The sequence below is a fragment of the Phascolarctos cinereus genome, unplaced genomic scaffold (genome assembly GCF_003287225.1).
Source record: "Phascolarctos cinereus isolate Bilbo 61053 unplaced genomic scaffold, phaCin_HiC Scaffold_5;HRSCAF=322, whole genome shotgun sequence".
Taxonomy (NCBI): domain Eukaryota; kingdom Metazoa; phylum Chordata; class Mammalia; order Diprotodontia; family Phascolarctidae; genus Phascolarctos; species Phascolarctos cinereus.
This window is the reverse complement of record NW_027555958.1, coordinates 352,938,072-353,082,250: the sequence shown is the minus strand read 5'-3', so window position 1 is coordinate 353,082,250 and position 144,179 is coordinate 352,938,072. Positions and strand designations below refer to the sequence as shown.

Genomic DNA, 144,179 nt, shown 5'->3' with positions numbered 1-144,179 from the left:
ATCATGCATTAAACTAAAGGCAGGTAGGCGGTACAGTACATAGATCACTGGCCCTGAAATCAGGAAGACACGAGTCCAAATCTGGCCTCAGACACTTGCTGTGTGACCCTGGGCAAGTCACTTAATCCTGTATGCCTCAGGTCCCTCATCTGTAAAATAGGATAATATCACTCCTCTCAAATGAGATAATGTTTATAAAGTGCTTTGTGAACTTTTAAGAACTATTTTATAAATGCTAACTATTCTTATCATTATTGTTAAACTACCACCCCAGGGAAAAGATAGGGAAGCCTGTCAAAGATTCAATTCTGCCTGTATCCATCAGGGAGAAGGAAGCAGGAAGGATTGTGTACCAGCCAGCCAACTCCACTTCCACAATAAGACTCGTGGGTGTTACAGATACTATCTGAATTTAATGGAATATTATCGTGCTGTAAGAAATGATGAAAGGGACAGATCCAGAGAGCCCTGGGAGGCCATGTGTGAACTACTGATGAGTGAAATGAGCAGAACCAGGAGGACAATTTAGACAATGTCTACACCATTGTAAAGTTAAACAACAAGGAAAGACTTGAGGAGTATTATTAATGCAAATGACTAGTCATACCTCCAGAAGACTAATGATGATGAATGATGTTTCCCACCTATAGAGCTGATGGATTCGAAGTGCAGAAAGAGAGAAACATTTTCAGACATGGCCAATATTTGAATTTTTTTTTTGTTTGACTGTGCTGATTTTTTTTATAAGGTAGGGCTTTATTTTTTCCCATGGGGAGAGAGTTAAGGAGGCTTTGGGAAGTAGGGGAAGTGGCAATAGTGATAATAATAATTTTTAAAAGGAATAAAAGAAGAAAAACGTCAATGAATCATTTGAAAAATAAACAAAATGGAGCAAAAGGAAATTCAGAAGGGGATGCACCAATAGGGCAGTGTTAGAACTACTATGTTAAATTTGAATTATTAAAAAAAAAAGTTAAACATAGTAAAGATTCATGGTTTCTTATACAATCCTCTTTTTTATAATAATATTAATAGCATTTAATTGAATTAATAGTGCTTTAAGGTTTGCAAAGCACTTGACAAATATTTTCTCTCTTTTTTGGGGGGGGCGGCTAGGCAATGGGGTTAAGTGACTTGTCCAGGGTCACACAGCTAGTGAGTGTTTTGTGTCTGAGGCCGGATTTGAACTCAGGTTCTGAATCCAGGGCCGGTCTCTATCCACTGTGCCACTTAGCTGCCTCCTAAATATTTTCTCTTTTAATCCTCACAACAACCCTGTGAGTTAGGTACTGTTAACCCCATCTGTCAGGTGAGAAAAGTGAGGCAGATAAGGGTTAAATAAATTGCCCAGGATCTCAGAGCTAGCAAGTATCTGAGGCTGGATTTGAACTTAGGTCCAGTGCTTTGTCCACTAAGACACTCAAGCTGCCAGCATGGATTGGGAAGTATTCATGTTGATGTTTATCAAGTTCATAATAATAAAAAGGAATTTTTAAAGAGTATAGTGCAATGGGGTCACAGTCCAATAGAGAGGAGGCCACTAACCCATACATGAAGAGTCCCTGCAGGTCTCCTTTTGACTCAGAAAGCCACATATTAATTTTAATCTGTGTTCTATTGTATGTTTACTTATTTTGTTAAGCATTTCCCAATTATATTTAATCTGGTTCATCAAACTGTCCCATAGGCAGGGCACTTGACTCCTCTTGTACAGTATGGTTAGATTAGATGGTTTCTGGGTCCCTTCCATCAATAACATTTTTTTGTTGGTTTTTCAGTCATTTTTCAGTTGTGTCAGACTCTTCATGACCCCATTTGGGATTTTCTTGGCAGATACTGGAGTGGTTTGCTGTATCCTTTTCCAGCTCATTTTACAGATGAGGAAACTGAGGTAAATGGGTTAAATGGCTTACCCAGGGTCACATAGCTAGTAAGCATCTGAGGCCAGATTTGAACTCAGGAAGATGAGTCTTCCTGTGTCCTGGCCCACTGCTGTATCCACTGCACCACCTAGTTGTGCATACCCCACCACCAAAAAGGTAGTCTCAAAGAAACACAACTCTTTTCAGAGGAGAGTATTCTAATACCTATACTGGAAGGAGAGAAGGAGTGGAAAAGTAGAGAAGAAGCCAGGCAGGAGTGGAAAGGACATTCCCAGATCTGGAATCAGAAGACTTGGATTTGAATAGCATGATGTTGGGTAAGTGATTTCTCTGTGCTCGTGTCCTCAACCGTCAAGGGAAGGAATTGGACTGGATGACCTCTACCAACCCATCCACTTCAACATTCTGTGATTCTAAAGCCCACTGAGGTCTGCAAGATGCCTGAGAGTGAGTGCATAGGGATGTGGAAGCTAAGGGAGATAAGGGGGGTAGCTATCTAGTCAAGGTTGATGATGCAGAGTCAGGCGAGGATGTGGCACTACAGAAGCCCTCCAAAGGAGGGAAGGGGGACCACAGGGTCCAGGATTGAATTGGTCCAGGGGCATAATGATGAGACATCTGGATGTTGGGCCTTTGCTATTGGGGTGGCAAAATGAAGGTGGGGAGAAAAGCAGGGAGTCATAGGAGGACTTCTGCACCTTGAAGCAATTCTGGCAAAGAGAAATCTTGGGTCCAGTCTTCTCATTCCAGTCTGAAATGGAACCACAATTCGGCAAGGGCAGGGACCCTGTTTTACCAAGACTGTATTTTCCCCAGCCCAGTGCTCTGCATAGAGTGGTACAGTAATGAGTGTTGGTTGAATTGGGTATTGGATCAAGCATGGATCCAAAGTCTTCAGCCCTAGAATCTGCAACTTTTCCTTGACACATCATCAGCCTTGACTTTCCTTGAGGGCTGACATTCATCTATCTGGACAGTTTCCATTGACTGTCACCTGGCTAATTGGGCATTAATTACTCAGGCTTTTCCTCTCCCTGGCTGATGGCTGATGGCAGGGGAGTAGAGAAGGGAAATCACTTACTTCTCAGAGCAACCTCAAGGTGATGTTCAACATTGCGCCCATGGCCATAGCTATATCTGGCTGGGTGAGACCTTGGCCTAGATTTCAATAATGATGGTGATTAAATTACTGAGCAGTGGGAGTCAGACCAATGTGACCTTAAGATGATGGAATTGTGCAGGCTGGGGTTGAGCTAAACAGCTAGGAATTCACTTCTCCCACTTAGCCTACTTCTCTGTTGCTTGCCCGAGATGGACCAACTCTGTGCGTACGTGTGTGCGTGTGTGTGTGTGTATGTGCACGCACCACTGGGGCTTCCAGAACAAATCCCATCTGTACCAGTATCAGTCAGGAAGGACATCTTTTTTTTTTTTTTGGCTAGGCAATGGGGTTAAGTGACTTGCCCAGGGCCACACAGCTAGTAAGTGTTGTGTCTGAGGCCGGATTTGAACTCAGGTCCTCCTGAATCCAGGGCCGGTGCTCTATCCACTGCACCACCTAACTGCCCCTAGGAAGGTCATCTTAATAACATTCCTGTAAATCAGTCCACATACACATGAAGATCACATGTATCTACGCTGCTATATGCACACATACTGACTCCATTGTATAAGCACGCACACATTAATAGCTAGCTTTTATATATCACTTTAAGGTCTGCAAAGTGCTTTGCAAATATTATCTCATTTGTTCCTCCCAACAATGAGGAAGGTGATATTATTACCTCCTATTTATAGATGAGGAAACTAATGCAGATAGAAGTTAAGTGACTTGCTCACAATCACACAGCTAGTAAGTGTCTGCGGCTGGATTTGAACTCAGATCTTCCTTAACTCCAGGCCCACTGCTCTATTATACTGAGATACTTAACTGCCTATTTGCCATATGCCATATGCACCCATATCCAAGATGAGACCTACAACATTTAACCAGTGCAGTGTGCTACAGGAAAGTTGTTTGTAAAAATGAATTTTGGCTGAACAAATTGTTCAGAATAATTTCAGAAATGCACATATGAGGAAAATAATGGGTCTTAGGTAAAACATAGGTCTAGAAGGGGAAATAAGATAGATAAGTTATTATTTTTAGTTTGTTAAACTATATTTTAATTATAATATACCAAACATATTGTTATATTTTATTTCAAAGATTATTTTTCTTTATTCTAGGAAAATTACTTTTATAATATGAAATATTGTTTTTAAAGAAGCACTTTTTCTCATGTAAAAATTGATTTGTGTCCCAAATTCTTGGAAAAAGAAAGTATATGAAAATAAACCCAGTCATATTTTTTCCCTTTGACTTAATTTTATTATTTCGGGTATGTTTTCTAATATTTAATTAGTAGTAGCTCCTAACACTTTAGCTTTAGGGGAAGTTTTTCCAGGCTGGGTCTGATTCAGGCCAATCCCTAGGGAGCTTATGCTTAATATTAGAACAAAATGAGACACTTGTAGGCCATTCAGCAATTAACAAAAGGAGATATATTTAGTCAAAGCAGGAGAATTAAAGATACCTTGAGTGGATTTAGCTGATTGAAGCTCCCTTTTCTGAATTGCCCATTATCTTCCAACAGCCAAGAGTCAGAGAAGTATGGAAAGATCTATATGAACTGATGCAGAGTAAAATAAACAGAGTCAAGAAAACAATACACACAGTAACTACAACAATGAAAAATGGAAAAAAAAAACCCAACTACACACCAAAATCACAAGTTAATGTAACAAGATAATAAAGATCCAGCTGGACTCAAATGAAGAGATATGAGAGGACACCCCCAACCTACCCCTTCATTGGATGTGGAATATCCATAGGTGTTACACATCACACATATTTTTGGCCTTTTTCAACATATAGATCACTGGTACTGATTTTTTTTCCTCTCTAAAAAAATACTATTTGTTACATGGGTGGGAGTGGGGGTAAACCCTATCTCCTCAGGTACCTGTATAGTCCTTATGACTTACAGTATTTCTATTAAGTGAGTCATTGTGGTCATTGTGACCACTGGTCATTGTAAGTGGTCAGACAGTTGCTGAGGCTGTAATTTAAGTGGCAGAAGGAAAAGGAATCGTGTGAAGCATGGTGGCAAATGAAATAATGAAATAAAATATGAATATATATAATATGATAGAATATTTAAAATAGGAATGTGAATATGAAATATAGGAATATCTGTATGAATAGATATTAATATGAAAATAAAAAAATGAAATAAAATAAATCCTGAAATAATGGTCTTACACAGGTAGTCACCATGAACATGAGAACAGGACTCTTAATTGAAAGTTCCTCTAGAATTGTGTGTCATGACCTCATATGAGGTCACAAAAAGTTTGACAACAGTAAAATGTTTCTAAACATGCAGTGACCAAAAATTAATTAAAAATCAAACATGTTAATGAACCTGAGGTGTTCTGGAAGCACTTGCCCAGTCTCATCCAGCAACTTCATGGCAGCCTTGGTTCTGAACACACAGCATGCGTACTTTGCACCGTGCATGCCCTCAGGCCAGTCAATGCCAACAAAGTTTCCAAAAGGGTTGTGAGTGGAAAAGTTTGAGAAGTCCTGCCTGGAGTATAATCTCTGGTGTGGGACACAAATCAATTGGAAAAGATGAGGAGGTTTGTTTATTATCCCTAATAATAAGCAAAATGCAAATTAGAACAATTTTGAGGTTTTGCCTTTTACCTCTCAAAGTGGAAAAGATGATAAAAGACAAAAATAGTGTATGTTAGAGAGGATGTGAGAAAGCAGATGCCAGGCACCTAGGTAGCACAGTGGATAGAATGCCAGCTCTGGAGTCAGGAAGACCTGAGTTCAAATCCAGTCTCAGACACTTACTAGCTGCGTGACCCTGGGCCAGTCACTTAACCCTGTTTGCCTCAGTTTCCTCATTTGTAAAATGAACTGGAGAAAGAAATGGCAAACCATCCAGTATCTTTGCCAAGAAAAGCCCAAAAGGGGTCATGAGGAGTTGGACATAACTGAAAATGACTAAGCAACAAGAGAAAACAGATTCCCTCATACATTGCTGGTGGGGCTGGAAGACATTCTAGAATTATATGAGAAAAGTGACGAAACTGTTCATATCTTTTGACATAGGAATATTGGAATATATTTCCCCAGTTACTACATGAGCTCCTCAAAAGCAAGGATTGTTTCCACTTTTCTACTTACATCCCAGCTTTCAGCACATGGTTGGCACGTAGCGAACACTTAATAAATGCTTTTTCATTAATTTTCCTTCACTCTTTTCAGATGCAAAGGTCATTCACTCACCTTGGTGGAGTGAACAAGAGCAGTATAAGAACTGAGCAGCTCTCTGTGTTGTCAGTTATTACACCTTAAACACTGGTACTGTCTCTTCCTTGATTTTCCTCTTTCCTCCCAATATAGCTTTTGAAAAAAAGTCCCCTTTTGGTTGTCCTTGGTTCTCCTTGTCAGTCTCGCTCATTCTGAGCTTTAGCGCTCCAAAAACTCTTTTCCTAGGACCATGGCATGCATTTGTATTCATCCTCTGTTGCCTGTCCTTGCTTCTATCTTCTGTAAATATCTTTTTAGAATCTAGGATGGTTGGTGAGTGCCTGTTAATCCAACTACATTGCTCTCTTCAGCCAACTTTTATGTTTCTTCTTTAACGGAATTCGTTTGCTTTTTATCTTCAGAATTTGGTTCTTGGCTATTTCCCATCCTTTTCCAACTGACTTCCCTGTAGAATTTTAGTCTATTGGACGTTTCCTATCCTTCTGAATCCTTTGAAATCTCCCCAAATCCAAGGCAATGGCAGGCTATGCCACACTTTTCTTCTCTATCACAGAATCTAGAAGGAAAACAATTACTTGCCCTAAATGTTCCTGTAATCTCCACTCCAAAAAACCAATTTCTCCTTGTTAATGAAAATCAGATCCACAATAGAATTTCCCCTTGTTGGTTCTTCCATCTTCTGTAGAATGAAATTATCATTAAAGCATGAAGTTTTAGTTGCTCTGTTTTTGGCAGAGAGAGAGAGAGAGAGCAGGCTCCAGTAGAATCTGGGTAATTGAAGTCCCCTAATATTCACATCCATGCCTCTGTGCTAGGTTCATGACCTGTTTCCTGAACTCATCATCTAATTCCTCTTTCAGTCCATATGGATTGTAGTATACTCCATCGTGATGGTGACAAAATGACAAAAATCACTTCTGTTCCTCCCTCCATTTACATTTACCCAAATGCTCTCCATCTCATGTTGCCACACACTGGTTCCTGGGTTTCCTCACTTTAGTATGCCTTTTTAATATATAATGTTAAATTATATGTCAATTTACTTATCCTGTGTAATACAAGTTCCAAAGCCCATTGATATGGGACTCTCTTCTCATTGATGGAGATCAATGACTAGGGCCTTGGGGGAGGGGGTGGTTGTAGGGTAGGGGAGAGGCAAAGTTGACAAGAGCAGGAAAAAGGAGATTGGAGAGCTGCCATCTCTTCAGTCTCTTCACTCCCTTCAGTCTCTTCTGGCTTTTCAGGTGCTTTAGGTGCTTCTGGGTTCCAACTTCAAGAGAGAAGATGTGTGATGCCCACTCCACTTTAGTTGCTGAAGGAAGAATAAGACTCTGGGAAGAAGCCCACATGAGTGGAGCTAGCAGTCTCCTTCATGTCCTTCATGTCCCTAACCCCAGCTTGCTCCACTGGAGACTTCAGGGAACTTCCCCTTGGGTGAGATCTGGGACTCTGTCTTGGTTGAGCTGAGTTACCTTACTCCCAATGGCAGAGCTCCTTCACTCTATATTGTCTGGTAGATATTCTGCTATTTACTTTCTCTGATTTCTGTTTTGCTAATAACTTGGAAAAATGGGTTTCTTTTCTATTTGCAATGTGTGTTTATGGTGGAATTGGTATTTGGTGGGAAGAGAGTCAAGCCTTGGATATAAAGCTTGGGTCCTCCTGTCCCCATTAACGAACAACAATCAGAAGTTTAACCTGAACCTGAAAACTACATCCCCTAGACAAATAGTGTTTAAGATAGCAGAGAGGTATCCCAGTCCAGTACCCCCTCTCTCTGAGGAGAGCAGAGTAGCCAAGCTTCTGGTCCCAACCGCCTGCTTCTTCTCATGGAGAGAATTAACCTCTCCCTTGGAGAAAGGTGGAGGAAGGAGAGGGTAGAGATGTTTAGTCTGCCTCCCTTTGGGCCCCACAATAACATCCCCATGATATATGTCGGAGAATAGCCTCTCTACAAATGCTTCTTTGAATATGGCATGCCCATCCATAGTCTTAGTCATAGTTTTTATTCTACCAAGTCTCAGTGATACCTATGAACTAAAATTTGCCTCCTTGTCTTAGGGTCTCTAGCTCTCTTCCTGCCTAAACTTTGGGCATTTGTGTGTAGACATTGGAATCCTTGAAGGGTTGTACTACTGGCGTTTATAGTTAGTCTGTGAACTACTGGGTACCTCAACTGCTATTCTTCCTTCACTGGACATGCTCTCTATGGTAGTTAGCAAGGAAGGCATTTAAGTAGTTTTTCTCTCTGCCCCAACCTTTTTAGTTTAAAATTCCTTTCACTAGACTCACAAGTCTAATCATGCAAATGCAATTAGACCAGCTTAGACTTGCTCCATCCCTGGCCAGGGGCCTGTCATTCCTTTATTTTAAGCCACAGTTCAGCAGTTAAAATCCCATTTTCAAATGCTGTTTATCCAGCTGTTCCTAGCCTAAATCACTGAATTGGTGGTGCCTCAGTCAAACTGAGACCTAGTAAAGACCTTAGCTTAAAAAGGCCAAGCTCTCCCACTACATCCTGGGCCATCTCCAGTCATCCTGATCTATATCTCATCACTTGACCCAGACGGCTCTGGAGGAGAAAGTGAGGCTGGTGACTTTGCACAGCCCTGCCTCACTTAAATCCAATTCACTTGCATGTCATGGCATCACCTCCCTGATGTCAAGGTCCTCTTTGAGAATGAAGGACAAACAACAACAACAATAATCCAGCTGTTCATTTCCCAAGTCTGTTTTTCTCTTCTGCGTTCCTTGTCTCCAATATGTGGCAGTGAGGACAATACAGCTGTGTCCCAGGGTCTTCAGCTTTTTACCAAGTAACCAAGTACCAAGACTTCATCATCTTCGGAGCTTCTTTCTAGGTTCCTTCTAGTACTATCATTTGTATACATTCAAATAGAGATTTGTGCACACGTACAAGTCATTTGTTTTTGACAAACTTTGGAAGTTTCTCTCTTAAGTCTTGGATACTCACCTGGGGAAAAGGGAGACGGTGACATCACTATGTTATCACATTTACAAAGGGAGACGGTGACATCACTATGTTGTTATCACATTTACAAAGGGAGAAGGTGACATCACTATATTAACACATTTACAAAGGGAGACGGTGACATCACTACGTTATCACATTTACAAAGGGAGATGGTGACATCGCTATGTTGTTATCACATTTACAAAGGGAGACGGTGACATCACTATGTTATCACATTTACAAAGGGAGACGGTGACATCACTACGTTATCACATTTACAAAGGGAGATGGTGACATCGCTATGTTGTTATCACATTTACAAAGGGAGACGGTGACATCACTACGTTATCACATTTACAAAGGGAGATGGTGACATCGCTATGTTGTTATCACATTTACAAATAGCTGCCTTACTACCTCTCAGTAGGAAGTCACCAGCCACCATTACTCTTTCCTTCTTCCTCTGACCCTCACTGCATGGTCTCTCATCTGATAGCTCCCATGACGCCACTTTATCATTCACTGCAGGAAAAGCAGCTACTTCCTCCTCAGAGCACCCAGCTCCCCTCTTCTCTTCGGGAGGTACCTCAGATTTGATTTTAGCTCTGTGTGCGCAGTTGTCCTTTTCTTTCCCTTCTTCCTCTGTAAGGTATTCTTCCATAGAAAGATTCATAGAAATCAATGCACAGTGAAATTAAGGAGAGCCGAACAATATGAACAATGACTATAATGGAAATGGAAAGAAAACTCACAATAAAGCAAAGGACTAATGCAATGCATTATAATGAGCAAGCCTGGCCCCATGGAAGAAACATGAGAAAGAACCTCCCTCTTTTCCTTGCAGAGATGGGGAACTATGGGTGTGGAAAATCGCAGATAATGTCAACTGGTTCAATGTGTTGGTTAGTTTTGCTAACTTCTTTTTTTCCCCTTTCTTATAAAGAATGGTTCTCTGAGAGGGAAAGGGGAAGGAAATAATGGGAAATATAGGTGATATAATAACAAAAGATTTCAAAATTTGGGGGTGATATTGTGGACCTGGAGTCAGGAAGACCTGAGTTTAGATATGGCCTCAGATACTTATTAGCTGTGGGACCTGAGCAAATCATTTAACTTCTTCCTGCTTCAGTTTTTTCAATTGGAAAAAGAAGATAATAATAGGACCTACTTCCCAGGGCTGTCGAGGATAAAAAGAGGTAATATTTGTAAAATGCTTAGCAGGCTGCCTGGCATATAATGAACACTTAATAAATGATTGTTTCCTTCCGCCCTGCTTCCTAAAAAAGGAAAGAGAAAGAAGATTCAGAAGATGAGCAAGGAGCAGGAGCTTGACAGTGATCTTTGTCAGAGTGATCTCTATAGATAACGCAGAAAGAAGGCAGAAGCTCAGGATCTGGAGTCCAGGAGTGAGATAAATGTCAGGAAGCTCCCTGGGTCTCAGGAAACAGCCCTCTCTAGGAGCTCAGAGGTCAAAGGAAGGAAAGAAATGGAACAATCTCTGGGAACCAAGCTTTGCAGGGGAAGATGAGCAGGCCTAAGACATACGACTTGTAAAGAAAGATGGGGGTGGGATGCTGTGCTGTGGGGGAGGGGAAAGGACAGCCAGGAGGAGCATGGGGGCACTGGGCACACAACGTGGGGAAGAGTACAACGAAGGAAGGGGACTGAGGAATAATTCAATGGAATCATAGCTTGTTATATTGCTAGACATCAGAGGTCATTTAATTTACCCCTTCGTTTTTAATTTTTAATTGTTATTGGTACCTTTTATTTTTTTATGTCACCTACATCTCCCAGTGTATCCATCTTTACAAAGAAAGGAGAGGTGCATTCTCATGCCTTTTCTTTACAGCCAAACCCTGACATAATTTTGTAGCATTGTTTCATTTGTTTTGTTATTATTCTTTCCTTTGGGTGTAATATGGCACCTTTCGTTTTGTTATTGATCTCAGCGATAAAAGATCACTCAGTGTTACTGACCTCATTTGTCTAGCAGTGGGATCTCTGGGTGCTACTTTGGACATTTTAGTCACTTTCTTGGCATAATTCCAATTGCTTTCCAGAATGGTTGTACCAATTCACAGCTCCACCAACAATGCATTAGCCTGTCTGCCCTTACAATGCTGACTATCCTCATCTTTTGTCATTTTGCCAATTTGTTGGGTGCAAGGTGAGACCTGTGTTATTTTGGCTTGCATTTCTTTTACTATTGGTGCACCCATTTCCTTTTACAGATGAGGAAATAGAGAGGTCCAGTGATTTTTCCAAGGTCACCCAACTAGTTAATAGCACACAGACCTGGGACTATAACCCATGTCCTTTGCTCCCAGGTCAGTGTTCTTTCTAATGTACCACACTGCTTCTTAACCTTCAACAACTTCTTTCTGGGAATGAAAATGAGAGGAGGAAGCCAGTAAAAACAGCTACAGATAAGACCAAGAGAGGATAAAGAGGGGGCTAGTCACTTCACAAGGTGGGGAGATGCATGACAAATATACCCATCTTAAAAGACATCTAAGTGGTTCCATAGTGCATAGAGGGCTGAGCCTGAAGTGAGAAAGATTTGAGTTCAAATCTGGCCTCAGGCACCTACTAGCTGTGAGACCCTGGACAAGTCACTTAACCCTGTTTGCCTCAGTTTCCTCATATGTAAAATGAGCTGGAGAAGGAAATAGCAAACCACTCCAGTATCTTTGCAAAGAAAAAAATTCATGAAGAGTCACACACTAAACAACAAAAGTGGGGGTGAATCGTGAAGTGGATGATTTTTTTAAAAAAGTCATTATCAAAGAACCATTTGTCTATTACGTGATTTTTTTTAGTTGCAAATTCATCTTTCTAATGATGTTTTTCCTCATCCTGATATTAAAATAAATTTACATTCTGCATAGTAGTGTTAGGTTTCTGTATGGGAAGAGGTGGAAATTAGGAGAGGGGAGACAAAGGAGAGCAGGGTGATTGTGGGAAGCCAAGCCTAGAACTGAACATTCACAGATGGGTTATATAAATAAGTAAATTATAAATTGCTACAATGAATTTAAATTATTATAAGCTTCTAGAGAAAAGGCAGGGCACATAGGAGCAGCCTTATTAGGAAAGGCGTAGTTTAAAGGCCTAAAATCTGGGAATCCTTATCCTAGAGGAGTTTCTTAAATCTTTGACCAGAATTTTCTTGTCTTTCAAGGGGACCAGCAGTAACTATCTGTTGTTGTTATTGAGTTGTTTTCAGTCGTGTCCAACTCTCTGTGACCCCATTTGGGTTTTCTTGGCAAAGATACTGGAGTGGTTCGCCATTTCTTTCTCCAGCTCATTTTACAGATGAGGAAACTGAGGCAAACAGGGTTAAGTGACTTGCCCAAGGTCACACAGCTAGTAAAGTGTCTGAGGCCAGATTTGAACTTAGGAAGATGAGGCCCAGTACTCTGGCTGTACACTACCTAGCTGCTCTAATAGCTATCTACCTACCCCCCAAAAGACTGATTAAAGAAATAAATTTATAGCTTAGTAGAAAAAGCATTGAACCCCAAGTTAGGTTGCAGTCCTGGCTCTTCTACTCACTGATTATGCAATCCTAGACAAATCAATATACTTTTCTAAGCTTTAATCTTCTCACTGACAAAATAGTAATAATAATTCCTGCCCTGTTTTTGACAAGATAATGTATATGTAAGATGTGTGTGCACGCATGCAAGGTGTATGCCTACATGAGTTATCTAAATATGACTAAATATGAAGAATTGTCAATAGATATCTCTGAAATGTTGTCTATCCCTCTTCAAGAGAGACTAGAATTCCTGCCTTAAGTAGAGCAGGAGAAGGGACACAAGGCTGACCATTCTGTTCTCCCTTCTCTAAGAGGGGTACTAGATTAGCATTATATCTATCCATTGTGCCCTCCCCCCCTAAATAATGCTGGTCTTGGGGCATGATTTTTGGCTCAAAACAAAAAGCTGCTTTCCTGGCCACTTTTTTTTTTTTTGTGAGGCAATAACGGTTAGGTGACTTGCCCAGGGTCACACAGCTAGTAAGTTTCAAGTGTCAGAGGCTGGATTTGAACTCAGGTCCTCCTGACTCCAAGGCTGGAGCTCTATCTACTGCACCACCTAGCTGCCCCTTTCCTGGCTACTCTTAAGCAGTAAAGGTAGCATCCAAGCTTATGCCCATCAGCTTGTCCCCTTCCCACAAAATACTGGTTACACAAAAGACCATCACAAATACTGAGAGTAAACCCATTTAACCAATCAAAACAGGAAATAGTGGGGCAGCAAGGCGGCACAGTGGATAAAGCTTTGGCCTTGGAGTCAGGAGGACCTGAATTCAAATCCGGCCTCAGACACTTGACACTTAGTGGCTGTGTGACCCTGGGCAAGTCACTTAATCCTGATTGCATCACCAAAAAGCAAAAGCAAAAACAAACAAACAAACAAAAATCAGGAGATAGAATTTGGAAAAGTTAAGCAGATTGGGATATACCAGAAAATACAAAAGAGTGAATGAACTCTTTCTGATGGAAGGGAAATGAGATCTCAGCTCAAACCGAGATTGAGTCAGGGTTCTCTCTCACCAAAGGGGAAAATTCTCTCTTCAAGGTGTCTAGGGAAACAAGCTGGAAGCCAGGGACATACTGAGGAGCTAATTGGATTTCTTTACATGTCCGCCACTTCCAAAGTCTTTTTCTCTTTCCTCTTTGGAGTCAGTTCCAAAGTGGGAACTGTAGACTGACTAGAACCTTGTGTGTCTCAAAGAATGTGTCTTCTCCCAAGTAGCTCTGGCACCAACTTTGCCCCTCACGCAGAGATGCCAAGTCTTCTCAGTATTCTCTCTACCAGTCAGGAGTCATGCTACTCCACAAAAGCAACTGTAGCATGTAAAATGCCTTGGGCTTGACTGGAAACCCAAGTAACACATGCAATTTGAGGCAGCCATGTTGTAATGGCCAGTGAATTGACCTCTGTGTCAGGAACATGTGGGCTTAAGTCTTACCTCCAACACATACTAAATGACTCTAGGTAAGCCCTTAACTTCTCAGTGCCCCCCAGCATGGGAATGAGTGAACCATACTGACTCCATCTCGTGACTCAGTTCTGGATCCATCTCAGTTCCCTTTCTATTCGATTATGGGTCTAGTCTAATTTCTGTCTTGTGAGAAAACTTTATTGTATTGTTTGAACCTAGCCTTTCGTGGCTAGAAAGCTGAACCACTTCTACCTATTGCTTAGAAACCGAGTTAGATCTGGAGATTAATGTAAGGAATTTTCTCACAATCATACATCTCAAGCAACCCATATGTCTTATGTGAAAAGTGACCCTGTACTGGTCAATCAGTTGCTGTTTCCTTGTTCCTTTGATTGAATACAGACTTGGGAGGAATGAGACACCTTTTTTTTTTTTCTGATTTCAGGGATTGTACCTGTCCATTCTATCCCTCTCAACTCTGAAAGTCTTGAATTTTTTTTGTTACATTTTTAGTTCCAAGTTGTCTTCCTCCCTTCCTCCCAACCCCAAACTAGAGAAGGCTGACATCTGATAAAGATATACATGTGAAACTATACAATGCATACTTCCATACATCAGTTCTTTCTCTGGAGGTGAATAGCATTTTCCTTCATAAGTCCTTTGTAGTCGATTTGAATGTTCAAATTACTCAGAATAGCTTAGTTATTCATTAAGCTTAGTCATTACTCTCTGAACAATATTGCTGTTACTGTATACAATGTTCTCTTCATTCTGCTAATTTCAGTCTTCATTATTTTGTGCAAATCTTTACGTGTTTTTCTAAAATCATTGAGCTCATCATTTCTTACAGCACAGTAATATTTCCTCACAATCATATACCACAACTTATTTAGTCATTCCCCAACTGATAGGCATCCCCTCAATTTCCAGTTCTTTGCCACCACAAAGAGAGCTGCCATAAATATTTTAGAACATATAGGTTATTTTCCTTTTTCTCTAATCATCTTTGGAAATAGACCTGATAGTGGAATTGCTAGGTCAAAGGGTATAGGCAGTTTAATAACTCATTGGGCATAATTCCAAATTGTTCTCCATTATGGTTTCCTCTGATTAGAAATCAGATTACCTAATCCTGTATCCTAGTTTATATCCTGTTAATTGTCTTCTTTTAATGCATAAAACTCGGTTTCTCCCTGTATTCAGGGTCCAGTGCGAAGCTGACAAGGCCCAGTCCCGATTTGTTATACAATTGGCATTCATTGCTTGACAAATCCAACATGTTAGGAATCTCTATCCTTTGGTTCCCCATTTATTTCACATTTGACCCATCACACCAGACAACTCTCAAAGACTAAAAGTTATAGCAACACTGGTAAAGGACTTTCTTCGCCAGTTACCAAGGAAATCATGGGTCCTGAAAAAAAAAGTTTACAATATAGTTAAAACAACATTATTGCTATGACATTGTCTGCAGCTAGCTGGAGCAGTGGCTAGAGCATTGGGCCTGGGGTTAGGAAGACCTGAATTCAAATCCAGCAGCAAATACTTTTGAGCTGCCTGATCCTGGGCAAGTCACTTAACTTCTGTCTGCCTTACTTTCCATAGCTGTCAAATGAGCACCTACCTCCCAAAGTTATTGTGAGGATCAAATGGGACAATATTTGCAAAGAGCTTAGCACAGTGCCTGGCATGTAGCAGGTACTGTAGAAATGCTAGCTAGATGATAATGATGGTGATGATGATAATGACCTTGGGCAAGTCACTTCACCTTTCAGTGATCTAGGCGACTCTCTAAGATTCCAAGTTTTGGAGGAAGAGTGAATCTTCATTGATAGAAGAAGTTTTCTCATTTGGGAGTTCCCTATAATAGTGAAGAGACAGCTAGGTGGTTCAGCCGATAGTGAGTTAGGTCCGGAGTTGGGAAGACCTGAGTTCAAATCCGGCCTCAAACACTTACTAGCTGTATGACCCAGGGCAAGTCATTTAACCCTATTTGCCTTGATCCACTGCAGAAGGAAATGGCAAACCACTCCAGTATCTTTGTCAAGAAAACCCCAAATGGCATCAGAAAGGGTCAGACACAACTGGATGACCAAACAACAATAACTAAAATAACAGTGAAATCATAGGTCCAGTCCCATTTCTATCCTTCTTTGATTGAAAAATAAAGAAATAATGTAAGCTCCCAGAGAGCAGGAAAAATGCTCCACTTGCTTTTGGTAGCCAGCAATACAGCAGGTGTTTGATAACTGCTTCTTGATGATGAGAATGAGGAGGAGGAAGATCATGCTAAGGAGATGAGACATTGCATTTGCTTACCTCCCCTCCACATGGTGACTGAAGTCCTATCTATTTTGGACCTTGGCAAAGCCAGTAGAAAAACATCCAAAAGTCAAATATCCAAAATATCCAAAAAGTTGGTAAAATATGGTAGTAGAAGAGGAAATTTGGGGGCCACTGTTCAATGGGTCTGTTCTGCGCTGTCCTGAAGCTGTATATTAGTAAGATTGTATCAAGACTGCATTTCTTAGGCTTCTCCTAGAGAGAGGTCCCACTTAATTCACCCTTTCCCTCTCCACAGCCCTAGCCCCTCTTAAACCAGGACCATCTAGTCCAGGGGTGGGGAACCTGTAGCCTCAAGGCCACCCATGGTCCTCTAGGTCCTCAAGTGCAGCAGCCCTTTGACCTAATCCCAACTTCAATTGTCCTGTGAAGTTTAGATTCACTTGAGGACCTAGAGGGCCACATATGGCCTCGAGGCTGCAGGTTCCCCACCCCTGCTAGTCCCTCAGAAACCTCGGCCTATAATGAAATTCACTCTCTTCATGGCTGGCGTAAGATGCATAATTGTGATCTCTCCCGGGCTTCAGATCAAATTCCATCTGCAGACTTCTTCCATCAACATTCTCAGTGAAGTTCTAATTGGTCAATAATGCCTTCCTATCCCCTCCATGGCCCTCCCAATCTTAAGCAGCATTGCTAAGGCCCCCCTCAATGAGAAGGGGCCTTCCTTCACCTGGGGGCATCGATCATAATTAATGGCAAAGCAGTGGTTCATGGGGGGGAGTAGAAAAAAGCACTGGCCAGGGCAAAGGGCTTTAAAACAGACCCAGACTGTTCTATCGCTTGGTGGCCCTAAGAAACAGCTCTTGGCTTGTTCTATTCGAGTGAGGCTCTCCATTCCTTCAGCTGAACTAGGGAGGCCTGGCTTCATGAGCTAAGACTTCACGAGCTGAGGCACTGGGGCTGGGAGAATATTTCTGGGAGGGCAGAACATTTCCTGTCTCTGGCCACCCTGGAAGGACCAAACGGGTGGTGCCTGACTGGCCCTGGAGAGGTTCCTTGGTACCTGTCCTATTCGGAGGCCATATATACACATATACATGCAAGTACATGCAAATGCATACACATCCCTGCATGCATGCATGTACCAAACACACACGCACACTCTGAGGGGCAGAAAGAATCATTAATCCAGGCTGTCTTCCTGCCACTGACTCAGAAACCACTAGCCCTGAGGGTTGAAGATCCTCCCACTGAGTGTTTGCAGCTTCCTTGTGGTCCAGTCAGCTAATGGCTGGGGGTGGGGGTGTCGGAGATGAGAAAGGAGGGAGGGAGGGGGAGGCAGGGGGGTGGGGGCGGGGAGGCACTCCTTCAGTCAGAGCCTATAAAGTAGCTCCAGCCGGTCCCCATCTCCTCATCTTCATGACCTCATAGCTTAATTGCATTTATTTATTTATTTCTGGTCAGGGAGGTGGGGCCATCTCTTTTGGAGGCTAAAATCTTTCCAGGAAGTTTGTACCTATTAATATTTCAGTTCTTGGCAGCCGCCTTAAGTGCTGTGTGTGGGAAAGGGCCGGCTTAAGTAACTGCAGGAGAGAGAGAGGGAAAAGGGGGAGCAGGGCTCTGGCTAGTCTGGCTGTCCAGCCTGTGGGTAGCAGCCCCAGCAGCAAGCCATCCATGGCACTTGGGGCCAGGGAGCTGGAGAGCCTCAGACACACCAAGAGCAGAGGAAAGATGCCTCACTCCCTGGTGAAGGGCGGGTTTGGAGGGCTCAGAGGCCAGCCTTTACCTTTGGGAACTGAGTGGGAGATTCGGGGCCTAGAGATAGCTCAGGAGAGAGAATTGGTACTGTGGCCTTCTCTCCTTCTTTTTCCCCAGGCTCCCCTGCTCACTGGGGTTAGGAATGAGTGACCTCCAAGTTCAAACTCCCATGGGAGTAAGCCTCTCAGCTCTAGGCTTGAGAAGAGGCTGGGAGCCAGAAAGGGGGGGGAGGAGGGAAGGGAGAGGAAGACAGCCTTGGGAGTGTGAGCCTCTCTTTGCCACCAGATGTCAGCAATTAGCCTCGGGCTTGAGGGTTCTGAGCAGACTTAGGGATGAGGAGGAAGGAAAATGATGGGGTTGGGGTGGGGGAAGTCCAGTAGACAGCTGGTAAACAAGCCAAGAAGGCTTTTTGGGGTAGCTGCGTTCTGCTGAAAAGTGGGCTGGGAAGCCAGGACGGCTAGCCAGGTCCAACACAACTCAGCCTGACTCTGCTCAGCTCTCTGAGTCTCCTTGCTCCTGATGACACTTGGTTTGAGATGAAGAAGATCAGCAGCCCAACCTTATATACCTTTCTAGCTCTCCTGGTGCCTAGCACAGTGCCTTGCATTTAGGGCTTGATAAGTGCTTGTTATATGAATGAATAAATGAGTGATGAATTTTTTCAAGAGGTCTCAGAAAGTAGAGCCTGGGGTTTTACAGGTGAGGGACAAAAGTATAAATTAGACCTAGTTCTTGGCTCCAAGTTTATAGTCAGAAGGTAAAAGTTAAGAACCACCCTCTGACTTTCTTCCCACTTATCAGCCTTTCTTCACCCTCTACCAATCAGCCAGTGAATTCCTGAACCTGGCCTGAACATCCGCTCACGCTCACGTACTCAATCAGATCTTTCCCCTTCTAGTGTTTGAGTTCTAGGGTGAGGCTTCCAAGTACAAACGCCTTAAGCCTTCACAGCTGGTGCCTGAGGCAGCTGCCCCATCACCTAGCCTTGGTTACACCACCATTCAGGACACCATTGCTCTACACTGCCCAGGAGAGAGGAAGAGGGATGAGTTAAGCAGGCCAGAGCAGATTCCATGATGCCAGGACTCTTAGTAGAGTTTCCAGGGCAGCAGGCCAAGGCCACTCTCTCCACTGCTGGAAAGAAACAAGAAAACAAAAAACCCCACAATAAAACGTGTGGATTACAAAGATTACATTGGATCGTCCAAACCTGCCTGAAGTAGCTGCTCAGTGTTCTTTCCGTGACCGATGCAGCCTCAGCCCAGCTTTAGACTGCTGTGACCAATGAAACCTGTTTTCAACAGACTCTTTCATGACTCAACATACCCCCCACTCATGGGAGACCATCCTGCCAATTCCTGAAATTGCTTTTTCTTGTGTTGGTATTGAACATCTGGTTCAGATGAGATTCCTCATTCCAAGGCACACGGTGCTTGATGATACCTGGGCTGAGGGAGAGGGAGGGGTAGGGTTTACTCCTTTTTGTAACATAGCTATAAGCCTATGTTCTCATTCAAGAGACCCCATTGGAGGAATTCTATAATGCTTTCCTTGTATTGGAATACTGTTTTGCATGGGACTGGATAACTTTGAAATGCTTACATCCAGTTGAATCAAGACCAGAGCATAACCACCCTAGGGCAAACGGGGCTTTGCCACAAGACTCTGACATCTGGGAGAGGGGGAAGTTCAAACATCTACCCTTCCTTCCCTGTTATTCCCTATTGCCAAGTTAAGGCAGTGTGATACCTTACCACCAGAAGTACAATCATCTGCCAGGGATCCTCTGAGTGATGGCTGCTATCTTTCCTACAGGGCTGCCACATCTACCCTTCCACCAACAGCTCTCCAGTCCTATAGGTAGCTTTCAGCCAGCTTCGTTTACTGGCTACATTTCGTTCTCAAAGACCAAGCCTTAAACTCCATTCACCCTGGATCTATTGGATTGGACAACAACAGGTCCCTGCCCAAACACAACTTAATGGTTATTTTTTGGGCCCTCCTGGCTCAGAGTGAATGTAAATAGTAATTGTTTCTCTTTTGGCCAGCAACGCTGAGGGTCTTCCCCTCCCAGTTTGATTTTTTTTTTTATTAAAGGGGCCGTTCCTGGATTCACTTCTTAAAGAGGCCTATTCACTGAATGGGTGTTGCCTCACTTAAAGTGAGAACTTGAAAAGACCTTAGCTTTAAAGGGCCAAGGTCTCCCACTGCACCCAGTCATCTTGATAGACATCTGGCCACTGGACCCAGATGGCTCTGAAGGAGAAAGTGAGGCTGGTGACTTTGCACAGCCCGCCCTCACTCAAATCAAAGTCAGTTTCAAGTCGTGTCATCATGTCCCTGATGTCATGGTCCTCTTTGAGAACAAAGGACAAACCACAGCCTGTCTAGTCCTATGCCCCAATTCCATCCCAGCCTTCTCCACATAATTGTTAGTTAAGGCTGTAGTCAGTACTTCGACTTTTGAAAACTCATCTAATAGAAACTATATAAATACCTGCATGGTTAGCCACTCCTTAATCAATCAGTCAATCAATCAATAAAGTATCTATTAACCTCTACCTTGTGCCAGGCATAGGAATCCAAGGACAAAAAAAGAAATAGTCTCTCACCATAAGTTACTTATATTTTAACATATAAATATATACATATATACCCATATGTAGACATACTCATGTATTTGTGAATGAAATACAAAATATAAAAAATACATAAAAATAATATAACTGGCGGGGAGTCACTAGCAGCTGGGGGGCAGGGATTGGGAGAGACCTCCAATGGAAGGATACGCTTGAGCTAAGCTTTGAAGGAAATTAGAGCTTCTAAGGAGGCTGTGTATTGCAGGTATGGGGACAGCTCATGGAAAGGCATGACAGGAGTCTCTTCCCCTTGGACAGTGGGTCCCCAGCCGTGTCAAGGCCAGAGAAAAATCACTGACAGTGACAGACTCCAACCTGAGCTGTAACACAGCTAAGAGCTATGACATCCCCAAGAGCTATGACACTGCCTGCCAGCCGCCCCACCTCGCATTCCACTATTTTGTGGGAAACTGGGTCTCAACGAAAGCAGTGACCCTTGCTGGGCCGTAACTCAGTGCTCGGGAATTGTTGGGGTAAATGAGGCAGGAACATTGCTCTTCCTAAGTATACGGCACACTAAACAGCTTCAATAATAATTGAATTGCTCAACCAAGTGATAAATGTAGGTGCCTTCCTTGGCTTCCACTCCAACCTAGTCAAATTCTATGGGCCTGGCGTAGCTGACAAGGTTAGTACTTTGCTGACTTAGGCAGAGTGACATATCCCCTTCAGTCATGCACAGCCCCCCTGGACAAACCTGGCTCTCCTGGTCTGTCTCTCCTCTTGGCTGTCGGCTCTAGGGCAGCTGATGACAAGGATGAAGACTCCTGCCCTTTGGGTTTTCAGTGAAGAAGGTGTGGGAGGAACTAGGAATGTAAGGACCAGAGCAGAATTTCCTCCAGAGTGGGGCCTAGGCCTATGAAGGATTTGATTTCTCAGAGACCCTGATGTCAAGAGGCAAGCCCAAGTCCCAGCATGGTAGATATGTCAACTATTTATGGCCATCTTGACATATGAGGCAGTGTGCATTAGTGGACAGAGATCTAGCCTCTAAGCCAAGGAGGTTAAAGACCTGGACTCCAGTCCTGCCTCTGACACTTACTGATCGAGGAATCCCGGGCAACTCATTTGACCTCTCAGTGTTCTTAGTAACTCTCAGAGATGGGAAGGAGCAAAGAGATGCTGGTAGTGTTAGTAAAGGGAGTTTCCTCACCTGGGAGGGAATTCTCCCATACCAATGAAAGCACAGGTACAGTCATTAATAGCCCTTGATGCTAGGTGCACCATATCGAGGAGAAATAGCGAACCAAGCGAGGCTTATCTTTTGTGTCCTATCTTTCCTCTTTCCATTCTCACAGCTATTCTAGGCATTGAGGTGGCCTAGTACAGAGGTGTCAGACATGGCATGCAGCATGTAGAGTACACCTGTAAAGTACTTTGCAAACCTTAAAGCTCTAAAAAATAATAATAATAGCCTATACTTATATAGTACTTTCTATGTGCCTGGCACTGTGCTAAGCACTTTGCAATTATTATCTTATTTGATCCTCACAAAAACTCTGGGAGGTATAGGCTATTATTATCACCATTTTACAGATGAGAGAACTGGGTAGATGGAGGTTAAATGACTTGCCCAGGGTCACATAGTAAATATCTGAGGTCTTCCTGACTCCAGGACCCCAGTGTTTAGATCATTTCTTCTTCTTCTCCTCCCCCTCCTCCCCTCCCCCTCCTCCCCCTCCTCCTCCTCCCCTTCTCCCCCCTCCTCCCCTTCCTCCCCCCTCCCCCTCCTCCCCACTCCTCATCCTCCCCCTCCTCCCCCCTCCTTCTTCTCCCCCCTCCTCCTCCTCCCCTCCTTCCCCCTCCCCCTCCTCCCCCTCCTCCCCCCCTCCTCCTTTTCTTCTTCCCTTACCACTAGTGTTGTTCAGTCGTTTTTCAGTTATTTCCAATTCTTCATGACCCTATTTGGGGTTTCCTTGACAAAAATACTAGAATAGTTTGTCATTTCTTTCTTCAACTCATTTTACATATGAGGAAACTGAAGCAAACAGGGTTAAGTGCCTTGCCCGGGGTCACACAGCATCTGAGTCCAGATTTGAACTCAGGAAGGAGTCTTCCTGACTCCAGACCCAGCCATTAGTAAATCTCTGCTGCATTAGATCAGTGATGTGGGTGCTCTCTTTCCCAGTGATACAGATCAAAACTCATCTATCCACATCTTCCCATCACGTGTGATTCACGTCCATATTCTCTCATGACTCCTCAATGAGAATCCACCCACTAGGCACTGTTACCCATGGCTAGGTGAATAAAATACTAAGCTTGAAGTCATACAGACTTGAGTTCAAATCCAGCCTCAAACACTTACTATCTGTGTGACCCTGGGGCAAGTTATTTAATCTCTGTCTGCCTCAGTTTCCTTATCTGTAAAATGGGGATAATAATAGCACCTAATCACCAGGTTATCGTGAAGCTCAAATGAGATAACCTTTGTGAAGTGCTTTACAAACCTTAAGCGCATCCCATAAATGCTAATTATTAGTATTCTTACCTCTTATTCTAACTAACTGCATGACCCTCCTACCTCCTTTTCCAACTATACTTTCCCTAGCTGATCTATTTTGCCACTTCTCTTCTGCCCAAGAAACAGACTCAATCTCGTAAGACCAAATTGAGCAGGGATAAACATCGAGTCTTTCACTTGGATTCAAAACCCAGCTGCATGCATACGGGATGGGGAAGTATGTCTAGACAGCAGTTTATGTATGTGAAAGAGATCTGATGACTAGTTGTACTGTGAGCAAAACATGAGTCAACATGGCGGCCAAAACCAAACAAACAAAAAGACCGAGCCAACGTGACCCCCAGCCTACATTAATGGACGAACAGAATGCAGAAAGAGAAAAGTCATGGGCTCATCACAATCTGCCCTGGTCAGACTGCTCTTAGCGCGTGGAGTTCAGTTCTGGGAGCCACAATTGAGGAATGGATGATGGAAATGATGACGAAGAACATACCAGGAGAGCTACCAGGATTGTAAGGAAACTGGAGGCCATGATGTATGAGATCTAGTTAAAGGAACTGGAGAAGAGAAGATTTAGAAGGGGCATGATGACTGTCTTTGAAAATTAGAAGGAATGTCACATGGAAGAGGGATTATTAGACTTGTTTTGCTTGGCGCCAGAGGACAGAATTGGGAATAATGTGTGGAGGCTGTAGAAGGGCAGATTTGGGCTCAATGTAAGGGGAAATCTCCTGAACAAAGAGAGTTCTGGACTCATGAAGGAAAATACTATCCACATCCAGAGAAAGAACTGGTGGACTCTGAATACAGATCAAAGCATACTATTTTCACTTTATTTTATATGTGTTTGTTTTTTCCTTTCAGTCTGTTTCTTCTTTCACAACATGATTCATATGGAAATGTGTTTTCCATGATTGCACATATGCAACCTATATAAAATTGGTTACTGTTTTAGGTAGAGGGGGAGGGAAGGAGGGAGGGAGAAAATTTTGGAACTCAAAAATTTGCAAAAATGAATATTAAAAAATTGTCTTTATATATAATTGGAAAAACTATTAAAAATCAATGAGAGGGACAGCTAGGTGGTACAGTGGATAGAGCACCAGCCCTGGAGTCAGGAGGACCTGAGTTCAAATCCGGCCTCAGACACTTAACACTAACTAGCTGTGTGACCTTGGGTAAGTCACTTAACCCCATTGCCTAGCGCCCCCCCCAAAAAAAATCAATGAGAATCGTACAAACTGGGAATGTGCTACTTCAGGAAATGGGGGTTCCTTCTTAGTAGAGGTCTTCAGGCAAAGGCTGGATGACCACCTTGTCAGATGTACTGTAGATGACATTCCGGTACCTCACCCTGTCTCTTTTTCTTCTTCTCTCTCCCAGAAGTCTCTCAGACAATCTAGAGTCCTATCTCCCTAATATATGCAGCATCACCGGGATGTTCTTTAAAGGACCTCACACCCACCTGGAGGGAAGACCCCAAATGGGACCACGAAGAGTCAGACACGACTCAAAAATGACTGAACAACAACAAAGCCCAGCTTTGTGGCAGGTCAGTCATTTCAGTCGTGTCCGGCTCTTGGTGACCCCATTTGGGGTTTTCTTGGCAAAGATACTGCAGTGGTTTGCCATTTCCTTCTCAGGCTCATCTTACAGATGAGGCAAACAGGGTTAAGTGACTTGCTAAGGGTCCCACAGCGAGTAAGTGTGCAGGGCTAGATTTTAACTTGGGAAGGTGAATGTTCCTGATTCCAGGCCCTGCGCTGTATCCACTGTGCCACCTAGCTGTCCCATGGGCAGGAGGAGGGTGGAAAACTATAATCTCTTAGACTTCACATCCGCGGTGAACAAGGTTTTTAATCAAGAAGCTTCCCGAAAGACTGACCTGGATTGGAGGGGCCTAGACGCCCTAAGTTACAAATTTTTCAAGCTATTGCTTTTATTCTGGTAGAGCGGTTAGGGAGGGGAAGGTGGAGTTCTACTTTATGAAGGACATGCCATAATTTTTCAGCCCTGGCAGACTGAGACCTTTCCCGACCAAGAGTTTCCCTCAGTCCTAGCATAAAGGGGACTGAAACAATGACTTTTGCCTTCAGCTATTATAATGCAGAGTTGAGCACCAATCCTTGCTAAAAATAAATTCAAAGGAAAACCCGAAAGTATTCTATTTTTGGTATCTTTTATTTTCTGTGCTCCCGGGCTTTTGTCTTCCTCTAGCTCCATTGGAATTGAGTCTCAAATAAGACCCTTAGTGATGTTACTTCTCATTTAAATATTGCCTGGTAACATAGTCAGAAGAGGGTGGTATAGTGGGAATTGCACTCGGTTTAGAGTAAGTAGATCTGGGTTCTAGTTTTACCTCTTTTAAATACTAACTTCAACCTTAGGCAAATTACTGAACCTCTCTCAGCCTCAGTTTCTTTCTCTGCAAAATGGAAGTGTAGGGTGATACCTGCCCTACATACTTCATGACATTCAAATTAGATAATGTACTTTGTAAAGTGGGAAACTGATGTATAAAATAGTCATCTCAGTTATCTGTAGCAATGGACGCAAGTAGGATAAGAAAGAAGAAAAGAAGCATTTATTATGTGCCTACTATGTGCCATGCACTGTGCTAAGTACTTTATAAATATTATATCATTTAATACTCATGATAACGTCAGGAGACAGATGCTATTATCATCCCCACTTTACAGGGGTCAGGTTCAAACTCAAGTCTTCCTGTGCTCTATCCATTGTGCCCCCTAGTTGCCGAAGTGCTGGGTCTGTGATTTCAGTGGTATAGAGAACTCTCAGGTGAAAAACAATCCTTATGCCAGTGCAGGGTTGGTACCTTTTCTCTTATTTGTAATCTTAAAGAATTGCCTATTTCATTGAGAGGTCAATCACCTTGACTAGAGACACAGAACTAGCCTGCATCAGAGGTGAGATTAAACCCAAGTCTTCCTGGCTTTGAAGCAGCTCTATCCACTACACTAACCTGCCTCCTAAGAGGCGAGTAGAGGCACGGATAATTCTACATTTCAAATAATCCAAAACTTATTTCTACTTAGCTTTGGGATGTGTTTTTGTATTTGAAATTAAACATGGGGGGCAGCTAGGTGGTGCAGTGGATAGAGCACTGGCCCTGAAATCAGGAGGACCTGAGTTCCAATCTCACCTCAGACCAAACGCTTGACACTTACTAGCTGTGTGACCCTGGGCAAGTCACTTAACCCCAACTGCCTAAAAAGAATTTAAGAAAAAAAAAACTAAACATGATGGATGTGGGTGAACCCCTGCAGAAGACAACTTCTTGCTGACCCAGGTACCTTTCTAAGACCACAAATTGAGAGCCTTGCTCATATTCAGTGGTGAAGGGAATTATCTTGCCAGAAGTTCCCTCAAATATCCATATGGTTGTGTGATCTCATTGATTTAGAAGGTCTCTCCAAACCATCAATATCTGTGTGACTATGGTCCACATTCTCTCAAAGTTTGCCACGGGAGATCCATCCAATGGTCTGGAGGCCTTCCTCAACTTCTCCCCAAATCACAAGGGTACCAGGGGAGCACGCTGGCTGTCCACTATAGTCCCTCATTCATGTCATGTGACTACCCCCTGTTCTTTCTTGTCACGTAGTTCCTTGATGACGTCTTTTATTCCTGTTCTTCAGAGCTCCTCATTAGTACTCATACTTTGCTCGCCCCCTCGATATGCCTTTCCACCGCTCTCTGTGTGATCTCATCTTCAGTTCCGCAGAATTACAACTCACTGCCATTTAGCCAGACCAGTAAAATGTTTGTATTGAAAAGACAGGCATTTGCTTTCATGAGAAGCTTGGAGTCTGTAAAGAAACTAACTCCAGTGAAGAAGGTCACCATACTGATAAGATTAGAGATAGAGAGCTCCTCACCTCCCTCCAATCACCACCACCACTGCACACACAAAAAATGTAGATATGGGTCTGTCTTATTTACTTTCAGAAAAATTACAAGAGCATCCTATGAAGAACTAACTCAAGAACTGGGATGCTATCCTGTTTCTTCATCCTGACCTCTAGATTAACTCCTTCATTAAGCTCCCTTCATGCTGGAAATAGACACCATCATATTTCAGATTAGGGCAAAGCAACAACCTAATTGAGCGTTTATAGCAATATAATGATCTTTGATGGTCCCATCCATTGCTACCATACATCACTACAATAAAGACTTTTGGTTGTTTCTGTAACTGAAAATTCAAGTTTTCCTAACCAAAAACCAATGTTGTTCTCCTATGACATATTTTATTTCTCACCAAACCATCCCAGAGAGATGTGCACATGTTTTCTTAATATTTCTAGAAACAGAAATTCTATAACCTCTTTGGATAACGTGTTCCAGCCCAGTGGTTTGTGAAACCCTTGGGAATTCATGATGGTGGTCCAAAGGGTTTTTGCTAAAAATTCTTTAATGGTACCTTAAGCCACAAATAACTTTCCAATTATGTTAGAAATATATTTTTTCTTTGTGACAACAAGCATACGCATGTTTGAAGCATTATAGGTTTGTTTCTGCAGCTATTTGAAACCATCATGATCACCTGCATAATGCTTTTGATGTTCGTGAAGAGATAATATCAAACTCTGATTGCCTTCAAGTGCAAAATATTCTTGCAGTTTCTCAACCTGTCATCAAATTGTTTCCAAACCACTATGAGGATTTAATATTTGAGCAAAAACTGATTCCCAATGGATGGTTAGAAACAAGTGTATACCCTCATTTTCATTCTGAACACTGCACCAGGGAAACTTCTTCATTCCCCTCTATTACCTTGTAATCATACCTCATCAGCTGTGTAATCACATGATCAAGATGTTATAAATATTGATGTTCGCACAGTGCAACCGTCAGGCTGTTTGAAAAACATGATTGCTGGGCATGGGCATTACAAACCATTCTGAAGCCATTACAGACCATCATAAACGTTCTATTGCTTCTCATTGCAGCATTAAGGGCGCTTGAACTTATTCTCTGCTTATGTTACTATTCTTCTGTCTCTGGAAGATTTTCAAATAAACTAGCTGGCAACACTGGTGAATCATTCAATAAAGTTTCTGTGAAAGTGTAGCTAATGTGCCAGGGGCAAAAGACAAGAAGGTCATAGGACTTTTCTCACAAAAGTTAGTTTACATGTAAGTATTATTAAAAATGAAGCAATATATGCAATTGAACTTTAAGTACATTTATCATTCAATACAGTGCTTGTCATTAGCCAGTAGAAAAGTAAATATTTTATATCATAATTAGCTATTCATTTTCATCAGTTGATTTAGTAGGCATATCTCATGGAGTCTGCATATGCCATGACAGCAGTGTTTAGCTGTGGGGGAGTGCCCCAATGCCTGTCTATTGCTATATAACAAAGTTGCTTGGAGGAATATGTATTTCCATCAATTGTGCTGGTATAGTATTGTTATGTATTTAAGAAGTAAAGAATACAAAAATGAAATTTTCATAGAAATGTATTTTTATTTTTTAAATTCAAGCAGCCTTGGTGGGTCTCTGGAGAAAGAGTGGAAATTTATGGAAAAAGAATGGTGAAAAAATGTGTCAATGAGGAATCTCAAAGTATTCATGCAGGTTCAGCACACTATTATCAGGAAATTAGTAAAAAGATATTTGATAGGCCACAATTCTGAAATACATCTGATGTTCAAGATATCTATACCACAAGTGTAAGAAAAGAGGAAATATCATGAAGAATACACTAAATTCAGTTGTTCATTTCTTAGAGATAATGAATATCCATGACCACACTATGTAATTTTTGAAGAAATTCTTGCAAATAGTGGCTTTAAACCTTTCCTTTTGTTTCAACATTTACAATCAAAGCATGAAAGGTATGTTGATAAACATGTTGATTTTTTTCAATTTTTTTAACATGTTGATTTAAAAAAAAATTTTTTTTTAATGAGGCAATTGGGGTTGACTTGCCCAGAGTCACGCAACTAGTAAGTGTTATGTGTCTGAGGCCAGATTTGAACTCAGGTCTTCCTGACTCAAGGGCCAGTGCTCTATTCACTGTGCTACCTAGCTGCCCCAACATGTTGATTTTTTAAAAAGTGGAACAAACAAGCTTTGAAAACACTCAATATTGATTTATTTATTTCTGTGAATAAATAAGAAAGTAGAAAAGAAATTGAAGCTTCATATTTAGTAAGTTACCCAATTGCAAAAAAAAAATTTTGGAGAAGCTGATACTATTGCTGAAAATTAATTTTGCCATGTGCCAAAGCAATTGTCAAGTGTGTTCGGAGATAATTCTGTTAACAAGTTAGAGATGCTACCCATTTCTAACAATATAGTATCTTAATGGATAAATGATGTGCTCAATTATATTGAATCAGTTATTATAGAAGGAGTTCAAGAAAAGTCACATTTATGCTTTGCAATTAGATGAGAAAACCAATGTTTGTAAACTAGCTATTTTAATTGTATTTGTAAGATATCTGCATGATGGGAAAGTGAAAGAGAACATGCTCTTTTGTTACCAGTTGAGAGTATATAGAACTGTAGAAGACATCTTTAATCTAATTAGTTTATACTTGAAGGAAAATAAATCAATTGGTCCTCTTGTGGAATTTGCAGAGATGGAGCAAAATTGATGACTGGGAAATTTTGGAGGATTGCTTTGTGCATTAAAAAATTAGTACAAATATAGTATAGACACACTGCAGGATACACAAACAAATTTTGGAATCAAAGATAATGCTACAACATTTAAAAAGTGTGTTAGATGATGCTATCAGAATCATTAATTTTCCAAAATTAAGACCCGTCTGATCTCCATTGTTTACCATTTTATGTAGAGAAATGGGCAAGCAAGCATCTTACACTTCTAATATACACAGATGTTAGGTGGTTTTTCCATGGCAGAGTTATTGTTCATCTATTTGAATCTATTTGAACCAAGAGTTATTTCTTTTTTTCATTGACCATCTTTTTCACTTGGGTAAGTGAAATGACACGGCTATGAAGATTAACATGTTCAGCAGACATCTCTTCAAAAGTTAACAAACAACATCATTATAGGGTGAATATACAAACATATTCAATGCTCAGGATAAAGTGAAAAAATGACTTAGAAACTAAAATTTTGGAGCTACACAACTGAGAATAGTACTGAGTACTTTGTGACATTACAAAATTTCTTAGTAAAAAATGGAACTGTCATTGGGTCAGGATGTCAACAAAGACATCAGTCATCATCTGAAAGTTTTAGAAGTGACTTTTAATGAATATTTTCCTGAAATTTCCAATAAATTAAATTGAGGTCTCAACACATTTGATTCATCTTTTATGTCTCTGGCTGATGAATTGACAATGGATGAAAAAGAAAATTTAATTGAGACGTCAGTGGATTTTGAACTACAAATATCATTCAAAAATGACAGTCATAAGTTTTTTTGCTAGAAATAAAAAATGAATTTACATCTGTCAGCAAGAGAGCTTGTAAAATTCTCCTACCATTTTCTACTACATTTTTGTGTAAGCATTTTATTCTTGTTTTAAATCAAAATACGGAAATAAACATGAAGCAGAACCAGATTTAAGACTCTGTTTGGTGTTGAATCAAATATTGCAAACCTTTGCCCAAATAAAAAAGTTTAATGCAGAAATTGAGTTTATATGTAATTATTACATTATGTTAAACATCTTCTAAGTTGTAACTTATTTCAAGATGTTATTTATATTCAATAAAATTTGTTTAAAAAAATAAATTTAACATGAAGTTATGTAACTAATAGTAAGCATATGAAGTCTTACTGAATTATTTCTTTTAATTCTTACAATGGGGCAGCTAGGTGGCACAGTGAATAGAGCTCTGGCCTTGGAGTCAAGAGGACCTGAGTTCAAATCCAGCCTCAGATACTCACTAGCTGTGTGACCCTGGGCAAGTCACTTAACCCAATCGCCTCAGCAAAAAGTAAAACCAAAACAACAATAATTCTTACAGAATGTTCCACATAAAATACCTGTAACTATTGTATAATCATTTTTATAATTTTATATTTAGACTTTCATAATTATAAGTAGAATAACATTTTACATTTTATAATCATATATTGTATATTTTAACTTGGAGCCTCTGGGGAGGCAAAAGTTATCACTGTAGTTATTGTAAATGATGAATAAATGTAAAAGAATATCATGGATTTATTTATTGCTATTGTTTACTCAGTCACATTAGACTCTTTGCCACCCCATTTGAGTTTTCTTGGCAAAGATACTGGAATAGTTTGCCATTTCACAGATGAGGAACTGAGGCAAACAGAGTTAAGTGACTTGCCCAAGGTCACACAGCTAGTAAGTGTCTGGGGCTGGATTTGAACTCAGATCCTCCTGAGTCAACACCTGATCCACTGAGCTACTAGATGCCCATATTATAGTTAGGATACTAAATTACCTTGGGGCTTCACAACAAATATTAGAAATCGCTGCCCTATTCAATCAGTTCCAGTGACTTTCTATTATTGCTGGATTAAATATAAAATCCTGTTTGGCTTTTAAAACCTTTCACAACTTGGGCCCTTTCTACCTTTCCAAGGTTCTTATACCTCATTCCCCTCCACATGCAATACTTTCCAAGTTGGTGTTTCTCTAGCACCTCCATCTCCCAACTGTGCATGTTCGCTGGCTATCTCCCGTGCTTAGAATACTCTCCCCTTCTAGCTTCCCGGCTTCCTTCAAGTCCTAGCTAACATCCCACTTTCTACAAGAAGCTGTTTTCAAATCCCGGGGATCATCCCCAGTCGTCTTCACCTTTGTCTGGCCACTGGACTCCAATGACTCTGGAGAAGAGAGTGAGGCTGATGACTTTGCACAGCCCTGCCTCACTTAGATCCAATTCACTTGCAAATCATGGCATCGCCCTCCCGATGTCAGTGGTCCTCTTCAAAAACTGCAACTTGCCTCGTATAGATCTTATTTGGACATGATGTTCGCACGTTGTCTCCCCTGGTAGACTGCGAGCTCTTTGAGAGCAGAATCTGGTTTTTCCCATTTTATTTCACTCCCCCAGTGCTTAGCATAGTTCCTGGCACATAACAGGGCACCTAATAACTGCTTATTGACTTAGTCTGATGTTCTCTCCATTGACACCAAGCAGTCTCTCTTTTGGACTGAGGTCAGCACCCTCTGGACTTTCCAGACCACACGTTTGACATTTTACATATAGAACCTTGTATTGGGAGTCTGAAATGTCAAAAAATCATAGGTTTAGATCTGGAAGGAACCTTAGAGGTCATCTAGTCCAGTGACCTCACTTTAGAACTACCAGTGACCAGAGAGGTTAAGCTAATTGCCCAAAATTATACAGGCAGGATGCCTCATCATTATGTACATCCTATTTCCCTAACAGCTCTCCCAAAGTATCCCTTCATCACTGATGTCACCTCCTCTAGCCAAACATGGCCTCCATTTTCTGTTGTATTTTCATTGACCTCATCACCCCAGCGCTCCGGCACACACACACACACACACACACACACACACACACACACACACACTCACAGCATAATGGCCCCCCAAAAATCACACCTATCACAGCTACAATGAAGCCCCAAGGGCAGTGCTATTCAGACCTCACACAGAATCCAGTCTCTCTCTCTTCTCACCTTCCATTTCAAACACCCTTTCCTCCAAATTCCATTAGCAAATTCCTACAATCCTTAGTTCAGCTGGGCTAGCAGAATCAGCCGCCTCCCTTCAAAGCTGGAGCAAGACACTGCTACTAATAGAAACCCTAACTTCTCATCCATTCATGCCATACTCCCCCAAGTTCTATTCTGCTTTGTCTAGCTGAATTGTTTTGTATACCCCAACTGTACCTGGAGGAAGGGATGAGAGGAGGGGGAGAGAGAGGAGAGAGAGAAGAGAGAGAAAGAGGGGGAAGGAGGAAGGCGAGGGGGAGGGAGAGGGAAAGAGAGAGAAAAAGAGAGAGAAGAGAAAAGAAAAGAAAGGAGAAAGAGAGAGAGGAGGAAGAGAGGAGGGGAGAGAGAAAAACAGAGCAACAGAGAGAAAAAGAGAGAAGAGGAAGAGAGAAAGGAAGAGAGAGAAGAGAGAGGAGGAAGAGAGGGGAGCGAGAGAGAAGGGGAGAGAGAGAAAGACAGAGAAAGAGAAGAAGAATTGGATTCAAATCCAGCCTCTGACTCACATTGGCTGTTTGGACAAGTGACAACTTTTCTGGACCCCAAGCAATTCTCTAAAACTCTGCATTAGAAAGCTGGTACTGATCTGTCTGGTAGAGGGATTTTCCTCTTTGGAAGTTACCTATAGCAGTGAAATCAGAGGCCTAGTCCAAAATAATTAGCAATGTCTAGCTCTGTGCTGGGCCAAACAGATGGACTCATTAAGTTAAATGCTGTTAAATGCTAGCCTGGAGAAGCAAAGATTCTTCAGTTCAAAGTAATTCAACTCAACAAACATTTAAGCGCTTACTCTGTGCCAGGAACTGTATTGGGCAGGGAGATTATACAGACAAAAATGAAATAGCCCTGCCCTCAAGGACCTTCCATGTGGCTTGAAGTGGGAAGGGAGCTTAGGTAAGCCCTGGGCTTCTTAGAAGGGAGCTTCGTGGATTGGGAGAAATGAGGCAGAGAGTAGAGGTGGTGAGCAGGGAGTCTGGGTGTCTTCAGATGACTGGCCTAGCTGGAGAATGTCGCCCCACAAAGCAGCCAGGGGTAGGTGGAGGTCCTGGTGGTGGCAGCTGGCTGCTGAAAGGCTCATTAAAGAGCTCCCTAATATTAATGGCACTGAGATGAAAAATAATGATGATTAATGTCAGATGAGGTAAAGCATAGATCTTCTCTATGGTGTCATCCCTCCCATGCAAGTGCTTTATCACAGAGCTGATCAGCTTGAAGTCCAGCTCTGGGGCTGGCTCTGACCCTGCCAACCAAGGTTATGTGGCTGGATTCTGGGGAGGGGATGGGTTGGGGTGGGGATCTTCGCCTGCCTGCCCTTTGATGTTGTCTTGATAGGATCATGGCTCTAAATCCCGTAGGGACCTCCAACTCCTTCTGGTTTAAACTTCTAACTTTACAAATGAGGCCCAGGGAAGTAAATTTGCTTACCCAAGGTCATCAAAGGGGAGAGCTGAATCATGTTCTCTGACTCCTAAGCCAGTGCTCATTCTGCCATACCACAAGTGGTGATTCTTGTACTTTTTGTATATTTATGGGATTAGAGCCAGAGTAGGAGAACCTGTCACCTTGGGGTCACATATGGCCTGCTAGGTCCTCAAATGTGGCCCTTTGGCTCTTGATTTGTTCTGTAAAGTTTGGATTCAGTCAAAGGGCTACACTCGAGGACCTAGAGGGCCACATGTGACCCCAAGGCCTCAGGTTCCCCACCCCTGATAGACCCAGGCAGAGGCCTGCCAATAGGCTTGCTTGGTGGAAGCCATTCAACCCAGGTGTAAGGTCCAGACAATGGACTGGATTAGGATAATAGAAAAGCACCTTTCATGCACCCTGCTCTGCTTCTTCCTCACTCTTTGCAGAATTATAGAATCTTAAGTTAAAAATTACTAAAGTGTGCCTATCCTTTGATTCAGCTATACTCCTAATAGTCCTATCCCTAGAGATCGAAGAGAGAGGGAAAAGGACTCATATGTACTAAAATATTTAAAGTAACTCTTTTTATAATGGCAAAAAACTAGAATCTAAAGGGGAGGTGTCAATCAATTGGGGAATGGTTGAACAATTTGTGGCATATAAATATAAGGGAATACTATTGTATAGAAAGAAAGAGAGAGAAAGGGAAAGAGAAAGAAAAAGAGAGAGAAAAGAAAGGAAAAGAAGGAAGGAAGGAAGGAAGGAAGAGAAAGACAGCAAAAGAAAGGAAAGGAAAGAAGAAAGAAAGAGGTGGTTTCAAAGAGAGCTGGGAAGACTTGTATGAACTAACACAAAGCAAACAGAACCAGAGGAATGCTTTATACTAAAATATCAATATAGTAAAAAGAAATAATTATCAAAGACTTTGAGACCTCTGATCAGCTAAATGATCAACCATGATTTCAGAGCTGCCCACCTTGTGACAAGAGGGATGATGAACTGTTATGTAGAATGAGAAATACATTTTTGTATTTAGCCAACATGAGAATTTGTCTTGTTTGACTATGCCAATATAATACAAGGGTCCTGCTTTCTTTCTTTCTTTTTCATTAGTAGGTGGAAGAAAAGGAGAGGGAAAAAAAGAATGCTTAATAATTGGAAAAATTAAAAAAGAATCTTAGGGTTGGAAAAGGAAAAAAGCGGAGGACCCAGCAGGCAAGAGGACTTGGCCATGGTCACACAGCTAGTTCCCAGCAGAACCAGAACTAGAACCCAAGTTTCCTGGCTCCCAAGGCCAGTGTTCTTCCAGCGGCATCACCTCTTCAGACTGAAGCCTCATTGGGGTTTCCATTACTCAATCTGCATTTAGACACCTGGCTCAGCAGCCTCTCTCGCCCCAGAGATCACCAACAGATGCTAAGCTATTGGCAAGCTGAAGGCATAGACAGACAGGGAGAGGCAGAAATACAAGGAAGAGAGAGGGGTGGAATAAGACAACAGGAAGGAAGGAGACCAAGTGAGAGAAAAATGAGGCAGAGAGGAAGCAAAGGGGCATATGCCATGGACTGGTAGGGCCCATTTAATACTAGCTGGAGATTATGTGTGGCTCAAAAGTTTCCAGAGATAAATAAATAGAGATATGTGTATGTGTATAGATATATATGTTTGCATCTATACACCATTAGTATTAGAACTGGGAACAATCCGGGTTTGAATCCCATTTCTAATATTGCTGGCTGTGTGACTAAGGCAGCTTCCTCAACCTCTCTGAGCCCAAGTTTACTTGTCTGTAAAATAATTCCTATAGAACTTAACTTTATAGGGTTGTTGTCACGTTCAAATGAAATTTTATATATATATGTATGTATATATATACACACACACATATATATGTAGATATGTGTGTATGTATATGTGCATATATAATATATGACATAATATACATATATACAGAGTCTCACAAGGTTTAGTGAAGTTTTAAGCTATGGAAGCTATCATATATAATAGCTATTATTTATCGCTCTAAGGTTTTTGAAGGGGTAGTATAGTGGATAGAGTGCCAGGCCTGGAATCAGGAAGACCTGAGTCAAAAATCTGGCCTCAGACACTTACTAGCTGTGAGACCTTGGGCGAGTCATACATATAGGTATACAGCCTGTCCCAAAAGTTTTAGTGCACATTTAAGTCTAAGCTGCACTAAGACTTTTGGGACAGCCTATCTACATTTATATAGATTTATAATGATAAGCCATAGTGTGTAACACCTACTTTTAGGCTATTAAAGTTCTTAAAGACTTTGGGGATGCCCTTTGTACATGTGTGTATGTGCATATATACAGTGCTTTTATAAACCGTTATTGCTGTTCGGTCATTTCAGTCATGTCCACCTCTTTGTGACTCTTGGATCTCTGTCCATGGGGTCTTCTTAGCAAAGCTGCTGAAGTGGTTTGCCATTTCCTTAACCAGTGGATTAAGGAAAACAGAGGTTAAGTGACTTGCCAAAGGTCACACAGCTAGTGAGTATCTGAGGGCATATTTGAACTCAGGCCTGGCACTCTACCAATATGCCACTTGGCTGCCTCTTTATAAGCCTTATAGCAATATATAATAGTCAGCTATTACATATGATAGCTTCAATAGCTTAAAACTTCACTAAACCTTTTGAGACATGCTGTATATATGCATACTAAGTCAATATATTACATACGTATATATATTATACATATAAAATCTCATTTGAATATGACAACAACTGTATAAAGTAAGTACCATGGGAATTATTTTACAGACAAGTAAACTTGGGCTCAGAGAGGTTAAGGGATCTGCCTATAGTCATACAGCTAGCAATACTAGGAATGGGATTCGCACCTGGCTTGTTCCTAATTCTAAGTCTAATACTAATGATGTAGTGGAAAAAGAGGCAAGCTCAGTTAGAATCCTTCCACTGACACCACCTATCCCTTAAGCTTTCTGAGACCTCAGTTTCTTCATTTATAAAATGGGAAGAAGGAGGAAAAGGGAAGGGAATAAACAAGCATTTATTAAGTACGTACTATGTGCCAGGCACTGTGCTAAGCACTTTTTAAACAAATTTCTTATTTAAGCCTCACATTTGAGCTACTTGTGAGGTAGCTGCTATTATGATCTCTATTTTACAGTTGAGGAAACTGAGGCAAATAAATGTTAAATGACTTACCCAGAGTCAAACAGCTAGTAAGTGTCTGAGGCTGCATATGAATGCAGGTTTTCATGACTCCGGTGTCTCCAGAAGGGGCTAATGACAGCCATAGTGAGAGATGGTCTGAGAATCAGAAGGCCTGGGTTCAAGTTCTGCCTCTGACCTGTGCTGGCTATTCCTCCCTTAGTTACCTAAACTCGCGGGACATCAAACAACTCTCTAAGACCTGACATTACAGAACAGGAGCTGACAGGCACTGGGCGGGAGAGTTTCCTTTTATTTTTATTTTTATTTTTTAATTTTGGACCAACCTGTGATTTTATTAGTGTAAGGAATTCCCTCTACCAACACAGACCAGTGGCTGCTTGGCCACTTATGGTCTTAGAGACTTGTTGGGGCCCCAAGAGTTTAAATGACTTACCAAGGGTCACTTAGCCAGGAAGTGTCAGAGGTGCCCTTTAAACTCAGGTCTTTCTGACTTTAGGATGGGCTCTCTCTCTCTCTCTCTCTCTCTCTCTCTCTCTCTCTCTCTCTCTCTCTCTCTCTCTCTCTCTTTCTCTCTCTTTCTCTCCTCCTCTCTCTCTCTCTTTCTCTCTCCCTCTCTGTCTCTCTCTCTGTCTCTCTCATTTCCTCCCCCCTTTCCACTCTGTCTGTCCATCTCTCTGTTCCTCTGTCTCTCAGAGTCTTCTCTCTCTCTCTGTCTCTCTGTTCTATCTCCTTCTGAGTCTGTGTCTGTTTCTGTCTCTGTTTCCCTCCTTTCCTCCCTCCCTCCATCCTTTGTCTGTCTGTCTGTCTCTCTCACTCTCTCTCTCTCCCTCTTTCCTTCATCAATGAAATCATAGGTCTGGTCAAAAAAAAAAAACCTTGCAGTACCCACATCACAAGGTTGCTGTAAGGACTGAATGAGACAGCGTATGCCCTTTGCAAACTCCAAGGCTGCAGAAACATTTCTGTTTCTCTCCTATGGTTTCCTCTGCCGCCACTGCAGTTCTCCTGGGCTACAGTCACTTTTGCCAGAGGGGCTGCGCTGCCAGAGGCAAACATGAGAGCAGCCCTGGCTTGGCAGCAGGGGGCTGCACACCCGAGCCCTGGGATGATGTCATTGGTTCAGTCTCTGAAGTGTGCTGGGGCATATACACATACTCTACAATCTCAACCCTAATTGCATCAGCCCTAGCCTGGACCTCTTCATCAGCTTCAGCCTGGTCAAGGGGAGTGAGGACGTGTCTTCTTCCCCAGGGTCAGGAGCTGCTTGCTAAAAATCAGGTCTCCATCCCCCTGCCTTCAAGCATAGTTGTCCTTAAAGCTCAGGTTGATTATGTCCTTAATATAGGACCTCCTTTTAGTAAGGCTATTTTCAATGTGTCCCAAGTCCAGGCACCTACCTGTGTACCCAGCCTGGTGATGACACATAACAGACATTCAATCAATACTCTTAAACTCAAACATTGATTAAAATGGCTTCTATGTGCAAGACATTGTACTAGACCCTAGGAATATGAAGAAAATTAAATGAAGAACTTAAATGGAGAATAAAACATATACATTGGTGAATAAATATAAGATGCTACTTTGAGGAAGGAGACAACACTAATAAATGGGGGAAGGGGAGGGGGAGGGGGAGGGGGAGGGACTCAGGACTAGCTTCCTATGGGAAGTGAGCTGGGCCTTTCCAGAAGCTAGGTATTCTAAGAGGCAGAAGGCAATGCATTCCATGAATAGGAAACAGGCCCGGAATAAGAGAGGCAAAGTCAAGTTCAGAGCACAGCAGGTAGGTCAGTTTGGCTGGACTGCAGAGAGAGCAAAGGGAAATGACAGAAAATACAAGTAGATTGGGGTCAGATTTCTGGAATGTCTTAAATGCTGGGCTGAGACATCTCCGTTTTATCCTAGAGGCAATCAGGAGAGCCGGAAGCTTTTGGAGTGGAGAAGCAATATGGTCACATCTGTTTCTTAGGAATATTTACTTAGCAACTGCATAGAGGTAGATCAGAGAGGGTAGAGCTAATACGTCTTGGGAACTGGGGCTCCCAATGGCTTGGGGTGGGGGAAGAGGGAAGAGTCAAGGAGGATTCCAAGGTTTTAAACCTCAGTGACCGAAAGATAATGAGTAACACGAAGTTGTGAAGAGGGTTGGGGCAGAGTAGACATAGGGGTGTGCTGGTAAATGTTTAACAATTAATTCTATGAAAAGAAATTTTATGAGTATTATTCTTGAGTCTTTTCCATCATGTTCGACTCTTCATGAACCCAATTGGAGTTTTCTCGGCAAAGATACTGGAATGGTTTTCCATTTCCTTCTCCAGCTCATTTTACAGATGAGGAAACTGAGGCAGATAGGGTTAAGTAACTTACCCGGTGTCCTACAGTTAGTAAGCACCTGAGGCCAGATTTGATCTCAGGGCTTCCTAACTCCAGGCATGGTGCTCTATTTACTGAGCCATCTAGCTACCTTACATAAGACATTAACCACTCACTTATCCTTTAGCTACTGGCTGGGGATATGCCTAGTTTCCATGTTCTATTGTGATGTGTTATCTGCTTTAAGATATGAAAGTATATGTGACCAATCATCCCAATTCTCCATTAAAAAAAACTCTGTGGATCTCACTGTTTGTCATTAAGGTATAGAAAGGAAGGAAACAAACATTTATTAAATGCCTACTATGTGCCAGGCACTATGCTACAAATATTATCTCATTTCTGCTTCCCAACAATGTTGGAAGGTATCTACATTTTGCAGTTGGAGAAACTGAGGCAGATAGAGGTGAAGTGACTTGCTTAGAATCACATAGCCAGAGTTGAACTGAGGCTAGATTTGAACTCAGGTCTTCCTGACTCCAGGGCTCATATTCTGTCCACCGTACCACCTTGCTACATCTAAAAAAAGATAGATTGGGGCCAGATCTTTTTGGAAAGTTTAGAGGTAGAGCTGAGGCGTCTACATAATTATCCTAGAGAGAACAGGGAGCCACTGAAACTTCTAGAATAGGGGAGTAATATGGTCAACCCTGCTTCTTACTTATTTGGCAGCTGGATGAAAGGCAGATCAGAGAGGGGAGAAAGGAGAAGCAGTAAAGCTGTGACTTGTCTTTCCAAAGCTGGACCCTGTTCCTTGTGCCTCTGACCATTGCTGGCTTTTGGCACCCTGCCTCGGCTCATCTCTTGTCTATTCCATCTTGTCCAGAACAGCTTGCCTCATTTCAATACAGCACATAGTATTGGAACAGACTCTCTCCACTTACACTCACATGTGCTATCCCCACACTTAACAGGCAATAAAAGGGACTTTTTATTTCCTGGGTTCTTCAGTCAGGAGAGCTTAAAGCACTTTACACTTTTGTACTACTTTCACACAAGCCTCGCATCTGAAAGTCTGCATTTGCAAAATAGATTATTAACTTCACAAAAAAGATTCTTCACTTTACAAATGGATTTGCTATCAACTCACTGAGTTCATTTAAAAATAATTCCATTTACAAAAATATAGTTTATGTGTAGGACATGTGTATGGAACTGTCTAAATACAGAGATGTGGCTTTAGGGGAGCAGGGATAGATAGAATTGGAGATCCAATCTTGTCCACTCTGTCTCCAAGGAGAGGGAAGTACTCGTACAAGCTCCATACCAGCACTACCAGCAGCCAGCTGGTGACTGAGACTGGGTGATTTCTCCTCCACTATCCAACAGGAGTGCCAGGCGAAAACTAAATCTATCTATCACCCCTTGAAAAATCTCTAGTCTTAAGGGTATGAATCTGGAAAGCTACTTCCCCAATCACTCTTAAAGGGGATAGTAGCCTCTAGCGTACGCTCATTAACCTAACTCCTTTCCACCAAATGCTGGTTACACAAAAGACCATCATAAATAATAAATAGTGAGCAAAGTCATTATCCAAGCAAAACAAAAACATAGAAACCAGAAAAACTCAACAGGTTAAAATATACCAAAGGATGCACAAGAGCAAATGAGCTCTTCAGCAAGGAACAAGATAAGATCTCTGCTTAGACCAGTAGGGAGAGAATGATTTTACTCACTGGAGGTCCACTGTCAGCAATTTCTAGAGTTCCAAGCCCTGGAGGTCAAGAGGGTATGATGGGGTCAGTTTCCTATATATGTTTGTGGCTCAAGTCCACATTTCAAAAGTGCAAACCTTGTTGTCCACCCCCTCTCCATACCCCTCCCCTTCTCTCTTTCTCTCCCTCCCTCTCTTCAATTTAATTCAATAAACATTAAGTGCCTACTATGTGCCAGGCATTGTGCCAAGTGCCAGAGATACAAAAAGAGGCAAAAGACAATCCCTGCCCTCAAAGGAGTTTATAATTTCAATCTCTCTTTCTCTCTCTCTCTCTCTCTCTCTCTCTCTCTCTCTCTCTCTCTCTCTCTCTCTCTCTCTCTCTCTCTCTCTCTCTCTGTCTCTCTCTCTCTCCACACACACACACACACACACACACACCCCTTAAGCTCTTCTCTTGAAATGTCTCTGAAACAAAGTGAAGTCCCTCATAGCAGGTACGTAGCACTGCATTCAGCATTCTCTCAGCCAGTCAGGAGTCATGTTTCTCTTTCATGTACATAGCATACAGTACAGGCTAGCTCTCCATCGCCTTGCCTGGGTAGGAGTGGGTGTATGAAACTACTTTGTTGAATGAAGTCTTACTGTAAATTCCTTCATTTTGGCAAAGAATCCTTTCACATAGCAGTTAAAAGAACACTGGATTTGGATTCAGAAGACCTAAATTGTTTGAATCCTAGCCCTGATATCTACTACCTGTGTGACTTAAAGGCACTTAAAAGCACTTTGGACTTCTATTTCCTCATGTGTAAAATCTGGGCTTGGACTAGATGATCTCTAGTGAACCTTTCTGTTTCTGTATCTATATGTCTATAGATACTGGTCACAGTTGTGTCCAGTAATCTCATAAATAAACATATCTTTTGTGTAAATTCAAATTTATACTTATATTTTGTTTTGACATTGAATTCACAATTTCTTCGCTATGGATACTTCCCCCACTATTGCAAGTTGAAATTCCCCTACAGTACAGGTATCAAAAACACAGTCCGTGGGTCTTATTAGGTCTGCAATACTGCTGAGTGCCATCTAAGCCAGAGTAAAATGTAATTGAGAAATATTTAACAAAATAAGTAAAATTACAATAGAACATGGATAATGTTAATATGTAGTTTGCTCAGTCAGTTTGTAGCCCACAGGAATCCTTATGTGTAGTTTACTGACCCCCATTTCTATTTCATTTTGACACTGCTGCTCTATATAGTGTCTATCTCATACAATTTTTTATAAATCCCCCGTAGAGCATCTAGAGATACTAATATATCAATTCTCTTGGAATATGATTTCAAGATCAACTACTCTCACATGTAGCTCACGTATAGATGGAATGATCCCCCTCAACCAGTTACTTGACTCATTACCATATTCATTCTCATTATCATGAATTGTAAGGTAAATCCATGTGTATGTTTAAATATTGTCTTATTAATCTTTTAAAATTCAATTTTATTTCATTTAAGTGATTAATAAAAGGATATTGTAATTTTTAGTAATTAATAAGACAATATTCAAACATACCCAATTTCTCACTTCTCTTCTAATTATATCTGCATTTTTTTGTTTGTGCAAAAAACTTTTTTCTAATTTTATATAATCAAAATTGTCCATTTTGCCTCTTGTGACCCACCCTATCTCTTGTTCCTCCTCATTAGTTAATCAGTAAGCTGAGGCCCCCACCGTGGTTTATTATCATTTATTTATTAATAGGCTAGACAAATCTCCTTTCCTATAAGCTGTTGCTCATCTCTCTGTATGCAACAAAACCTTGAATCTCCTAGCATCAAAATTACTAGCTATATAACTTAGTAAAAATGAAACCATTGATCATTCAAAGCACAATTTTTACAATATTTTATCTCTGCGAAAAACAGTCACCTCCATCACTCCGATAATCACTTTTACTCTTTACTTCTCCTTTCAGAATACAGTCCAACCATTCATCTCTCAAAATTGCAATCAAAGTGTCTCAAGTATCTTTTTATTTATTCAGAATGTAAAGGTTAAACTTGGGGCAGGTAGGTAGTACAGTAGATAAAGCTCTGGGCTGGAAACCAGGAAGACTCACCTTTCTGAGTTCAAATCCAGCCTCAGACACTTACTAGCTGTGTGGCCCTGGGCAAGTCATTTAACCCTGTTTGCCTCAGTTTCCTCATCTATAAAATGAGCTGGAGAAGGAAATGGCTAACCACTCCAATATCTTTGCCAAGAAAACCCCAAATCTGGTCAGGGAGAGTCGAACATGACTGAAAAGACTGAAGGACAACAAAAGTTAAATTTATTTCGCTCAGGGAATAAGTTCTTTCTCGTCTCTCCAGGCATGACAGGTAATTCTCTGAAACAAGAGTTGAAAGTTTCCAGTCTCCTGGTAGACTCTTCAAGAATTGTTTAAATAAAGTTTCTTAATAAGATAAAAGACGTTTTCTTCATCCTCTTTTGCTCTATCTTCTCACATTTTCTCTTAAACCATCACTGTTATCAGTTTCTTCAGGGTAACAGTTAAACTGCCAGTCTCCTCACAGACTCATCAAGCGATGGCAGTTAAATTGGCCTGCTCAAGATTCCAAAGTCTCTTTAAGACATAATAATAGTATCTGTGGTCTCTATGGAAGAATTTATTGAAACTGAAATTTTACTCTTTAAAAAAAAATACATTGGGGGTATCATTGTGCCATCTGAACTGTCCATCTGTTGTGTTTCATTACTTGTTTGTGACCAACATGCCAGCTTTTTCAGTCACATACATACTCAACAATATCTTTTCTATCATTTTTTATCCATAAGTCACTCCTGCAGCTTACTTTTCCTTATGATGCATCTATCTTTCTATTACTCTGTGATTTTGTAATTTGTGTTCTTCTGAGGTCTTCCAAGATGATTCTTAGCCATTTAGATTGTATCAATAGGAGAATACTGGTGTTAAAGAAATGGACTTTTTTTTTTGGCAGTAAGTGAAAGTACTGAACAATTTCCTAAAGGTAATTCAGACTGCTATCTTCTAAGTAGTGAAATGGAGAGAGCACTGAGTCTGGAGTCAGGAAGATCTGAGTTCAAATCCAGACTCATATACCTACTAGATAAGTTACTCTGGGCAAGTCACTTGATATTTGTCTGCCTCAGTTTCCTCAACCATAAAATGAGGGGTCATAATAGCACCTATCTCCAGAGTTGTTGTGAGGATCAAATGGGATATTTATAAAGTGCTTAGCATATTTCCTGGCACATAATGGACATTACATAAGTGCTTGATTCATTCCCCTTTTCCTTTCCCTTCCCTTTCCCATTCCTCTTCCCCTTTCCCTTCCCCTTCTTCACTTCTGGGTCCAGCTCATTGCTCATCTGCGGTGCCTGTTTAAGAAGTATAAGTCAATGGATTAACTCAGTGGGCTGCCATCTACCTGTATGTCATAATCTGGGCATTAGGTGTTTTTCATCCATTTTAGCGGGAATAATTAGAGCAATTTCACACTGCTACAGATTTCATGGAGGAGAATTGGGAGTATACTGGCCTCAGTGCATTTAATACATTGTTATACATAGAAAGTCCTGTTATTAATAGAGAATCCTTTTGTTTAGACTCTACTCAAGCCACCTTGGAGAGCACCTTAGGAAGGCACATATGCCTTCCTGCTATATGCCTCATTTGATGTTATTTGTTTTTATCTTTAAAATATTTTTAATATATTTTAATATATTTTTTAAAATATAAAAACAAACATTTTTATACCACCCGTTTTCTCCAACATCCCCCTTCCTAGAGAACCATCCTTTATAACAGAAAATGTTAAAAAGAAGGGAAAGTAGTTTAGGAAAACTAACCAATGTATCAAAATGTATCAAATGTATACAGAAATGTATCGAAACCTCTGGTATCATATGCAGTGTCCCACACCCATAGTCCCTCAAAGCGGGGAGAAAGTGCTTTCTTGCTTCTCTTACTGGGGCAAAGCTCGGTCATTAGACCCTCACAGCACTCGGCTTCATTGTTGGTGGTTCTTTCCATTTACACTGTTGTGGTCATTGTGCATATAGTGTTGTGTATAAACTTTTCCACGCTCCTCTGTATTCATGATACTCACCTTTTTTTTCTTACAACATGGTAATATTCTCTTGTATGAAAGTACCGCAGCTTGTTTAGCCAACTAATGGGCAGCTAATTTGATCCCTGTTGTTTTAGCAGATCTGGTTTTTAAAGTTATCTCTATAATAGCAGCTATCACAGACTCTGCTATAATTTTGATGTGGACGTGAGAGACAGCTTGTCTGAGGAGAGCATTCAAGGCTGCATCTCAGCCCACTGAGTCAAAAGCTTTTTAAAAATGAATAAATACGGTGGGATTTCATAGCCTCTATACCTATCAGTTACGTGCATGACTGTACTTCTTCTTGACTTCTGCCTTCCTTCAGAGTGCCAGTCAGGTGCTGCCTCCTACATGAGACCTCTCCTGTTCCCCTCCACTACTAATGCCCAGTGGAAATAACCTTGTGTAGACTGTGTGTTTGCTTAAGTGTGCAGTGTGGTTTCTCCTGACGGAAACAGGAATTCCTTGAGGGCAGGGAATGTTTCATTTTTCTCTTTCTATTCCCAGCATCTAGCATAGTGTTTGCCACATAGTAAACATCTAATAAATGATTATCAATTAATTAGACTGCTGTAGAAAATCATCTGTAGGGGCAGCTAGGTGGATAGAGCACTAGCCTTGAATTCAGGAGGACCTGAGTTCAAATCTGGCCTCAGACACATAATACTAGCTGTGTGACCCTGGACAAGTCACTTAACCCCATTGCCTAGCTAAAAAAAAAATCATCTGTAAAACCTGCTTGTAACTTTCTGATATTTTTTTTATCAAGGATTATCTCAATGAATATATAGACCACTTTAATAAAGATCTTAAAAGGGACAGCTAGATAGAGCACCAGCCTTGGAGTCAAGAAGACCTGAGTTCAAATATGGCTTTACATGCATACTAGGTGCATGACCCTGGGCAAGTCACTTAACTACAGTTGCCTTTGGAAAAAAAAAAGATTTTTGTAGAGAAGGAAAAAGCAAGCAGATGGCTCAATGGTTGCTGACTTCTTTTTGGTCACCTTTACTTTTGGTCTGGGTTTGTTGCTGCTTATTAAGCACCATTTGTAATCTTTCCTATTCGTTTAGAACCATGCCCTCTTTGGTTTATTTTAAAAATTAATTCTTGAAAACACATTCAAAATTGCATCATCTCCATCTTCTTTTATATGTTTGGCTAGGTATAGATATTCTTCCTACCTTCATATTTCTAAATGCCAATGGAGTTTCCTCACTTAGTACATTGAGTATTGAGGTAACAGTCCCACTGCAGCAGCCAATGAAAATGGACTATTATTGGGGGGCAGCTAGGTGGTGCAGTGGATAGAGCACTGGCCCTGAAGTCAGGAGGACCTGAGTTCAAATCCGGCCTCGGACCAAACACTTGACACTTACTAGCTGTGTGACCCTGGGCAAGTCACTTTACCCCAATTGCCTAAAAAACAAACAAACAAAAATGGACTATTATACAAATGCCAACAGGCCTGTTCTCCTTAAGGCCATCTGTTGTCCCTCTTTCAATTTCATTACAAATACTTCTGGGATAATCTGGGTTACTTCTCCAAGACACAGATCAGGACTTGTCATTTCTCTGTCCAAAAATTTTCAGTGGCTCCCCATTGCCTCTAGCACAAAAAACAAATTCCTCAGCCAGGTATTCAAAGTCCTCTATAATCTAACTACCACCTAACTTTCCATACTTATTTCTTATTATTCCCCTCCATTTATTCTATGTTCCAGCCAATTCACTCAGAATTCTTCTCCTACCTCCATGCTGTTGTACTAACTGTCCTCCCACCATGCACTGAATGTACTGCTTCTTCATCCCTTCATCCCTCTTAGAATCCCTAGCTTCTGCAGCACCCCTAACTCTCACCTGAATGGGCACATTGAGTTTCTCAAAGAGCAGATGCTATTTGGGGGGGCAGCTAGGTGGCACAGTGAATAGAGCTCTGGCCTTGGAGTCAGGAGAACCTGAGTTCAAGTCCAGCCTCAGACACTTAACACTTACTAGCTGTGTGACCCTGGCCAAGTCACTTAATCCCAATTGCCTCACCAAAAAGCAAAAAAAAACCCATGTTATTTGGGGTTTTAGGGGTACTCTAAAACCATAGCTCACATTCTTCCCCTGGTATGCTGCCCAGTAACCCTCAGCCAGCAGACACAACTGGCTCAAAGATACTAAAATGTCAGAGTAAGAATGGTAGCTATCAAACATTCACCCCATAAACCTGGGTCACACTTTCCCAAAACTACACACATGTGGAAAGAGGGGACTAAAGCAACAAAAGAACAGACTAAACCCACAATACCATAGTAGTGAGGCACAACTCTAGTGAGTCTAACTTTTCTCTACCCTTTTTTGTCATCCCAGCCCCTTGACTGATGGCTAACTTTTGAATTTATTTTTATTTTTACTTTTTTAGGCAATTGGGGTAAAGTGACTTGCCCAGGGTCACACAGCTAGTAAGTGTCAAGTGTTTGGTCTGAGGTCGGATTTGAACTCGGCTCCTCCTGACTTCGGGGCCAGTGCTCTATCCACTGTGCCACCTAGCTGCCCCTGATGGCTAACTTTCTATGGAGTCCCTAGCTGGCTCTCTTCTTTGCTGCCAGGGTCATGCTCCTTGTAGCTGGTTCTGGCTTCAAGTAAATGCCCCCTGTACTCACGTCTATCTAGAAAGTGTGTGTCTGTCCAACTATTTACTCCTGCCTGGAATCTCTGAGACCACTGGGTGGGGTGTCTCCTTCAGGGCCACTTGCTCAGCTGCTAGATGTCATGGTCAATGTGGGGTGGGGAGACAGGGAGAGAGAAGAAATCCCCTCCCCCACCTCAGGAGGTCAAGAGTTAGGTTTTTGTTTTCTCCTTCCTTGTTGGTTCCTTCAGACTGTATCCATTCACGGACATGGACAATTATTATTTCTCCAATGTCGTAGCTCAGAGAGAGGTGTTCATTCTTCTTAAAGGGATGACAGAGTGTTAACAACTTGTTAACACATTAACACCTCCCTCATCATCTGTGATGACCTCAGGTGACTATATCAACCGAACTTGGAGGAAGAAAATCAAATCTCCCTCCTCCTTAGCCATCTCATATGGGAAGCCTTTCTTCCTTCCCCTCCCACTCCCAATGGCCAGTGCTTTCCCCCTCTTGTAATAGCTTTGTATTTGCATATGTTCTGCTGTGGCCTCTCTCCCTGCCCCTACTTCCCACCCTTTCCCAGTTAGGTATTGCTGTGTGCTGGGCCTACAGTCAGGAAGACCTGAGTTCAAATCCACCCTCAGACACTTACTAGCTATGTGACTCTGGGCGAGTCACTTAACCACTATCTGCCCCAGTTTCCTCAATTGAAAAATAGGACAATAATAGCACCTGTCTCACAGGGTTGTTTGAGGATCAAATGAAGCGATTTCTATAAAGCACTTAACACATTGGCTGGCACATATTAGGAGCTTAATAATTCCTTGCTCCTTCCCCCCATACACAAGTAAAATATAAGCTCTTTGAGGTCAACTGTGCCATTTTCAACTTTATAGCCCAGTATCTTTGAATAGAGTAGATGCTTAATAAATGTTACACAGAGAACCTCAGAGTTGGAAGAGACCTAAGAGGCCATCTGGACCAACCTGAACCTGACCAGGAACCCATCCCACGTCATGTGCCAGTGGCCATCAGCTCTCGGAGGGGGAAGCCAGGCAACCTACTCCTCTCTTGGCTAACTTAGATTATTAGAGAAATGTCCTTGAATCAAGCTTAAATCTGATCCTTTGCAACTTGTACTCATTGTTTCTAGCTCTGTCCTCAGAGTCCAAGTAGTTCAACTCAACAAGCATTTATTAAGCACCTTCTGTGTGCCAGCCACTGTTGGTACAGACATAAACAAGACAGTCCTGACGTCAAGTAGCTTCCATTCTACTGAGTGTGAACAATTGATAGATAGATAAAACAATACAAAATAGAGAAAACGTAGTCATTTTGGTGGTGAGCCCTTAACAGCTGGGAGTGATTATGGGAGGCCTTTCACCACGGTTACGTTTGAGCTGGGCCTTAAAGGGCATTAGGGATTCCAAAAGGTTACTGTGAACAGAGAGAGCATTCCAGGCATAAGGGACAGCCTGTTCAAAGCTCAGAGGTTTGATCTTCACAGTAGAGGTGGTAGATGGAAGGGCATTCAGAGAAAAATCTAATCTCTTTTCCCCAGTGCTTAGCAGAGTGCCTGGCATGTAGTAGGCACTTAATAATTGTATATTGATTGTTTGATTCCCCATGATAGCTCTTCAGATACTTGAGGACGGAGATTACGATCTCCCCAGACAGTCTTTCCAGGCTAAGCATTCCATGAACCAATCCCTGTGTCCACTTTCCTCCTTATAGGCACAGTCCAGCTTGTCAGTGTCCTCCCTAAAACGTGATGATCAGAACTGACCACGTCACTCTAGCTGTGAACAATCAAGGACAGACTGCAGTGGGACTACTGCCTCTACTCAATGGAATGGAATCCTACCTTGCCATTAACAATAAAAAATATGAGGAATACAAAGAAATTGGAAAGATGTACGTGAAGCAAAACGAAACGAAGACAGTGGAACTAGAAGAATGAAATATACACGCTGGTCATATAACAGTAAAAATGTATCACAAAATACAGAGGTGGACAAAGAATAGAGAGAATGACTAATGAGCTTTTATGGACATATTCATAGAAATTCATAAATGGTTGCAAGTCTATGTTTAATTGGTTTTATTGTTGTCTAAAGTGCAAATGCAAATTAAGATGACCTTAGTTTATCCCCCTTAAGCCTGCTAGAATAGCAACAATATTTTTTAAATTAAAAAGTTCAAGGATAGCAGGTCCTTGGGGAAACAGTTACTCTATTGGTAGGTCTGCAGAGGGGAGCAAACATTTTGGAGAGCAACATGGCAACGTGCAATAAGAGCCACTTAGAGCACTTAATTAAAATGAATTACCTATCCCAGCAAGCCCTGGGCAGATTTGTCTTCTCAATGGTTTGTGTGTGAGAGAGGTTTTTAAAAATATTTTATTTTTCCCCCAATTACATATAACAACAATTTTTAACATTTATTTTTCAAAATTTTAAGTTCCAAATTTTCTCCCTTCTCTCCCCCAAGATAGTAAGCAATTTGATAAAGGTTATACATGTGCAATTATGCAAAACATATTTCCATATTAGTCATGTCGTGAAAGAAAGCACAGATCAAAAAAGGAGAACCACGAAAAAAATAAAGAGAAAAACAGCATTCAGACTCCATCAGTTCTCTCTCTGGAGGTGGATCAAATTGTCCATCATGAGTCTTTTGGAATCGCCTTGGATCATTGTATTGCTGAGAATAGCCAGGTCATTCACAGTTGTTTATTGTACAATACTGCTGTTACTGTGTACAGTGTTCTCCTAGTTCTGCTCACTTCACTCTGCATCAATTCATGTAAGTCTTTCCAGGTTTTTCTGAAACCATTCTGCTCACCATTTCTTGTAGCACAATAGTATTCCGTTACAATCATACACCTGTGTGTGATTTTGTGAGATGATACAGTGGTCTTGCCATCCTCATGAATAGGATTTTGCAAATGAGTCTGTTTATATTTCAATCCCATGTGGCCCTTGGCTATCATATAATTCACTGGGAGCATTTATTAAGCCCCTACTATGTGCTAGGCACTGTCTATACAGAGACAAAAATGAACTGGTCCTCTCCTTCAAGGAGCTAACCTTCTACTAGAAGAGAAACAAGAAGTGCCCAAAGAATTAAATGCAAAATATGTGCCAGGTAATTTTGGGGAGCTCCACTAACAAGTGTGGGATTTAGGAAAAGCTCCCTGGAGGAGGGGGCATTTGATCTGAGCCTCCACGGGACTTAGGAGTTTGAAGAGGTGAGGAAGAATGGCATTCCATGCAGGGAGGGCAGCCAAGAAAAAGAATGTGAAGCATGGAGAACAGAAAATAGGGCAGTTTGGCCGAAATATGGAATATATGAAGGAGAATACCATATAACCAGCCTGGAAAAATAGATTTGGGCCAGATTATGAAGAGCTTTAAACTCTGAATAGTGTCATCTCTATTGCCCAGAGGCAAAAGGGAGCCAGTGACATGGTCAAACTCATGTTTTAGGAATATTAATTTGGCAGCTCTATAGAACGAAATGGAGAATGCTGGGAGAGTAATTGAGAGGCTACTGAAATGGTCCAGGCAAGATGTGAGGGCTTGCTTTAGATGCCTGTGGCATGAGTAGAGGGAAGGGGACAGAGTCAAGAGATTTTGTGGAGGTTGAATTGACAAGACTGGGCGACTGGCTGATTATAAGCAAGTGGGCAGTTGAGAATAACCCCAGGCTTCAAACTTGAACAGCCCCAAGAATGGTGGTGCCTCAGTGGACCTCAGGCAGTCAAGAGCAGGAGCAGATCTGGGGGCAGGTGGAAGACACTGTCTCTCTGCTGAGTGAGTCGGCCGAGGTAGGTGATGGCTTAGGGCTTGTGCCAACAAGAAGCCTTCCTTCTCCTCTCCCTTCTCCAATAAAGCAAGGCTAGCCCAGACAAGGGTTTGTGTGGGGCCGGACAAGCCTGCAGAGTGGACCCCGCCTGCCCTCTGGTGGTCAGAGTGGAGCACTGCCTCTCGCCAGTCTAGGTTCTCAATCATTTGTGTAGGAGCTATTATCCCCTGCCTCTCTAGGTGACAGTCGGGCCTCGGCGCTCACCTTTCCTGTGTGTGTACGTCTGCACGTACTCATATGTGTGCGCTCGTGTGTGTGTGTGTGTGTGTGTGTGTGTACATAAAGAAACAAAGCTGGCCCTCGAATCACATGGGGTGGAAGAGATCATCTAACCCGATCCCCCCATTTTACAGACCACTGATGAGCATCACTCACTAGCTGCAGGAACCCCCTTCTTAAGTCCTTCCTTGTCAGCATTTCTTTTTCATCAAACATCAATCCGTCAATCAACAACCGTTTATCTAGTGCCTAATCGAGGCCGGGCTCTATGCTGGGTGCTGGGGTACTCCCTGCCCTCAAGGAGCTTACATTCTATTGGGGGCCGCCTTTCCTGGGTCTTCTCTACTCTTTTATTCCAGCTTTGCCCGCTCTGCACATACACACACACACACACACACACACACACACACGCGCGCGCGCGCTTGCGTGCCCCAGCTACGGGGATGTGGGCTCCAGCCATACTGATCAGCCTGCCCGCCCCTGCTCAGGCTGGGGGAGGAGGGAGAATGTTGTCTTAATAACCTCATGGCTTTCCCTGTTCTGCCCATTCTGAGTGGAGGCTCGTGAAGGGCGTAGTGGACGTTCCTGGGCACCAGCCTCAGGCCTCCCACTGCCTTGGATCTCACCGCCTTCCTAGGTCTTCCAACTCCTTCACATTAGCTCAGGGAGCGTTGGCCTCAAGGCTTTTTTACCTTTCTGTTTTCTAAACCTTCACTGATGCAACCCTAGGCCACCAAAAGGCCTCCCCACCCCCCTTGGTACTCAAGTCTGCTTGGCATCTGCTGCCTCTGATCCTGAATTACCTTCATCTCTGACTGCCAGGACAACTGTAACCGGATGCCCAGCCCTGGCAGCCATTATTTCTCCCCTTTTTCCTTCTACCACAACCCACTACAGTGTGTACGTGAGGGAGGATTAGAGGGGGTCAGGTGCTGCCTATAGCTGCCACCTCCCCATATTAAGGTCAAAGGGGAGGGGCTAAAATCAAGGCCCCCTAAATCAATTTTTTTTTTTTGCTTAGGCAATCGGGGTTAAGTGACTTGCCCAGGGTCACACTGCTAGTAAGTGTTAAGTGTCTAAGGCCAGATTTGAACCCAGGTCCTCCTGACTCCAAGGCCAGAGCTTTATCCACTGTGCCATCTAGCTGCCCTCCCCAAATCAATCTTGATAAAGATCTGAAGCTGCCATGTTTGAATGAATGACAAAGTGGATTGAGACCCAAGACATCTTTCTGTGGTTCCCTAGTCCCCTGCCCCTAGGAATGTGCTCCCCTCCCTGCCTCCCCTCCCTCCCCTCCCCCCAGGCCTCCAGTGCCCAGACCTCTGACTTACCTCATGAACACCCTTACCAACTCATTCAGGGGTTGTAATCTTTTGTCTGTCTGCATGTTCAGTACTTAAGGCTGTCAGTATCCCAGGAGCATGACCTAGCAGAGGGAGTACTGTGATTGGAGTCAAGAAGACCTGTGTTCACCACTGACCCCTCATAGAATATCAGAATTTGACACTTACAAGAGACGACCATCAAATTCAACCCAGATCCTAAAGGAATCTCTACTGTGATACATCTGACAAGTAGTCATCTATTTATTTACTAGCTTTGTGGCCATGGGCAAGTCCCATTCCATGCCTCAGTTTTCTTGCATTCACCATCCTCGCGATCACCCAGGCTCTCAATCTGGGGCTCATCCTCAATTCCTCACCCTCTCTCGCCCCTCATAGCCAAAAAGTTGTCAGGTCCCGTTGATGCTACCATTATAACATCCTTTGCATATCTCCCCTTCTCTCCTCTCCCACTGCACACCACCCTGGTATAGGCCCTTATCACCTCATCCTGCACTATTGGAATAGCTTTCTGGTTGGTCTTTCTACCTTAAGTCTCCCCACTTCACTGTCAAATTGATCTTTCTAAAGCTCAGGTCTGACCATTTCACGTCTCTCATTCTATAAATTCCAGTAGCTCCCTATCGCCTGCAGGATAGAATATAAAATCCTGTTTGGCTTTCAAAGCCCTTCCTAACTGGCCCCTTCCTAACCTTCAGGTCTTCTTTTTCCTTTCTCCTCGCTATACCTTCTACAATCCAATGACACTGCCTTCCTAGAACACAGGACACTCTATCTCCTGACTGTACTTTCACCAGCTGTGTCCCCAGACATGCCCGGAATGCTCTTCCTCCTCATTTCTGCCTCCTGGCTTCCTTCAAGTCTCAGCTGAAATCTCACTTTATAGAAGAAGCTTTTCCCAGTCCTTCTTCATCTGTTGGTTATGTCCAGTTTCATGTTGTCTCCCCAGTTAGACCAGGAGCTTCTTGAGGGCAGGGACTGTTTTTGCCTTTCTTAGTTAAGATCTAAGGCCAGAGCTTAGCACAGTTCCAGGAATATGGTAGGTCATGTTTGTTGACTTGTAAAAATGGAGGGGGTTGAACCAGGTGACTTACAAATCACAGGTCCCTTCCAGCCCTTGATCTTCTATGAGATTATTTGTAAGGCCCCTTCCAGCTCTGGGTCCTATCATCTAATCCTCTCACTGAGCTCCCAGATGGCAAGAATCAGGTCCCCAGTGTTCTCTTCATATGGTCCCCAGCACAGAGCCACGTGTCATGAGACCTGCGGTATAAATGACATCCCCTTACAGTTCTTAAGCACCTTTATATACAGATATACTCAAGTAATATTGCCTCTGACCAAACTGTTTTGCAAAAAAATGTTAGTATCAGGTAATATTAACAATATCTCACATTTATAGGGTTCTTTTGATGTTATAAAGCACCTTCTAGACAACTACCTTATGAGGTAAGTAGTGCAAGTATTATCATTACTATTGCATAGATAAGAGAACTCCAAGAGATTTGCCTTGTCCAAAGCCATCCAGCAAGTTAGAGTGTAGGGCACGGACCTGAAGAAAAGTCTCCAGACTCCAAGGGCTCAGGCTATTTTCCATGATCCAAACACCCAAGCCCCACCATGATAATAATACACAGCATTCAGTTTATTAATAAGCATTTATTAAGTATTTGCTATGGGACAGGCACTGTGCTAAGCCCTGGGCATACAAAGAAAGGTAAAAGACAGTTCTGGCTCTCAGGAAGCCCACAATCTACTGAGAGGGGCAACAAGCTATATTAAATATGATAAACTGGAAATAATTCATGGAAGGAAGGCACTAAAACAGGCACTAAATCCACTTGGATTCGGTCAAAGGGCTGCACTTGAGGACCTAGAGGGCCACATGTGGCCTCAAGGCCACAGGCTCCCCACCCCAGCACTAAAAGAAGAGGGATGGGAAAGGCTTCTTGTAGAAGGTAGGATTCTGGTTGGAGCTTGAAGGAAGTCAAGGACAGGTAGGAGGTGGTGATGAGGAGGGAGAGCCTTCCAGGCATGGGGGAAGCCAGAGAAAATGGCCCGAAGGTCAAGGAGGCCTGGTCACTGAAGAGAAGAGTATGTGGGGGTAAAGGGTGGGGTGTAAACTGTAAGAAGACTGGAAAGGTGGGGGGGTAGTTAATGAAGACTTTTGGACAGCAAGTAGAGGATGTGGTGTTTGATCCTGGAGGTGATAGGGATATGGTGGACTTCATGGAGTAGGGGCATGGTGACATGGTCAAGTAGAACCTGTACTTCAGGAAAATCCTTTTGGGAAAAGCACAAAGGGAAGGTGAGGGGGAGGGTCCCCTGTTGGAAGATCCAGAGCTGTGAGGGCCCTTAGAGGTCATCTTTATTCTATATAAAGAAACTGAGGCCTAGAGAGGTAAGAGACTTCCCCAAGGTAACATAGGTGGTCAGCAGCAAAGCTGCTTCAAACTAGGAGCCAGGATCCCATGTTCAGCCCCTCTCTGCCACACTGCCCTGGCTCTTCAGATCCCGATAAACAAGAAGATGAATCAGAGATGGTGATTATCACTGCAAATGTGAAGGTGAAGAACCAATCTGGGGAAATGAAGCGACTTGTTTAAGAGAATGACACCTTTAAAAAAGGTTGACAGTGTTTTCTCCACAATCACCTTGTGGGTAAGAGAATACAAGTATTATTATTGTTTGTCCTTCATTCTCAACTAAGAAAGGCAAAAAACGAGTCCCTGCTCTCAGGGAGCTCCCAGTCTAATGGGGGAGACAACACATACAGAGAAGCTGGAAACAGGAAAAATTGGGCATAACCAACAGATTAAGAGAATCATGACATCAGAGAAGTGATGCCATGACTTTTGAGTGAATTGGATTTAAGTGAGGCAGAGCTGGGCAAAGTCACTAGCCTCACTTTCTCCTCTGGAGCCATCGGGGTTCAGTAGCAAGACATTGATCAGGATGATTGGAGATGGCCCTGGATGCAGTGAAAGGCCTTGGCCTTCTTTAAGCTAAGGTCTTTCCCAGGGCTCAGTTTGACTGATGCAACACCCATTTAGTGATTAAGGATGGGTGAGAAATGAGGCAAAGAATGGACTCTTTTACCTAGTTAAAAAAAAAAATCAATCTGGGAGGGGAAGACCTTCTGGCCCAAACAGAAACAGTTGCTATTTATATTCACTCTGAACCATTAGGGCCCAAACAATGACCAGGTGGGGCTTGGACTGGGACAAACACTATTATCTTTTTTTTTTTACATTGGAAGAGCAAATCCAGCCTCAGATACCAACTAGCTATGTGACCTTGGTCAAGTCACTCAACCTCTGTCAGTCTCAGTTTCTTTCTGTTCAGTTGTTTCAGTCGTGTCTGATTCTTCATGATCCCATTTGGGGTTTTCTTGGCAAAGGTACTAGAATAGTTTTGTCATTTCCTTCTCCAGCTCATTTTACAGATGAGGAAACTGAGGCAAACAGGAGTAAGTGACTTGCCCAGGGTCACACAGCTAGTGTATGTCTGAAGACAGATCTGAACTCAGGAGATGAGTCTTCTTGACTCCAGGCCCTCTGTTCACCGGGCCACCCCGCTGCCCCCTTCCTCATCTGCAAGGGATAATAATAGCATCTATCTCCCAGGGTTGTTGTGGGGACAAAATGAGGTACTATTTGTAAGGCGCTTTGCCAGCTTTAAGTGTTACGTGAACGCTAGCAATCATCATTATTAAAAGGCCAACCAGGTACGGCACCTGTAGAAGGTCACCTCAGTGCCCACGGGTCTTGCTGTCACCTTCCACTTGTGTAAGACACGTCAGCCCCCTTCACTGTCTTCTCGTTCTTTCCAACCATGGCCTCAGCTTGGTGTCACTGATGAAGATCTCCGACTTCGAGTCAGGTTTCCCCAGTACAGACGACTAGGTACATGACCTGGGTTGGCCTCAGCTTTAGTATCATGGCAGAAGCCCAGGAAAGAGCAGCTCCCAATACACATTCACTGGAGCTTTCTACATTCCCAGCCAGGCCAGGTGGCCCTGCCCAGAAATCACCTGATCCAGCAGGTATCTTACCTGGGGACCTTCACGCTTCCCAATGATGCTCTGTTTTTTCTTAAATAAAGCAAACTGTCCAAAGGCAAATGCTTCTGGAAACTAGGTCTGGAGACTAAAAACACCATTTAAATGACAACAAAACCCTTTTAAAATGAAATATTTTCAGTCCAGAGAACAAGAAGCAGGAGCACTTGGGAGGTTGTACAGAAAGCACCCCTAGAGTGCTCACTGACACAGAAAGATGAGAATTCCAAGTAGGAATGCCTTCAATAAAGGTTGTCCCACCATGTATGTGACAAGCTTTTTTAAAATTTTAAACCACCGAGTAATCCCCAGGCCTCCCTCGAATACAGGCCATTTGTCAGTATTTGGAGCCATGAGTCAGAAAGATTCATTCAAAATGTGTAAGAATAGACAAAATTTTAATGACATTCTGGGATTACACCCACAACCACTGAGGAAAATGGCAGAAATGGGATTCAGTTGACACCATCCTTCCTGTTCCCCTCTTCACAACGCTGGAGTTATTGTTGACTCTTCCCTCCTTCATCCCTCAAATTCGATCAGTGGCCAAGCCTCACATGCTTCTGCAACATCTCTACCTGTCACCTTCTCCACACTTACATAGCTGTGACCCAAGGTCAGACTTTCGTGGCTCCTCATTTGGACTATTATGACAGCTTCCTAATTGGTCCCCCCCTTGCCTCCAGTCTTGTCCCTTGCAAATCTACACAACTACACAAACTGATACACAACTATGCAACTGTACACAACTCAAAAACAGATTTCCAAAACAGATTTGAGTGTGCCACACCCCTACTCAAAATCTTTAGTGGAGCCCTAATGCCCCTGAGACAAAATACAATTAATTAGCAACTAGAGGTCATCACAATCCGGTTCTGGTCCCTTGGTCCTCGTCTTTCTCCTTCTGCTTCTCCCTTCTTGCCCCACTAATACTCCCTCTCCGAGTTGCCCTCTCATTTACACTGAATGTATATTGCATGTACCTAGCTGTTTACATGATGTCTCTAGAATGTGAACTCCTTGAGGCAGGGACTACAGCCTGGCTTTTCTTTCTTTGCATCCCCAGCACTTAGCACAGTGTCTGGCCCACAGTAAGTGTTAATGCTTGTTGATTCTCCACTCCAGTCAAACTGGTCCAGGAGGGCTCCTCATTCTAGCTTCTGTCTCCCACCAATGTCTTTGCAAAGCTCTCTCTCTCTCTCCTCACCTCTTCTTACTTCCAAGAAGTAAGCCCATCTTTCTTTTCTTTTTTTTTTTTTTAAGGCAATTGGGGTTAAGTGACTTGCCCAGCTAATGCGTGTCAAGTGTTTGGTCTGAGGCTGGATTTGAACTCAGATCCTCCTGACTTCAGGGCCGGTGCTCTATCCACTGCGCCACCTAGCTGCCCCCCCATCTTTCTTGAAAGCACAATCTGAGTGCTGTATTGACTCACTTGTCTCCCCCTTTAAAAGTGTAGACCCCTTGCAAGTCGGGACTGTTGCATTCTTCCTATTTCTTTGCTTAGCACATAGTAGGTGCTTAATGGATAGTAACTGCTTGATGGATTGATTTCTTAAGCCAAAGAACTGGAAATTGCAGGGATGCCCATCAATTGGGGAATGGCTGAACAAGTTGTGGTATATGATACTATTGTGCTGTAAGAAATAATGAGCTTAAGGCAGCTAGGTGGCGCTGTGGATAGAGCACTAGCCCTAGAGTCAAGAGGACCTGAGCTCAAATGTGAGCTCAGACACATAACACTCACTAGCTGTGTGACTCTGGGCAAGTCACTTAACCCCAACTGCTTCACCAAAAATAATAATAATAATAATAATAATAATAATAATAATAATAATAATAATAATAATAATAATAATTAGAAAACAGAAAAACTGGATAGACTTGCACAAAATAATGAAGAGCAAAATGAGCAGAACCAAGAGAACATTGTATACAGCAACAACATTGTTTTAAGAAGGACTTTGAGCGAATATGTTATTTGATCTATTAGAAATACCCAAATTAGCTATACAGGACATATGAAGAAAGATGCTATCTGCATCCAGAGGAAGAACTGATAAATAGAAGTATACACAGAATAATTTTACATATTATGCCTATTTGTGTCTAATGGTAGACATCTCTGAGGGGGAGGGAAGAAAAAAAAGAAATTTACATGATAATTTTGTTGTATATTTGAAATAGCAAGTTGTGCATAGTAGATTTGCAGTCATGTACGGGCATCTTTTTTATTGTATTATGGAAATGACTATTTTATTCCATAAATCAAAAAGAAAACAAAAAAGAAAGAAAATACACTCTATTGCTTTGTCCACATTTTGCATTTACTGATATCTGTGTATAACAGGTCCCCCTAGAAGAATGTGGTCAACTCCCTGGGGGCAGGGAGGGTCTTCTTCCCTTCTTTGCATCCTTAGCCTATTACAGGAGCCCTGTGCAGTGGGGTCCAAGCTCGCTCTACTAATGAAGGTCGGCACCTTTTCTGCAGCTTATAGACACTGAGTCACCAGGAACACTGAAGGGTTGAATGACATGCCAAGAGCCGCATAGACAGTATGTGTCAGAGGTGAGGCTAGAACCCAGGACTTTGCAACTCCAAGGGAGGGGGGCTCTTTATTCATTATCCTGGCTACCTTTTCTATCACTGGTTGTGCTTTCATTCATTCCCCCTTCCAACTCACTAGAGCGGAGGGGTAAACGAGGATTTATTAAGCCCCTACTGTGAGCAAGACACCATGCTAAGTCCTTTGTAATTATCTCTTTTGATCCTCACAGCCCTCAGACATAGGTGCTACCATGATCCTCATTTAACAGAGGAAGAAATTGAGGCAGAGGTTAAGTGACTAGCCTAGGGTCACACAGCTGCATCCTGCAGTCAAATTTAAGCTCAGCTCTTCCTGACTCCAGGCCCAGCACTCTATCGGCTGTGCCATCTTGCAGCCTCTGGCTCCCCATGGCTCCTTCCAAGCTCACTCTGTAGCACTACCACCACTACCTCCTCTGAGGTTCACTCAAGCCAGAGCTCCCATCCAATCAAAATTCTCGTAGCTGTCATTTACTGACCTTGGAAATAATCCTACTTTTGGCGATAAGCTTGGTGCCAGGCTCCCAGCCCTCCCTTTTCCAACTCCTGGTTTTGTACTAGGGAACATCAACGTGTACACACACACACACACACACACACACACACACACACACACACATAGAAAAATGTGTCTATATCCATACAATATATATATATATATAAAATATGCATGTATATATGTGTGTATGTGTATATATGTACACACATACACGTACATTATGTAAGCATGTATAGGCTTTTATTTTGGGTCTGTTTTGACAACATGACTAATATGGAAATGTGTTGCGTGACTGCACACGTATAACCTATATAAAATCGCTTACCCTCTCAAGGAGGGGAGAAGGGAGGGAGAGAATTTGGAACTCAATTTTTAAAAATGAATGTTAAACTTGTTTTGACATGTAATTGAGGAAAATATTACTTTAAAAAATTAAATGAGGGGGGGAAAGGGATGAGAAGATTCCATAAATTATAGACCAGCAAACTTCAAAATAGATATATATTATGTGTATATATACATAGGTATATATACATGTATTTATATTATATATTGTATATGTGTGTATTTCCTTCTTTCTTTCTTTCTCTACTCCTTCAAAAGCCCTAACCTTCCAGTTCATCAACTTACTCATTTCATACAACTCTCCCCTACCTCAGCTACATGCAGAGATGGGCATCCCTTGATCTTGACATCACCCACAACTGTACTACTTCATTGTTCATGAACTTTGAAATTCCTTCATGTGATCACAATCTGTCATCATTCCACCTCTCCCTCTCCCTTGCAACTCCTCACAACGTGACCTCCAACCTAAGCCCCTGGTTTCTCTCTCCCAGGCCACCCCCTACACAGGCTACACTCCCCTCCTTTCCCCATGTTGACCTGTGGGGTGAACCATCCTACACCCCTTTCTTCTCTTTGACCCCTTACGCCTTCATATTGCCAAGCCTGTCTTCAATGAACAACATAGCTGGAGAGAATCACGAAACTATGATGACTGAGCCTACTACAAATTTATGTTGTATAATCTCAACTGGGTTGTCACTGTGGTTGTGTTGCTGATTTACCCACTCTCCCACTTATGACAACAGCTTTTGCAAATCTTTTCATCCCCTCCCTAAATCTCTTACTGCTCCAAGAGCTCCCTACTCTCCCCTCTTCATCTCATTCAGATACCTTCCTCCACTATCTCCTTAGCCCCTGCCTCACATGAAGAAGTGGCCCTTCTCCTTGCCGGAGTAGACCTCTCTACATGCTGCCATTCCGACTTCTCTAGTAGACTGCTGCCCCCATCATCCTCATTGTCTCATTTATTTTCTAACTTTCCCCGTCCACCAACTGCTTCCCTGCCTGCCTGCCAACATGCCCTCATCTTCTCCATCCTCAAAAGACTCTCCCGTGGATTCAATTGTCACCTCTATGATGATCTGCAAGTCTTCTTATGAAGCCCTAAATTCACCTGATCTTCAGCGAGTACCTCCAACTGCTTACTGGACATCTGGAACTGGATGTCTCTGAGACATCTTAAACTCAATACGTTCAAAACTAAACTCATTATGTTCCCCCTTCCCCAAAATCTCTCCTCTTCCTAAATTGTCTGTCACTGTCGAGGGTACCACCATCATTCCAGCCACCCAGGATCACAAGTTAGGTGTCATCTTCAACTCTTCTTACCCTCCCACATCCAACTAGTTGATTCTACCTTTGTAATAATGTCTCCTCTCTTCTGACACTGCTACCACTTTGGTTCAGGCCCTCAAAGCCTTGCACCAAGGCTACTACCATTGCCTGATGGTTGGTCTCCCTCCCACAAATCTTTCCCTATTCTAGTCTATCCTCCATTCACTGGAGGTGTGGTCTAGAAACGCCTAAGGGGACTTAAGATCCTTTTGCGGTCTGTAAGGTCAAAACTATTTTCATGTTAATGTGAAGATCTTTAGTTTCTAATACAGAAAAAAATCAATATAGCCCACATAAAGAAAAACTCTTTAGGGATAATCAATAATTTTTAAGAATGTAAAGGGGCCTTGAAGGGGAAGAAGGGAATAAATAGCTGTTATAGCACCTACCATGTGCCTGGCACCATGCTAAGTATTTTACAAATATTATCTCACTTGATCCTCACAACACTGGAAGGTAAGTGCTGTTATTATTCCCATTTTACCGTTGAGGAAACTGAGGCACACACAGAGGTCTGCTGACTTACCTAGAGTCACAAGCTAGTTACATGTTGGAGGCCACATTTGAACTCAGAACTTCCTGATTCCAGACCCAGCAGTTCCAGCTTACTAGCCTAGAGAACTAAGAATTGTGACTTTGCCCAAAGTCACACAGCCAGTATAGATTAAAGGTAGGACTTGAACCCAGATCCTCCTGACTCTAAGGCCAGCTCTCTCTCTTTCTCTCTCTCTCTAGGAAGGTCCACTCCCAGCTCTTCCCTCAGCATGAATGTAAGTTCACACAACCCTCCTATGCTTCTTGCCTCAAAAACAGCCCCTCCTGGGGATAGAAGGCTTTTGGTGAGCACAGATTTACACTCCCTACGGCCATGCCCACTCTGCTGCAAATTGGCCTGACCAGGGGGAGGGACAATGCCTCCAATAAGTGTGTCAGTCAGCCAATCAGCTTGGAGGCAGCCCCCTAAAAGCCAATCAAGAGTATCCACGACCTCTAAACCTAGTGACAAAGGGCACGGCCATACTCTATGGGTAGATGCCATTCAGATGCTTCCAGTGTCTCACCTCTGTAAACTTATGACACTGATCGAGGAACTCAACTTCATCATTTCCCACCCCAGCTCCCCTTTGGAGTAGGGGATAGGGAATTGAATAGGGAGCTAATGCATCACAGACAGGGAGCTAACGAGTACCTATCTAGCCGCTCTTAATGAGTTCAAGTGACCAGTCCTGAATAATCAATATCCTAGGACACTGTCTACACTGGCAGAGGTGATTGCTGAGACAGTGTCAAGGACTGCTGAAGGACAACAAAGAGCCAGAGGAGCACCTTGGGATTGACTGGAGGAGCGTAAGCATTGTCTCCCTTTTCCAAAAATGAGACTTTTTTCATGTTGGGCTCTTTTTTGGGGTCTGTTTTCTTTCACAACATGATTAATATGGAAATGTTTTGCATGACTGCACATGTATAACCTATATAAAATCACTTTCTCAGGGAGGGACAGAATTTCGAATTCAAAATTTAAAAAAAAACCAAAAAGAATGTTAAACTTGTTTTACATGTAACTGGGGAAAATATTATTTTAAAAAATTAAATGAGGGAAAATAAGGATGACAAGATTCCATAAATTAAAGCCCAGCAAACTTCAATTACTAGCAAAATCCTGTAACAAATTATCAAAAAGGCTCTTGGTGAATGTCTAGATAAAGAAGCTACAATTCCAAAGGGCCAACATGGCAGGCTCCTCCAGAAGGTCATGGGAAACTCACTTGTCTTCTTTTTTGACAGAGCCAAGCGACTGGTAGATCAGGGGGACGCTATTGATGTAGTCTACCTAAGTTCCCAACAGGCTTTTGACAGTCATGTTATTCCAAAAAGAAAGCTAATTTGCAGGTAGGTGGACATAAAAGTAAGATAGCAAAAGGACAGGGCAGCGTAATAGTCATCTTCAGATGTTTCTATCGCACGCTCCATGGAGTGTGTAGCCCTCATCTATGTGTACAACACTGATGGACTTTTTACAAATTATATACCAATACTATTGACTGTTGTTCAGTTGTTTTTCAGTCATGTCTGACTTTTTTTTTTTCATGTCTGACTCTTCATGACCCCATTGGCATTTTCTTGGCAGACAAACTGGAGCGGTTTTGCAATTTCTTTCTCCAGCTCATTTTACAGATAAGGAAACTGAGGCAAACAGGGTTAAGTGACTTGCCCAGGGTCTACACAGCTAGTGTCTGAGGCCAGACTGGGACTCAGGAAGATGAGTCTTCCTGACTCCAGACCTGGCACTCTCTCTACTGCACCACCCAGCTGCCCTAATACTACTAATACTAATATATTACGTACATCTTAAGATACAAAAAACAGAAATTAAAAAGATGAGCTAAAGGTGACATAATTTTAAATATTCTTTCATTTTCATTTTTAATGTTATTTAAAAACATTTTTGCCTTTGAAAGCAATATAACTGAATTTGCATCCTTATTTCTGAAAAAAAGCCCTATGTATGGGCTGGGAGATAGAGTGGACCTGTACTTGATCAATGTAGTTAGCCAATATTTTGGGTTGGTTTTGGATACTTTTTTATTGAAAGATAGACAATACAACAATCAAATAATAAGTCATAACAGTCAGTGAACATACCAGCTTTTCAGTAGGATTCATGTATTTCTGCCTGTAGATATTCACCTCATACAATGAAAAAAGAAACAAAACAAATTGTCTCTGACTTTGACTCAGCAGAAAGTTTTCCATGTAAACTCATGTCTTTCTTCACATGATTCTGCTTAGTAATGTCACACTTCAAACTGTTACTCACATTTGGACATTTTGTGTTTTTGTTTAAGTGTGAAGAACAGCCACCCCAATCTGGCTGGATTGTAGAGGGCCAGGAGCAGAGCCATGTACAATGAGGCTGGACAAGCAGGCTGGGTCCAGATTATGAATGGCTTCAAAAGCCAGAACAGTTTACATTTGATTCTCCATTATATTATTAGGGAGCAATCGGAGTTTAACGAGAAACAGTGACATGGTTAGAACAACACTTTAGAAAAAAAAACACTTTGGCAGGTGTGTGGAGAATGAACTGGAGAGCAGAGAAGCCTGAGGCAGGTAATCAATTAGGAGGCCACTGCAAGTGCAGGTAAGAGGTGATGGGGGCCTGAACTAAGGTAATGGCTGTGTTGTGGAGCAAAGGGAATGGATATGAGATGTTGTGGACACAGAAACTACAATCTTTGACAATTGCTTGGCTAGGTAGGGTGAGTGAAAGGGAAAAGTTGAGAATGACACCAAGGTTAAAAGCCTGGGAGCCTAGAAGGATGATGATGCTCTCAACAGAAATAGGGGGTTCAGGAGGAGGGCTTTGGGAGAAAAGTTAATGCAATGAATCTGTGATGCAGACTGAATCAAAGCCTATGCATGCCAGCTCATCCCCATACTATGCAGCACAAAATGGGGTGGAACAGGGTTCTTATCAGTCACTGTCCCAAGGGCAAAGTCTGCCCTCCAAAGGGTGCCTAAGGAAGCCACACACCCTCCTGTGGACAGTGGGTAACGGACCTGCTGGGTAGAAAAGGGAATTTTCTTTATGGCGTCTACATAGCTCCTGTTGCTGTCCATGTCCAGACTGGGCTAGGTCATAAATGCCCTGAGAATAAATGTCTGGCGCAGAAGGGGGATGGTTGGGAGTTGGCAGATGGGGGTGCAGTAGGAGAAGGCTGGGTTACAATGCATGAAGGGTTGTCCTGAGCCCCATGTAGCTACTAAGGGGAAAGAGTATGACATGACCTATCTTCCCATCTTCCAACTGGCCAATCACACACCCGTTGGGGCCACGCCACAGGCTCCCTCCCACCATTAGGGCACACTAACTTGGACAACATCTTCAAAGGCTCCTATTTGGTTTGAGTCCTATTGAGCTTGGGGGTGGAACGTAGGCCTGAGAAATCGAAAGGACCAGGACTTCTTTTCATTCCTCAGTTCAGCTTATGTGCCCTGAGTCACATAATATTCCAAGCAGATCCCACAGATGTGAAAATATTCACAGCAGCACTTTTTTATCTTAGTAAACAACTAGAAACAAAGTGGGGGCCCCGTTGGTTATGAAATGACTAAACAAACAATGGCAAAGAAACTAACTGAATATTACAGCCCCACAAAATATAATGAATTTATGAGGTACCTAATGAATGGGTTGAACTGAAATGAGGAAACCCAAGCCTGGACAAATGAAATGACTTGCCCCAAAGTGTCAAAACCCAAATCTTCTGACTCCAAGTCCAATGTTCACGCAGATGGTTTTGATGAGGGAAAGGGAAATGACCACAGGAGCACGGATGATGCCTTTCCCCAACAGAGCAAAGCAGGACATAATCATGGTGACCAGAAGGCGTGCAGGAGAAACTTGGCACTTCTCACATGTTGAGATAAAGAGGTCCAAAGTCAAATTTTACCTATTTCATAGCTTTCCTTTACTATTTCTTATCTCACACCAAAAGGGACTAAGGACATGTTGTTTTATTTTATAACCTATTTCATGGAACTTACAGGCTAATAATGTATAAAATGAACTAGGTGATGGCTAAGGTCTCTTCCCTATTCTATTATTCCATGATCTGCACTTAACAAGAAAGGTGATGTGATATAATGGAAAAAGCATTTAGCTGGGGAAAGAACAAAAAACAGACCTGTTCCAGCCCTGACATCAATGCCTATTTGTATAACTGAGGGCAAATCACTTACCTTCTCTAAATCTCCAATAATTCACCTGTAAAATAAAGATATCTGCACAGCCTATCTCAAAGAGCTGTTATAAGGAAACTATTTTGTAACCTGTTGTGTTGTTATTGGGGCAGGACATGGAGAGAGAGGGGTGGAGAGGACACCTGGTATGGAAACTCCACAAATGCAGGTGGACTTGAATGCTATCTGGGACCCCATGAGATAAGTGACTTGAACAAGGTCACACTGTTTCCCAACAAAGAGGGGCAAGACTGGATCCCAGATCTTTCTAATTCCCAAGGTCAGGCCTCTATCCACTACCAGGCTGCCTCCAGCTGCGAGAATTATTATCATTAATTAAGAATACACTGAGGTGTTTACAGCTTGTTTACTCCTCCCCCGGAGGTGTTCACACCTCAATAGGAGCCAAGGCCTTAAATCTGAAGAGTAATAATGATGGGAAGGGCTAAGGAGAACCTTCCCAACACCCTTCAAATCAGGCCACTCCTCAACTTGCTCAGAACAAGACGGCTGGAAGCCATTAAGGGAAGTGGTAACAGAAGCTGCCTTACCCGGAACTGTGGCTTAGGAGGAAAAACCAGTTTCTCTGGAAGACCAGGGCAGCTTGGGGCCAGCCAAGCCCAGTCCAGCTCCCCTAGGTACAGCCTCCCCCGGGAGAGAGCTGCCACACCCAAAGGAGGAGTGAGCAAACAACCAAAGCCAGGTAAACTCCATGGAGGGGAGGAGGCTTCATCGGCTCCTGCCGAGTATTCTGGGAAAGGGCATCACCCACCTCCCCTGGGCAGCCTCTGCAGTATCATGAACACACCACCCCATCCCTGTCTCCTTTACTCCCTGCTACCAAGTGTTCTCTCCTTCACTCCCAACTCTAGGGAGTCCCCCGGGGTGGAAGACTTTCTCCTGTCCCAGCATAGGGAAAAGAGGAAACGTGCAATGGTGGGAGAGGTAGTGATGTGGACGCAGGCAGAGCTGAGCTCAAAGCCCATCTCTGAACACCTACTGGCTGCTCATGGACAAGGCATTTAACCCACTTCACCCTGGGTACCACATCTGTGATCTTGAGCTCAAGTTAAATGAGGAGAAGGCCCATAGTACTTGCCTTACACAGAAAACACTATGTAAATTACACAACTTCTTTGAGTCCATCTGTTCAACTGTACAATGATGGGACTGGACAAGACCACCCCTTCCAGGTTTAAATAGATGGTCTCGATGGGTGTGGAGCCCAGACTTGTGCTGGTTAGTTTTGGAAAACTCTTCCTCCTCCTCCTCCTCCTCTCCTCCCTCTCTCTGTACAAAGGGTGGTTTACTAGGTAGGGGAGAAATATATTTAGAAATGAAGGTTATGTAAAAGCAAACTATACCAATAAAAATTAAAACTTTTCAATAATCTATGGTCCCTCTTTTCCAACTTCAGCCCACAAATATATTTTACTCTTGACAGAACATCCTTGCCTGTGTTAAGTACTGTCATTTGCCACATCAGGTTAGGTTATCCCAAGTCAAATACTATCTGGCTACAGAATGCTGCTACCCAACCTCTGACAAAGCAAGGCCAGAATCTGGGTCTTCTTCCCCCCTCCTCCCACATGTGCCCCAGTGTTAGAATGGGGCTCTATTAAAGCCACCTCCTCCAGGAAGCTTTTGCCAATCCTCCTCCCCAAGCCCTCTATCAAGGAAATTTCTCCCTGGAACTGTTGATGTGCTTTGTTTGGGTTTTTCTTAAGTATTATGTCAATGCTTAACTGGGCCCATACTTCCTCCTGCCCTTACAGATCCCAATCCTCTGGTAACTTGGTAAGCTGTTTTCAAAAGATCGGAAGCCAGAAATTTTGAGAAATAGATGGAAAACAAGGTTATGTGACTTGTCCAAGGTTCGACCCTTGAACACAGATCTTCTCACTTCAAGTCTAGTATGATTTCACTCTGCCCCCCCCCCAGTCTCTTCACTGATGATGAGGATAAATTTCAGCTCAAACAATGCCTCCTACATGAGGCCTTTCCTGCTCTTCCCCCTCACCCATGCACACTGAAATTATCTTTTATTTGCTTTCTGCACATTTTGTATTTGTACGTCTCCAACAGACGAGCGTAAACTCCTGGAGGAGAGGGACTTTGTGTGTCTACCTCCAGCACCTAGATAGCCCAGTGCTTGGCACAACATACATAGTCGTTGATTGATAAAAAGGAAATGTATTCTGCCGAACTTCACCACATTGAGACAGACTGAATGGGAAAGCGGTAGCACAAGCCTTCCTGACTTTTTTTTTTCCTGCTGCAAATTAACTCAGGTCCTATGATACAAGGGCTGGAGACCAAAGGGAAGGAGGGAAACAACCAAGAGGGGCTGGGGGGAGGGGGGGAGAAGGGGAGAAGGGGAGAAGGGAGGAGACAGTCCAGTCTGCTCCCATTTCACCACTATCTTCTCTGGGCTAAATGGGAAGAAACATTTAAGATTTGCTCCCCTTCCTGCTATTCACATCCAACCAAGAAAGCTGCAGATGGTGCATTGGGTAGTTTTGGTCTACAGGGTGAACAGGAGTGCGGCCACAGGTGTATCATAGCAACTGTTGCTTTGCCCTTTGTTCTCAAAGAGGACCGTGACAAGTGATGCCAGGACATGCAAAAGTGAATTGGATTTAAGCGAGGCAGGGCTGTCTAAAGTCACCAGCCTTATCTTTCCTCCGGAGCCATCTGGGTCCAGTGGCAAGACATAGATCAGGACTGGAGATGGCCCTGGATGCAGTGAGAGACCTCGACCTTTAGGTCGAGGTCTTTTCCAAGGTAGGAGGCAATACCCATTCTTTGACTAAGGCTAGGTAAAAATGAGGGAAAGAATGGCCTCTTTTTGGGGCAGGTAGTGGCGCAGTGGATAGAACACCAGCCCTGAAGTCAGGAGGACATGAGTTCAAGTCTGGCCTCAGACCAAACACTTGACACTTACTAGCTGTGTGACCCTGGGCAAGTCACTTAACCCCCACTGTCTAAAAATTAAAAGAAAAAAAAATGGCCTCTTTTTCCTAGTCTAAAAAATAAAATCAATCTGGGAGGGGAAGACCTTCAGGGTTTCTGGCCAAAACAGAAATAATTGCTATTTACACTTACTCTGAGCCATCAGAATCCAAACAATGACCAAGTGAGTCTTGGGCTGGCACTTACTGTTAGCCAATCAATGAGAGCCAGAGCTTCTAACTAGAAGTTTCTTCTAGTTAGCTTCTAACAGAGTTAGAAGGGACCATCTAGTCCAACCATTCCTTTATTCAATCCCTTGAGTAGGAAGGAAGGAGACAGAAGGATGAGTTCATGGGGTAAGAGGTTCTAATGAATCCCACCTCTCATCAGCATCGATACTATGAGAGATAATGTCTGTAATAAGGCAGTTATCCCTTCATCCTCATAGGGAAGTCTGGCCAATAGAGCCTTTTACAAAGCTCCTAAGTCTGATGTGGGTTTTGCACACTACAGGTGGTTATTTAAATGATGGTGGTGTTGTTCACAGGCACTTTTGAGTGTCCTTGACCTCTTCCTCTCTGTCATCTCTTATATCCAACAGAATACCAAATCCTATTGATTCTATTTTCTCTCTATTCCCTGCCAAAACTCCAACACAGGACTTTATCACGACCAACCTAGCTTAATGTAACAAGTCTCCTATGGGGCCTTCCTGCTTCCACTGTCTTTCTCCTCCAACTTTTCCCTCACACTAATGCCAAACCAATCTTACTTATGAACAGCTCATTTATGTAGCAATCTTATAAAGTACTCCTTAACAACAATGTAAGGTAGGGTACTCATCTTTTACAAGCAAAGAGAGGCAGAGGTAGGCAAACTGACTTGTCCAAGATAAAAAAATGGTAGTCAAGATATATCTGGCCATGTTGCTCCTTTGCTCAAGAATCTTCAGTCACTCCCTCTTATCTTCTGAAGTCAAATTCTTTTGCCTAGAATTCAAGGGCCTCAAAAAAGCAGTACCACCAGACCCATTTAGTCTTCATGCATTCTCCGCTCATCAAAATGCAATGCTGTCCCCTCTAATACATCTAGTGCCTTCCTGGCTTCTGTCCTCCCTTCTCCTTATGCACACCCCACCCCACCCTTGCCTGTTCACTTGTTACACCCATTCCTTATAACCCAACTCAAATGACATTTCCCTGAAGCCTTCCCTGACACCTACCCTTAGTTACCTTGTCCTCCAAAAAACAAGAACGAAAATTCTATATAAACATTTTCATACCTCTTAGAGAGGTGGAACAGGGGGGTGGAAGCAGCTTACACTGACTCCCAGAGGAGACTGTGAAATTTTATATCTTGGGAATTGTGCAAAACAGGGCTTGATTTGTTTTGCTGATGGTCTAGACTTAAGAAAGTGATTAATGATCAATAGTGATGCATAATAATGTATTAAACTTAACTGTGCTGTGCATATTTTCCCAGACAGCAGACTGTTAAAAATTACCAGGAAACCTCTAGGTATATGACACATATTAGTTGTACATTTATGTACTGCATTTATCCACATACAATTTGTAAGTTTCTACCAAACTGAAAGCTTATTAAGAAGAAAGAGCTAAATTCTGCATGGTTTCTCAGCCCCTAGCACAGTGCTCCGCAAAGAACAGGTGCCTGAATTGAATTCAGATCATTTTTCACTCATGTTAAAAAACATGGCCATATTTTTTTTTCATTTCTAACAAGAACTCATTTCCTTCTGATATTTAATAGAAATTAATCTCAACTCATTGGTGGGCCATCAAAAAGAGCAGCTGTTGTCTATCAGTTCTGGTGAAAGAGTTTTGCAAAAGTAAGACAATCTCCCCTCATCTTACCTTGCCCTACAAGGGTTAGAGGTCAATATTTTCCTCAGCTTAGCAAAGTAGGGAAAGCACTAGATTTGGAGTTAAAGACCCTGGCAGTAAGTGTGGTATAACATTGGGTCTCAGTTTCTTCACCAGCAAAACAGGATGATACAACTTTGCAATACAGCTTCACAGAATCACTATAAGGAAAATCCCTTTATAAACTTTGGCAACAATACAAGATCCAAATTCATTCAGTCACCGAGTAAGTCCCTTGGTGACTTTCCATCTCCAATCTGCCCTTGACATACAGATTATGTAAATAGTTGATTATCAGCGTAACGTTTCATTCTGCAAGGTGTTTCCTTGCTTTTCATTTGTGCCCTTCCACATAACGGTCATAGAGGGCTGACTCACTGGTAAGGGTGCAAGCCCAGAACCAGCCCCAACTTTCCTTCTCATTTTCAGTCCTCTCAAGTTAACCCGTGCATTTCAAATATAAGGCTGTGGGGACTAGGGATCAGCTAGCTCTATCTCTTTTCCGCATCTTCCACTCTTTCCTCCTGTTTCCTTAGAAAAGCTTTACTGGTACAAACCAGGGGAAGGGGAAGGGAGGGAAGGAATGGAGAGCTACCTAATCTTGGAAGGACAACTGCCACGGCATGTAGGGCAATCGGGCAAACAATACCAATCCACTCTCAGGTGACTTGGAAGGAAAAAATAAAACTTTGACAGCTGTCTTAATCCTGTTTACTCACCTAGTCTGGGGATTGTGCCAAGGAAAGCCTGGTTAGTCCTAGAAAAGATGTTAGCTTCTCCCTTCCCCAGGGTGACAGATATAGAGACCTACCATAACAAATGAGCTAAAGTGTGCCAGAGGTAAAGGATAGCACTGCATACGGATGTTGGCATAAGGGCAGTGATTTCCCCCTAGCTGTTTTTTTTTACCACTGTCTTCCTCAAAACTCATTCCTAATTAGAAAAAAGGCGGGAGGGAAAATATCATTTGAAAAATGATCAAACCAGTTATGATTATTTTTGAGGATCTGTTAAGTTACCTTAAAAATCTTGCTGTGGGAACATTCCTCTTGTTCTCAGTCCTTTTCTTTCCACAGAAGGCCTTACATCTCTCTACCAGCAATTCCTCCTTCAAGCAGTTCTTTCTAGTAGGAGTCAGAAAATAACTTTACTTGTTTCCTCCATTTGTGTAAATTCCTCACCTCCTTCCTGAAGCCAAGCCTGGCCATATTCTTTATCTTCCTTACTGAGAAGGTAAGGACAAGTCTCAAAGGTCCCCATCATGCAAGCTCCCTCTCAAAAACATAATGTAGTCACAGTAAATGGATGCTTCAGGAAATGTGTTTTGTCCAAAATGTTCCAAAGAAACATGGGAAGATTTGTATGAAGTAATGCACGGGGAAGAAATCAGATGCAAAAGAATAATACCGCAATGACTGCAAGAATGTAAATCAAGTCAGCATGGAGGGGCAACAAAATTCTGGTCAAATAACTGAGTTATGGTTAATGCTGCAATGTTTGAGTTAAAAGGCATGGCCCTCCTTTCTGTTAACAATAAGTTATCAATTTTGCAGGAAAGCAACTTTGTTTCAGTGTTCGTTATGAAGGTCATTACTAACTCATACCAAAATTTTAAATAAAAGTATTAATAAATTTAAGCATTTTAAAAATGCATTAAATGGTCACTGGCAAGAATGGAGCAAAATTAACTCATGGTTCAAACAGTCCAATTCTAGTAAGTCTGAGAGTTATATAGTTAAATTCCTGCAAAGATGTGTGACATTCAAGACCTTTAAAAAAAATTACTAAATGAGAATGACTGGCCTACTACAAACTTGAGTTGTTTTCGTGTCCTACAGTAGTAGTAATAATGAGGCCCACAAAAAGACTCAATCTGGAATGCCAAAAACCTGCTGTGCCCCAGGTCTGTTGCCTGGCAACAGAAAGCAGCTGCAAAAAAGCAGGGCAATAGTGAGGGCAGCAAGACAACCTTTCTGGCCAACCCATCCCATGGTATTTTTATCATCCACCTCCTCAAGCTGAAATTCTCTTTGAGACTTTCAAAGCACTCCTGGACATCACACAACAAAGGTTGAAAATTTCAGCACCAAAAGCAAAAGGGTCAAGAGTGACTTTTAATGTTGGAATTCATGTGAAGGAGTAGAAAGGTACCTTAGAAATCCGGTCCAATCTCACTTCCATTCTACAGATGACTAAACTGAGGGCCAGACAGGGTGCAGAAGCCCATTCCAGTGTGCCTTCCCCCACCAGGGGGGTTTGGCAAATTCTTGGAATTTGGAAGTATGTTCTTTCATACTTCCTCAGAACTAAGAATGGTATTTACATTTTTAAATACAAACTTCATAATTTAAAAATGCAAAAACCATTCTCACCTCTCAGACCGTATGGGCTGTTTACAGCAGACTCCTGCTGTATACCTTAATGCCCTTAAAAATCTCAAAAGGAACAAGTGAAAAAGGAAGATTAAGTGGCAAGAGTACTTTGACTCCTGCTACTAGCCCTAGGGTTCAGAAAGGAGAGACAGCATCCATCTGGTATATCTGCAGTTTGGGGCCAAAGATGAAGTAATCATCGAGCTATTTTATATAGGGTAACACACACTGAGCTGGATAGCACTGGACGTTGTCTTAGATGTATGGATAGTCAATATTTTGCTTTAAGGAATACACATTTTCCCCAAGACTCTGAAGGTATATAGTAAATCACTCAGGCAAAACCTGTTTACTACATACATAGAGTATATAAAAGTTGTGTTCAGAGAGCATATCTAACTAATTCTCAGTGCTGGTAGTCTATTTAGTGATTTAATTTTACTGAAAAAATCATTTGTATCCTCTCCAAAGGAACCTCTATGTCTGAAGGGTGATGAAATCTTCCACCTAATTGTGGAAATGTGTTATTTACCTGATATCCCAGACATTATACTCATATGAGCAAAGGCACATTTTGCAGGTGATTCTAGGGGGTGTTTTGCCCAAGCAACATTAATTGCTACTTCAGGGATACTATAGTTTGCAAGATTCAGAAATGGGTGGCCCCTGATAGCCACAGGTAAGAGAATAATTAAGAATTAAGGCTTACACTCTCTACCTGTATTTAAAGCTGGACCTTGTCCTATTTCTTTTCCTTGGTTAGTTTTTTTTCCCATAGGAAAAAAGCCCGTAAGAGATAAATTGTAAAACATCGAAAAGGTCTTTTGTAGCACAGGAGGAGGCAGCTTTGGAACGAAGAGATCTCAGGCGAATTAACCACAAACACATTTTAGGAACACCCAGGGGAGTGCAAGGCTTTGTTTTACCCAGATCCAGGCCCTGGAGTGGTTTTCTGGCACAATCTCAAACCCCTCTGAAGGCAATCACAGAACGGTGGCAAAAACACATGATTCAGAAGTCAAAGAACTCAGGTTGTCTTTGCTACTTATCCCCTACATGACTCTGAGTAAGTTATCAGTCCTCTCCAAACCCTCAACTACAAAATGAGAGATCTATACCAATCCCTTCCAGGACTATGTTAAACAATAAGTATTTATTAAGTGCCTACTGTGTGCCAAGCACTAAGAATAGTCACTGCCCCCAAGGAGCTTACATTCTATAATGGGGGAATGCCGTGTACACATCTAAGTATATACAAAATAAATACATAAATACAAGATAATTTGAGGACTGAGGCACTAGCAGCTGAGGAACACGGGAAAGGCTTATTGTAGAAGGTGGCACTTGAGCTGAGCTTTGAAAGAAATCAGGTAGAGGTGTGACGAGAGTATATTCCAGGCATGGTGTGATAGCCTGGACAAAGGCACAAATGGGACGTGGAGTACTGTGAGGAATGGCAAGAAAGCCAGGCAGGCTGGACCACAGAGTACATGAACGGGAATAATGTAAGTCAAAAAAATAGTAACAGAGGAGTTTTCATTTGATCTGAGAGGTAACAGGGAGCCATTGGAGTCTACTGAGCAGCGAAGTGACATGGCTAGATCTATGCTTCATTAAGTTTCCTTTGGTAGCTGTATAAATCCTGTTATGGGGATGGTATAATCTGTCTTCCCTGGAATGATCAAATCCCTCTCCAGGATTTTATTCAATGTTTAAAAGAGCCAGAAACCCTGACCCAGTGCTAGAGTATGAAAAGCATCACACTTCAAAAGCCACCATCTAGGCTGGCCCAACCACCAGGCTTCTTAAAGAACATGGCAGGGGATACTGTTTTAAAGACCAGAGAAGAGAGACAGGCAAGATGCCTCTAACAAGAGAGCTTCAGATTCTAAGTGATAAAAACACTCAGGAGGAAAAAGGCAACCATTAAAGGATTATGTCAAAACTTCACTCAATAAATGTACAGGGCAAAACAGGCCGTCCCATACCTAAGTCTTCTATTGAAGGAAATACAATTGAGAGGTTGAATGGAAGAAGCCTAGGTGTCTCAGAGGGACAGAAGTGGTCTAGGTTCACATCAGGAAATCACAGGAAGGGTCACTGGATCCAAGAACTGATAATTCCATTCACAAAAAGCTATAGCTGTTGGCAAAGTAGCAGCCATTTAGGCCCAAAGTGCCACCCAACTCTGCAGATGATCCGGAGCCTGAGCCACTGAAACAGAGAAGATGTGGTACGTAAGGTTCAAGTTGGAATGGAAAGCTAAAGGATGTCCCTTCTCCTAGGAATCTTCGCCTATTACTTCATGCATATGATCAAGGCTTTCGTGACTAAGTAACATAATCTTTCCCCAAAAAAAGTGCTTTTTCAGGTACAGATGCCTGTTTGGGTCACGTTCTTTATGTGTACAGCCAATGGCTCTGCTGCTGCTTATGCAAAAAATACCAGAGGACTGCACAAATCCAGATCCCACCCACCCAACATTGCCAAATAATCTAGGAGGATCTGGCTCGGGCAGTTACGAGTATGTGAACAGAGGACGGAGCTGTACATCTGAACCAACTCCCTGTCGATCTATCTCTTCACTTAATATGGGCCAAAAACTATTTTAAGACCATTTATAAACACCCAATCACATTTCATAAATATGCTCTTGCGAAAACGGAAACTTGGCACAATCTGTACTAATTAAGAATAGTTCTATTCTATTGATGGTGGATAAAGAAGTCATCTTTTAAAGTGAGTGTGCACACACGTATGTGTGAATGTAATGACAAGAAACCAAATGACTGCCCATTGCCAACCAGGTCACTTCAGGCAAGCCACTTAATTTCTCTGGGACAGTTTCCTTGTGTTCATTTCCTATAAAATAGGGGGTTGGACTAGATCTAAGGTACCTCCCAGCTCTAAATTTTATTCTCCCATGAATGTGTGAAACTATTTAAACTGAACTTTCTCCAACAGCTTGTCAAGTGGCTGAATAAGGGTTAGGTTTTATACTTCTACTGTAATTACTAGATATGAATTAACAGTGTTAATGTTAATCTTGAATACAAATCAGACTATTTGAAAAGCTCACAAGCAAAGGCAGAATTTTATGTTGTTAAATGTGTAATAATTATAAATTACAGTGTGGTCTGTAAGGATAGCAGATGCTTCTTTCCTATCTCTCTAATCAGAAAGAACACTAATCTAACATTCCAGGTATGGTATGAGAGAGATAATAACCAATTAAACTTTGAAAAAAACTACCAAAAACTAAGTCAAAGAATACTAGGTAACAAATGTGAAGTCAAGAGCCAGTTTCTAACACCATAGACTGAAAGCATATTCAACAGAGTGACTGTTCCCAGTTGTTCTGCTTCAATTCTTAAGCAGCTCATGTCTTTGTTGATGATCGAGTTCTTCTGTAACTCTCAGTCCTCTGACACTCCATTGGGTGCCTGGTTGCTAACCAAAGTGCTGCTCTGAAATAGTTAGGGGGTTGGCACAATAGTCATATGTTTATTACTGCACTACAAATTATTTTTAATAAGTGTATTCTCAGGCTCCAAGACAAAAGAATTGCTTGTCTCATAAAATGACAGCTACCAACAGGTCCCCTATAAATGCCAACAGCTACCAACAGGTCCCCTATAAATGCCAAACTAATAGTCTCAAGTAGCCCCTGAACTAGCTGCATGGTGTCTCAGAAACAGGTATGCTAACCTAATCATTTTATTTTGCTGAAACTCCACGTAACAAATGGAAGAAGGTTAAGATGTCTAAGTATCTCTTTAAAAAAAAGTTACTCTGCAACCACTAGAACCAAGTAAGGCCTACTTTTAAATGGGTCAATTCCTGGTATTCCAGATAACACCAATAAGGTGTGACCCCACTGCTTCTGAAACATCAACTTTCAGGATCAGCAAGTTGGCTGCCCCATTTCATGTACTATTTCAGAACATTTTTCACATGTCTCAGGTAATAATATGTGCACACAATTGTGAGGGAGGAAAAAACTGTTTTGGAACAAAATGTTGAACAAAGGCAGTGCTTTTAATCAAGTTTGAAAAAAATTAAATCTATTTGAACACACAAGCATAATTTACAGCATTTCGAAAGAAAAAGAGTTGGTCAGAAAAGAGGTTTTTTTGTGTGTTGCTTTTTTAAAAAACTAGGCCTTCTTAAAAACAGAAAAGGCCCTTTAATACATTTCTTTTTGTCATACCTGAATAGGGAAGTACAGTACTAATACTTCAGAAAACAACCATATTAAAAAAAAAAGTCAAGCAATTATAAGTAAATGTATTTTAATTGATTAAATATATTATTTTAAAGTATTTTTAAAATTGTATTTGCTCTGTTCTAATCAACAGCCAAAGAGAATAAAAAAAGTTTAAATCCAAAAAGTTTTGACGTGAACACTTGATGAACTGTCATCATCTAAAGCGATATGTTGCTCCCAAGAACAATGACATTCTATGAGCGAGATAACCTCAATGTGGGCAAGGTCAAAATCTGTAATCAAATCCTGGAAGAAATATATTAATGTCTGCTTTTTTATATGTTTATTTTACATTTTTAAATACAGAATTCTTCTCATTAAAAAAAAAAAAGAAAAAGGAACTGCCTAACCCCATGGTTTTACATTCTGTATGTACAAGACAGCAGACTGCCTTAAAAATGTTCTGGGTGTAACAACACTGATAGCCATTTAGCTGGCACTACGTTTCCGAACCAAATTCAAAAACCTCAAATTAAGCACTGTGGAGCTACTTAGGACAAAAAAACCCAATTTGTGAATGAGGAGAAAAAAAAGTTAGATATATATTTGTGTGTGTGTGTGCGCGTGTGTGTGTGTGTGTGTGTGTGTGTATACACACACACACACACACACACACACACACACAAAACCAAAGATCAAACAGAAACAAACCCAATACACACAAAACTCAAGTGTCCCCATTAGGTAGTGAACTGTACAAACTATAGCTAATTAATGGAAATTCTTCTTCAAGAAGTGATTTGCGGTTTTTAAAAATCCATATATTTCAGTAACATACATTAACAGTGTTAAATGCACATTAACATCTGTCTATATGACATTCCTCCAAGGCTTCCTATACTGGCCAACTGCTTTCACAAATATGGGCCAGACAAATCCATATTTGTTTAACTGAACAGAACTACAAGATGCTCCAACATCATCCATGACAAACATAACGCAGATTAAAGCTAGAAGACTTTAAAATTTAGGTATGTGATGGGACATTTCAACTTTCCACAATACTTAATGCTAAAGCAGAATTACATAGGATTTGTGCACAAGTGGTACCAAATATGAGAAAATGGAGTGGCAGTGATTTATCAGTGCAACATGAATCCCCACACACTGAATTATATACTAAAATGATTTAAAATAGTTAAATGCCCCAGGTACCAATTTGCACTTATAAAATACAAAGCAAGATTACTGAATTGGGTAGAAAACTGGGTTTGACATGACATAAAAAGCCAATCAAGTCAATAATTTATTAACTTTGTTTTGCTACTGGTAGTCAATCTCGGGCAGAAATGGGAGGCTGGTCAGCTGAGACAGTTGACTCATTAGTATGACCTATGTTGATACTATAATTCATTCATCATCCTGGTTTAACAAATTCTAGCATCCAATTCTTCCAGAGAATCCTCCTTTGTATTCCCTTGGACTAACCAAAAATAAAAGCAATCTAGCTCTTAACATTTGGGGCTATGCAGGACACAGCCAAAAAGAGACAGCTCTTTTCAAAAACTGCTTTAGGTAACAATTTTGAATTCTAATTGTACCAAAAACCATACATTTCAAAACACAGCTATAGTCCATTAACAGAAAGGCTTCAAATTAAAAGGCAATTCAACTGTCAGCAGTCACAAAGCACATGAAGCAGGCAACAGTAGACTACCCATCAGCCAAACAGGGTTCACACTGGGGCATTTCATTTTGTAGGATTTGAAGGACATATGTAACTCACGTAATTTCAGCTTAAGCACCATCCATCAGTGACTCTCTTGGTTAACCCCTAAGTGCTGGATGAGTCTGGAGATCCCTTTTCAACACCAAAGAATTCTTGTAATAATAACAGGGAGTCTTGGGGATAATCTTGACTCTTAAGAGTTCACAGACTGTCAGACCAAAACCAAATGGGGTAAAAACTGACTCTAATGCTCTGTTATGTTAGAAGAGATTCCCAAATAAAAGGCCATCTTCTGCCCAGCCCAAGCCTCAATTGGTATTGTAACACCATTTTTATCTAGTATAATAGACTCTGTAGTAGACTACTTTTGATCTCCATAAAGAATATGAGTTGTCGAATTTAAGTAGATAGACTCCCTTCCCTGGGTACTGATGGCTGCCAGCATATACTTCCTCATGACAGTCTCGTCGGTACACAGGTACAATTTCATCTAGCTGAGGCTTGCTGGACTTCCTTTTGGCTTTTTCTTCACTGTTTTCTGTTAAAAAAAAGGAATGAAGATAGAAAATCATCATCAGTCTAAGAAAACCTTATCTACTTCAAATAATGCAACTAAAGTGGATTCTCAGAATGGTAATGATTTCCTTCAATCCATACTAGAACTATGAAACTTGGCAGCACATTAGCACAGTTTCTGTGTTTTTATGCCCTTCCTTCCCTCTTTACCCAAGTCTAATCTCCTTAAATAACAGAAAATAAAAGCACATAGGTTAGTGACCCCAGGAAAATCACTTTAATTATTTGGGCCCAGATAACAGCCTGGGGATGGCAGACATCCTGAGCCTGGGATTCTAAGCTGCAGGGGGCTACTCCAATCAGATGTTTGAGCCATGAACATGGCAGCTAGGTGGCACAGTGACAGCACTGGACTTGAGGTCAAGAAGTTCTAAATTCAACTCTTGGCATAGATACTTAACTAACTTGTGACCTGGACAAGTCACTTAATCTCTCTGTGCATCAGTTTCCTCAACTATAAAACAGAGATAAGAGCACCTACCTTCTGGGATTGTTGAAAGCATAAAATCATGTTTGTAAAAAGCTGTGTAAACCTTAAAGTGCTAAATAAATGTTAGCTATTATCAATACAACAGGGGGAAGGGAATCTCCAGGTTGCCTAAGGAGGGATAAACCAGCCCAGGTAGGACATGGAACAGATCAAGACTACTATTGTCAATCAGTAGTGTGCCTGGGCCCCTCTACCTGCAGCCTAGGTGTGACATAAGGAGAGCTAGTCTTTTTGTTTTTTTAAACCAACCCAGGAGGGTTGGACTAGTTGATCCCTAAGGTTCTTCCCAGCATCTATGAATTTAGTGTATATTACCTAAAAGAATAAAGGAACCTGAACTTAGAGGGCAATTGTTTTCTATGATACCAACATAAAGTAGGTTTTTAAAAGCATGAGGATCAACTAGCATACCTGTAAAACCTGAAGTCTCCAAAAAATTATCAAATTTGTTTTACTGAAGAAAAAAAAACTAAAGTAAAATCTGGCTCATTTGCAGATGAGAAATTTTCTATGTTCTGGTACGTAAAAGACAGGTCCATTGACTCAAGATCCGGGTTTAGGCTAAAGGCTCTAGACTATACATCACCAAAATAAGTAAGAAAAACACTTTTAATTAGTATAAAACCCATTCAGAATAAGAGACAAAAGTGCAAAGTAATACAGGAGAATGGTCTCCCGGGCTGAAACGTGTTTGTTTGTTTGGGGTTTTTTGAAAGAAAACACCTCCTACCATCTTCTCCCTGACTATCATGGCTGCCTGAATAGCTCTTGTGTTAATCCAAATTTTAAAAGTCCTCTTTACAAGTATACCAGGGGTGCAGCTAGCTGGTGCAGTAGATAGAGCACCAGCCTTGAAGTCAGGAGAACCAGAGTTCAAATCCAGTCTCAGACCAGACACTAGCTGTGTGACCCTGGGCAAGTCACTTAACCCCAATGGCCTCACCAAAAAAAAAAAAAGTATACCGTGGAGGAAAGGATTTGGTGATTTCTTTGTCCTTTCAGCCATATGTACATATGAACCCAGATTATAAGGAGCAACAGACATACTTAAAGGTTTAAAAAAAAATCCACCACCATGATACAAACAATTTAATCAACAAGTTATTAAGCTGTTATTTAAAAGGCAGCTTTTGCTTGCTAAGGACTTTATGATCATGCATATGGCAAATTAATTTCAGTGAAATACAGCCAGCACAGAGTAATACAACTAGCAATGAACTTAGGAGTCAGGAGACCGACGTTCAAATCCTAACTATCATTTACTTCCTGTATGACCCCAAGCCAGGTATTTCACTCCTCTGTGAAATGGGGAGAAAATGGGGAGACTAGCCTACATAATTTCTAAGGCCCCCTACAACTGCAAATCCTAGGATTCTGTGAAGGAGTACCTGAAGTACAACAACCTATTCCCTTATGAAGCTGTATAATTAAGTGAAAGAGTAATAAATACTTTATTTGCTTTAAACTTTGTCTCAAGAAGTATTCTTTAAACTTTAATGTTCTACAGAAATGTTAACCAACTCAATAAACACTTTACAGAATATCCATTATTATATCTGGTGATTCATCAGATGCTAAAGGGAAGCAGAGATGGTAACACAAAACTTTAAAATGCAGTTGCCATTCAAATGAGCAAACACTACCATGCCTACATGGGTTCAGAACTGAGTGGAATTGAGCTTTTCTGGGAAATGGAAGTGATGAAACCAACTTGCTAATTATTTAGCAATGCATATACAACATACTGATTAAACAATCTATTGAACCAAAACGTGTGCCACCTTCATGGTCCCTCTGCCAGCTCTAGCTGCAGACTCCACCAGCTTCAGTGTTCAGATTCTCTCTTCTCCCTTTCTCCACTCTCTCCTTCAGCACTACTACTCACTCCCAAGGCTTCCCTTTCCTCTACAGACAACTCCTGCATATTAATGTCCAGAAAAGAATTCAAGGAGGAGAATCATGCATTTAATTTAAAATACCCAAAGGATGTCTCCATACGGATATGCCAGTGGCACCTGCAGCTTTACATATTTAAAACGAAGCTCCTCTGCCATTACTTTCCGCTACCATCCCTCATGCTGGTGCCATATTAATCTTCTAAGTACACATATCTGATTATGTCACTCCCATGCACAAAACCCTTAAATGGCTCCCTAATGACTGCATGATAAAGTTTAAATTCCTGACCCTAGCATTCCAGGTCCTCTACAGTGTGATTTCACCCTAACTTTTCAGTCCTTTCTCATACTACTCCCCTCCATGTACACTGTGCTCCCATCAAACTGGGGTAGTCCCACATTATGTCCTGTACTATCCCTCCCCTCCAATGCTTCCTGCTCATGTGTTCTTTATACCTGGCTCCCCCACCCCAACCCTCTGCCAGTCAAAATTCATCTCAAATGCCATGTCTCTTTCTGTCATTATGCCAAAGATTTTTATAACATACACAGACTTTTATTTTTAAATATGGTTACGAAAAAGCTGCTCTACCTTCGTCTTCTTCATCATCATCACTGGATTCACTGACATGCACACTGACGTTAGTATTGGGAGACTCTGTCCATTCAAAAAATACCCCAAACCCAATGTCATAATTGTCTGTTGCAAATTCCCAGAAGAGGTAAGATCCTTCCTCATGTGTAGGTACTCGGACAGTGACTACTTCTCCTCTGCCCACTGTGATCACTGAATCTGCATCCTGCCGAATCTTCTCTTTAAAGTCTTTGATCTGAGGTCTTGTCCACATGGAAGGTGCAGCTATTACTGGAACAGATTCTAGCAACAAGAGGACTCATAAAAGTTAAAACAGGCCTACCATCTTCATTTATATGACAATATGAGTTAAAAAACCATTTATATAATATTACTTTGACAACCTGGGTCTACTACCAACCTAGAGATAAGGCTCAGATGCTACTTCCCCTCTGGATTTATGAAGAAAACAATCCCGTTGAACTGTTTCTTTGTAGGCCCAACATAAGGCAGTATCTCAATATTATGGGCATATAGAAGAAATCATACAATATCTCAATTCTCATTAATCCTATCAATTCATAATCTTATTTACAACTGTTTTTTATACTTCACTTATAAAAGGGACTTCAGCAATAGTGTCTCTGGGGTAATTCTTGAATTCTTGTAAATAACTGAAGAGGCATTTTAACAAAGAAAGGAAACTAAAGATACAGAGGTAAATTTATTAGGGTTTAGGTGATAGCCTAAGGAAATTTGAATCTGATTTTAGTTTGCATATTGCAAGAAAATAAATCTATCTCTAAAAAGTTTTAGAAATACCCCAAGAAGGTGAAACAAATAAAACTCAGAGAGAATCTGACTTAAACTTCTTAAAGACTAAAGTGAATGGGAGAAGAATGGATACTAAGAAGCAAACACCCTGGAATATCAGACAAACTTTCTATATTTAATTATAGAGATTTTACCCTGAATTTCCCTTTTGAAGATACTGATAGCTCCTGCTGGTAAGCAGAAGGGCATGCCAGTGCATTTCTAAGGTTCCTTCTGATGCTACTTTCTGTGAAATGTTCCAGAGAGAAGTCACAAAGTATGGTTTAGTTCTTTCCATTATATGCTATATGCCACTATTACTGTGGCTGTTTCCATAATTCAAGAGAGGCATATGCCTAGTATGAGATGTCTATCACACGATGTACTATTTTTACCTTTAAATCTACTGGATAAATAACAGGATCAAGAGCACATACAAGAGATTAATCCTAATTTATTTATTTAGATGCAGTATGTTTTTAGTCTATAAGGGCAAAAAATGTTGCTCAATGGACAATTCTTAATGCTCTCATGAGTAATATTCAAATATGCTCCACTCACCCTCCTGGATTTCTTGCTTTTTAGAGTCTTTCGTAGGAAGACTAATGTACACAAATTCCTAATAATACCTTTTGGTCCGTTCTCTAGGACTTCTTCTGAAATTTCTGGTTCCAATTCTTTTGCAGAGCTGTCTGGGTGAGGTTTGGCCTGTCCATTGACTGAGGGCATTTCACCAGGTGTGGCTGCATTCACCTTTGATGCTGCAGGCAAAGATGCTCCAGTTGTTGCTGCTTCTTGCTGTTTCTGTAATGCTGCCTATAATTCAAGAAAAACAGAAAATGTACTGAATGTGAGGAATGACTATTTCAGGATATGATGTTGCCCTTTCACCAAAAGGTAAAAATGTAGAAAAACCTAAAACAGCTATGTATTATTTTGAAATCACCTGAACCAACAGCAGTTAGCAGAGACTACACAAAACACCTGACTGATAAAAGCTGCTTGAGCCTACCAGCACTTGCACACCTGGGGAATGGGTTTTTTCCTTTCCAAATTTTTCTTTCCAGAGGCAAATATCTTATCTATCCAAAATAATTATTACTATGTTAAGTTTGTAAAGACTGCAAGTTTCACACCCTGCCCAAAAGCACATAACACAATGTATCAACTATATGTTAGGAAATTTTTTAAATTGAAATTTTGTTGTTGTTGAAGAACTATATTATTCCATATTAACAGGAAACTGCCACCACCAGTAACAATTACAGGATACCAAAAAAATATATCACTTCTACAAATAATGTATTTAGTTTTTAGAGATCATCTAATAATCTCAACTTGAAGTACCAGGAAAGCTACCAACATTCAAGAAGTACTAGTATCATAAATCTGAAGCTTGAAGAGACCATGGAGGCTATCAAATTCAACCCTCTTATACAAATTAATGAAGTGAGTAACAAAGAGCTGAAGTGACTTATCCAGCATAATACAGCTAGTAAGGGTCTAAGACAGGATTTGAACCCAGGTCTTCCTGACTCCGAATCAATGCCTATTCAATACACTACACTACCTACAGAATGTGTATCGCCTTCAAGAGCCAGGAATAAGAAGGTAGAACAAAGGAGTGACAAGTTTTCAATTTGGTTTCAATAGGTAAAGAATCTCAGAGATCTACTCTTAATCCCTCATTTGATATTTACAAAGATTTGACTTCTCTCCGTTCTCCTCACCCTCCTTCCTCACTGAGGAAGTATGAAAAATAAAATTCCTGTTACAATGAATAAACAAGCAAAACAAATTCTCTCACTGGCCAAGTCCGAAAAAAGGTCTCCATCTGCACTCTGAGTCCATCACATCTCTATTTGGAGATATGAAGTACATTTCATCAGGAGTCCTCTAGAGTAATGGTTGGCCATCATGATCAGAGTTCCTTATTGTCCCCTTCATCCTTTCTTATTGCACAATAGTATTCCACCATTTCTAAATCCCCAAGTGATGGGCATTCTCTCAATTTCTGATTCTTTGCCGCCAAAAAAGAGCTACTGAAAATATTTTTGCACATATCTAACTTCTCATTTTACATATAAGGAAACTGAAACCCAGTTAAATGACTCTCTTCAAATGACTTACCAGGAGTTTATCAGTGTTTTCTAGTATGTCGTTCTAGTACGCTCTAGCATTCTCCTCCAGGATTTTGTTTTTTTCTATTTTCAGCAAGGCTTTCTACTGATTAACCAAGAAACTGTTCACAAAAATTTATACCAGCATGAGCAATTTTACAAACTGTAATATGGTTTAAAAAAAAAAGTATTTTGCAACATAAGATGATGGAAGGAACATCTAAGTTAAAATTAAAGAGGAACCATGAATGAAATGACTCTTTCTGACACTTCTTAGCAAGTCGCAGAATACGAGACTTTGGAAAGGCTCTTAGAGGCCAACTTAGTCTAACTTATATCTGAACAAGGCCAAATTTCCTCAACTATAAAATGGAGATAATAATCGGTCATGTTTACCTCACACAAATGTTGAGAGGATCAAATGAGATAATGTATGTAAAGCGCGCACACGCACACACACCTCTATGCAATTTATCTTAATGCCAATTAAAAAAAAGAAAGCTATAAAGGATGGAAACTATAAATGAAAGAAAACTGCTCAAGAAATTTTTTCCTTATATAGCCATTAAAGTGTGTGTATAAATATATACAGTCCCTTCAGTTATAACACTTGTTTGAAAATGTAAATTTGTTCCAGCACAACTAATACATTAATGAACAAACTGAACATAATGCAAATTTTGAGTTTACTTCTACAAGATTTCCTCTACAATAAAAAGTGAACAACGCAGAAAAATTGTACCATTTCATAATTATTCAAAAACTGCTACCCTTCCAACAATGCCTATTTCTACAAGGAAATTTCAGGTCTTTTCCAAGTTAAAGTTCCATATTTCTGTACATCCTCTGATGCAATAAGAACTATGGACAGAGGAAGGCTGGTCCATACACCTACTCTTTCTGCCACACTTCAGCCCCAAAGCCCACAGCTAGGATCCTGTCCAAGTTGTTTGAGCAGCCCGGGTCCAAGGCTATAGATGCAGTCACTCTGTTGTAGTATCGATGCATTTCTTAACCATTTAACATGTATAAAACTATGCTATTTTTAATTAGGTTCCTATCTTTTTTATAGATGTCACTAACAAAACATTTGTGTTATGTTCCTAACCCTATTTCTCTCACAAGCCCTGTGGTTTTCACTGCATGATTTTGCAGAGCTTGGGGGAACATATATACTATGTCAAAATAGGACTGACTGCACGCATATTTCTCCAAAAACACAAACTTGGAATTGGAATGAATTTTCATTTTGCACCCACCACTTTTCAAGAGAAATTGGTGATGTCTTATGGTTTTCACAGATATCAAATATGTGAATCATAAATAAAACTAGGTTTCTGATACACCATATGATTTTGCAAGGACTCAAAGAACATGCCAGCTTACTTCACACTGTCCTCTCTACTCTTGCTGTCAAGACTGTTAAATATGTCAGAAGTAGAAAATTCACAAATTCTACGTTCCAAAGAATATGCTATACGTTTGTATATTTGTATAACCCTAACTCTATTTATATGGAATGGCTTTTGTGTTATTTTAATAATAAATAGGAGGAATACAGCTTCTCTTCCTTCACTCAGATTCTTCGCTCATAACTGCTCTATCACAGCTAAATAAATAAAACTTAACCTATAGATGAAAAGACTGTAAAGCAAAGCCTCACAGGGTTGGGAGGAGCTGTCAAGAATCTGATCTCCACACGCATGCCTTTCAAGAACCTAGGGCTATCAATTTATCACAATGAGGCCTTGGGGCTGGGGCTTTATCTCATCCCTCTAATCATGCAAAGTATGAGGAAAGGGAGGGTTCTGTTATCACCACATCTTGTAGAATGGGAAACTGAGGCACAGAGAATCACCTGAAGCTTAAACTACCTGCTTAAGTTCTTAGAGATTCTGTCAGAACTAGTGCGATAACTCTGGCTTCTAGTCCAGCGCTCCTTCCACAAAAGCACAACTAAGAGCTAGCTGATTTCTAGCCCAGTGCTCTTATGATACACTATACTGTGATACTGAACGGTTCCACAGAATACTGCCTTGAGAGTTAACCACAGCTATCAGGCCAGAGGGGCCTTTCAGTTCACAAGTCAAGGCCAAATCAGGCCCCCAGGCAGCATCATTCACACTTACAGCCACTCAGAGGGAAAGGCAATTTCTGCTTTCAACCCAAGTGAAGGAGACGCAGGATCAGAGGATCTACAGTTGCTAGAGCCCTTGGAACAGATTCCAACTCTCCTCACTTAAAAGAGGAGGAAGTCCCAGATGAAACACAGAAGCAGCCTAGCATAATGGATAGTTGGGGGCCTAGCTTCAGATTCTCCCTTAGACACCAAAGAGCTAAGTGACTTTAGGTAAGTCATTTACCCTCTCTCAGCTTCAGCATCCTCATCTGTAAAATGGAGATAATAGTAACACCCACCTCATGGGGCTATTGTGACAATCAAACAGCTCTGCAAACTTTAAAATACTACATAAACGTTAGCTAGTTATTATTCAATGATCTGTCTAAAAATATACAGGGAACAACCAGCAAAGGCCAGGTCCTCTCACACCTGCTCTATGATATTCTTCCCATCTCATCAGGTAGGTTGCTTTGACTGGTAGGTAGGTGCTGGACTGCCTGGCTCCTGGGGGTTCTCTAGTCCAGGGATTGCTGGGATCCTCAGGAGATCAAGGACTCACCCACACTCTGTGGCAGCTTCAGACAACACAGTTTACTGGCCATGATGATCCCAATTTACACTCCCACATGAATATCTACTGCCATTTTTTCTAGGTTGTAAGAGATGATAAAGCAGCTTCTGGAGGCACTCTTGTCAATTAAACACTCATTTTTAAAATACTACCAAAACATGGTACTTCAAGTATATTTTGTTTTGTAACTGTCCATGAAATCACATCTAGGACCTAACCAAAATAGACCCTTTCTCCTCAAGGTAGAACTAAAGCTCTTTTACCTTGGATCATAGTTTAAAGTTCACTAGTATTGATCTAGAGACAGGGCCTGGCCCTATGATTTCACTGGTGGGCGAGCTCCAGATGAGGAAATGCCCTCTACGATGGCAGATCAGCAGCGTCTCTGCAAGCCAAGAGTCTTGAGAGAGCTGCCAGGAGCACCAAGAGGGTTAGGGACCTGCCTCAGGGTCACACAGCTAGCCTGAGTCAGAGGGAGACTTGAAGTCAAACCTTCCTGGATGTAAGGCTAGCTGTCTATTCTCTCTACTCTCTATGCCATTAAAATATGAAGTTTACAAAATGCTTTACACAGATTATCTCATATGCTCCTTTCAACAATCCTATGAAAGATGTACCACACTGTAGGGATTATCTCCCTTTCATAAATGAGGAAACGAAGACTCAAAGAGCTTATGCCAGTACCGGTGCTCACAGAACTACTGGGATCAGAGGCTGGAGTGGAACTCAGGTCTCTCCCGATTCCAAGTGAAAAACTCATCTTACCACAGCATACTGTCTCTCAACTACCACTTGCTTTATACAATGAATCTCTATTCCAACCAAACTGAATACCTTCCCTAACGCTGCAGTCTGAGTCTATCATACCTGTTGCTGCGAAAGCTGGACTTGATACAACTGCTGCATGTACTGCTGATAATGCTGCTCTTGCAGCTGCCGAATGAGAATCTGCTGCTGCTCATAGTTCCCTGGATACTGCTGGGCCGCGTACTGCTGGAACTGCACAGCAGTCTGGGAGTTTAGTGCTGCCATTATCTGTTGCCTAAAAATGTTAAAAATAGACCAGGCTGACTACAAAGGACTATTTACTATGAAAGGTAAGTCATTGATATATATATATATTAAAGTTTACAAACCCTTTAAAATGACTAGGCCAGTTATGCTCATTAACATGTGCCTCTGGCCTAGAAGTAATAAGGCACTGAATCTACAGTTGTAATGAACACTGTTTCTATTCAATTTTAGCTAACTTTTCAAAGAACTATGTCTTGGAGGGATTTCTTTTTCAACAAAGCCTGCAATTTCATTGGTTTAAGGAACTCTTGGTGAAGAACTCCCTCTATCAATACAGACTGTGCCCTGCTCTGAAACTTGTAGTCTTTGACAGACTTTGAGAGTTGCCTGGGGAACCAAGAGGGTAAATGACTTGTCCCAGCTTACACCGCCAGTCTGTGCCAGAGGCAGGGCTTGACCTCAAGCCTTTTTGACTCCAAGGCCAACCCTCTACCCACTACACTGCATGCTGCCTTTTGTGGGTGCTTTTATATAAGACAGAAAGCAGCATGAGAGGATAGGAATCATTATTAGATAACTGTGGTAAAAGTACAGGTAAAATCGGTGAAATTGTGGTTCCACAGGATTGGGAAGAAACCTCACAGGTCATCTAAATCCAACTCCCTTCTTTTACAGATGAGGAAATGGAAACCCAGAAAGCTTAAGCAACTTGCCCCAGGTCACAAGAATAATAAATTAACAGTAAGGATTCAAACCAAGGACCTCTGATTTCAAAGCACTGGTCCTTTCCACTATCACGCTATTTAGAACCTTGCAAAAAGTTATCTGTTTTCATGAACTGAGAGCTACATGGTCAATTCACCAGAAACCCAGAAGCCACCCAGGCACACCAGGGCAGTCACAGATACTATGACAAACAGTGTCAATGCTCCCTACTTCACTAATATAAGGATAGAAATGAATGACGTCCAGATATGGGATTTTCCCCAGGTCCTCTGATTTCAAAGTACTCAACAGTTTTCTTATAATAACAATGAAAACATCTGTCCATGCTTTATTTCTCCCCATTATATTTCAGGTACTTGAAGACAGGGACTCAGGGTGGCAGAGTAGTTAAGAACACTGGGTGGGAAACCTGAGAACTGGGTTCTGAATCCCAGCTCTGTCACTTCTTATTTTTGTGACCTTGGGCAAGGCACACAACCTCTGTCAGCTTCAGTTATTTCATCTGCAAAATGGCCTCTTTGAGCTCCAATTTTATGATCCTATAACTATCTTACTTATCTTTGTATTTCTCAGGAATTAGCCAAGTTTCCTGCACACAGCAGGCATTTACTCAATGCTGAATGAAAGCATTCCGAAAGGGCCAGAGGTAAGATAGGAGAAACCTCAGTAGCTCTCTATGAAGAGAACGCCATCAATGCCTAGAGGCAGAATTTGAGACAGAGGTCACTGCACCCCTTCAAGGCCAAGCCTTTAGAGAGGAGGCTCTTTTTTAATCATTAAGTTATCACTGGTACAAACTTCCATCAAGCTATAATAACAGCACTGCTCCAAAGCACATAATGAAGAATAAGGCTCCAATGACTGACTTAGTAATCCATTTGTAAGTGCCATCTAAGGAGGAGGCTTACTTCTGCTGTTCCAGCCGCAGCTTCTCCTCCTCTATTCGTCTCCTTTCCTCTGCTTCCCTTTTCAACCTTTCAGTTTCTTCTTGAATACGTTTTTCTTCCTCCCTTTGCAAACGTTCTCTTTCTTCCTTTTCCCGACGCCTTTGCTCCTCCTCTTCCTTCCTACAAGGTAAAAAAAAAAAACAAAACAGAGAGAATGAGTGTATTAAAATGAAACCCAGCCCCTCTTTTTTGTCTTTCAAAACCTTTTTATCTTATTTTTTCAATTAATTTATTTTGAAATATCAACAATCACTTCCATAAGCTTTTGAGTTTTAAATTCTTCTCCCCCCCTTTCCCCACCTCCCTCCCCAAGACAGTGTGCAATCTGATACAGGCTATACATATACATTTCTATTAAACATATTTTCACATTAGCTAGGTTGTAAGGAATAATTAGAACTAATAGGAGGAACCACCAGAAAGAGGAAACAAAACACAACAGAAGAAAAAAAATAGCAAATAGCATGCTTCGATTTGCATTCAAACTCCATAGTTCTTTCTTTGGATGTGGATAGCATTTTCCATCATGAGGCCTTTGGAGATGTCTTAGATCCTTGCACTGTTGAGAAGGGCTAAGTCTATCAACTTCAGTCATCGCACAATGTGTCTGTTACTATGTATAATGTTCTCCTGGTTCTGCTCATTTCACTCAGCATCAGACCATACAAGTCTTTCCAGGTTTTTTCTGAAGTCAGCCTGTTCATCATTTCTTATAGCACAATAGTATTCCATTACATTCACATACCACAATTTGTTCAGCCATTCTCCAATTGATGGACATCCCCTCAATTTCCAATTCTTTGCCACCACAAAAAGAGCTGTGATAAATACTTTTGTACATGTGGGTCCTTTTCCCATTTGTATGCTCTGTTGGGGATATAGCCCTAGAAGTGGTATTGCTGGGTCACAGGATATGCACATTTTTATAGCCCTTTGGGCATAGTTCCAAATTGCTCTCCAACATGGTTGGATCATTTCACAACTCCACCAACAATGCATTAGTGTTCCAATTTTCCCACATTTCCAACATTTATCATTTTCCTGTTTTGTTATGTTGGCCAATCTGATAGGTGTGATGTGGTACCTCAGAGTTGTTTTGATTTGCATTTCTCTAATCAACAGTGATATAGAGCATTTTTTCATATAACTATGGGTGGCTTTAATTTTTTCATCTGAGAAATGCCAGTTCATATCCTTTGACCGTTTATCAACTGGGGAATGACTTGTATTCTTATAAATTTGACTTAATTCTCTACATATTTTAGAAATGAGGCCCTTATCAGAGAAATTGGTTGTAAAAATTCTTTTCTAATTTTCTACTTTCCTTCTCATCTTGGTTGCAGTTTTGTTTGTGCAAAAACTTTTCAATTTTATGTAATCAAAGTTATCCATTTTGCATTTCATAATGTTCTCTATCTCCTGTTTGGTCATGAATTCCTCTGTTCTCCATAAATCTGATAGGTAAACTATTCCTTGCTCCACCCCCTCTTTTTCAAAAGACAGACGACTGAGATTTCAGGTTCTACAATTTGGAAGGTATGTTCTGTACAGCTAGCTGTAGTATTAGGCAATATGTTTCTGGTGAATTTAAACTAAGAACAGAAAAGCTAATATGAGAAGACATTTGTCCTCAGAGACTACTGTGGTCAACATATCTCTGACATAATACAATCCCCACCACCTCCATTATCATCACAGCATTTACTTAGTGCTTCATGGTTTGCAAAGCATGTCATCTCAACTGAGCCTCACAACAGCCCTGTGAGGTAGGTGTGAGATTTAACAAAAAAAAGCTTATTATTTTACCAAATGAAGTTTGTACAGTGAATCATTTAACATCAAAATGTAATTATGTATATTTGTAAACCTATTATAGCAGCACCTCATTTGCCCCAAATGATCAAGCAATGAGCTGTCCTGCCTAAGTTAGTTTTTCCAGATGCATGAAACTTATCTTCACAAGTGCTAAAACTTTTTCTATTTTGAACTATCTGGGATAAAATCCAAAATGTATCACAACCTCCCCTGGCTTTTTAATATGTAGTATGCTGAACATAATTTAACCTGATTTTGGGGACTGATCATTGACTTGGGTTCAAAATCTGCCTCATTAACTAGGTGTGTGGCCTTGAGCAAATTACTAAAACTCTCTGAGACTCAGTTTTCATATTTGTAAAAGGACAATAATAATTAGAACTTACACCACGAATGCTGACAAGAGCAAATATAATGAAGTACATAAACCTTAAGGTACAAGTTTGCATTGCAAACCTTAAAGTGCGATAAAAATGAGTTGTTATTTATTATAAATTTCAATCATTGCAGGACAAAGAGTACTGGATTTGGAGTCAAAGAACCTAGATTCAAATCCTGATTCTGCTATTTACTACTTGTGTGATTTTGAGCAAAGAAGAACCTCCCTGGACTTCTGGACCTCTAAGATCCCTTCCATGTCTAAACCTGTCATCCCATGATCTTGGACTTATAAAGGGTGTAGAGCCTCTGCTCCTACCCTAAATGATCTCAGACTTTCACTCTGAATTGTGTGCTGCCATGTGCCTGGTCTTGATCCTTGCTTTTGGTGTGCTTGCCTCTAAGAGTTCTATCCCTTTCTAACTGGCTGTAAAACCAACTAATTATACAAAATAAAAGTACCTAGGCTAGGAGTAAAGTGGCTCTACTATCACACATCTGGACTGGAAAGGCCCTCAGAGCCCATTTAGCCTATTCTCTCCTTTTACAGATAACCAAACACAAGTCCAGGCAGGTCATCTGATCTGTCCATGGTCTCAGAGGCAGTAAAAGCAGAGTGGTGAGCTGGAGTCCTCGGACAGCACTCCTTCTGCTGTACTATGCTGCCTCCCTCTCTAAGTAGAATACCTGGACTTCTCATAAACTTGGGCCATTCGCTGGCTTCTTTTGCTTAGATGTTAGGGTTTACCTGTATTTTGGATAACTCAACTTATGGAATGGATGTTACTATCTTTTTATATTTATGTGTGTGTGTGTGTATGTATGTATGTATGTGTATATGAATGGGGTATTTTAGCAAAAAAAAAAGAGAGAGAGAATATTACTAAATTGGAAAAAAAAATCAAACAGCTTTCTGCCATGATTTCTAGCTATGTCCCTTTCTTACCACCATCTCCTGTTCTTCAATCTCTCCATCAGCCTCATTTCTAAAATATTCTCTGTCCTCATCCATGGCTTCCAGCTTCCCCACTCTTCTGTTTCACTAGTCCAGTACCACCATTCTAGTCTCACTTCCCTCCCTTGACACTCCACCTTATGATGAAGTAATTCAACCATACACTATCAGCTACCCTCAAATCACCTGCCACTTGTCTTTTCACCAGTCATACCCTGTCAAACCCCAACCCCAGTTTATCCCCACCATTTTCCTTCTTCACTCCTATTCATGCGCTACAAACAGCACTAGAGAAAGTCATGCATTTGTGTCCACCAGGGTTACAACATTGTATGTTACCTAATCTCAACCAGGCCTTCACTGTTACAAAACAATCTTTTACTCTCACTCTGTTTCCCCCTCTAAGCTCTCAGCACAGGATCTTGCCTCCTCATTAAAAAAATAAAGGCCAAGGGCAGCTAGGAGGCGCAGTGAATAGAGCACTGGCCCTGGAGTCAGGAGGACCCAAGTTCAAATCTGGCCTCAGACACTTGACACCACTAGCTGTGTGACCTTGGGCAAGTCATTTAACCCCAACTGCCTCACCAAAAACAGAGGCCATCAATGTATACTCCTTCTTTACTTCACTCCACACATCTACAAATCTCTCAGTATCAACTTCATCTTCTCCTCCATTTGAGTCTCTGATAAATAGAAAGCTTTTTTTCTTACTAACCCCTTCACTCATGTTCTTGGATCCAGTCTTCTCCAGGAGTTTGCCCCTGAGTCATTCTCTTCTTCATCTTCAGTTCAAAAAACATTTTAAATATTAAGTGTGCCTTCAATCTCTCCTTAGCCAATGGCTCTTTCCCCACCATCTGCAAACGTCTAGGAGTCCCTCCTCCCTAAAAAAAACCCTTTCATTTAACTCAGCCATCTCCTCAAGATATCATCCTACATCCCTTCCCCCTTTCACCACCAAACTCCCAAAATAGAGCATGTAAATTAATTTCCTATATTTCCTCTTACCCTAAACTCTCTTCTTAAATTACTGTATCTGTCTTCTACCTCCACCCTTACTTGAACCTGCCCTGTGCAAGGCCACCAAAGAATTCTTTCCTGATATATCCAAAGGCCTTTTCTCAGTCTTCATTCTACTTGATGTCTCTGCTGCCTCTGACACTATTAATCACCTCCACATACACACTCTGTACCCTTCCTCCTGGACACTCTTGCCTATCCATGCTTGGCCTCCTTCTCAGAGTTTTCTTTGCTGGATCATAATCTAGTTCTTATCTACTTACCATGTATATTATACCCCTCCATCCATATTTTACTTCTCTTTATACATCTTTTCCCTTTGTGGTCTCATCAGCACCTACTAGATGACTCCCAAATCTATAGACAAGCCCTAATCTCTCTGCATTACCAACTACCTGCTAGCGAGCTCCACCCAATGTCCTGACAGCACATCAAAACCAACATATCTACAAGAACACTCCTATTCCCTCCCCAAATCCAACCTTTCTTCAAACTTCCTAACTTCCTTTCAGGGGATCCTTCTAGCCAGCCAAGTTCCCAACCTTGGGGTCATTCACGACTTCCTTCTCCTTTACCTTCCACATAAATTCAAAGACAAAGTCTTATCAATTCAAGATGAGGTCTCATCAATTCAACCTCTACATCTCTTATATCTGTCCCATTCTCTCCAATCACACAATCTCTACTTTAGTTCACTTTTCACTGAAATAACTGTAAAAACCTCCTAGCTTGTCTCTCTACATCTAGTCTGTCCCACTTCTCTAATCTATTCTCCTGACACACTGATATTCATAAAACAAAAATCTATGTCACTCTCATACTAAAAAATATTCAACAGCTCTATATTGCCTCTGAAATAAAACATAAAATCCTCAGCCTGGAACTGCAAACTCTCTATAATATAGCTCCCAACTGCCTTTCCAATCTTATTTCATATTACTAATCAAACTGATCTGCTAGGTATTTCCTATATGAAGCATTCTATATCCAAGCTCCATGCCTTTGCCTAATTAGTCAGAAGATGGTAAGATGAGAGATCTAGAGTTAGAAGCCTCAGGGCCAACTAATTCAACTCACTTATTTCATAGTTGAGGAAACGATGCCCCTCATATCTAGAATGTACTATTTTCACCTCCTAGTACAGCTCAGGGGTTACTTTACATACAAGGTCTTTCCTGATTCCCCTACTGTTTACTGCTTTTCCTTCTTAAAATTATCTTGTTATTTTTCTGTATTTTATTTATACATGTCATTCAGTAGACTATTAACTCCCCGAGGTCAGAGACTTTTTCAATTTTATTTTTATATCCCTAGCCCTTGAACACGGTAGGCACTTAACACACTTTTTGTTTAAGTAGTAAAGGTCTTCAACACTAACCAAATCAGGTATTCAGCACAGCCAATGCTATGAAACAGAACTTAAATATTCAACAGTTTTGATGAACAGTGTAGTCAGGTTGTATGAGGAAGGTGGTGTGCAGATCCAAATGAAAGTCTTCATGATTTAAAAGCTTATAATGAAATTACTGAAAAACTAAATGTCAAAAAAAGAATGTTGTCACCTCTATACCTATAGTTAGGGAAAACCAGAAATTACAAAACAATAGTACATTCTGGGAAAAAGAAACAACTGCAACACAGTGAGATCTTAAGAAAAAAGTTATCTAATATAAAACCAATGTGCCTTGGAGCAAATCATCAATATACAGGACTGGAAAAGAACTCTGTGCCCTTAAATTTCACCTTCTTTTTTCTTGTTCTTGCTTCTCTATTTTATGGGATGTGACATATGTTGAAAAAAGATAGCAACATCTATTTAGCAGCTTGACGAACTCTAGCATAGCATCCTCTTTAGACAGATTTCCCAGGGCTGCCCATTCTTTCCTGTAAAAATTAAACAACAACAATCACCATCCTTAAGACGAACAATTCCCAACTATCACTAAAATGAATCCCATCGAGTAGTAAAATGAAATACTTTGTTTTGCCATAAGAACCTCAACTCCTTCCCCCAATAAGATCTTACATCTACTTACTAAAATAATTTATTATTTACTAAATTTGCTAAATCATCATATTGGCATAAGAGTACACTTCAGGTATCAAGCTGTTTTAGTCCTGAGAGCAACCCTAAGGCATATCTTAAACACCAGTTTTTCAGAGGCAACAAAAAGTTACCAGATTGGATTTTTCTCATCTTTCATCAGTAATTTTAATATCCTAGGGTTTAAGAAAAAATAGAATGCTCAATGCATTTCCCTTCTGTCATAATCTGGTTAAGCAAATCAGGGTCTGAGAGCTGGATGAGATCTTTGACATCCAACAATGATGATATTAAGTTATTAAAATGAAAATAATTTTTAAAAGTCTGTTCCCTAACTCTCGGTCAGTAGAAATCAAATGAAATTATACTTTTCTTATATTCATAATTAAATGAATGATTCTGCTACAATATCTGACCCAAAACTTCTCCAAGCCAAATATCGGAAGACTCCAGAAAATAGAAGTAAAAACGAGTTAACTCCAATACATCTTCTCAGCTCTAAGTCAAATTCCTCTCATAGTCAGATTATCTTGGAGCCTTCACTGTGATTTCATTAAATTCCTCAAGCAGCAAATCCATGTTACCTTCTGTCATTTCCCAAGACATCAAAAAATCCAACTTCAGGATAAGTGTCTGGATTACACGGACCCCAAAGAACCTGCTTGTACAGTGCCACAAGTTTGAGTTTTTCTTCGTAAGTCGGATGAAATGCTTTGCCATCTTTATCTGCAAAAAAGCACACACACACACACACACACACACAAAATATGATCCTAGATTGTAACTACATAAAGGACAATATACATACTCCAATAGAGAGGCAAATGGATAAAGAGAATGGAAGGGGGACATGGGAAGTAGTTTCTAAGTAACAGACAGCTACCTGAAGGTCTAAGTTTAATTAGTTGTAAATATAAGCTTAATTGGTTTGTCATTATTTGAAATTCATAATAAATTATTTTTAAAAAGAAACTGTGATTTATGATAACAATATACATTATGTTCAGTAACCTGCACTAAAATCTCTCTATAGGAGCTATGCCACAAAATCATCTTACTGTAGCTAACAAAACAGGGTTTTTCTTTAACTTTAGTAACTAAATACTAATAGATAAAACCTAAAATAGATTCCCATTCACCTCTATTCCCTAATACCATTCTTTACTCTAGAGAATACTGTCATAGCTATGTGGCAGTATATGTGGCTAAGGCCCATATACTGAAAGCAATCTATCTGCCAATAGAGCAGCTGACCAGCAAAATAGAACCTGTAAAGTTGAAAGAAGCTTGACTGAGGCCTTTAAAACAAAACGGAATTCAAAGATTATTTTCAAAACAACACTTTTGAGTTAAATGAATTAGTACTGTTATATCAATAAGATAGAACTGTGTGGAAATACACCTAAATGAGAAGGAAAAGCAGCAGGGAGCACATACAGGTTAGGACAAAAAGACAGAAACACATGATAATGTGGTGAGATTTATGTTAAATAATATAAGCAAGAAAGGGATGTCTTCCTGACACAGAGACAGGATACAGCTGTGAGGTCACTCTCTATATCTTCTGAAGCTCCCTGTCCACTAAAAGAAAAGAATCTGATAAATCCTTAACTTGACTTTTGATGACTCCCTCACTTAAAAGGTGGCAGAAGCAATGATATAAACTGTCACATTAGAAACTAACTTCCAACCACAGAAGAACTGGCTGAAGAAGGGAATCAGAAAATCATTTTACCCCAGACCTGACAAAGATGAAAATAAAAGACATGTCCAAACAATATCCCTCCTAGACTTCGGGGAAGCCAATTTCAAAAAGTTCAGAGAAAAGACGAGTATGATCCCCAGACTAGAAATTTTAAGATGACAGTTCAAGAGGGAACATACCTAGTAAAAAAAATTCTGGGCACATCACACATTATGTTAATAAAACAAGGAAACTGGATTTTTAAAATGGCTTCATAAAAGGCTATCTTTTAAGAGGTTATTAATTTATGGTTTATTAAAGACGTGTAAAAGATAGGAGCAGAGTTATGTAACCAAGAAAGCATGAAGACCATAAAAAAAGACAAGAACAAAAAAGGCCTTTAAAAATCACATCAAGATTTATAGCAGCATTTTCTGTAGTAGTAAGGAACTGAAAAGAAACTATGTATCCATCCAACTGGGCAGTGGATAAACAGATTTGTGTCACATGAATGTATCTGAATATTACTGTGCTATAAGAAATGAATGCAAAAAAGTATAGAAGACTTAACATAAACTGATACAAAGTGAAATAAGAATCGGGAAAACAATATATGTAATAGCTATTACACTGTATGTGGAAAGACCGACAAAACTAAATGCTGTGAAATTATAATGATCAAACCTGCTCCCAAATGAGAAAAATGAAAACGTATCTTCATCTCTCTTCTTCATAGAGTTGTGGATTTGGAATACTGCAACTTATCAGACTTTTCCATCATGTTGGTTAGTTTGCTTGAAAATTTTTCCCTTATTTTTTATTGTTATAAGAGACAGTTCTCTGGAAGTCCTTAGGAAATCTTAGATAATCAGTCTTTAATATATCTTTTTATAAAGAGAGGGATCCAAAATAGAAAATGTAAGTAATGTAAAAACAAAATACGACAACATTTTTTTAAAATTTTTTTTTAATTTTTTAGGCAATTGGGGTTAAGTGACTTGCCCAGGGTCACACAGCTAGAATGCGTCAAGTGTTTGGTCTGAGACTGGATTTGAACTCAAGTCCTCCTGATCCAAGGCTGGTGCTGTCTACTGCGCCACCTAGATGCCTCCTAAAAATTTTTAAAAGAAAGAAAATAGGTTTAAGCTACTGTCTTCACTGTATACTATCGGGAAAAAAAACCCACATCAGGATAAACAGGGAAATGATTACTGAAGAGGCCTGCTGACTGGGATAGACGGTAAATGATAACAGTTAACAAAGATACAGTGGAATGACTCAAATACTATTTTGCTTCCATTCAAGGAGCCCCAAATTCAAACTTCACCTTTTCCCCTAAGCTCATCCCTCTTCCTAACTTCCTTATTTCTGCTGAGAACATTACTATTCTCTTTCCCTTTTCTCAAGACGGCGGACAAAAAAACCCCAAAGGAATCAAAGGAAAAGAAGGTCAGAAAGGGAAAAAAGGGAGAACAAAAAGGAAGATATGGCTGAAAAGGTGGTGAAAAAGCCTCAAAAAGCACTGCAGTTGGACCGAGTCCTGGCCCAAGGGATTGGTAGATGCTCCAGGTCTGCATTGTATTCCCAGGAAGCCATGTACAAGCAGAGACACACTGCACCAAAAACCCAGATTGAAAGGAAAAAGAAAGAGAAGGTGCCTGCTACTATCTCAAAGCCAGGCAGTGGTGATAAGAATGGAAGAACTGGAGTGGTAACGATTTGCAAGATGCCAAGGCATTACCCTACCGAGAATGTGCCTAGAAAGCTGCTAAGTCATGGCAAAAAGTTCGTCAGCCAGCACGTGGGGAGACTTCAATCTAGCATCACCCCAGGCACAGTTCTATCATGCTCACTGGCCACCACAGGGACAAGCGAGTGGTTTTCCTGAAGCAGCTGGCTAGTGGCTTGCTACTGGTGACTGGACCTCTGACCATCAACTGTGTTCCTCTGAGAAGGACCTCTCAGAAATCTGTCATTGGCACCTCTACGAAGGTTAACCTTTTGGGTATAAAAATTCCAAATCATCTTAACTGATGCTTACTTCAAGAAGAGGCTCCATAAACCTAGACACCAAGAAGGAAAGATTTTTGACACAGAAAAAGAGAAATATGAGATTATGGAGCAGCACAAGGCTGATCAGAAAACAGTGGACTCTCAGATCCTGCCCCAAATCAAGAAAATGCTTCAGCTCTGTGGATACCTGCGTTCTGTATTCTCTCCCTCCAATGGTATTTTAAATATCTTACACAGAACTCTTATTAAAATATTTGGAATAACTTTAAAAAAAAAGAGAGAGAGAACATTACTATTCTTCCAATCACTCAGGTTAGCACCATGGCATTCCTCTTACACTCCTCACTCTTCCTTACACAAATTTATTCAGTTGCCATGTCTTGTCAATTCAAACACAGCATCTCTCCCACCCATTCCTTTCTCTCCACTCAGCATTTCCACTCTGGTTCAGAACCTCATATCTGTTGCTTGATCCTGTTGTCCTTATATCTAGTCTCTCCCCTTTCTAATCTATCCTCCACACAGCTGCCAATGTGGTATTCATATAGTAGAGATATGACCTTGTCTTTTCCCTTTCCAATAAGCTTTAGTGGATTTGATCAAATAATTACAAATGCCCATTTGGCATCTGAAACTCCACAATGTAACTCCAGCCTCTTTCCAAGCTTATTTATTTATTATTCTGCTTCATAATTCTCTAGGTACATCCCAATCAAATTGACCTTCTCACACTGTTCCTAACACATAACATTCTGTCTCCATCTCAATACCTTTGGGCTGTTTTGCCCACCTGGAATACCTTCCCTCCTCCCTACTCCTCTTAGAATCCTTAGCTTCCTTCAAAGTACAAGCTGAGCCACTTCCTACATGAAGTCTTTCCTGATCCACCTTCAACTAAGTTAACTTGTACTTATTCAATACATACTCATGTTGTTCTTATATACTTATATATGTTGTTTCTCAGATATATGTAAACTTTCTGAGGGCAAGGAATGTTTTTGGTTTTTTATACCCATAACTCTAGACACTGCCTTACATATTTATTTCTTCATTAGTATAGGGAACTATCACCGATGAAACTCCCTCTAACAAAGCAGATGAGCAATTTAAAGTCTCAAGGAGCTGGCTAGGGACACAGAAAGGTTAAATAATTTGGCATGGTACAAAGTCAGTATATGTCAGAGGCAAAACTTGAACCCAGGTCTTCCTTACTCTTAGACCCTATAACCACCATGCTACTCTACAGCACACAGTAGGAGCTTAATAAATGTTTTTATACTGACTGATTTTCTTTTTCAAGAATGATGTTCTTAACACAATGGGTAAAAAGATGATTAAAGGAACACTGGAATCAAATACAGGTAAGGTGAACAAGAACACTGAAATGCTTTACATGAATTCAAAACACTTGGCAAAGAATGAATGACAGGACACCTCAGGCTGCTAAAAAAGAACTTGCAGGTATGATAGTTGAATTATTGTCTGTCAATGATCAGAAGAAAATACATTGTCAGGCATCCTAAGAAAGACAAGGCATGCTGGAAGATGGGTTGGGCCAACATATTCCACAATCTACAGGCTGGTAAACTTGATTTTGATCCCAAGAAATATCCTAAAGCATATTAAATGGCAGGTTTATAAGTACTTAAAAAGGGAAAGAGCGATAACTACAAAGCTGCAAGGCTTCACTACAAACAAATCATGGCAAATTAGTCAAATTTTCTCCTTGCACGCTTACTAAATTGAAAGATTAAGGAAAAGCTGACCGTGTAGTAGATCTGGATTTCAACCAAAAGCATTCTCATCTTCATTTTAAAGATGAGAAAACCAAGGCTTTATCACACGATAAAATCTCTCAAGAAATTTCATAAGGACAAAATAAGGAAATGTGGACCAGATAATTAGTATGGACTGGATGACCAGTACACTAAGTATTCACAGACTGATCTATATTAAGCTCGGAGAAGTTTTTCAGCGGTCTGCAGCACAGTTCTATCCTTCACTCTTTTCTGGTGAACAATTATTTTTTCAAAGGCTTAGACAGAAACATCGTTAGAAGGCAGTGATATTCTGGGAAGGACAGCTACTGGGTTCCAAAAGACAACAACAGGCTGAACTGAATCAAATTTATAAGAATACAAGTAGCTGAGTCAAATTTATAAGAATACAAGTCATTCCCCAATTGATAAATGGTCAAAGGATATGAACAGGCAGTTTTCAGATGAAGAAATTAAAGATATCTATAGCCATATGAAAAAAATGCTCTAAATCATTATTGCTTAGAGAAATGGAAATCAAAACAACTCTGAGATACCACATCACACCTATCAGATTGGCTAACATGACAAAACAGGAAAATTATAAATGTTGGAGAAGAGGTGGGAAAAATGGAACACCAATGCATCGTTGGTGGAGTTGTGAACTGATCCACAACCATTCTGGAGAGCAATTTGGAACTATGCCCAAAGGGCTATAAAACCAGGCATACCCTTTGACCCAGAAATAGGGCTGTATCCCAAAGAGATCATAAAAATGGGAAAAGGATCCATCTATACAAAAATATTTATAGCAGCTCTTTTTGTGGTGGCAAAGAATTGGAAACTGAGGGGACCACCTTCAATTGGGGAATGGCTGAACAAGTTCTGATATGTGAATGTAATGGGATACTATTGTGCTATAAGAAATGATTAGCAAGTGGATTTCAGAAAAACCTGGAAAGATTTCCCTGAAGTCATGCTGAGTGAAGTGAGCAGAACCAGGACATTGTACACAGTAACAGAAACGCTGTTGGATGACCAACTCTGATAGACTTGGCTCTTCTCAGCAATGCAAGGATCTAAGACAACTCTAAAAGACTCATAATGGAAAATACTAACCACACCCAGTGAAGGAAATATGGAGTTTGAATGCAGATTGAAGTATACTATTTGCTCTTTTTCTGTTTTGTTTATTCTTTCTTGTGGTTTTTTCCCTTTGTCTAATTCATTTTTTTTTTGGTGAGGCAATCGGGGTTAAGTGACTTGCCCAGGGTCACACAGCCAGTAAGCATCATATGTCTGATGCCAGATTTGAACTCAGGTCCTCCTGACTCCAAGGCCAGAGCTCTATCCACTGCGCCACCTAGCTTCCCCACTTTGTCTAATTCTTCTTTATAACATGACTAATGTGGAAATATGTTTAATATGAATGTCTATGTATAGCCTATATCAGATTGTTTGGGGTCTTGGGGAGGGGGGAGAAGAGGGGAAGAAAATTTAGAACTCAAAATCTTATAAAAGTAAATGTTGAAAACTAAAAATAAATTTTTTTAAAAAACACACTAGTTGGGGGGGAAGGAGAAAGGAGAAAGGAAAAGCATAGACAGGGGAAAAAAGGATGGAGAAAAAGACACAGTAATCATAACAGTGAATGGGATGAACTGTCCCATAAAACGAAATCGGATAGCAGAATGGATTAAAAACCATAATCCCATAATATGTTTATGGAAAATGCTATCCACATCCAAAGAAAGAACTATGAAAGTTGAATCACTATCTTTTTTTTTCTCTTCTGTTGAGTTTGTTTCCTCTTTCTGATGGTTCCTCCTATTGGTTTTAATTTTTACTTACAACTTCACTAATGTGAAAATATGTTTAATAGGAATGTAAACGTATAGCCTATATCAGACTATGCGCCATCTTGGGGAGGGTAGTGGGGAGGAAGGGGGATAAAAAATTTAAACTCAAAAGCATATGGAAGTGATTGTTGATAAATCAAAATAAATTAATAAAATAAATTTTTTTAAAATAAAAAATAATAAAAATCACATCTGACACAGTCAAGCATCAAATGGGGACTTTATTCCTTATTGACAAGTCAAAATTCTGAAGAGTATTTTAATAACACTATATGTTAGTGCATAGATTTGCATATATCGTACTGAGGGTGAAGCTATACTTGGAATGTACTTCAATTCAATAAAATCCTTATCAAACACACACACACACACACACACACACACAAAATGACAAGCTAGAAAAAAGTAGGGAGCAACTAGATTTTAGATGGAGATAAACCAAACAAACAGGAATGAAAAGTCTTAAATTTTTATATTCCTCTTTTGGACTCCTCTCTACCCTCAACTCAACTGCCCAAGTACAGGACAAAGTAAACTTGGCAACTGTTGGGGAGAAAGACTTGGGAATTTAAAACAGGCCATTAGCCCAATATGGCAGAAGTCAATAGTGCATTATGGCTGCCAAAAAGCATGATCTTCATTTTGGCTGCATTAATGGAAGCATAAAGGCTACAACAATCTCTCTATTCCCCGTTTTACTTAAACCACATATGAAATTACGTGCTTAGTTCTGGAAGTCACATTTTAAAAGGAACACTAACAATGAAAATAGAACCAGAAAGATGACTGCAATTTTAAGAGGCCTCAAAGTATTATCACATGAGTAACAGTTGAAGAAACTAGAGATTTCATCTGTAGGGTAAAAGATATGATAGATATGATATCATCATGGACAAAAGATTAGATATGGTATGTGGTAAAATTTAGATCAATGCGTAGAAGTTACATAAAGGCTTTAACTAATATTAAGGAAAAATATTCTAATGCTTAAGCTAGTCAAAAATGAAATGTACTGTCTGATGACAGTAAGCTTCTTGTCACTAGAGTTATTTAGCAGTGGAATGATCATCTGTCCAATATATCAATAATTTACATTTTATATAAAAGCCTTTCCCTTATAACACCATAAGGTACTTACTAAAAGCATTCTTATCCCCATATTACAGATAAGAAAATTGAGACTTAATGAAATTAAATAACTTGCCCAAGGTCACAAATTAGTGGGCCAGGATTCAAATTCAACTCTCCTGACTCCAGTCCCAGAGCTCTTCCCACTATATCATGCTGCTGATTAGTATCCTCAGTACAGGATGAACACCACTGAAGACCCTTGTAAATTCTAGGGATCCCATGATTACATGAATTTTAAAATGTGATGAATGAAACTTCAGAGTTTACATAAGTCACATTTCTAAAAAGTTGACTATTTTTCAAGTTAATAGTCAAAATCTGACTATTTAATAGCTTATGTCTTGAATCAAGAATTTCCCTACACTTGAGGCAGTTCTCACCTGCTAGTATGCCCATGCATAAATCCAGTTAGGTGGCACAGTGGACTGAGTGCCGGCCCTGGAGTCAGGAAGATGTGAGTTCAAATCCAACCTCAGATATGTACCAGCTGTGTGACCCTGGGCTTAAATTAACCCTGTCAGCCTCAGCTTCATCATCTGTTAAGATGAGCTGGAGAAGGAAATGGCAAACCACTCCAGTATCTTTGCCAAGAAAAGCCCAAATGGGGTCACAAAGAGTCAGACACAACTAAACAATAACAACACCCATTTGCAAATGTGACAGTTAAAAGGCCTTTACTTAACATGTAGATATAATAAACTGAACTAATATGGTAGTTTCAGCTTTTTATAGCTTTAAGAGGGCATCCAGCTTGCAAAGACATGGTAAAATACTTGATACAGTATTAAGTATCATGAACCGCTATACTCAAAACTTACCCATTCTAACCATTACAGTTACCTTTAACTATTTTTTCTATTCTGTCAATTAAAAGTAAAACCAAAATTGGACCAAAGAAATTCCAACCAACCTCTCTCTATATTCACTGAAAGGGACGGAGAGACAATCTTTACCAGACCAATGTGTGCTTTAAGCAAATAAGTAAGAAATACTAATAACCAGCAAGTTTCAATGGCACATTCTATTACATTAAATTTTTATTTTTTCCCTAAAATGTTCAAAAGGAAAAAAGCACTCTCTCTCTCTCTCTCTCTCTCTCTCTATATATATATATAATGTTTATTTCACCCACATGCAAAATGTTCCTAAAAAAATTTAATGGCAAAAGAAAATGTTCATGTAAAACAACTCCAGGACACAATTTTATGCATGAAGAACTACTTCAAAATCTCTATTAATCTCCCCTCAGATTACAATGGTGGTCTTTAATTGGTCATCTTATTCATACTGAAAAGAAAACTGTAAGCCAAAATTTCAGTTGTTGTACTACAGCTAGGATTAACTTTCCTACTGTATACTTCCACAGTCAACAGGAAGGATGGAAAGCTACAACTTATAGTCATACGCAGCATGTTACAATTTTCAAAAGTTTTTTTCCCAACCATGATCTCATTTAATAATTTCATACAGATGGGCACTGTCTGCACTTACAAAAGCTCATTAAGAGCCTAGAAAGCCAGAATGAGGCCCCTCCTTGGTCTTTCAGCTTCCAGGCTCTTTGAATTATGTTATGCTACCTGGAAAGATGGAGAGAAACACTAATAAAATTAGAGTTGGATAGGACCTTTGAACTCACCTAATCTAATCCTCCCATTTTACAAATAAAGGAACCAAGAGGCTGTGAATGTTTGAATTTTCAAAACAATTCTCTAAAGCTTCACACAGTAAAGAGGCTGATGCTGTCACTTTCTCACATCCATCTATAATGTGCATATAACATTAAAATATTTAAAAGACATTTTAAAGATCAATATTTGTAATGATAAAACCATAGAAGAGTACAACATAAAGCATTGTACTCAGCACTACAGACCCCTACAATCATTTGTACTAAATTAGACACTACCAAAAAAAAAGACAGGAAAATGAGTAACAGGATATGGGTAAGAATGTAGCACAACTCTGAAAACAAAGGAGGCCCTGCTGGTAATCCTGGAAGGACAACAACATGAATGCCACCTTAGCATCGGGATACTACCTAAAACTGAAACAAAACCTTAGCTTAATGAGAATAGCATTAGTTTAAGAATATAAAACTATAAAAGCACGTAACAAAGGCAACACTCACAGAAACCTATAAACAGTTTTGATATTTGATATTGAGGTAATTTCATGAAAAACTAAATGAATGTGCCACTAAAAATGGTTTACTTATAAGATCTAGATATTCGTTCTTTTAGGAAGAGGTTGACATTTTAACACTTTCTTCTCTATTACCATAAAAGTAACATGAGAGGCAGTGAGGGACAGTCAGAAAGAGTTATCTGGGTTCAAATTCCACCTCAGACACTTATAGGTTCAGTAACCACAGGTAATTTTCATCTTATTTGAGCCTCCTTCTCCTCATCTATAAAATGAGGATAATACAAACTGCAGCAGCTACTTACTTGCCTCTAACATTAGTACCTGTATGACTTTAAGCAAATCACTTAACATTCCTGGACCTCAGTTTCCTCATCTGTAAAATGAAGGCATTGGACCAGATAACCTTTGAGTCCTTTCCAGATCTAGAATTATGTTTATTTCATAAGATTGTTGTGAGAATGAAATGAAATGAAATGAAAAACTCCATGTAAGTGAAGTGTTTTGCAAACCTTAAAGCACTAAGTAAATGATCTCTATTACTTAGTGCGTAAAATTTGAAAGGCCAAAAACATGTAAAAATATCGATTCAATTTTTTAAAAGTGAAAATTATTGATGAGAGACTCTAAGAGGTCGAATCCCTGAAAAGGCTGTTCAATTACAGGGCTTTGATGCTATTCTGGGCTCAGCATTAAAGAATGAGAAATTTATTCATCAGAGTAATTTTTAACTATTAAATTGACTGGAACTATCCAGTTTCCAGAACAAAGAGATAGACAGGACTTCCCAAGGCCACCCTCACACCCAATGACTAGGCTAGAACCAGAACTATCTGACCAGATAGTTTGCTACATGACAGTGTTTTGTCTAAGACAAGAATCTAGCAAGGCTTTGGAGCAAGAAACCCTCACCCTCGATTACAGAATGCCAACAAATTCCACAAGAACTCTAGCAATGAAATGGAAAGCTTCCTTCAGACTATGAGATCTCCTTTCCTCTTCACCTATAAGTGATCTTTAATATTTAAGGTTATCGGTCTTAGCCATAACAATAATAACCTATTGCAAATGTCAGTTTCGTAGCATTTTCAAGTTTGTAAAGCACTTTACATATTCTTTTATTTGAGCCTTAAAACAATTCTCTGAAGTAGGCATTACAAAGTGTTAACATCTCCATTTTATGGATAATGAAACTGAGACTGAGAGGCTGTGATTTTGCCCATGGCCACAGAGCTAGGAATTCAGATCTTCTAGACTACAAATACAGCATTTTCCCTCCTATTCCATGCTGCTTCTCTGCCACACACGTTTCCTTAATATTCTGCCCTACACTTCTGAATATATTCAAATAAATTTAGATTTTTTTAAAACTCTGTAGAAGGAAAAGGACAAGGTTAGGGTGTGTGGTAACAGGAAGATGGAATATGCACTGGACTGAGAGTCAAGAGGACATAGGTTTGGATCTGGGCTTCAACTTCCCTATCTCTAAAATGAGAAGGCTGAACTAGAGGCTTCCAAGAGCCCCTCAAATTCTACATCTATCATTACCAAGAGATAAGGTAATAAATGCATTCGACTACCAAGATAAAGCCAGGAGAATACTTGCTACTGCTTTTCTGTATTTGAATGTTTTGGGATACTTGAATAAGGGTTGCAAATGATTAAAAAATGAAAATTTATCAGACATGTCAGGCTTTTCGAATACCGAGTTCTTTAATTTTCTCACAGGCACCATGCCTGAAAAAACTTAAAAAGTAAAAATTCAGAATTGTAAAGAATTTTCATTCTATCCTCATAACAATCTAGAGGTCCCTGCTATTATTAACTCCAGTTTACAGATGAAGAAATTGAAGCTCAGAAAAGTTAAGCACTTTTGTCCATGGCCACACAACTAGTAAGTGGGATTCCAACCCAGGTTTTCTTGACTTCAAGTCTACCGCTACATTAATACTATTCCTCTTATCAATACACAATTTGTAAAAACAAAAAGTTGGAAACTAATTACGTGCCCAACAACTAATGAATGGATGAAAAACTGTGGAATGTGAATTAATGTATGTGAATATATGTATGAAATACACATATAACATCATTTTATCTACACAACCCTGAGAGGGAGGTACAATTATTTTCTCCATTTTACACATAAGGCAACTGAGGCAAATAAAGGTTAAGTGACTTTCCCAGGGCCACACAGCTGGTATTTACCAGATATTTATCTGAGGCAGGATGTGAACAAGTTTTCCTGTTTCCAAGTCCAGTACTCTATCAACTACAACACTCAGCTGAGCATAATACCTAATACTTTGTAAACCTCAAAGAAAACAGAAATGTATGTTATTATAACCCTACCAGCATGCCTTGAACATAGATACTTACTGTTACTGAAATTGAAATAGAAAAAAAAAGTCTCATACAAATTTACTACTCAGAGGGATTGGGACTGGAAATAACAGTAATAACAACTTTTATAGAGCACCTACTACGTGCCAGGTCCTGTGCTAAGCACTTTACTATCTTTTGATCCTCACAAAAACTCTGAGAAATTTAGGTGCTATTATTAACCTTATTTTACATGTAAGGAAACTGAGGCAAACAGAGGTTAAGTGACTTGTCCTGGGTCACAAAGCTACTAAGAGTCAGGCTGCATTTGAAATCAGATCTTCCTGATTCCAGGTCTAGCACTCCATCTACTGCACTATCTAGCTTGTCCCTGACTTGTTTTTTTCACTGGCATAGGAATTCAAGGATGAGTAAACTGCCTCTGAAATACAAAAATACAGCATTTTAAAATTCTTTCTTAGGTCTAAGTTACAAAATGCAAAGAAAACTCACTCTCCTTTACTTCATCCTTCCCAATCCTCCTTAATCGTAGTGCCTTCCCTCTAAAACTATACCAACTTATTATATATGTGTATATATATACATATATTCCTCTAAAACTACACCCTAATTTATTATATATGTGTGTATATATATATATATTCCTCTAAAACTACACCCTAATTTATTTTATACACACACACACACACACACACACACACACACACACATCTTCTTTGTACATAATTGTTTGTATGTTATCTCCCCCCATTAGACCATGAGCTCCTTGAAAGTAGGGACTGTTGTTTGCCTTTCTTGGTATCACCAAGGCTTTGAAAGTAATCTACTGAATATATTATATAATTTAAGAAAAATAAAGCAAGCTATACATATTAAATATTTGTGATTTCATATGTGGAAATGTTCTCTCTAGGAGGTGTCAAATTCAGAATAAAAAATAAAATTTAAAAATCACACTAAAGATTCCTCTCAAAATAATAAACTGCACCTGTGATCTCATAAATTTGGATGTTCCCTCCAATGATGTTCCATTGTTCTCCCGTTAAGTTCACTATATGGGAGTCCACCCAATCAACTAAAGGCCTTCCTCAATCTCTCCTGATATCCTACACAAAGATGTCAGTGGAGCACCAGTGCTGGTCACTTATCATCCCTCACCCTCCCAATGTGACCACATCACCTCCTTTTCTGATCATACATTTTCCTGAAGACTCCCTTCACTTACTTTGATACTTCTATTAACTTCCCCATATATGTTGTGGCCTGCCATGTTTACCATCATTCAACTACTTTTATTTCTTCAACAACTGTAGCGTCCCACATCTTTCAGTCATAAAATACAGACAGAATAATACTAAAAACAGGGGCCTTTAGAAGTTTGAGATCAGTGAAAGTGTTTGCTATTTCCTAGAGATGAAACACCCCACTCTCTCCCTTTAATTCTAGTCCATACATATTCACCATCACTGTGGTGAACATCTTTTATCATTATGCATATTCAAAAACCTGTTTCCTACTAATTCTCTCATAGAAGACACCACTGATAAATGCATAGGTGATCCTCAAAAATTTTGCATAGAAGATATCTAGCTATCTATCTATATACACACATATGATTAATGGATTTTTTTTCTCAACTGTCCAGTATTCCTTTTTTCCATATCTCTGGTGTCTTCTCTTTCAGATAGCTTAAAATCAATCCTCAAAATTATGTAATCTCCAAATGGATTTTCTACATATACTAGGATTAATCCATACGCTTTTCTGGTCCTTACTGTCTTCAATACCATCTCTAAATTCAGGAGCTAAGTATACCTAGGCCTGGGATGTTACAGTGTTTTTAGTGTGGTGGCTTGAAACATCATCAAAAGTGAAAATTTTGTCATAAATCCTTTTCTAGTTCTCTTATACTTAATTGTCCTCTTTCCATTCTCATCTTGGTTTTGCTTAATTGAGGACAACATCAATTTTTTTAAAACTAGTTTTGCTCCACCACTGCTTGTCTCTGCTTTTATAACGCCCTTATAGGATATACTGCTCACAATCTTCCATTACCATATCCTAAGATTTTACAAATGAGCTTATGTTCTAAACCCGTATTACCATTGGCTGCCATTTATACCTGCTTAGCAAATAAACTTGAAGTTATGGAATATAAATTTGTAGTGGACCCAGTCAGAAGTTGTGTGATTTTCTCCATCTTCATTCAGTAGCACATATGTAGCTGTGAAGGTGATGAATGGCGAAAGTGCTCCAAGGGTGAGGCTTGGCTGGACTTAATCAGTGATATAAGGGGGACAGGGATTCAATGAGGGGTACCATATAGAGTTGAATTGGTTGACCAAAGAGTTAAGACAAAGAGAAGAGGAGAGAGTGCCCAGTGCAGATGGGAAAACTGAGGATTGTAGGTCACTGTGAGGATGAAGAGTTGGTTTATATAAGGCAAGGCAGAGGGAGAGATGAAAAGACAATAGATAAATGGCTGGATAAGTGGATTTCAAAATTCTTGAACATGGGTGTGGTACATATGTGGATGATGGCAAGATCAAGGGTATGACCACAGCGGTGTGTGTCTGACGTGGGATGAAAGAGTAACTCATGGGAAGTGAGTAGATTGAAGAACTGAGTGGTTAAGGTACTTGAGGGAGAATCAATATATATGCTGAAGTCCCCTCAGTATGAAGGCAGGAGTTGGGGAGGAGAGAAAAACTAAGCCAGGTATCAAATTCATTGAGGGATCTATAGACAACAGCAACTAGGATTCTGATAGGGTGGTGGATAAGAATAGTATGAACCTCAGAGGAGGAGAGGTTACTGAATGATGGAGAAAAGGGGAAAACCTGGAAGTGGCGATGGAGAGCAAGGAGTATTTCAACTTCCCAGCCTAAAGCACTGATCTGAGAAGAATGAGTGAAAGTGAGCCAGTACTGGAAAGGGAGGCTATCATGGATTATTATTCTTTCTTCTAGCTTTTCCCCAATTCTGATTTCTACTCTAACAAGTCAAGGATCTAATTGTATGCAGACAGTTGTTCAAGGGATGATTCCCACATCAATGATGACTCTTTTCCAGACCGTTAAAATACAATCAATTTCATTGTCTGTGATGGTATAGATTACTCCCCGTGACCAATATCTTCTTGTTTTCTCAAAGTATTCATGATGTAGGGATATGAGACTTCTGTAAATCCTGCAAGTCTTTGACCTCTCTCATTCTTTATGCCCATCCTATGCTTTCCAATATACTTCCTCACTACCTATTTCCAAGTTAAAAATCAAATTATTACTGTAGTTTTTGATACTGTGTAGATTTGTCATACAAGCCAAAGCAAAACTAGTATAGTTACTTTTTGTTAATATGTAGCTTCCTAAAAAGACTTTTCTCTCACTTTTATTGAAGGTTACGAGTAACTTCACTTTGCCTTTTACCTTAATTAAGCCTACTGACAAGATGTCTTGCTATTTTACAGAACCACTAGAAAAAATTACTGCAGAATGGCTCAAGATTTCAAAAATATAAAACAGACTTTTATTATGAAATATAACCAAAACAGCAACAACTGTCTGGGTCTCAACTTCAGGACTGAAAGAATAATCATTCTTTAAAAGATCTGTTGTTTTCATAAAGAATCTGAATGCAGACCCTTTGACCCAGCAACAGCATTTCTAGGCTATATCCCAAAGAGATCATGCAAATGGGTACAAAAATATTTAAAGCAGCTCTTTTTGGGGTGGCAAAGGGTTGGAAATTGAGGAGATGCCCATCAATTGGGGAGTGACTGAACAAGTTGTGGTATATGAATGTAATGGAATACTACTGCGCTATAAGAAATGATGAGCGGGAAGACTTCATAAAAACATGGAAAGACTTATATGGACTGATGCTGGGTGAAGTGAGCAGAACCAGGAGAATGTTGCACACAGTAACAGCCACGTTGTTCGATGACTAACTTTGACAGACTTAGCCCTTCTCAGCAACGTACGGATCTAAGACATCTCTAAAAGTCTCAAAATGGACAAGGCTGTCTATATCCAAAGAAAGAACTATGGAGTTTGAATGCAGATTGAAGCATACTATTTGCTCTTTTTTCTTCTTCTGTTTTGTTTCCTCTTTCTTATGGTTCCTTCTATTGGTTCTAAGTCTTTCTTACAATATGAGTAATGTGAAAATATGTTTAATAGGAATGTATATATAAAGCCAATATCAGATTGCGAGCCATCTTGGGGACAGAAGAGGGGAGAAAGAGGGAGAAAAATTTAAAACTTAAAAGCTTATGGAAGTGATTGTTGATAAATCAAAATAAATTAATAAAAAAATAATAATCTGAACACAAGCACTCAACCATTATTATCTTACCGCCTCACACAAACAAAATTATGCTGCTGGTGATTTGAGAATCATTATTAATACTAAAAATGAGATGTAACTCATAAGCAAAGGAAAATTTTCCTTAATCGTTTTTAGTCTCTTGTTTTTAAAATCTAAGAAAAAGATTTATAAAAGTATACAAAGCCTACTTTGACTTACAGAGGAAAAAATGGTAACTTTCATTGATTCAGTCTTTAAGATCAAAACTTAACTCTTGTTTATCCTACAATACAATAATATCAAACACTATAGTCTCGACCAAACTGACAAAATAACACACAACAGCTTTTAAGAATCCATTTTCCAGGGGCAGGTAGGTGGCGCAGTGGATAGAGCACTGGCCATGAAGTCAGAAGTACCTGAGTTCAAATCCAGCCTGAGACACATAATACTCACTAGTCGTGATTAACCTCAATTGCCTGACTACCTCCCAGACTACTTGGCCACTCCTAGATTCCTCCCATACTCTTTCTGTATATAAGGTCCATCTTGTCTCCATTAGGATGCTGGGATTCTTATTATCTAGCCACTGCTCAGATTTTCACAATCTAGCCAACAGCCCACAGATAACTCAGATTCCTTAAGAGTCTAGCTAATACGGCACATCCTCAATAAACCTTGTTTCTGGCTGGGGGGAAAAAAGAATCCATATTCCACAACTGAAAGAATGAACTTAAGGATAGGACAACGGAATAAAGGAGGTAGCTAGGTGGCTCAGTAAACAGACTGCTGGAAGACCAGAGTTCAAAACTGACTTTCAGACACTTAGTAGTAATGTGCCCCGGGGTAAGTCACTCAACCTGTTTGCCTTAATCCACTAGCGAAAGAAATGGCAAACCACTCCAGTATCTTTACCAAGAAAATCCCATGTGTGAAATAGTACAGGGGGTCATGAAGACACAACTACACAACTGAACAACAACAAAAATGGAGTGGAGTATGCAGGAATATTAAAGTGTTCCCATGCCTGCTAAAAAATATCGTCTAAATCAGGAGTTCTTACTCTTTTTTATGTCATATATCCTTTGGTGAAAGGTGAAGCCTTTGAACCCCTTTTCAGAATCAAGTTTTAAATGCATAAAATAAAGTACATAGGATTTACAAAGGAAACTATACTGAATTACAATTATCAAAATATTTTTAAAACCAAGTTCAGAGACTTTAAAACCAGGTTACAAACCTGAATCTAAACTTTCAGCTAATTTAAATAAGTAAAATTATAAGGATGCTTTAGCAAATTTTTTTTGCCGGGGGGGGGGGGGGGGGGGGGGGGGGGAGGGGAGTGAGGCAATCAGGGTTAAGTGACTTGCCCAGGGTCACACAGCTAGTAAGAGTCAAGTGTCTGAGGCTGGATTTCAACTCAGGTTCTCCTGACTCCACAGCTGGAGCTCTATCCACTGTGCCACTTAGCTGCCCCTTTAAGCAACTTCTTAAGGCTAGCTTTGGATTCTTTAAGAAAAAGTAGAAACAGAAAAAGAATCTGAAGTCAATACCTCTGTTTTCTAGAAACATTAATAGCTTTTTTTCTTGTTTAACCTAAGTTAGGAATATACTAGCTACTCACCAGAGAATATTTTTCCAAAGGATAAAAATATACCTTTGTGGACTTGAACAGGAAAATATGTCCAACAGTTTAATTAACAAAAGCACTCCTTCCTTAACCCCGCCCATGTGACCCTGAATTAAGATGATGGCAGTGGGAATAGTAAAGAACAAATGAGGGCTTCAGAGTAAGAAATAAATTTTCAGCAAAAATGATGATCAATACTGAGATTTAATTCAGATTGTTTTACCCTAAATTAAAAAAAAAAGCCTAAAAGGGCTTGGAAACAGCAAACAGGGCAAATGACAAATGTGTCAAATTTTAGGCAGCCTTAGAGAAAATGTAAATATAAATGGGGGTGGGGGGAGTATACACTGTCATTTATTCAATGACCTATTCATATGGTAAATGAGGCTGACAGCATGCAATAGTGTCCTAAATGATTCAAGAGAGAGCTTCTAGGTTATATTCTTGCTTAATTTGTTAGTGTAATGACTTTACACTTAAAATAAAATTTCTGAAATATCTATTTCAAGAATTTTACAGTAGTTATGTAATTATAGCTACCCAGCCAAAATTATTCAAGTCTAGAATCCAGTGATCTGCTCCTACCTAAGAAGCAGCACAGGACATGGAAGGAACCTGGGTTCAAACTTTGATACTAATTAACTGTGTGACCTTGGACAAGCTGTGATACCTCACTAAGCCTCAGTTTTCTCATCTTAAAAATAAGAGTCAACACTTATACTGCCAGCCTCAAAGGGCTGTTGTGAAGAAGATGCTTTATAAACCTTAAACCACCGCACATATATTAGTATTACAAAAAAGTTTCTGAAGCCTCTTCTCTCTTAAAATAATGTGTACCAAGATTAAGAATAAAATATACAACTATTTCTGAGATAGTTTAAGGGCAGTACTGCCAAAGGGAATGGAATAAAGGGCTTTTAAAATTTCTTGAAACTTCAATAATTTCTAGAAAAATTGAGTTAACCCCCCCAAAAAGAAATTTAAAATTAAATAAAATTAAAACTAAAATCACCCTAATACTGCACTGATATGAAAAACAAATACAATTGGGTTTGGTGGAAAAGATCTGATTTTCAGAAAAATTATAGTTAAAAATTAAGGGTAATACTAAATTCTAACGACTAGCAATCAAAATACCTCTAAAGCAGATAGGAAATTCTATAAACAAAATAAGATTAATAGAAGCTTTATGATTTATGAGAAGAATGTTAGTTAACTTGTGCTGGTTCATTCACAAAGCAGCCATCTTTTGGAAATACACCTGAGACAACCTCCAAATAACAAAAATCCTGGTTTCAAACTAATTAGATAAGAACTATCAAATTGGAACAGAACTGTTTAAGGAAGAACTGGCCAGAGGCCTAGCTAAATTTTCTGGTGATCTACACCTCTCCCTTGGCCCCCTTGATATCCACTCATTTAGCTAGCTGTATAGTTGTGTCTGAAGGGACAAAAATGAGTGCAAGAAAATGAAAACCTCAAGTGACAGTTTCAAACAGCATTTAACCTTGGGAAACAAAAATTACTTGAGAATTTGCCTACACACATACTCTCTTCCTCATCCCCCCCCCACCATTACAACCCAATTTCCTATTCTCTGATAAGTCTTTGGTTTAAAAAAAAAATCCTTATAGATGTTTAAGGAAAGTCAAAGGAAAATAAAAACCTCAGAATTTCCACAAAACTACCTATTCTCTATTGGTAATAATAATTCTTAATAATTCGATCAGTTAACAGCAACTATCCTTAACATGATAGAAAAATCCATATAATTTCTGAATTTTAAAAATTTTAAATGATTCAGTTCAAGTCAACAACAAGTCAACAAACATTTACTAAGTGTTTACTATGTGCTAGGCACTGTGCTAAGCAAGGTCTGGGCCACACAAAAAGGCAAAAATATCCTTGCTCTCAAGGAATTCACATTCTGATGTAGTAGAAACAGCCATGAAAGATTTATACCACGTAAAAAAGTTTTTCCAAATTCAACTGCCTCTAATATATCAAATAAAAATTCATAGGAAATCAAGAATAGAAGTTTAGGCAAAACAGCAATATCAAACTTTTGCTTGGAATTCTGGATTTTTTTGTGCGTATACTTCTTTGTGATTTCATCTAGAAAAATAGTCATTCCAACATTTATTAAGCAAAGACCCATACTATGCAGGAGAGGGGAGAAGCAGGGAAAAGGAGAGATAAACAAGACAACCCTTATTTTCAAGAGGCTTACAATTTAGTAGGCAGGGGGTAAAAAGCAAGTGCAAATTAGTTATATGAAAAAGGATAAAAAAAAAAGCAAAGCAACTTCCGGATCACTGCTCCACAGTGAACAGCATTAAAATAGCTTTTTGTTTCCTTGAGAATTATAATTCCCAGTGCCCTTAGTTAAAAGAATCAGTCTGTAAAAGTATGATACCTAGTCAACCATTGTATTAACTGAAAATGAAACATCTCAAAGGATTAAATTAATTTGTTCCAGGGATAAGAAAATGGCCTGGCAAACTAATGTCTAATCTGTAACAATAAGATTCTACACTTCAATTTTTTGCTGGTTGCATAGGCTTTTAAAACTCTGAAGGTTTTTTAGTCATAGAAAAATTCCAAATACTTAGCAACACATTTTAAAATACATCCCTATGTAGGAATCCTGAAAAGGATGCTCCAACGCTCACATTTTCTTACTGCCATTTGAGAAATTGTCCAGCAAAGTCTGACATGAACCCAGATAGTTCCTATTGGTTTTTAATTATTCTGAATTTAAGATATTTTAGATTTTCCCCTCTTTTTCTGTTCTACTTTGCATATAGAATGTTCTCCACCAAATTCAAAAATTTTTAAATGGAACTTTTTTTTTAAAAGAGGGGAAAAAATGTATTTCAGACAAATGACATTCAACTCTAAAACTGGACCCAGTTATAATTCCTGGTGACCTTCATCTATCCCTCTATCCTCTAAACCTTCCCTTTAGACAGCTATAGCTTCTGAACTGTTAAAAATTATTCAAAAATATTTAATTTTCAATCCGTGTAGTCTGTTTCTTGTCTACCCAGAAAGACTTGGTATAATTACTTTATCCTACTGCCATCCCATAACTAGAATCTACCTAATTGGTCTATAACTCTTAAAGATCACAACTTTTACTCCTCCGTTCATCTTGATCCAAATAACAGAAAAAAAAAAGCTAACTCAACTCTACATTCTGTGTCTCCCTACTCTATTTATTTGAAATTTGCTTTAAATTTTTAGAAAACATCTTATGCTTACATTTAACTTTTTCAAATCTTCTTTCATCTGTACTCATTTCATCTTCACAATAATTTGTGGTACAATAAAGTATGATCCCCCTCAGCGGACAGATATGCAAAAGCACAGAGGATTAACAGGATTATAAGGCTAACTCCCAACAGTAGTAGGAGAACCCGGAGTAGAACTCAGATGTCTGAACAGACAAAATAGGCTAAGCCATCCTAATTTTCAAGGTCTATTTTCATTCTATCAAGTAAAAGGAAGTATTTCATAACTCAAATCCATTGAGGAACAGCTAAACTTTTCTGAGCAAAATCCACATAACAATGATCTTGTCACAAATCCTGAGGGAAATTTCACCCTGCAATACTATTTTAGAAAAATGAACCAAAGCCCAAATAGTTTACTAGGTCAGCAAACTAGGAAAAAAAAAACCCTATCCTTCATGACAAGGAAGGCAGTGATTCCATTATTCTACTTTTCCATTAATCCAATGTACATTTCTCCTGACCACTTTTGGTCCCTCCCTTTTATTTTTCAATTAAGCATTTGCTATTCTAAGCATCTTTGCTACAAAATGATCCAGAAATGGAGGCTTTTAATCACTACTATACTGATTCCTTAATAAAAAAAATAGTTGGCATCAGCTTGAGGTGGCTTAAACTCGGAACTAAATGAACTCTACATATATCAGGTACCTTTTATTTCAAGGTTATGAGATTTCTAGCACCAAGAATAAAGGTTCATATTTTCAGAAGACAGCTCTACTATTCAAGGTTCGTTATCCATGTGTTATCCAAATATGATATCACTTAATACAAGGGGAAATCATTCTACCAATTTTATTCCAATCTTGTCACATTGTGCGGAGGCTGAAAACTTAAGAGAGCAGGCAATAGCATTTTGAACTATACTGAGACCAACAGAGCTTTATGTAAATGAGGTTTACAAAGAGAACTCAAGGCACGGTGGAAAATGTGAGTTCAAATCCGGACTCTGATCCAAACTAACTGCATGACCCTAGACAAGTCATCTCCCAAGGCTCCTTGGCAGCTAAGGTGATAAATCAGAGAGGTGCCTAATCTGCTTTGATGGAGGGCTCTTCTATATATATTTCTATATACTGACAAAATCACTGGTCCCAGATCAAAAAAAGTGCCTAGCCATCCTTATCAGTTTACTCCATAATTCCATTTACACACCTTAAGACAGTGTCTGGTACATAATAAGAACTTAAAGAGATGCTTGCTGACTGACATTTATCAGGGCGTTATTACAAGCAAAACACTAAAAGATGAAGCCACGGGAACATTGATCATTTAAGTCAAACGAGCTAAACCTATTTTCCATTTAAATTTCTCTAAGTTGTGTGACCCTCAAAGCACTGACCTCAGTTAACTACTCCTGTGAATAAAGTAGAGACAAAAAAGTTGAATGAATTTTAAACAGCTTGATCTAACCAGCAACCAGGTTAATTAATAAGATACGTCTGAACTAATTTGCACAGTTAAAAGTCATAGGCAGTTTAGTGATACGAGATCTCCTTCACTTCTATTAAACATACATAATCTGCAAGGCACATTCTTCAGAACCTACTGTTAAAGTATTTACTAAAACACATACATGGGAAACAAGTCAAGAGACCCGAGTTTGAATTCCACATCAGTCCTATACATTATGGAAGAGATTTTCAAGTATAGGTGAAACATGGCCAAGAGATCCCTTTCAACTCAAATGTGTAAGTAACTGTGTTATAATCATGGGGAAGTGACCACCTCTCTCTCTGAGCCTCCGTCTCTTACTTTTTTTTTTAAAGGGCTGTTGTGAGGAAAGTACTTTTAAGTTATTACCCTAACTAGCAATAATCAAGTCTTACATCAAAGCATTTTAAACCAAGTTTTCACAAATAAATCACGTTTGCTGTTTTACCTTTAACAATATATACATAGCTCCTTACCGTATCAACCCCATGACTCTGTCAGGGGAAAGAATATCACCACCAACGGACTAGCTCCATCATTCAATTTTCCCCTACCCAGTAGAAAATCCAAGACAGGCAGACAATGAACAACTAGTTGTTGTTTGGGATGGAAAAATAGAAGTAATTTCAAGTACAGTAAAACAAACGGAATCCACATACTTTCAAGTTGGGGGGGGAAAGATTTAATAGTCCAGAAGTCACAAAGACCTTAAGCAGAACATTCCTTCATCTCTGGGTGTGAAAAACAGGAGGGGCTACGAGAAGTTTACCAGGTACTTCCTCCAGAGTGCCCTAAAGACACTCATAAACCACCAGGTAATCAAATGCAATTCCAGGTTAGGAATCTCCGAATTCCCGGGAGTTAGAAATAAGTTCAGGAAAAAGCTTCTCTTCCCCCCCTCCGCCCCAAAAAAGGAACAAAACGGTGTGCCTAGAATATTGCCAAATGAAGTGAAGAAAGTTTTTTGTGTTTTTTGTTCGTTTGGCTGGGGTAGAAATCAAACCTAGAACAGAACCCTAGGAAGAGAATGGAAGACTGGAGTATTAGAAAGTGCGCAGCAACAGCGGCCCGGAGAAACCTGAGAAGAGGGAGCCGGTCCACCGGGCAGAAGTCCGGCCAGTGGCCCGAGGGGCCCCGGGGACACTGCCCCAGGGGGAACGCGGCGTCCAGCCGGAGGCCAGAGGCTGCCCGGGCGCTGGGCTCCGACTATCTGAGGAGAGGTGGGCGGGGCGGGCGGCAGCCAAGGGCCCGGCTCACCTTTAAAGAAGCGGAGCGCAAGGGTGTACAGCTCCTCCAGGCCGAAGCCCCAGAACTCCTCCAGACACAGGGAGTCGTCCGCCGCTGTCACCGGGGCCGGGCCCTCGGCCGCCGCCTCCTTCTCCCCGGCCTCCCGCCGCCTCTCCGACGCCGACTCGGGCTCAGACCCCGCCGGAGACGGCGGCACCAGCGGAGCCCCCTCGGCGCTAGGCCGCTCCTCCTGGTCCGGGCTCAGAGTGAGGCCGTCGATGGAGACTTCGAGCCGCTCCGCGCTCAGCACCCCCGCCATCTCGGGCTGCGCCTCCTCTGCTGCGGACAGGCGGCGGCCACGTATCTACTTCCTGCTGCCCTCTAACCTCCGCCGACCCACAGCGGAACTTCCGGGAAGGAAGTGGTAGGAAGGCAAGTCTGCGTTACCCCGCCCCGAGGGCGTTCCTCTCGCCCAGGCCCCGCCCCCTCGGCGTCTCCTCCCCAGTCACTTTGGGAGGGCAGAACGCTCAGGAATATCCCTGATGGCGACCCGTAGCCCCCACGTGGCAACTGTCTCTTTTAAATTGTTTTCCCGTGACTACAACGGACTCTGATGCTTGGTGTTTAAAGCCCTGCAGAATCGGGTCCCAAGCCTATTCCGGCAGGCCTTTGCACAAGTTCTCCCTCCGTGCATAGGGTGCTTTTCCTTACTTCTGGCTCTTGGAATCCCCAATTCCATTCAAGGCCTACCAAGATCCCAAGACTGCCAGCCTCAATTAGACTTTTTCTGATCTCCCTAATTTAGTTCCATCCCCCATTAGCCCACAGGAAATTACTTTCTATTTACTTTATTGGCAGTGTACACATTGTGCCAGCCCAGTAAACTGTATCCTTCGTCACTTTTAATTTTTTATCTTTCCCCAGTGCCTGGAACATTTAAATGCTTATTGATTTGAATTGCCACCAGACCCAGAAAGCGTCATTCCCTCTCCTCTGGGACCACTCTCATTCCTCTACCCCATACTTTGTCTTCGACCCTGTAAACCCCCTCACTTTAATCAGCAGGCATTTCTTCCTGTAGTATCTATTGTGTGCAGAGTCTGACCATTGTCCATTTTTTCCTATCCTCTGTCCTTTGGCAAACTCACCCATTCTGATGGCTTCGGCTCCGTCTATGCAGATGTCTCCCAAATCTATATTTTTGGCTCTACCCTCTGTTCCCAGCTCCAGAGCCATTTCATTTGTAAAATGAGGTTTCAGCTGGTCCAACTCTGGACCTATGATACTAGGACCTCTAGCTGCATACAGGGCTTGTTCTTGTCCTGCCTTCACTTCAGAATAAACATGTCCAAAACTGAGCTTAATTTCTTCTAAACCTTTTCATCTCCCTAAGTTTCCTAATTCTTTTAATGGCATTGCTATCCTGGTCACTGAGACTCAGAAATTCAGGGTCATTTTTGACTGTTCCTTCTCCCCCACCTTCCTCACAATAGAGCCAAAACTAGGAGTGAACAAGGAAGGCACAATAGGAACTGGGAGCAGGGATGAAAAAAAGGATACTTTTAATAATGCACCTATTCTTAATAACAGAAAAGTCAGATCTTCTTGGTACATCCCCCAAGAATGCTTCAGCCTTGGAATACATACTTCATCAGTACCCTCTGCCTTGGGGTCCATCACACTAAATGAAAGACAGAGAGCCCCTCCCAGAACCTTCATTTAAGGAGGATGCCCAGGCCATCTATCTCTTCATTTTCTACTCTGTTATCTCCTTTAGACTTCTGCATCATGTGCCTACAGGGGTACCTTCCCTCCTGCCCTCACCTTTTCTTTTGTGTGTTTTCTTCCCCCATTAGATTGTAAGCTCTTTGAGGGCAAGGACTGTCTTTTTTGTATCTATATTTCCAGCTCTTAGCACAGTGCCTGGCATATAGTAAGTACTTAATAAATGTTTATCATATTGTTTATTGACAGAGATATTCTATGATAAGTCAGATTGAATGTGTTACTATGATTGTTTAAAAGTTTCTATGAAGCAGTAACCCACCAGTGTACAATATTCAAATATAGCATAACCTTGGCTCAGTGCCATAACTGATCAATGGCCCAATCTTTGTTGATTTTATTTCCAATTCTCACTCTTGTATCCTTCCATTTTTCCATTTCTACTAGTACCCTGATACTGAACCTCATTATTATCTGACCTGAATTATGGATCAATTAATAAGCATTTATTCAGTGCCTAATAATGTGCAAGACACCAGAGATACAAGAACAAAAATGAAACAGTCCTCACTCTCAAGGAACTCACATTCTAATGAGGGAAACGATATGTGAATAACTAGGCACATACAAGATATAAAAAGAGTGGATAGAATGGAATCTGAAAGAGGAAAGGACTGAGTGATAGGAAGTAAAAGAGGTTGGGAAAGGCCTCCTGTAGATGGTGGGACTTGAGCTGAAGCGTGAAGGAAGTCAGGAAAACAGTGGAGGTGAGGGGACAAAGCATTCCAGCATAAGGGACAAACAATGCAAAGATACAGAAACCAAAAATAAAGAGTCTTGTCCAAGGACCAGCAAATAGACTAATGTGGCTAAATTGAAGAATACACAGAAGGGACTAAAGTGTAAGAAGACTGGAAAAGTAGTAAGAGGCCAGGTTATGAAAAGCTTTAAATGCCAAAGATAGGAGTTTATATTTGATCGTGGAGGTAATAGGAAACCACTGAAGCTAATTAATTGAGCAGGATGAACTGACAGGTCTTGTTAACAAGATTTTTACTGAGCCGGTCTCTAACCTGAGAATGCTGGGAGCTGCACAAAGCAGGTGTAGAGGTGGGAGAGCCAGTAATCAAGTAGTTTAAGTAATCAGTTTCAGAGTGAGGAATATTCCCTTTGCTGAAGTAAAAGCACAGGTTATATACTTAAATCACAACTAGGTAAGAATGGGGAAAGGTGGATTACAAACAATCATTTAGTGGTTTCCCACAAGAAACCCATGAGTCCCACAATACAACAGCTCTGGAGTCAAGTCTTTGGGGGTTGTGACCACCTCCTCTAAAGTACAGAACCAGAGTTCTGTGACGGGAACAGGTTCTACAATCTTTGATTTGTTTCACTTCAGGTACGCAAGCAGAAGGATGCTAGTGATTGTGAGCCTTGTCAAGGTTTGACTGATCAGTTCAAGCTGCATTGTGAGTCTAACTCACAAGCTAGAAAAGGCAGCTCTTGAGAAAACTAAATTATTAGTAAATTCATTACACATATATCAATTAATGTGAAAATTTTAAATCCCTTTTTCATTCTATACCCCCAAGACATCAATAAAAGGGGAAAAGGACCTATTTGTACAAAAATATTTATAGCAACTCTTTTTGTGGTGATTAAGAATTGGAAATCAAGATAATGCCCATCAATTGGGGAATGGCTAAATAAGCTGTGGTATATAATTGTGATGGAATATTATTGACAAGCAGAATGATTTCAGAAAAACCTGAAGAGATTTACATGAACTGATGTAAAATGAAGTAAGCAGAACCAGGAAAATATTGTACACAGTAACAGCAATATTGTACAATGGTCAACCGTGAATGACTTAGCTCTTCTCAACAATACAGTGATCCAAGACAAGCCCAAAGGACTCATGATGAAGCATGCTATCTGCCTCCAGAGAAAGAACTGATACTGTCTGAATATAGTCTGAAGCATGCTATTTTTCACTTTCTTTTTTTCATTCATTATTTTTTTAATTCAAATCTTCTTGTACAAAATGACTAACATGGAAATGTTTTACATGATTGCCCATATATAACCTATATCTGATTGCTTACTGTCTCAAGGAGGGGGGAGAGGAAGCACAGAAGGAGAGATAGAATTTGAAATTCAAAACTTAAAAAAAGCTTTAAAATTGTTTTAACATATAATTGGGGAAAAAAACAAAATATATTAAAAAATTGAGCAGGGCGATGACATGCTTTAGAAAAATCACAGTGGTAGTTGAGTGAAAGGTGAATTAGAATGAGGAAAGACTTAAGGCAGGAAGATCAGTTAGAAAGCTAGTGCAGTAGTCCAGGAGAGAGGTGAAGAGGGCCTGACTTAAGGTTGTGGCTGTGTAAATGAAAAGAAAGGGATATATACAAGAGATAGGGTGAAGGTAGAAACAAAAAGCCTTGCAGACTTAAGCAAACAGCTTAGATGTGTTTAATCAGTGCTACAGAGAATTTGAAAATGGACTGAGGTTGCAAGCCTAGGCTACTGGGAGGATAGTGGTGCTGTTAGGGCAATGAACAGAAGGGGGAGGTTTTGAGGGAAAGAAAATAAACTCTGTTTTGAACACACTGAGTTTGAGATGCGTGTTGGACAACCAGTTCAAGATGTTCAAAAGGTACTTTGTGATGCAGCACTGTAACTCAGGAGACAGAAAGGGTTCCATGTAGGTCTGAGAATCATCTTCATAGAGATGATAGTTGAACCTATGGGAGTAATGAGATCATCAAGTAAGATAGTTTAGAACAAAAAGAGAAGAAGACCCTGGACAGAGCCTTGGAGGACACCTATGGTTAGTGACTATAACACGGATAAAAAAACAGCAATTGAGACAGAGAAGAGGTAGCAGGAAAACCAGAGGAGAGCAATAGTGTGAAAACTGAGAGAGGAGAAAATGTCCACGAAATCTACAGCATCAAATGCATCAGCTAAGTCTAAAGCTGAAGTGATGGATATTATAGTTGCTGTTGAGGGGTATGTCCAGCAGACCAGAGGGACAGCTTGGAATCAGAGAACTCACCCAGTACTGTATGTCATGCCCAATGAGTTGTTAGCCAAGTACATTATGAATCACTGAATCAACTCAGCTTAGCAACAGGAGCATCTGTTCAACACAGAAATACATTCAAATTCATTAAAGAATTTTTATGTACAGTTCCTAAGACAGAAAGAGGACAATGAAGTTTCTAGGTAGGGTTGTGAGTTTTCCTGGATATATGGGTTTTCCTTATTTGTGTGCTTTTCTGATGGGTTTCTGTATGCCCGCTCTTCCCCACAGGCACCAAGTACATGGGTGGGAGAATGTGACTCAGATATATGTGTGGACTGTGATATATTTATTAATCTTGCATTTGCCTTATAAGCACCTGTGATATTATTGCTTTTATCTTATTGTTAAATAAGCGACTATATTTATGATCCAATGTATCATCTTTTTGAGTGACTAGGATTGTGTAAATTGAAACTTACTGGTGGGGTTTCTTGAGAGCTATAGCAATGAGTAGGAATGTAGTTCCCCACAACAGGGTTATCTCTAGAACTCTGAGTAGCTGCCCAGTGGTGGTCTGAAACCTGTAAACATGAAGGTAGGTTGAAGTGAGCAAGCCAGCCGAAAAAGAATATGAGTCGTGCTACATACCTGTTTGCTGTTCCTCAAAGTTAGGGTGAGGTCTTTGACTGAGGAAACCCAACTCTGTACCAGGAAGAGGGTCGAAAGTCAACACCAAGATTCAAAAGGCACAAACTTGCTGGGATGACCTTACTCTCCATCTCCTGTTCATGTTATATCAGGCCCAGAACCAAACACCCAAGGAAGTAGAAATGGAGAGGCTTTTGCTGGTCACAGAGTAAGGGTCTCTATCTTTTCTGAAAATATACACTACTACTCCAGGTGAAGACTGAAGCTGTGCTTGGAGGTGGAGAAAGATAGACTGAGTTAGAGATGGGAGAGCAGAAGTATAGACAATAGCAGCCACCACAGAAAAGGAATAGAGTTCCCAGGACTCTTTGAAGAAGGTTGCTTGGGCTTATCGGTCAGGAGGATTGTTAGGACAGACAGTATATTGCTGAAACAGTCTCCTTCCCCCGACTACAGACCTCAAGTTGATAATCTTCCTTCTTCCCTGGTCCCTCCCTCCTTTGGGCTCCCTCATGGAAGCCTGAAATCTTTCCTGGGCATAAGAAAATCTGTACCTTTCTTTGTTTTAAATATATACTTTTTGTTTATAAACAGTGACGATCACAGGCCTTTATAAGTTGGGGTGTGTTTATTGGAAATGTGTTTGGAAGTCGACAATAAAGAGAAATGTCCATAGAGAAGAGAGAGATGTGAGCTTGAGATGTTTTGCCAGATTCCTGTCCCTGGCTGGAGGATCTGAATCACAAAAAATAGAATTACTGATCCTTCAATTCAACTCTCCTGAGCAGAGAAGTTGTATGTTGTGCTGTGAAACCTTTTGCCTTTCTTTGTACACCTCATACTTTGCACAGTGCCTGTTACATAGATGGGGTTAATAATGCTAATTGATTGACTGAGTTAGTATTAGGATGGAGAATAAAAAGGAATGATTTAATAAAACAGCTCACTACCCTGCTCCACCACTGTTATTTTTAGATTGTCTCCTCCATAAACTAATTAAAGGCAAGGACCGATTTTTTTTTTATTGTTGCCTGAGCACATAGCACAATGGTAATACACACAGTTGATGCAACTAGATGGTGCAGTGGATAGAGCACTGGATTTGAAGTCAGAAAGATCTGATTTCAAATCCTGCCTCAGGCACTTATTAGCTATATGACTCTGAATGATTCACTTAATGTCTCTATATCTCAGTTTCCTCATTTATAAAATGGAGATATTAATGATAGGATTGATCAGATTAATAATGATATGACACTTGATAAGTTTGTTGTGAGAATCAAATGAGATAGCATTTTTAAAGTGCTGTGTACATATCAGCTAGGTGATATGTATACAGTAGTATACTAGTGTATACTACTGTATACATATAGTATGTAAGGCTAGGTCCTGGAGTCATCTTCCTGAATTCAAATTTGGCCTCAGATGTTTACTAGCTACATGACCCTGGGCAAGTCACTTGACCTCATTTGCCTCAGTTTCCTCATTTGTAAAATGAACTGGAGAAGGAAATGGCAAACCACTCTAGTAGCTTTACCAAGAAAACCCCCAAATGGGGTCACAAACAACTGAACAAGACCAACGCAATTAATAAATGTGTTGATTGTTATTTGCTGTCCCAAGAATAATCAATTATTTAAATAATTAAATTAAAAGTATTTTCCTGAAATATACAAGACATGGTACTCAACATCAATCATTAATCTTTGTATACTTTTCATTTACCTATAGTGCCTAGCACAGAGTAGACACTTAATAAACATTTGGCAAATTGAATTGAATTGTGGTCAACAAGATTTTGGGGAGTGAACATCTATATGTCAGCAACAAAAGCATTTTAAGAGGGAAGGGAATACTCTTATCAAATATATCGGATTGAGAACCATGAATAATGAGTGAGGTCTGAGGAACAGGCCTGGAGGTATTTTAGCACTTAGTACTATAGTTATCCATTCTACATATTGACTTTCCCCATCTTGGTTTCAATATATCATGGTTCAACATAAAAAATTAAATGGAAATTTTGGGGGAGTTTTGCAGAAGCTAAAGATGACACACAAAGGCCAGCAGATGACACAGATCCTGTGACCAAATACGTAACCCAAACTTACAAGAAGGTACTGTAAACACCCCATAAAAGAAAAAGAAAAAATTCAGCCTTCTTCTCTGTTACAAAGGGAGGGCCAAGAAATTTTATGTGGATTTTCCAGATCCAGGGGGTGCCACATCCCTAACACCTGAGATGTAGAAGGGAAAACTGTAATTTCCAAGTGCTATTTTTTTTTTTAGGCATTTGGGGTTGGCAAAAGATACTGGCGTGGTTTTCATCTCCTTCTCCAGTTCATTTTACAGATGAAGAAACTGAGGCAAACGGGATTAAGTGACTTACCTAGGGTTACACAGCAAGTAAGTATCTGAGGCCAGATTTGAACTCAGGAAGATGAGCACTCTATCCACTGTGCGACCTAACCCTGCCCCATGTAATGATCACTTAACATCAATTTTCTTTAACAAAGAAGTATTTACTTCAAAGATATAATAATAAAAATATAAATACTTTCCCCAAACACTTTGGGGGCACCCTCTCCCTTTGGTGACTGGGGTGAGCAGGCTCAGACTTAGCACAGCTTCTACATAGCATTGGTCCTACCAAGTTCACATCCATGGTGGAATGACTGCCACATGAGTCCTTGCTTCCACTGGGTAGGATACACTTCAGGGAATCAATAAATGGCCCAGCTGCAAAACCTAGAATTGCCTTGACACCTGGGTGGCCTGCTCCTCTGACCTTTCAATACAAGGTAGTTGCCTGAACTTGACATCACATCTTTCATTTCATTTGCAAGACTACAGCCTCCAGTTCCTCCACATCAAATGAAAGTGCAAACTCTGAGGCAAAAGGACTGCAGCCCATTTTCACGGGGCCATATGTCAGCCTTGAGGGACAGGGCCCACGCTTCTCCCCTTATATTACTGACTGTCACTAGACTTTGTCAGCCATGGAGTCAAACCAAGACCAGGTGTCCACCCATAGAGAGCGTCAAGGCCAACTAAGGTCATTTGAAGGCAACTGTAGCTCTGCAACTGTCCACCACCTAGCAGACCGGAACCTAGCAAACATTATAAAATGTCTAAGCGTGCCCCAGAGACTTTCTAAGATACTTCCGTTATACAATATTGCTACTCTCTCAGAAGCAGGGACGTGATGAGCCAAGCATGCTAATGTACTTTGTGAATGGGTTCATCTTCTGTGACACATGAAAATAGTTTTACCTTACTAAACTATTGCAGTGAAAAAAACACTGGCTCTGATGTCAGAAGTTATTGTTGAGTCATTTTTCAGTCATGTCCACCTCTTTGTGACCCCATTTGGGGCTTAGCAAAGATACTGGAGTGCTTTGCCAATTCCTTCTGCAGCTTATCTTACAGAAGAGGAAACTGAGGTAAATAGGATTAAGTGACTTGCCCAGGGTCACACAGCTAGTAAGTGTCTGAGGCTGGATATGAACACAGTAAAAATGAGTTTTCCTAATTCTCAGCCCAGGGCTGTATCCGCTGTAACACCTAGCTGCCAGAGTCAAAAGACCTGGTTTCAAATCCCACCTCTGGGATTTGGTGACCTTGGGCAAATCACTTAAACTCCCTGGGTCTTTGAGTTTCCTCATCTCTAAGATTAGGGATTGAACTAGATGGAATGGATAAAGGCACAGAGGACAACCAGTGAAAATGCCTTGGAAATTCATATGTTATAATTCCTGGTCAAATTGATCAATCCTTTAGAATATTCCACTTTTCACTTAGTAATTTACCTTTATTTTTATTATTTTACAAGAATAACATGCCTATCCATGTACCTACAAATACTTCAAGAAGATTTCAAAATTCATTTCTATCCAATTTGACCAACATTTATCGATCAACTACTACACAATAAGAACTGGGGATGTAAAAAAAAAGAGAAAAGAAAAAGAAATAATCTCTGACCTCAAGGAATCTAATTTTTTTAAATTTTATTAATTTATTTTGATTTATCAATAATCACTTCCATATGCTTTTGAGTTTAAAATTTTTCTCCCCCTTCCTCCCCACTACCCTCCCCAAGATGGTACACAATCTGATATATATAGGCTATACATATACATTCTTATTAAACATATTTTCACATTAGTGACGTTGTAAGTAAAAATTAAAACCAATAGGAGGAACCATCAGAAAGAGGAAACAAAACTCAACAGAAGAGAAAAAAATAGCAATTCAACTTTCATAGTTCTTTCTTTGGATGTGAATAGCATTTTCCATCACGAGGCCTCTGGAGATGTCTTAGATCCTTGTAATGCTGAGAAGGGTTAAGTTTATCAATATTAGTCATTATACAACATGGCTGTTATTGTGTACAAAGTTCTCTTGGTTCTGCTCATTTCACTCAGCATCAGGCCATACAAGTCGTTCCAGGTTTTTCTGAAGTCAGCCTGTCCATCATTTCTTAAATAGCACAATAGTATTCCATTACATTCATATACCACAGCTTGCTCAGCCATTTCCCAATTGAAGGGCATCCCCTCAATTTCCAATTCTTTGCCTCCACAAAAAAAGCTGCTATGAATATTTTTGTACATGTGGGTCCTTTTCCCATTTGTATGATCTGTTGGGGATATAGCCTTAGCAGTGCTATCGCTGGGTCAAAGGATATGCACATTTTTATAGCCATTTGGGCATAGAAGGAATCTAAATTATACTAGTAGGATACAAGATATAAACAAACAAGTAATTACAAACTATATACAAAGTTCTACAAAATAATCTCAGGGAGAGGGCCCAAACAACAGAGGAGATCAGGAGAGGCCCCATACAGCAGGCAGCAAAGCGAGGCATTCTTAGAAGCCGAGGAAGTGAATTCTAGACTCTGGGATTCACATGTGCAAAGGCATAGAAATTGAGAAAGGATTGTAGTTAAAACAGCTAGCAGGACAGTCTGACTGAAATGGAGACTTCTTGAAGGGGATTGTTTAATTTGGAAAAAACCCCAGTTTGTAGCTTAACTAGGAGTCCTCATCCATGGTACCCCTTCCCTCTTCCCCTGCTTGTCTTCTAGAACAGCTTATGTCAGCATCTCTATCCCCAGAAACTTTCCAGTTTCCTGGCTAACTGGCAGCTCCCTACCTGTGGCCCTGGAAATAGCAAACCAATCAAACTTCCCTCCTTATAAAACACCTCAAACAGCCCTGACGTCTCAGTTGACTGAGTAAAGGTGACCCCCAAGACTCCCAGCAAGATTGAAGACTCATTCTGGAAACAGCCCCTCAAAAAACCACTGTTGTCTGGCCTCTCTGGCCACAGCTTAAGAATCATCATGACCGAGACTTCCCGGCAACGTCCTCAACTACATCCCTTCCACAACTTTCTGCGCAGGTAGCGTCAGTTCTGGTCTCAGCATGGTCAGTGCGAGGGCTCCCCTACTTTTGGAAGTGTCCGCTGCTGGCCGGGTTTGGATGGTACACCCTTTCTCAGTTCACTCTTCATGTTTCCTCTGCTAACTTTTGTATTCACTAGAGTATCTCCAGTTAAAGAAAGTCAGCCCTTTCTAAAACACAGCAGATAAAAGGGCCTCTTACTTTCAGCATTTACTCACTCATACAATTCTTGAAAGCCCTATTCATACTAGCAACTGATTCCAACAGGGAGTAATGTGAAATGAGACTCTTTGGTAGAGAGAAGTCAAATCGTGGAGGGCTTTAAATGCCAGCCTAAAGAATTTGTATTTTATCCTGGAGGTTATAGGGAGCCAATAGAGATTTTTGAAGAAGGGGAGTGAAATGATCATATTTAATTTGAAAATAAACCCATTGTTCTGTTTTAAATTAGGAGCTAAAATGATAAAAATCTGTTATCCCAAAGTACTGTTCTTCCTGGTCTAATTTTCCTGTACTTACTCAGTATTACTATATTTCCTTTTAAGTAACTTTTTGATTTTCTAAAAAATCTAAAAATCTATTTAGGGCTCAAGAAAATTATTAACATGATGGATCTGATGAAACATGCATGGTCCAGCAAATACATTAGATAAGGTTTCTTGCTATTAAAATAGATTCTAGGGTATTTGTTTATGTTAATTAATCCTGAAACTCTTCCAATGGAGTAAACTTAGAATTTAATTACTTTCTTGGTTAGGGCACATGGTGTATTTATTTGAACCTTTTTATAATAGTAAAACCAAGAAGTTCCTATAGAAAATATTTTTTGTTATTTTTTGAGATCATATCATATAACCATTATACACAATGGGGTTTTTTGCACCCCCTCACTCTATCTGCCCCACCTCAGAAACAGTGGGGATTGAGGCTAGGTAGCAATAGGAAGTGAGGTCATGTGAAATAGCTGTGTCAAAGAGCCTTTTCTCTCTCCCCAACAAGGTAGAAAGGAGTAATGGACAAAGAGCCCTGTGATGGTGTTGCGGCTCCTTGCTGGGGCTGGCAGCTGAGTCAGTGCGCTTTGTTCTTTGATGGGCTAGCCAAGGCCAGAAGCAGTTAGAGGCCCCACACAGCCCAAGCTCTGGAAAGCACAAACCCTCTGGTCCAGGTGGCACCAGATGCTGAGTCTCATATCCTGGGCTGAGCCAAGATTCCGAATCCATTCCCTGGCTTTGAATCTCAGGACTAGAGGCGCTCGAGATTTCTGCCTCATGATCCAGTGAGTTAGTTTTTTCAGGTTTTTTTTTTCAAGTTTTATGGACGTGTTTTGTTTTTATATTATGATAGGTATTTACAGATTGCCCCCCTCTAAGATGTCGCTGGTAACAAAGTAAAACAATTAAGTAAAGTTAAAAATATAGTGATCTCATTTGAAAGTGCATATACCATTCATATCTGTAGCTTCCTTAGTATCTCTCTTTTAAATTAACAGAAATAGATATTCTTGCCCTCCCCCCTCCCATACCCCATAGTGTGTTTGGAGGAAAGGAGAAAAGAAAAACAAATTCCTTGTAAGAAATCTTCAGAGCATTGCAAAATAATTTACCTCAATGGCTTTATTCAAATATATATATTTTTATTCCAAGTTAGATTTAAAAGAATACTCCTCTGCCAGCAGGGGAGCAGGAGTAGGGAACTTTAAAAAAAAAAATTTCACGTCCTAGGGTCAATCCAATGTTTTGGGGAATTTCTGGAGTTTAAGAAAGCAGTGGGCTTACAATTTCTTGGTAGATGTTTTATACATTTATTATATATTGTTCTCTGGTTATTATGTAATGTTTATTTGCTTACTGAGTCTATGCTAAGTAAATATTGCATATGGTATCTAACTAAACATTTCTGCTTCTAATAATATCTAACATTTATCTTGCACCTGCTATGTGTCAGGCACTGTGCTAAGTGCTTTACAAATATTATCTCATTTTATCCTCCCAACATTCCTGCACGGTAAGTGCTGTTATGATGCCCTTTTTACAGATGGGGAAATTGAGGCCAAAAGGAGTTAAATGACTTTCCCAAAGTCACACGGCTAATGAGTGTCTGCGGCTAGATTTGAACTCAGGTCTTCCTGACTCCAGTCCCAGTGTTCTTCCTCTGCACCACCTAGCCGTAAAGCCAATGCTAGTCTATCAAAGTCAGATGATTGTTGGTCACTGTATTATAACTAGCTCACAAGAAGCAGGAGGGTGACCTAATGGATAGGGGCTCAGGGGCTAATTTTGACTGGGTAATTCCACAAATCCACCCACCCCTTGATCACGAATCGGTGTTGTCCCATAGAGGAAGGCCCTTGCCTCTCTCTGTCAACCACAGAGTACACGTTCTTATTTAGTACTTCTGCCCTACTGGGCGTAACCGAACCACTAAGCAAAGCAGAAAGGCCTAGTGAGTGGTTATTGCTGCCACCTGGTGGTTAAATATACAAATAGGAAAATTTTCGAAAACCACCTTTTTTTTTTTTTAGGAGAATCCTTCATCTCAGGCCTCATTTCTCAAATATATAAAGAACTGAGTCAACTTCATACGAATGCAAGTTTATTTCCCAAATGATAAATGGTCAAAGGATATGAACAGGAAGTTTTCAGATAAAGAAACCAATGCTATCTATAGTCATATGAAAAAATGCTCTGAATAACTATTGATTGGACAAATGCAAATTAAAACAACTCTGAAGTACCACCTACACCTATCAGAATGGCTAATATGACAGAAGAGGAAAATGACAAATACTGGAGGGGATATGGAAAAATTGGGACATTAATACACTGTTGGTGGAGTTGTGACCTGATCCATTCTGGAGAGTAATTTGGAACTATGCCCAAAGAGCTATAAACCCTGCATAGTCATTGGCCCAGAAATAGCACTACTAGGTCTATATCCCAAAGAGATAAAATAATAATAATAATAAAGATTTATTGAATTGACTTGCATTGTCATTCCTGGGTTAGGGACATTTGGGAGAAAACAAAAAATATAAGGAAAATAATTTCATTCTCCCTACTCTTCAGTAGAAAGTTAGCATTCCCACCCCTTAATAATAGCTTATAAAGGACTTTAGGGTTACTAAGCACTGTGAGTAACAACAGCCTGTGAGTTATGGAGGTCAGTTAATAGCTGCTTTTAAAAAAGAGAAAACTGAGGCCCAGAAATGTTAAGTGATCACATAGCTAGTAAGTGATAGGGCAAGTACTTGAACCTGGGCCTCCTGATTCCAGGATCCGTACCACATTGCCTTTCAGGAAGCTGCGGTCTAATGATTCTCAGCCCTGCTGTGATTTATGGTGGTTCTTCTTTCTGGCCTTGGCTACAGATCCTCATCCATCACGTCCTTACTCATTCACATTCTGTAACAACTTACTTTCCCAGACATCTCTTTTCATTTTTCCCCTTTATCTCAAATATCTTTGCCCTGTTTCCCACATCTTCCCCCATTGTCATCATCCTAGCATCATCTGCCTTTTTGAGGAGGCAAATAGGTAGTTCAGTAGGTAGGGTTAGTGCTGTAGTCAGGAAGATCTGAATTCAAATCCATTCTCAGACACTTTCTACCTATGTGACCTTAGGCAAATCACTCAACCTCTCTGTGCCTCAGTTTCCTCATCTGTAAAAGGAGGATAATAATAACATCTATCTCCCATGGTTATTGTGAGGATAAAATGAGGTCAGATATATAAAACATTTTGCAAACCTTCAAGTATTATTATTATTGTTGTTGTTTATATGAAGCCTGAAATCTATTTATATTTAGAAGAGTTGGGTAGTTGTTATCCTTTGTGCGGATCAAAATGACATCACTAGGTCAGGGTCAAAGTAGATTATGTCTCAGGTGCAGCTAGGTGGCGCATTGGATAGAGCACTGGCCCTGAAGTCAGAAGGGCGTGAGTTCAAATCTGACCTCAGACCAAACACTTGACACTTATTAGCTGTGTCACCCTGGGCAAGTCACTTAACCCCAATTGCCTAAAAAACAAAACAAAACAAACAAACAAAAAAAAAACAAAGTAGAGTATGTCTGACTGTGGCTGATCAAACCAATATGAGCTCAGAAGGCTCAACCACAGGATGGGTCCACATAAACATTCAGACTGGAGATGTTTCTAAATTCACACATTTCACGTTTTATTTGAGATACTACAATTGTACTTTGCTCATTGAGCACAGCACCTTCTCTGATGTGGGCACACCATGCTGGATGATCCTGTGCCAGGGTCTCCTGTGTCACACAATCGATTCCAAAGTCTTCAGAGAGACCTCAGGAGTGTCCTTACATCGCTTCTTCTAGGCTCTGTGTGAGCGCTTGCCTTGTGTGAGTTCTCTGTAAAATAGTCTTTTAGGCAAACATATGTTTGGCATTCGGACAGCAGGGCTAGCCCATCAGAGTTGTACTCTCTGCAGTAGAGTTTGAATGCTTGGCAGTTCAGCTCAAGAAAGGAGCTCAGTATCCAGTACCTTATCTTGCCAGGTGATCTTCAGAATCTTCCTAAGACAATTCAAATGGAAGACATTCAGTTTCCTGGCATGGCATTGGTAGACTGTCCAGGTTTCGCAGACATACAGCAATGAGGTCAGCACAACAATTCTGCACACCCTCAGTTTAGTAGGCAGCCTAATATTTCTTCTCTCCCACACTTTTCCTTCAGAACCTTCAGAACCTCCCAAACATCATCTATGTGTACATCCCTGGAAAGCAGACTGCCAAGGTAAGTGGACTTATCCACAGCATTCAAATTTTCTCCATTTGCTCTGGTAATGATTAAGGGAGAACCCCTCCTTCCTCCTGCCCACCCCCCCATGATTGTCACAGGATAACCTATTTTCTTTTCCTTTATAGAATTAGACAATGGAGGCATCCTTGAACTCCTGGAGAATAACCTCCTCTTGCCTTATAACCCGGAAGATATTAGTCAACTTTTGTGTGAGCACTGGAACCGCTGTCTTGTAAATCTCTGCTGGAATAGAATCTGCACCAGGTTCTTTGCTATGTGAGAGGAGCCTAATGGCATTCAAAACTTCTTCAGTTGGAAGTTCAGCTAGAAAGGTAGAAAGATCAGTCAATGGCTTCAGCATTGGTTAACGATGGCCTGTGGAGAACACTATGGAAGTGTTCGGCCATCTCTCCACTTATCACTAATCAACACGGCTCCATCAGCACCGAGTAGTTGAGATGCGTCATAAGTCTTCAGCCCATAAAGAGCCTTGAAGACATCATAAAAGCACTTTGGATTGATTATTACTATTAGTGTAAAACTGAATTTCATCTGCCTTCTTACTGAGCCAAGAATCCTGCATCTAAGTTTCACTTGCACTTTACTTTTGACCAAGTTAAATACTGCCTTCTTAAGAGATGAATGAACTGTCCCACTGGTAAATAAACCCTGTGGAGTTCTCATTTTTTGCTTAGCAGCTTCTGAATTTCCCCACCATTTTCATCAAACCAATCTTGACGTACATGAGTGTTCTGAACCAGATGAGTAAACACAATGCTGTACGCCAAATCTCTGAAAGCTGCCCACTCCTTTTCTGCTCCACTGTCACCAATCGTGTATTGACTCAGCTTTCCTTCCAAGTTAGCAACAAACTGTTCATGCAGAGAGAAGCCCTCTAATCTGTTGACATTGTCTTCTGGTAGCTGTCTTGCCACTCCTTTTGTTGAATGTGAATGTTTAGCTTGGGGAAGATGAGTCTATGATTTGGCCAGCCCTCTGTGTTACACATAGCCTTTGTCCTTCTCACATCCTGTCTCTTCTCCTTACAATGACACAGTCAATGTTGGTGATGAGATCATGAGACATACAAGTCTTCAGCAGTAAGTGACCATTGCTATTGCTGTTTCCAACTCCATTCCTCCCAAGGACTTCCTGCTACATCTGGCAATCTGAACCTACTCTAGCATTAAAGTCACCTGGAATTACAAGCCTGTTTTCGTTTGGCACATTGATGATGAGGGTCTCTAGGTCTTTACAAAATTTTTCTTTGACCTCATGGTGGGAGCACATGCACTAATGATGGTGCTTTTCTGCAAATGGCAATCACTTTGTCATAAGCCTGTTGTACACTCCTTTTGGGAGGCATACAAGCTTGTTGACTAGATTAGTTTTGATTATGAAATCAGTGTTGCACATCACTGTGATCATTCTGGAGAAATGTGTGTCCAGCTCCAACTTCAGTAAGTTGGCCTTCATTTGCCAGCTTTGTTTCGCTCAGTGCTGCTCTCTGGATGTGATGCCTGCTGAGTTCTCTCACAAGAGTTGTTCATTTTTCAGGTCTACTGGACTTCACATTGTCCATAAGTGTGCACACATTCCATGTGCCAATGCTCAGTGGAATTGTCTTCTCAAAAGTTTTTGTACACTTTTTTGGTGTTTTAACCACAGGGTGGGACCCTTATCTGGTGTGGTAAGCAGGCCAGAACTGAGTGAAGCAGACACTTTTTAGGGTACCTTTTCTAGCCCTTTCCTCATGCCAGGTGGTGAGCAGTGCAGTCTTTCAAAAAAAGCTGCTCAGGGGGATGGAGCCAAGATGGCAGAGTAGAAGCAGTGACTTTCTTGAGCTCTCCCCCAAACCCCTCCAAATACCTATTAAAAAATGGCTTTAAACAAATTTTAAAGCAGCAGAATCCACAAAAAGACAGAGTGAAACAAATTTCCAGGCCAAGACAACCTGGATGGTTGACTGGAAAGGTATATCGCACCAGGATGGGAACAGAGCACGGTGCAGCGTGTGTGCGCAGGCCATAGCAAACCTGGAGCAGGCCTCAGAGAATTGCAGGCACCTGTAGCGGTTTCCAGATTTCTCAACCCATGCATGCCAAAGACAACTTAGAAGGTCAGTAGGAAAAGTCTGTTTCTGTAGTGCTGAGAGAGAAACATGGTGGTCTCAGCTCCATTCACCTGGGATGGTGGCTGCACAGACTGAGGGGGAATCCAGTGGCTGATCAGAGGGGGACTGCAGGGATCTCTTTGCCAGTGCTGAGGCAGGAATCTCTTGCTTTGCCCATGTGTGGATCTGGGTCACAATTCTGGATGGTGGTCCTGGGCGAGGAGGAGAGCTGGTAGAGTGGAGCTTGTAGTTAGCTGTGGAGAGCAAATCTTCCTCACAGTTCTAAGGCAGAAAAGAGTGCTTGTGGTTACTAATAGACCAGAGCACAGGCCAGGAAAGGAGTAAACACCTCGCCCTTGATCATAACACCTTGAAAGAACTGAAAATGTACGGGTCCCTAGAAGTATCTCTGAAAACAGCTGTACAAAACCCCTGAAGCTTGGGACAGTACATTCTCCATGTTGGAAACAGACTCCTACCTTAACAAAGAGATTATAACTCAAGTAATTGACGTGATCATGAGCAAGCAGCACAAAAAGAGTCAGACTATATTATCTTATTTTGGTGACAAAGAAGATCAAAACATACAACCAGAAGAACAAAAAAAGCTGCTCAGATACCCACGGGGCTGCCAAATCCCACTGCTGCTTCAGTTCAATGAGAAGATGACTCTATGGCCTGGGCTGCTTGTGTGCAGAGTTGTGACTACAGCTCTGCATATTACCACAGGACTTTGAGGTAGGTAAAAATGGTAAAATGGTATAAGTAATATCTTCTGACTTGCACACAAACTGGATTTAGGTGATGCGGAGTTGCATGAAGTCATTGTCCTCACTCTCTCTTCCAGTCATGAAGTCCAGAAGACTGGTGATGATTCAGAATGCAGTGGATAACCTTGGCATCTTCCATGTCTAACCAAGCTCTAAGCCTCCACAGTTCCTGTTTCAACAGCCTTCATGGCCACGAATAAATTGTTCTCATCCGCTCATTCCAGTGGGGGAAATCTTCACATGCTTGGGGTAGACAAGTCCCCAACTCACCAATGGGTTTGAGGCCCCTCAGCTACCCTCAGTCCGATTTATTCTGTCTGCCAAAATGGTTTACAAGGGTATGGGTGCTGAGCATGCTACAGCTTCTTGGAGCCACAGGTGAGAGTTAGGTGAGAGGTGGCCACCAAAGGTGGAAAGCAGCCATGAAAAGGGCTCAGCAGCCCTCACACCAGAGATACTAGTCCTCCCTGAACTATCCATACACCCCATTTAGAAGACTATAGAGTATATGATAGACATAAAGACCCCAAGTACTTGGATAAGGACTCAGTATTTGAGTCTTCTGGGAAAGAAACAAAGAACACTTTTGGGAAAATTGGACAGTTATAGGGAAGAAATTAGGTTTAGATCTGTACTTCACACCTTATCCCAAGATAAGCTCCAAATGGATACATGACTTACATATAAAAGGTCACCTCACAAACAAATTAGAGAAGCATAAAAACAATTACCTCTCAGATCTATTGATAGAAGGAATGTTCATGTCCAAACAAGGGATAGGGAAGATCATTACATTAAATTACAAAGATTTTGCACAAATAAATCTAATCAAACTAAGATTAAACAGGAAGCAACTAACTGGGAAAAATCTTTCCAGCAAGATAAAGGTCTCATTCCTAACATTCTTTTTCTTTTAATTTTGATTTCCAAATTTTCTCCCTCCCTCATGACTCCCATTTTACATAGGTTATGTATGTGCAATCATGTAAAACATATTTCCATATTAGTCATGTTGTGAAAGAACAGGCCAAAAGAAAAGAACTATGAAAAATAATAAAGTGAAAATAGTATATTTTTAATTAATTAATTTATTTTGATTTATCGACAATCATTTTTTTTTAAGGCAATTGGAGTTAAGTGACTTGCCCAGAGTCACACAGCTAGTAAGTGTCAAGTGTTTGGTCTGAGGCCAGATTTGATCTCAGGTCCTCTTGACTCCAGGGCCGGTGCTCTATCCACTGTGCCCCCTAGCTGCCCCTATCAACAACCATTTCCATAAGCTTTCGAGTTTTAAATTTTTCTCTCCCTCCCTCCCTAAGACTGCATGTAATCTGACATAGGTGATACATATACATTCCTATTAAACATATTTTCATATTAGCGATGTGGTAAGGAAGAATTAGAACCAGTAGAAGGAACCACAAGAAAGAGGACACAAAACAAAACAGAAGAAAAAAAGGAGCAAATAGTGTGCTTTGATCTGCATTCAAACTCCATAGTTCTTTCTTTGGTTGTGGATAGAATTTTCCATCATGAGGCCTTTGGAGATGTCTTAGAGCCTTTCATTGCTGAGAAGGGCTAAGTCTATCAACTTCAGCCATTGCACAGCGTGGCTGTTACTGTGTACAACATTCTCCCAGTTCTGCTCATTTCACTCAGCATCAGACCATGTAAGTCTTCCCAGGTTTTTTCTGAAGTCAGCCTGTTCATCATTTCTTATAGCACAATAGTATTCCATTACATTCATATACCACAACTTGTTCAGCCATTCCCCAATTGATGAACATCCCCTCAATTTCCAATTCTTTGCCACCACAAAAAGAGCTGCTATGAATATTTTTGTACATGTGGGTCCTTTCCCCATTTGTTTGATCTCTTTGGGATATAGCCCTAGAAGTGCTATTGCTGGATCAAAGGGTATGTACATTTTTATAGCCCTTTGGGCATAGGTCCAAATTGCTCTCCAAAATGGTTGGATCAGAAAATAGTATGTTTCAATGTGCATTCAGACTCAGCAGTTCTTTTTCTCAATACGGATAGCATTTTCCATCACGGGTCTTTTGGATTTGTCTTGAATCATGTTATTGCTGAGAATAGCCAAGTCATTCACAGTTGTTCATTGTACAATACTGCTGTTATTGTGTACAATGTTCTCCTGGTTCTGCTCACTTCACTTTGCATCAGTTCATGTAAGTCTTTCCAGATTTTTCTGAAATCTGCCCACTCATCATTTCTTACAGTACAATAGTATTCTATTACATTCATGTACCACAACTTGTTCATCTATTCCCCTGTTGATGGGCATCCCCTCAATTTCCAGTTCTTTGCCACCATGGAAAGAGCTGCTATAAATGTTTGTACATGTAA

The 144,179-nt window shown here is 40.6% G+C and overlaps 1 protein-coding gene and 1 pseudogene across 2 annotated transcripts; one reads left to right on the top strand and one right to left on the bottom strand.

The window, feature by feature from the left end:
• Nucleotides 1–65,146: 65,146 nt before the first annotated feature.
• ACBD3 (acyl-CoA binding domain containing 3) lies at nucleotides 65,147–123,754 on the bottom strand. 2 transcript variants are annotated; one of them, XR_013487292.1, is made up of 9 exons: nucleotides 123,382–123,754; nucleotides 99,115–99,256; nucleotides 98,230–98,370; nucleotides 92,280–92,438; nucleotides 90,499–90,673; nucleotides 85,448–85,634; nucleotides 84,024–84,308; nucleotides 76,520–81,005; nucleotides 65,147–73,283 (listed from the first exon to the last, which is right to left on the bottom strand). XR_013487292.1 is itself a non-coding variant. In XM_020982143.2 (8 exons), exons 1-8 carry the CDS (start codon nucleotides 123,668–123,670, stop codon nucleotides 80,800–80,802), a joined length of 1,584 nt encoding a protein of 527 aa, XP_020837802.1. In that variant the 5' UTR covers nucleotides 123,671–123,754; the 3' UTR covers nucleotides 65,147–80,799. The 2 variants fall into 2 exon arrangements, 1 of the variants encoding a protein (XP_020837802.1); XM_020982143.2 differs by having other exon boundaries at nucleotides 65,147–81,005.
• LOC144457982 (large ribosomal subunit protein eL6 pseudogene) lies at nucleotides 101,941–123,338 on the top strand (annotated as a pseudogene).
• Nucleotides 123,755–144,179: the final 20,425 nt, after the last annotated feature.

Bases quoted from the DNA above. Each gene is read 5' to 3' on its own strand.
- ACBD3 (XM_020982143.2), bottom strand. From the start codon at position 123,670: ATGGCGGGGGTGCTGAGCGCGGAGCGGCTCGAAGTCTCCATCGACGGC. The intron at 92,439-98,229 runs GTGAAATTTAAG...TTTACCTTGTAG, and splicing joins CAAGAACAAGAAAAAAGAAG to GAAGGAAGAGGAGGAGCAAA. The intron at 85,635-90,498 runs GTATGATAGACT...CTTGAATTATAG, and splicing joins TCCAGCTTTCGCAGCAACAG to GCAGCATTACAGAAACAGCA.